Genomic DNA, 121,843 nt, shown 5'->3' with positions numbered 1-121,843 from the left:
AGAGATTTCAAGCTTTGCCTCTTTCGATAGCAAATAATTCACTCGTTGTGATGATCGACCAAGGCACGTTTGTAGGTGGAAGTTTCTGGCTAGACACGCCCTCTAGTGTTGGAATACATCTTATGTCAAAATAACAAGCGTATGCAATTTTTGGTTGTGGAGTTATTTAGTTTATAACAAATGATCTAACACGAGTTGCTTTTATTGATGGAGGTCTTGAATTAGACCTTTCACACATTTATTGACATGTGACCACAGATATTCAACATATACAACTAATCACTGATGATGAGTAAACAAGTGTAAATAATGAATACAGAAGCATTTTTTTCCATGACAAATGAAGTAATTTATTCTTATTTACAGTGACAGTAATAAATATTCCTTACAAATTCTGGCATCTCAACTTTTTATAATTTTGTTCTCTCTCAAAAATGGAGATTTCCAGCAAAGTGATAGAGGGCGCACTCAACTCTCATAACACCACCTGCCTATTATTATAAAGATTATCACCATTTAATCTTTTTTTTTTACATGTGAAACAGAAAATTTCAGATTTCTAAAGTACAGAAATATTATAGAATACAGAAAAAAAGTTTGTACACAAAAAAAAGTGTAAATAAATACAGGAAAGACAAAAATAGGGGAGACTTCGAAAAAAAAAAGCTCTCTTGAACATGGGCGAAGTCATGGGGTCAAAGAGGGACCCGGATATTCAGAATTGACAGTCTTATCTACTTTTATGTTTACATATCTACGTTTGCCACACTACATGATTTTATACAAGACTCAAGTTCTGACAGTACAATTTACAATCTATCTTTCTACATGTATCTTACTACATTATCACTACATGTACGTATAAAAAAATTGTTCTCTTAAAATTCAACATTTTTTTCCAAACATTTTTTTTAAAGAAAATGTTTATAGCGACTGTTTTCATTTTGTACAAACACTTGCGATTGTACGCTGTACAACATTTAATTCATACAAATGGACAATGATGGTGGTTTTTTCAAGAACCAACAATTGCCAATGACGATATATCACAAAAATTACTATCCATTGAAAACAAAAAAGGAGAATTCACTCACAAATAACAATGTCAGAAAATGAAGGAAATTACATATCAGGCCACATGATAAATAAGCAATGAAAAAAATTACATTCATTCAACAAGACTCCAGTTAACAAGAACGTTATCTAATATGATTACTCATCACATCATATGATGTCGCTATACTGTCAATAAAATGATACATCGAAAATAGCTGTTTGTAATTTGTGGTTTTTGATAATCAAAAACAAGTCTTTTTTTTACTGTATTCAAATCCAAGTAACCCCCCCCCCCCCCACTCTCAAAAACAAAAACCAACCCTTTGGTTGAAAATGTACAAAATTAGCAAAGATGATCAAATACAACTAGTACTTCTCCAGTCAACCTGGTATGGTCCCAAATAACCGGAATACAACCGTCTTTTAGGGCCAACATCAAGCAGGTGGTACCACACCTGGTGTATCTTTTTATATATGGTTTATGCAAATGATATTCTTAAAACTTTGTACAATCTTGTGAGCAGTTACACCCCTTAATGATTGGAAACAACAGGGATAGTATATTCCAAGTCATTGTAAAACACTATGCCTGCAAGTATAGTGGTAATTTATACATCTTCTGAGCATTATGTCATTAGTAAATGCATCACGACATGATTGTCTTAGGTCAGTCAATCAACTAGATTACATTACTCAACAAAATATTACAATTTTAACAACAAACAACCTTCATAAATATTTTCAGAAACTCTAGACCTCGGATGCAAATGGCTGTCAAAATCCTATTGAGAGCAACAGAGACGCATGTTTTTGTCTCTCAAATAGGGCTCCTCATCCACTGTTACCATGGTTACATACAAACGGTAGATTTGATGGAATGGAACACTATTTAAGGAACAAAAACAAGCTTTGTTGCTCTCTTGCTTTCAGGCATTTGTTGAATTTTCTGGCAGCTTGAATTTATCAGTTGAAAACACTTCTTTGTTCTCTTTTTATACAGGATATTTTGCATATCAAATCTTTCAAAATGTTGTTTGCAGGTAAACAGATTTATGCAGTAATTGTTCCTTGCTACAACCTAAATTGCATACTTATTCTTGAATGCAACAATAAATGCAAGTTTCACATTCTCAGTAGTTCTGCACTTCTCTGTAGGAGCCAAGCCATGGAATGCCATGCCACCTACTTAACCTTTTCACCACCAGACTTTCTCGCTCAAATTTTTCTGCACCTTTTTTTCTTATATTTCTCAATATTTCTGGAAATGAATCCTAATTTTGGAGCCAACAGACACAATTTGAGTCCCTTTCAGATTTTAATCAAAAAAATTTAGCTATTTTTGTCCTAGTCTTCTGAAGGAAAATGCAGACGATAAAGGGACTATTTTGTGAATTTGTGATGAAAAGTGGGAACTGGCGGTGAAAAAGCTAACAATCTACCTCCTCCATCAGTGTACTGTACTTTCAGATATCCATTTCTAATTGTGTAGATGTGTTATCTTCATTTTATATCACACAGAATCACACCTACACTCTGTATACGACTCAAGTGTTAACATTACATTTTCTGTCTTCATTGAATAAACACAAAATTGCAGGACCAGTAATCCAAAACCCAGTTAGAAATGCATACACCAACCTGAATAACACTTATTATATACACATAGCAGGGGCATGAATTGACAAACCCTCTCCAAATGATACTAGAAAAATCAATTTATCAGAATTGGTTGACGAGTGTCAGGTTATATATAATGGAAACATTGTCAATGAGGTTACATAAAAAACTATTGATTTCATTAACTTGGCCCCAATCCACTACATCATCATCAGTATGAGTAATGTTCTATAAAATGTCATTTTTCATTATTTAACTGATACAAAATGTCCTGTGTGAAATGTTTTCTACATAATGAATTGAACATTATGATTGAAGACACGAAGATCGTAACTCTTGATGATGCCCACACAGACTGGCTTAGGGACTAAGGCCGAACCAGCAGCCTTGGAATTTTTGAAATCGAGCACCAATGGAAACCTCATAAACTTAACAAGAGCTAACTTAATCCAGCTATTCAAACTATGTGGGAAGTGACTACACTAGTCATACAGATGTGACCATGAAACTTCTTGAGTTTCCATTTTGAGAACTATCATCATCATCCTCATTTTCTCCTTTCTTATTTGGTCTCCATCCTCCTCCCCTGACACTAACTGGTCGTGGAATCATGGTTCGTCTGGTTGGGGTTCCTTCTGGGCTCATTGGCTGACTGGGTTGTTGACTTGAGGACTGTTGTTGTGATTTAGATGGCAGTGGTCCAGTGTAGTTGAAAGGAGAAACCATTACAGGCTTTACAGTTTGTGAGGCTGGTTTGCCATTGCTCAATGGTGGTTTTCTGGTGGCAGGCATTTTCTGTGGTTTGGGTGATGCTGGTTCAGATTCTGTACTGTTTTCTCTGCTACTGCTTTTCCTTCTCCATTGGGTTGCTGTTGGTTCAGGTTGCTCAGTTGGTGAAGTCACTTGTTGTTCATTGCTATTGTCACTATCATTGATAAGTATAAAAGAGTTCAGCCTATTTTCATGTTGTACTTGACGCTTTTCCTGGGGCGGATGCTCTTGGGGAGCTGCGTCGTTTTTTGATGGTTCAGGTTCTGTCATATCATACTGTTCATCATCTTGAAATATTGATTCATCGTAATCTTCCTCCTCCTCCTCTTCTTCAAAAAGATGTTGATCATCTAGAACCTCTTCTGGTTCTTCTTCATCTTCCAGCAAATCACTATCAGAGATGAGCTCTGGTTCAAGCTCCATGTCAATTCCCATGATGCCTTCATCTTCAAAGTTATCGCTAATGACATCATAGGCTTTGACATCTTGCTGTTCATGATCATCATTTGGGGCCGCCCCACAGGAACCTGAACCGTAGTCGTTTTTTGACTTCTTCTTGTTCTTTTTTGGAGATCCTCTTGGGGAATGTTTGTTTGTTGGTGAGGGTGAAGACCCCTCAGATTGGGTTTTCTCATTTTCACTGTTTATGCTTTGTGTACTTATTCGCTTATTCTTCAGACTGTCATTTCTCTTCAATGCTACAAACTTCCGGTGATCATTTTTTTCTTGCTTCTCAGAAGTTTCCGAAGACTGGTAATCAGCACTAGAATCATTTGACCGTACATTTTGTAGGCTGCTTCCTCCAGATAGGCTTGTTCTTTGTGAAACTGGAGAAATGATTCTATGAAGGCTGCCACTTGGAGAACTGGCTATACTTCCTTCCTGTGATCCCATCCTGAGCGACGATGGCCTGGATGCTGTAGGTGAATTGATTGGACAGTTTTCACGTTTTACCCATATCTCACCAGGACTTGCATCAGAGGCTGGGGATGATATATTTCCTCCATAATTGATCACAGGAATATCATACTCGTTTTTTGAAACATAACGCCTTTTTGTAGGACTTGACTGGCTACTTCCAGTGTCTGATCCACTATTTAGTTTTAAACTGTTTGGACTCAAGTTCTGTGTTTCTGGAAGCTCTGGTGTCTCTCTGGTTTTCTTCCAGACATTTGGTTGCTTACCAGGAGCAATATTCAGCTCTGTTGGTCGGGATTCAACAGGACTTGTTCTCCTCCACGGGCTCACTCTCTGCATAGTTGGTTTTACCTCTGATGCTTCTTCGTTTTTTGAAGCAGATTCATTTGAAACTCCAGTGGCAGCATTTGCAGCAGCTGCCTTTGTTCCTGCCTGAGAAGGACTTTCCTTTGTAAAGGTAGACTGTTTCTGAAGTTTTGGCAGTTGTGGTATTTTGTCAGCTGTAGTAACATTGTTTGCTTTATTAGTTCCTTGTTTGGATGAATTAGTCTTTGCAATTTGAGAATTTTCCGTTTGCTTCTGCTTAGATGTTGCAGGGCTCTGCTTGCCGTTCATTTGCAATCTGGTAGGAATTGACCTACTCGTGGAAGAGACAGGTTTAATAAGCTGTCTTCGTGCAGGTGTAGGGGACATTGTTTTTGGACTTGGTGACGAGATCGAATTTCGTGGCGATTTACTTGCAACACTGCTGGTAACACTGTCCTTGGAGGATGTCCTGGACAGGGAATTTTGACGAGAGTTATTATTACTAACTCTTGGGCCACTAATGCTTCTTGTGGTGGTGGTGCGAGCAGCTGGTGAAGAGGACCTACTGGCAGCTGCACTTGATACACCAGATCTGTTCCCATTTGTAGAAGGTGATGCACATTTTGCAGCTCCTCTTGTAGCAGGTGACCCTGTTCTGGATGTTGGTGCTGTGTTTGATGTTGTTGAAGTTTTTCTTGGGGTGGTTTTTACTGCTGGTTTTGCGATGCCGCTTGCTGGAGTAGTTTTGTTAACAGAAGTAGTGTTACGCTTATAGGCAGAATTTGTATTTCTTGTAGCTGTAGATGCTAGTGGAGGTTTTGTAGCTGCTCCTGCAAGTGGAATATTTTTGACAGGTGAGCCCGTCCTTGGAATTGCACTTTTAGCAACTGCAGCTTTGGGACCAGAAGCCACAGGTGTTCTATTTGGCCCAGAACGATTAATAATGGCAGAGGTGGAAACAGTTCTACTACTGGCAGTAGCTGTGCGTTGAGTTGTTGTAGCTGGCCTAGCAATCTGTGCACCACTTCGCAATGATGGTGATGCTGTTCTTGGTGGAGTTCCTCGAGGGGTTGCACCGGCACTTCTTGTTCCAGGTGGAGGCGTAGAATTTCTTGAACCTGGAGTTGGTGTTGAGCATCTTGTAGCAGGAGCACTTGTTGCTCTTCCTCGCCCATTAGCCTTGCTAGCAGCGTTTTTTGTATGTGGCGATACTCCACGCCCCCTCCCGGCAGGAGTACCTTGTCTTTGAGGAATACCTGAGGTAACTGTACTAGGTGTACTTCTTGGAACTGAACTTGCTCTGCCATTTTGAGCATATGGACTTTTATAGACCTTTTTACCACCTTTCAAAGTTCTTGGTTCAGATTCTTTTTCTTCAAGTTCTTGCAATCTTATTTTGCTGACAGAATCCCCAGGCTTGCAGATTAATGGACGTCGTTTAATAGGAGGTTGTTGATCCTGGCTTTGATTCACAATATCTGCAGGGTTATTTTCCAGTTCAAAATCTCCTTGAGGTTTCGCCAGTCTTTCACTTTCAAATTCATGTTGTTCCTTACGGAATTCACCTGGTTTAGGAATTTGTCTGTGTGTGTGACCATTAGTATTGCCATTCGGTTTTATTATCATAGGTTGACAAGCTGGCAGCTTACTTCCTTTGTTTTGTCTTGAATTTTTAGGTTTGGGTGCAGGCATAGCTGCATTGATGCAGTCATTCAACAATGCTTGTTCACTTGGAGTAGGGTCTAGATTGAGAGATTCTAAACTCAATGAGCTCAAAGAACTATTTCTTGAGAAGCAGACAGGCGTATCTTCCACAGCAAAGTTTCTTGGCATATCTTTGGATTTAACATTTGTGCTTGGGAGTGCCACATCAGCAGATTGTTCAGATTGGTTTTCTGTCAAACCATCATTATTGTCGATGTCACTAAGAGAGCTGAGACTTGAGTTTCTTGAAAAACAAAGTGGCGTGTCTTCAACAGTAAAATTTGCAGGAACCTCATCTGACGCTCGTCTCGGATTATAAGTTACATTATTAGAAGTATTTCCTACTTTGCTTTGGTTCATTCTTTTAACACCAGTTTCGGTTTTTCTCATCACTGGTTTTGGAAGCATTTTCTTTGACTGTTCGGGATTGGCAACAACATCAGTCTGCATCACAGATGTAAGACCCTTCAGAGTTGTTGTGTGCTCTCCCAAATCAAGATCTTCATCACAACTCAAAGAACTCAGAGAATCATTTCTTGAAAATGACATGGGTGTCCCTTCTACTGCAAATGCCTGTGGGGAATCATATGGAGATGATCCAGAACTTGCCATGACATGCATTGTCCTATTCATTTGCATTTTGGGTACAGAGTCCAAATTCTCTCTACTTACTGGCTGGTCTGGCTTTGGAGCAGTGTTGCCATTAACAACATCCTCATTCTGAGGAGAATCAACTGAAAGATCACTCATAGATGTAGCAGTTGAAAAGTTGAGTGGTGTGCCTTCAGTGCAATAGGTTGTCATAGTGTCTGGAGGTGTGTATGTGTTCCAGCTCTTGACAATAGGTGGTATACATGTACTCTGTGCTACAGGCAATAATGAAGGCACAGTGGAAGGTGTTCTCATTGTAGAACCTTTAGCTGAGTTAGCTCTAGAAGATGATGGGGGTGGATGACTTGTTCTCACTAACGGCTTTGGGCTGATTTTTGGTGCTTTACGCTTATTGAGGTATGATGACTTCGCTTTATTTATCCTTGGTTTTGGCATGGCAGAATTGATGCACTCAGCCAGCATGTTGCTGTCACTCTCATTCAAAACAGAACTTGTCTCTGATCTTGGATCTTCTGGTACCTCAGGTGCAGCTGGTTTCGGTGTTTCTGGTTCAACAGTTCTAGTTTCCACAGATTGCAATTCTGTGGGATTTCCAATTGTCATTTTCCCATCATCTCCCTGTTTGATCTCAATATCTTCAATGCTCAAGTCACTCAGAGATGTAGCAGTTGAGAAATTTAATGGTGTGTCTTCCGTGCAGAAGGTCTGTGGAGCATCCTGGCTGAACACATGTTGACTGAAGCTCACATGCTTTGTAGTATGTGGAGACGATGCAGACTTTTGGAGCTTTGATCTCACTTTACTTTTGGGGCTTGTTTGCTTTTTAGGAGGCATGGCAGAAAATATACAGTCTTCAAGAATGCTTTGTTCAGCCTCGGTAGTTTCCCCTGAAAGATCCACATCAGCAATGTCCTGTCTAGAAGTGTTAGCATCAGTTCCAATAGTTGCTGTAGTACTATCATTATGGTTAGTTTTCAGCTCAGGGTCCATTACTATTCTCTCTTCACCTTCTATGCTCAGAGAACTGAGGCTTGTAGCACCAGAGAATGCTAATGGAGTGCCTTCAGTGCAAAATTCAACAGATGCATCATCAGCTGGTTTAGGAAGCGCAGTGGGTAGTTTTGACAATATATTGTGTTGTTGAGCAGTCTGTTTAGGTTTGGAAATTATTCTCTTGGGACTTGGTATCATTGGCTCACTTGGAGAATCTGGAAGATCACTCGGGCTGACAACTTCACTAGCACGATGACTACTATAGACAGAACTTCGGTCATCATGTAGAGAATGCAATTCAAAGCTGCTCAAAGAACTCAAAGAGCTGCAGCGACTGAAAACAAGTGGTGTCTCTTCAATAAAGTTATCTTCTTTCAGTTCCTTGTCTTCATGATGAAGATCTGTGGTATCTGGAGTATATGTACCAGATCCAGAGACCTCTTCAGTTGAAGCATTCTGATCTTCGTCATCTTCTATCATCTCAGATTGCACCTTCTTGTTGCTTGGCATTGAATCTTCTACCCTGACAGAAGCAGTGTTATCAATAACTGATGGATGTTCTATCTGCTCCCCACTTTCATCAATATCATTACTATGAAGAGAGCTCAGAGAAGAACAGTTTGAGAAACACACTGGAGTGTCTTCCAAGCAATAATTAGTCAGCTTTTCATTATGTTTCTTGGCACTAACAGTACATCCATTTGACTCAGCATCTTCAACAGGATTGATTGGCTGCATTGCACTATCATCTGGGGGCATATGCTCAGTTTCAAAGGAATCTGGAAGGTCAGTCGCATATTTTTGAGTGAAATCTGTGGGTTGATCACCACAGGCAAAGTCATCATGTGGATCTTCATATGATGCACTGCTATCCGAATACTGTATATAATTCGTAGGCCTATCAGACTCAAAATCTGGTTTATAAGACTCATTAACTGGTGCAGGAGGTCGGTACTGCTGATTATTATATAAAGCACATTCAGAATACAGGTGACCACTTGCCATGCTCTCACGGTGCCTGTGCGGCATATTACAGTCTTGACACTGAACAGTGAAATCAGTAGTTGGTTTCCCTTGTATTGGCTGCTCTTCAGGATATTGATTGAATTCTGGCTCTTCAGGGTTTTCAGCTTCATCGTATGTCAGCCTGTATTTGTTAGGTCCATCGCTTCTCAACATCCTATCATAATGATCAGATACATTGAGGTAGTTTTCACGACTTGGTTTCTGGATTTGATCATGCTGATATACCTCCACTGTTGGGCTTTGTCTGCCTGGTGTGATGCTCTCATCTGAATATTTGAGACTAAAGTTAATTGTAGTGTCCATATCACCTTCTAAATCATCCTCTACTTTCTGAATTGCATGATGGTAGTCATAACGCTTGTCTGGTTGATTAGATAGAGCATTCAAAGTATCATCAACAGAAAAAGAATGATCAATTGGAGGACGTCGATATGGCAATCGCGTATGGGCTCCAACTGGATAAATATCACTAGTGACACTGTTTATACTTTCATTGGAAGTCCGTTTGTTACTACTATACATCTGGTTGCCTTGGTCAATGCCGAAACTGAAGGAATTTGACCGACTAGTCAGATTTGACGCATCAGAGTTTGTAAATGTAAAGGAGTTTGAACGGGTACAATGTGGTTTCTTGTGAGCTGGCTGCACCGATTTTACATTGGTTGGTTTGCTTTTTTTGTGGACAGACTTCTTTTCTTCCAGTTCCTTCTTCTTATTTGTTTCTGTTATCCCAGCATGCATTGCAACTTCCTGCATGACCTGGAAAAAGAAAATGAAAATCGTATTGTAAATGTTTAAGGTGATCACATTGCTTATGTTAAACATAGAAGTTTACATGGTTACCATGGTTAGTGTTCTAGACATAACTACGACACCTTATAGGTTGTTGCCTTGGTGATTGCAATGGTATCAGTGGGTTACAAATTTGATAAAGGTGGCTACATATCGAATAACAAAGCTAAAGGCTGGTAGTTTTCAATGTTGAAAATCATATTTCTACCAAATTGTCAAAAATATTCACTTAGAATAGAGAATTATGATGTTGATACAAAATGAATAAATCTGAATGACATTCATCGAAGGCACATAAATCAAAGCAATTGGGCTAGTAGTTAGCTGATAGTTGAAAATCATACACATGTATGCCACACCACCATAGACAAAACAGTAATGATATAGAGATATTGTGGTATACTTGAAATGATGTCAAGTGTTTCGAAACAAGTAAATCCTGCTCCACATTTGGCACACACCATATGACATTCTTAACTGACAAGAACACCACAGTACATAGTCAAACATCTGACAAACAAACCACAAAACAAACTACTTGTCTAATAAGCACATTCTCACCTTGGCTATCCTGCTTCTTGTGCTAGCCTTGTTTGCTTTCTGTCTACCGCCTCTTTTTTCAAGTGAGTCCACCTTTTTGTTATCCTCTGGTTCTTTTTTGTTATCAAGAATATTTCTGTTATCATTATCCAATTCCTGATTCTCGATGCTTGACGACCGTGATCTTTCACTTGCTAATCTGTTATCCATGATATGAGGTCGTACTCTATTCGGTGAGTGTCCACGTGGTGATCGTGAGCGGTGTCTGTTGTCTTGCGTGCGTGATAGTTCTGTCCCAGGACTAAACATTTTGGGTCTTAAAGATAATCTTCTTGGCAGTATTCTTGTAGAATCCTTTACATCTGTTTCACTTTTATTGTCTCTTGGATGCGTCTTTGGACTTTCAAGCTCAGGGTTATTGTCAGCAAGATTCTTCTCAATATCTGCCTCCAGTGCACGCTGTTTTCTGACATGCAATGATGGCATTCCATCTTTTGTTGGGAAATCCTTACTTTTTACAAATTCCGGTCGAGCAGCGAGCAAATTCCTCAAAGCTGCTGAGCTACCCATGGCAATCATTTTGTGTTTCGAATTCACCAAATTGCGCAGCATGCTAACAGCATTCAAATCCCAAAGTAATTCTTGGTCTTTTTGGTTCCGTGCAGACAAATTCCAAAGGGTTCCACAAGCATTGCTAACTATTGTTAAACTGGGTGACGCCAAATGGCTGAGTAAAATCTGAAGGCAGTTGTGATCACGTAAAGTTTGACGATATTCCTCTCGAGTGGCGATGTGACTGGAAACATTTCGCAGAATTCCACCAGCATTTTCTATTACAGTCAAAGTTCTTGAAGCACTTTTATATTGCAAAGTTTCAACAAGAAAAGCAAGAGCACCTTCCACTGCACAGATGTCAGCTTTGTTTTCTGTACAGTGTGCAGAAAGGTTCCATAATGCACTTAAAATTGATTTCAACGTAGACTCCTTTTTCACCTGTAGCGCTGACTCCATTAACGCAGTCACAGATGAAACTTCACGCAAGACTTTCTTACTCTGTAGATCCGCTCGCCATGAGAGATTTCTCACAACACTCGCTACAACCTGACGCAAGTCCTCACTCTCAGATTTCAGCTGAGCGACTAAAGCATGCATGCATCCTTTAAGGGAACACAGAAGAGCCTTGTTGGCACCATCCCCAAATGTCAAGTTTGTCAGTGCCATTCCAGCATAACGACGTAATGTAACACTATACTGATCATGGGTATTCGGATTGATATTGTAGTCCAGCTGCAACAGCTCAGCAATAGCATGAAGGCCACCTGCAAAAAACACAGAAAAGTGGTGAGTATGGTGACAACTCAAGATACTAGATGGTAAAATACCCACGGACTGTAAATTTGAGTAATGAGTCCCATGTAAAATACACAGAGATTGCAATTCTGAGTAATGAGTCCCATGTAAAATACACAGAGATGACAATTTTCAGTAGTGACTCTCATGTAAAATACACAGATTGCAATTTTCAGTAGTGAGTCCCATGTAAAATACAGAGAGATTGCAATTTTGAGTAATGAGTCCCATGTAAAATACCCAGAGATTGCAATTTTGAGTAATGAGTCCCATGTAAAATAATCAGAGATTGCAATTTTGAGTAATGAGTCCCATGTAAAATAATCAGAGATTGCAATTTTGAGTAATGAGTCCCATGTAAAATACCCAGAGATTGCAATTTTGAGTAATGAGTCCCATGTAAAATACCCAGAGATTGCAATTTTGAGTAATGAGTCCCATGTAAAATAATCAGAGATTGCAATTTTGAGTAATGAGTCCCATGTAAAATAATCAGAGATTGCAATTTTGAGTAATGAGTCCCATGTAAAATACCAAGAGATTGCAATTTTGAGTAATGAGTCCCATGTAAAATACCCAGATTGCAATTTTGAGTAATGAGTCCCATGTAAAATACACAGAGATTGCAATTTTGAGTAATGAGTCCCATGTAAAATACCCAGAGATTGCAATTTTGAGTAGTGAGTCCCATGTAAAATACCCAGAGATTGCAATTTTGAGTAATGAGTCCCATGTAAAATACCCAGAGATTGCAATTTTGAGTAATGAGTCCCATGTAAAATAATCAGAGATTGCAATTTTGAGTAATGAGTCCCATGTAAAATAATCAGAGATTGCAATTTTGAGTAATGAGTCCCATGTAAAATACCCAGAGATTGCAATTTTGAGTAATGAGTCCCATGTAAAATACCCAGATTGCAATTTTGAGTAATGAGTCCCATGTAAAATACACAGAGATTGCAATTTTGAGTAATGAGTCCCATGTAAAATACCCAGAGATTGCAATTTTGAGTAGTGAGTCCCATGTAAAATACCCAGAGATTGCAATTTTGAGTAATGAGTCCCATGTAAAATACACAGATTGCAATTTTGAGTAATGAGTCCCATGTAAAATAATCAGAGATTGCAATTTTGAGTAATGAGTCCCATGTAAAATACACAGATTGCAATTTTGAGTAATGAGTCCCATGTAAAATACACAGAGATTGCAATTTTGAGTAATGAGTCCCATGTAAAATAATCAGAGATTGCAATTTTGAGTAGTGAGTCCCATGTAAAATACACAGAGATTGCAATTTTGAGTAATGAGTCCCATGTAAAATAATCAGAGATTGCAATTTTGAGTAATGAGTCCCATGTAAAATACACAGAGATTGCAATTTTGAGTAGTGAGTCCCATGTAAAATACCCAGAGATGACAATTTTCAGTAGTGAGTCCCATGTAAAATACAGAGAGATTGCAATTTTGAGTAGTGATCGAGTCCCATGTAAAATACCCAGAGATTGCAATTTTCAGTAGTGAGTCCCATGTAAAATACCCAGAGATGACAATTTTCAGTAGTGAGTCCCATGTAAAATACAGAGAGATTGCAATTTTGAGTAATGAGTCCCATGTAAAATACCCAGAGATTGCAATTTTGAGTAATGAGTCCCATGTAAAATACCCAGAGATTGCAATTTTCAGTAGTGAGTCCCATGTAAAATACCCAGAGATGACAATTTTCAGTAGTGAGTCCCATGTAAAATACAGAGAGATTGCAATTTTGAGTAATGAGTCCCATGTAAAATACCCAGAGATTGCAATTTTGAGTAATGAGTCCCATGTAAAATAATCAGAGATTGCAATTTTGAGTAATGAGTCCCATGTAAAATAATCAGAGATTGCAATTTTGAGTAATGAGTCCCATGTAAAATACCCAGATTGCAATTTTGAGTAATGAGTCCCATGTAAAATACCCAGAGATTGCAATTTTGAGTAATGAGTCCATGTAAAATACCCAGAGATGACAATTTTGAGTAATGAGTCCATGTAAAATACCCAGAGATTGCAATTTTGAGTAATGAGTCCATGTAAAATACCCAGAGATTGCAATTTTGAGTAATGAGTCCATGTAAAATACCCAGAGATTGCAATTTTGAGTAATGAGTCCATGTAAAATACCCAGAGATGACAATTTTGAGTAATGAGTCCATGTAAAATACCCAGAGATTGCAATTTTGAGTAATGAGTCCATGTAAAATACCCAGAGATTGCAATTTTGAGTAATGAGTCCATGTAAAATACCCAGAGATGACAATTTTGAGTAATGAGTCCCATGTAAAATACCCAGAGATTGCAATTTTCAGTAGTGAGTCCCATGTAAAATACCCAGAGATGACAATTTTCAGTAGTGAGTCCCATGTAAAATACAGAGAGATTGCAATTTTGAGTAATGAGTCCCATGTAAAATACCCAGAGATTGCAATTTTGAGTAATGAGTCCCATGTAAAATACCCAGAGATTGCAATTTTCAGTAGTGAGTCCCATGTAAAATACCCAGAGATGACAATTTTCAGTAGTGAGTCCCATGTAAAATACAGAGAGATTGCAATTTTGAGTCATGAGTCCCATGTAAAATACCCAGAGATTGCAATTTTGAGTAATGAGTCCCATGTAAAATAATCAGAGATTGCAATTTTGAGTAATGAGTCCCATGTAAAATAATCAGAGATTGCAATTTTGAGTAATGAGTCCCATGTAAAATACCCAGATTGCAATTTTGAGTAATGAGTCCCATGTAAAATACCCAGAGATTGCAATTTTGAGTAATGAGTCCCATGTAAAATACCCAGAGATTGCAATTTTGAGTAATGAGTCCCATGTAAAATAATCAGAGATTGCAATTTTGAGTAATGAGTCCCATGTAAAATACCCAGAGATTGCAATTTTGAGTAATGAGTCCCATGTAAAATAATCAGAGATTGCAATTTTGAGTAATGAGTCCCATGTAAAATACACAGATTGCAATTTTGAGTAATGAGTCCCATGTAAAATACACAGATTGCAATTTTGAGTAATGAGTCCCATGTAAAATACACAGAGATGACAATTTTCAGTAGTGAGTCCCATGTAAAATACACAGATTGCAATTTTCAGTAGTGAGTCCCATGTAAAATACACAGAGATTGCAATTTTGAGTAGTGAGTCCCATGTAAAATACCCAGAGATTGCAATTTTGAGTAATGAGTCCATGTAAAATACCCAGAGATTGCAATTTTCAGTAGTGAGTCCCATGTAAAATACCCAGAGATTGCAATTTTGAGTAATGAGTCCCATGTAAAATATCCAGAGATTGCAATTTTGAGTAATGAGTCCCATGTAAAATACCCAGAGATTGCAATTTTGAGTAATGAGTCCCATGTAAAATACCCAGAGATTGCAATTTTGAGTAATGAGTCCATGTAAAATACCCAGAGATGACAATTTTGAGTAATGAGTCCATGTAAAATACCCAGAGATTGCAATTTTGAGTAATGAGTCCATGTAAAATACCCAGAGATTGCAATTTTGAGTAATGAGTCCATGTAAAATACCCAGAGATTGCAATTTTGAGTAATGAGTCCATGTAAAATACCCAGAGATGACAATTTTGAGTAATGAGTCCATGTAAAATACCCAGAGATTGCAATTTTGAGTAATGAGTCCATGTAAAATACCCAGAGATTGCAATTTTGAGTAATGAGTCCATGTAAAATACCCAGAGATGACAATTTTGAGTAATGAGTCCCATGTAAAATACCCAGAGATTGCAATTTTCAGTAGTGAGTCCCATGTAAAATACCCAGAGATGACAATTTTCAGTAGTGAGTCCCATGTAAAATACACAGAGATTGCAATTTTGAGTAATGAGTCCCATGTAAAATACCCAGAGATTGCAATTTTGAGTAATGAGTCCCATGTAAAATACACAGAGATTGCAATTTTGAGTAATGAGTCCCATGTAAAATACACAGAGATTGCAATTTTGAGTAGCGAGTCCCATGTAAAATTACATACAAAACACAATTTTAAAGAATTCATGTTTTAGTGGTTTTATAATTACTGAGCGAAGCGAGTGCTTGCAGATGACAATTTGTCTCAAATTTCAATCCAGTTCATTCCAGTTTATTCTAGTTTATTCCACTATCCATCATTCAGTGGATAAGTCATCTAGTGGAAGATATAAAACATGTCTTCATCCAATCAGCTGGCTACACTCAGACTATGAAGATTATAATTGCTTAATATATTTCTTGATTTCGTTATCATTATAGTAAGCAACACAAATTGATGAGGATCTGGAGTGTTAATGTGATGTACTCTTACCTAACTGACACATGGCACTTCTGTGCTCTTCATCAAATGACAGTTTCATAAGTGCTGCCACAGCAGGTCCTGGATGATGATCTATAGGTGTTGGTCTGTTGCCTACAAGACAAAATACAATCAGAATTAACTCATTAAGTACACCAGTACATCCAGCATAGCTCAAACAGCTGAGATCAGTAAGTTAGGGGCTCAGTCAGCTGACATCTGTAAAACATGAATTTTTGTGTCTGCTCACAATGCACTAAGGAGCTACAATGCTGCATCCACTACTGACCTGTTGATTCTTGTTTACTATCTTCCTCATCAGCATTTTCTCCTAAAGAGTCACAGTATGCACGTATCTGCTCCAGCAACCGCAGTACCCTGGCTTCAAGACGCCGCCTTTTTTCATCAGGATGGGAATGGACAATATTATGCAAAGCAGCAGCCGCACGTACTCTTGCCTCTTTACTGCCACGTGTGTCGCCGAGTAAAGAGTCCTTGTCTGGACCATGTAGAAGCTGGATTAATAATGGAAGGCATCCTACAAAAATAAAACAATTCGATTCCCTCAAAATTAGTACAAGCTATACAAATCAAGTTATGTACGACATGATACACATTGACTGACATTCTGACTACAATCAAAGAAGCGCTTGTTACAAAACTGTCACAAATAAAACCCTGCAAGAACTAAATAAACAATATTCTAATATGATAATGCAACACTTAGGCCAGGGTAATGATAGTTCTAAATCCACCACTGCAGTCACCTACAATGTAGATCAGGTAAATAATGGCTCATGTGACATCTTATCTGATCCTAAGGCCAAATTGACCAACTACTAATCATTTGTTGTTGGCAGCATTTCTAAATCTATTTTTATTCAGTCGTTCACCCACATTTCTGTTCTCTGAACACCCCTAAGATTGAAATGATACTTTCCAACATGTAAATCAGCCACAGAACAGATTATTGGTTTTAAATATGTGAAATACACACTGTATATAAGCGGGGGTTAACAGTAATTGGGATTTATGTCACACACATTTTGTTTTAATTCTATGTACATCTGCAGGGAATCCGGATTCAATGATAACAACATCTGCAGGGAATCCGGATTCAATGATGACAACATCTACAGGGAATCCAGAATCAATGACAACATTGTCTACATTCCTCACCTTCTGCTTTCTATTTCAGGTAATTTATTTTAGAAACATTAGCCAAATGTAACTCAGTGTCTCAATGATACAATGGGCATGTTATTATGAACAACTGGAAATAGGAATTTTTTTAATCAAATTTTTGTAAATTCATCTTAGGCTTTGAAGTCAACTCCAGGCACAATCCACAAAATCATTCCATTTATAGTCTGCTTTTTTTTAACATAATCAAATACGAAAAGAAATGACACATTTTGTCTGTTTGGTCCAAAATTATCTATGAATTCAGTGAAATTTACCCAAAATTTGTGCGTGAACAAAAACTACCGGTACATGTATCTAAGGGACGACGTCAAAAGAACAATGTCGGATAAAAAAATGAATTCCTTTAGTTTTTTTCCAAAACCCTAATATATTGAATCATGGCGTCAGACTACATTCCCCATTAAATAAAAATTGACAATCTGACAGTAGTATGGCATAGCAGTTGGTTGTAATAATGAAGTGGAATATACGTATGCGCAAAATACTTTTCTGGGTTCTGCGCATGCTCTAGGTCTATGCCCTGAAATTGACCTCAATTGACATACATATCGGACCAAACCATTTTCTCGTCTTGGATTTTTTTCTTTTCTGTTATTTTTGTCATGATTGATTTAAAATAAACGAACTACAAATACTCTAAGGATTTTTATACTTCATTAAAAAAAAAATTGTTTTTGTAGGATGGAAACTTTTTAAGGTCAACCCCCCACCCCACCCCCAAACTAAAGCAAATAAGTTTTTTATCCGACCTTGATCTTTTGACGTCGTCCCTAAACTAAAAAGAATCCATATCAGAAAATATCAGTAGAATAAGGAAATACTTCTGATGTCAATGCAATTGCTACACATAGTGTATGATTCCAAAATGTAGTACAATAACAAATTCTGTTTTGGACCATCAGAATCAGAGTGTTAGCCAGCCACCAGTCCACCTTCCAAACAGACTGCCAACTTTTTCCCATTTTTTTGTTTTTTCTATTGTTCTTTGATAATTTTACCAAACTATATTGAAAACCATCGATATTTTCATGACGTTGAATTGTTTTGGACTTGTAGTTGTAAATTCCTGGCTAATCGCCTGATCAGAATTGACCTTGAAATTGTGATAAAAAGATCAATTATTCTTGGAGCTATTTGATACTCATGGTGTCATGAGTCATATGATCTACTAGTATTTGCAATATGTGAATAAAACAGCATGTGAAGCCAAAATGAATAAGTGATATCAAATGATAAACTCGTAACAATGTACATCATATTTAATCAAATTCAATAGATGTTTTTATTATCAGTAGCTCGTCCAAATTATGCTGCTGTTATTAGTACAAGTACAAGACAATTCAATGTCAAAAGTATTTTCCTCACAGATGACACTGTTAGATGCATTCACAAAAATTTGTCTCTGGTATTTAGAATAATGTTTTGAACAAACAGAACTGCTCATGACGACTCATGAAGCAACAGACATTAACAAAATTCAAACCCAACTGCGAATGAGATTTAATCTTAATGATATCTCCTACCTGACTGCCTCATGGCAATACAACTATCCAAAGAACTTGACATTGCGAGTAATGTTCGTGACATATCATCTTTATCATGTGTGCCAAGCATCGACAGAAGAGAATATACCATCTCCACCTGAGAAAGAACGGAAAACAACATTTTTCAGTGAAAAATAATTGTAGCTGTTTGGAAAATGTTTGGATTTTTCCTTCAAGACCTCTACGCTCTTGAATATTACATCAGAGTGTCAATCATCAGTCAAGGGATCATTTCTAGGTCACCTTATTACATGCACAATGATTAATTGAGAACACACGCTAAACATTAATTTAAATAAATGTCAGGAATGGCTACCCTGATCAGTGATCTTGCACATACTTTGTCACACAAAGTAGACACATTTGTTACGGAAATTGAAGATATTTCAAAATCAAATTATGAAAATGTATCAAAATATGCAAATCTGTATGGTTTCCAACCAACATTAACATTCAACATACGTTTATTATTTCATAATTCAGTTCATCCTACTGTAATTGAAAGTGTTGGGATAAATATAGTTGTAGACAGAGAAGTATACAAGTGCAAGAAAAGTGCGCAAATGAATTTCAGAAAAAAAATAGATGTCCAAAAAAAATAATTTACTATATTATTTACATGGATATAAGCCATATACATTGTAATTCTGTTTGGTGCATGGAAGTGTAATGCTGGCAACAAGTATGAGTATATAAATAAATGAATGACTTTTAGCAGATTTTCCAGGATGAATTTGCATACATTTTAAAGTGTATCCTGTAAACCATTTGCATCACTAGAAATAATTTGATAAATTGCAGGCATTTGAACACACTCCCTGACTGAAGAAGACATTCTTCAGCTATAATATTTTGTGATTTTTGCAGTTCATTAAATTGTCTATTACCAAATCAAAATGGTTTAGAGTACACTAATTCAAGAAACACATGTTAATAAAACTAGTGAAAGAACAGTTCTCACATATTTGCATTGTGAGCATCTGTTCACAACCACATAAATATCCAACCTATTACAAAACCAGTAGTCTCAACTATGGGCAAGTAATCGTTGCATTTGTCACACCAGATGTCGTAATCAGAGAAATTAAATAGTAAATTAGAAGGTGATGAAAACAGAAATGATAAGAGATGGCATGTTATACACTAATTAAGTCTTTTGTTTACATTTCAAGTTGACAGGCGTTTTTAGTATCACAAATGTTTCCATTTATAAAGGATGTCCCTCCCTATGACATCATGTGAATCACGAAGACGTTCGATTAAAACATATAAAGTAAAGTAAACAAAAACTAATGATAGATGCATTAAATCTTTTAAGTCATTGAAATCATTTTGTTTATTCTGGAAGTAACAAATTACTGAAAAGTTTCAACTGAGTTTAGGCGGAAATTTTCCATGTGAACTGTTTCACGTACTGAACAGCGTCTTAAAGTTGAGTTCTATTTTTGCTGAGATTTCATGACAAATGCTATTAATGCAATATTTCTTTACCGGTACTTAAATACGTTTGTGCCGAATTTTACAGATTTTTATATTTATTTGTTTTATTTCAGCATAAAATTGTTGATTTTGGTTCACAGACAATTTCCTATTGGCTGCAAGTCTTGGTCAAATATTCTGAAAAAATATGGAGAAACTTTAAATTGCGAAAAGTGACAAGTTGAGAATGGCAATGAACTATTAGCTGTGACTTTTTACCAGGAAAGTGCTACAACTGTAAACAGTTTTGCAAGACTATTCTATTTTAGTGGCAATTAAAAGTGATTCAAACACCTGTTTAGACATTTCAACAAACTGTCAGTACGCTGGGTTAGCGCAAAATAAAATGTGTCCGCTCATATTTAAAATTCTACCAATCTCCACTCGCTGATTCAAATAGAGAAATTACAATACTCAATAAATTTAAATTAAACAACCTTACCATTGTACAGTGATTCTAAACGCGCTTTGACCAACCCTTATATCCACACAAAACCTGCAGCAGACGCTTTCTAACTCAACCAGGAATTAAGACTATGCCGAGCATAGCAGATGTTTTAAAGATCCAGAAGGTTAGACAGCTCTGACATAAACACTGACAGAAATTCCAACATCTCCTGTCCAATAGTTGATTGGTTGTGTCAGGGATACATACATGTATATAATTATGCTCACGCAAATATGGTAATGAGCTGTCAGTCACATGACTTACACTCCGACAATGTTCTGTTTATTTAGAGATTGAGGATTAATTAAGTAGGCATGTGGTGGGAACAACACAGTCATGGAGATGTGCTACGTGAAATGGATACTTCTTGGTGTTATATCAGCAGTATCTATTTAACTGACCGCTTACCAAAAGATTAATTTGAGATGAAATGAGTTAAAATAATGCAGGACGATTGATACATTCAGTAACATTTCTTGTCAAGATTGTTTTTGAAAGAAAAAGTCGACAAAATCAACCCAATTTTTTTCACACCAGTAGCCAAAGGGAAATTATTAAAATTTAGTTCAGAATTAGAAAAAGAAATTGAAGAAAAATACATAATGCGCAAAAGTTTGTGATGAAATTTTGGCAGGAAAAATGATGGTATTCAATAGGTCAATGACTAATTATGAATATATTTACATAATTATGAATATATTTGCATAATTATGAATATGTTTGCATAATTATGAATATAGTTGCATAATGTCCCATGAATGCAGCATTAGTGCAGGTAGTCAGTGATGGAAAACTCATTAGAATTTACAAATAAAGGGCGACATATTATTTCAAAATACTGAAGTTTGATGCTTGTCTATCATATTGCTTACTAATACCCGCATAAATACCATTATTATATGTACAATGACAATGATTTAGACCATCACCACTAAAGTTAACTCCATAATTTAATTAAAATTATAATACAAACTCCTTAACTGACTGGGCATTTTATATTACAATGCAACTCCTTAAATGACTGGGCATTTTATATTACAATGCAACTCCTTAATTTGCACTCAATTGTCATTACAATACTGATTCCATACAGTGTCATTTCAGTTATATATGTTGACAGCTGGATTTTCATCATTGAGAAAATCAGCAAAACAGAATTAATTTAAATATTGGTTAAAATTATAATGAAACATACCATAGTTGACGGCAATAGTGAAGAATGTATCCTTTCACCCCTTCCTCTTAGTGGAATGGCCCAAACATTTCAGTTTATTCATAGATTCTATAGAGTCTAGAGTTTATTCCACTTTTAAAGAAGGGGGGATAGAAGTATGATGATACTGATGATGACAAACCTTAGTTCCAAGCTGAGCATTACTTAGTTTCCGTTGCCCTGAGCAACCAGAGCTTGAAAAACTGACCATACTGGCAGTCTCTTGGTGTTCTACACTCTCCTTAATCATCCTTATAGGGGCGCTGTCACGGTCCATGGGCCATGCCCCGTGATAAATTGACTGTGGTACGTTAATGTTAGCGGCAGTGGGCATTGAACCGTTATCGGCAGACAGATGTGCATAGGGATTGCTGCTGTTTGCATAGATCTCAGAAGTCTGGGTAGCTATGGTAACCATTCGAGTACCGTTTACAGTGGTTACTATGGTGTCATGGCTCTTGCGTTCTTTACCGTCAGTATCGCTTAAAAATCCACTATCCCGTCCCCGGATAATGACACCCTAGAATGGAAATGACACATGTACGCATATATTGCATCAACAATACAAAACAAACAATGCAAAATTTAATTAATTAAGACATGAAAAGCTACACTGGAGTACACAAACAACAAACAATTAGGATGGTAGCATTTCGGGTTGTGAGCATGACTATATGATACACCAATTAATGTAACGAGCATTCACACAACACCATTGTATGGACGTATTGTGAATCGATCCTTTTCTGAGATGAATTCATAGTTACATCAAACTTCATAATAGCTGATTGTGATTCTAAGAAGACAAATACGCAGGATTCCAGTCGTTACCCAGAACACCATCATCTTCATTGTCGATTTGTAGGTGAGAGTTAGGTGTATGTCAGGGTGGAAACTACATCAACTACAACTACCTTTCATAGAGCCTTTTCTGTAAATTCAACCATTTTATATTTCAGAATTGTTATTGGACAGTATATTTATGGTAATATGGTTATACCTGTCTGCTTGCTTCTATACCAGTAGCAGCAGCCTGACTTCCCTGGTCAGTTTGGGTAGGTACTCCGCCATCGGTTGAATCGTTACCATTACCGTTACCCATATATAAATCACAACTACCAGAATCCCTTCTTACATTTTCTTCTCTCTCCTAGTAGATAAGAATTCCTAGAGTTAAGTGAGTGCAAATTGATGTAGAAACAAAACAGGACCCCCCCCCCCCCCAATATGACATAAGATGAGGAACAACGTGCTGAGTTCAAACATATATCAAACAAGCCATGCATGGCACAGTCCTCGTTAGTTATCAAATTTAAGATAAATAGTTTTGTTTATAGTAATATAGCTGGAATATAACCATGTCAGGAATATGATTATTTAACATTAAAATGATTGACATTTGTATCTGATCGTCAAAAAAGTACTTGTCCATATTGAGAGATATTGCTCTGGAACAGCATTCAAAATCAGCCATTTTGAATACATGTATATATATATAACATGATGTATAACGAATATATAAAATTTGAATATAATCAGTCAAAGCATTTAAGAGATATGGCTCTAGAAGCCCAATCATTAAAACAAAATGATCACCAGACAGCCATTTTGAATCCGATCTGAAAAATAATAATGATGTGCATCAGGAACCTGTAATGTCTAACATATGTACCAAGTTTGAACGAAATCTATCCATAAATGCTTGATATTTGATGATTTTTTTAGCACAAAAATGGCCACCATTTGGCCATTTTGAATGGGATCATCAAACCAATATATCTATGACATGATGTATAATGAATATTTAAAATTTGAACATAATCAGTGAAAGCAAGTCAGAGATATGGCACAAGAACCACATTCATTAAAACAAAATGGCCGTCAGTCGGCCATTTTGAATCTTATATAAAAAAAACAAAACTATTTGCATCAAGGTCCCATAATGTCTAATGTATATACCAAGTTTGAACAAAATCCATCTGTAAACAGCCGAGAAATGCTTGTTTTTGATGATTTTTAGCACAAAACGACCGCCATTCGGCCAACTTGAATCAGATCGTGAAACAAATTGACGTGCATATGTATACTATCATGTATGATGTATGTGTGAAGTTTGATTGTGATTGGTCCAGGCATTTCTAAGATACAGGTCCAGACGCACGCACAGACGCACGCACGGACGGACGGACGGACGGACACACGGAGGTCAAAACATAAGTCCCCGTTTTCGTACTGCGTCCGAACGGGGACTAATAAAGCTAAAAATAATGCATTGTGGATGGGCACATGAAAACAGACATGGTAATGACTATACACTGCAAACTATATACCGTACTCGACCGCGTTAGCGCCCAGGGGCCTCAACTCAGAAAATCATGATTTTTTAGCGGTGGGCGCTTACCCAAGCACCCCCCTCGAAAAAGAGCGCAAATGAAAAATTTGATTCATCAAGTGACAGATTACGTCTTTGAGGGAAATCAAATTACGAAATTAGTTGAGTCGTCATTGATTTTCACAATGAAGAAACAGAAATGATCACAACAAATATGCACATTTTATTAAAATATTAATTACGTACCACCAGAATTTACGAAATTAAAAACATTTGAGTCTGTTGGAACACAGTCGAAGTCAAAATTGTCATATTATCTCCACTGACAAAGGTGTTGGATCGTACGCAAACTCTCGATGAAAATCACTTTCCGCCATGATGCATTTGCAGATTTCACCTGCAGCGGCGTCCTTTGACCTAATGGGTCAAGTTGGTTATTAACCAATCACAATGCTGTGTTGTACTGACGCAATTCTTCGGAAATTCCAGAAGACGTTCCGGTAACGCAATGCGGAAGTGAATTATCGATGTCGAAGTACGATCTGTTGGAATTGATTTCAGCGAATAAACAACATAGTTTTTCCAAAAAACTAGTAACTAGCCATTTTTGAGAGGTAAACTGTATATGGCATGAAATATTTACCGCATTTTACTTGTATTAACAGGTCATTGTCGAAGCGTAGTTTACGCACGGTTACCGTGTTCTACGCATTCACAACATGTTCACAACCGTCGATAACCATGCTGTATCATATAAAAAAACGATTACCAAGATTCGTTACGCAAGACCAAGTTTTAAATTAGTTGCATTTTGAAGGGGTGGGCGCTTAGCCGAATGTGACCCCAAATATAAAAATTGCGCAAAAGTGGGGGGTGGGCGCTTGCCCGGGCATGGGCGCTAACGCGGTCGAGTACGGTAAATGCCAGGAGCAAGGTAATAAAATGATGCCATTTACTGACACCTACATTATTATATAGTATATGCGCATATTATAGCATCTGTAACCAAGGCAACATATGATAAAATTAATAATCAGGTACATAGCTATAATGTCACTCCCATCCCTCAATGAAGTCCACCCCCCCCCCCACCCCCGCCCTCCCCTAGAAAGTCAGATACATTGCTACTATGTCTGAAAGACTAACAGTAGAACTGCGAGAAATTCAATTTGTCCTGTCACAATATTCTAGTATGTACACTGAGTAGGCCATTAAAAAATAGTATACTGTAATCCAAATGAGAAATAACACGACCAGCTGTTTACAGACATCACATGAAGGCCACAGATGTCAGCCCAGGTCATGCAGCCAATCAATTAGGAATTCTATGCCATGAGTGGAGCCATGAAAACAAACTTAAAGACTTAAAGTGAAGATTTAAGTATGACCTAATCATACTCATGTCATTCTGAGCAAGACAAGATATGAACTTGTTGTCTGGAAAGACAAATTAGGAATAGTATTACATGTGATTTATTTTAACAGAATTCCTACGCATACCGACAATTAGATACCATCTGGATTTCTCACTGTAACCTTTCTTATGCATTAGGAGTAAGATTATTCATCTTGTGTTTAATGTATGATATAAAATATGACTTATTTTAGCAATGAATCAACATCTGTCATTTACATAAATTAAATATACCAACATGTAAAGGACTGGCGCAGTATAATCAGAAGTAACAACAACTGATATTTTACTTAGTTTTACATGTATTGCCCTTTATTACTATTACATTTTATTGCTGTCAACTAATAAAAACTATTTCTAAGGATGCCATATATGAATTTAAAATTCATCAATAATAATAATATTTATATTAACACACAATGAATCTACTTGATTGGTTTAAAAGTGTTTTTAAATATTTTAATTTTGCAAAAAACAAAATGTTGGCTTGCATTATGTAATACTGTGTTTGCTCTATTATAAGCACATGGCAAATATAATTGAATAAACCAGAAAGAACACTGGCTGTATACTGTATAATAATTATTTTACCATAGTATCTAAATTACTAATAGATCAACAAATATGGAACAGAATTCAGCAACTAAAATATATTTTTTTTTTACTTCGAGGCAACTATTATTAAATGCTCTTTCAGTACCGGGTTTAAAATATTTTTTTTCATTATAAATTAATGCAAATGTGAATTTTTAAGAAACACTTTTTTGTGTAAATGAGTATTTATAAATTATAGGATTATTCACTATTTGTGATGCAATTTACAAGAGAAGTTAACTCATTGACCACTAGAGGGCACCATTTAATAAAAAACATTCACCACCAGAGGGTGTTCTCTTGTTTTATTCAGATTGATGCATTTTTGGGGATCAACGGTTTTGTCATTGTTTAATAATAATTATGAAGAATAATTATGAATTTCCACAAAAAATAAATGTGCTTGAATTTTGGCATTTCACTGCATGCTCTATATTAATATTTTAGACACCACTTTCAACTTCCTCACAAAAAAAGACTGATATTTGTTTTTTCATCCACAAACTAAGAATCATTCTAATCTAAACAGTCAAATTTTGTTACTCTGATCTTTGGAACTTAATGATTTTAAAGACATCAGCGATGAGTCCACTAAAGTCACCGTGACACCCTGTTTTAAAGCAAGGGAGTAGTCACCTGCGCATACATCAGATGACCATATATAGCATGTCATTGTTTACAAACAAGCATCTACCCATGAGCTTTTGCGTTTTTAGAATGTGTTGTTATCGTCGATTGGAACTCAGTTCTCGCACATGCGCAGGTGACAACCGTCCTGCTTTAACTACAAAAGTGAAATGTTTACTTCTTCATAGTTTCCTGTTTTTAAACAACTTACGACAAAATTAATAGCGATTATCTTTTGTGAAATTAAACTGGTTTACAGTTACTCACCTCTCGTTCTAATTCATCATATCTTTGTTGAAGTCGCAACATTTCTCGTTCTAAAAGTCGTACCCTTTGGATCCGTGCTTCGTACTTTCCTTGCATATCGCCTACCGTGCCCAACCGTTGGTGCATGGCATCCCTAAGTTGCTTAGCTTCATACTCAAGCTGTCTCCTCGTCATATCGTTCTGTAACGAATACTGCAAAGACAGAATACTTAGATGACCACTGAATCCTACATAGTACTTTGCTGTTGTTAAAGGCCCAGGTATACTATAAATACGCTCCTAAACAATAGAGATTATTTCCTTGCTTGTCACGCTGTAGTAAACAGCTCCAGCCAAGCTCCGGTAAAAACGTGTTTTCTCGAACTTACAGGTCGATTATGTCGTGCCAAAGTGGATGCATGTGACTATGAATATCACAGCAGTGACTGTGTGTAATATTTATGACAATAAATTGTGTACGAGCTGAGATTTTGGCGGATAAAAGTAAAAAACATGAACCGGGGAAAGGGATGCGCTACTAATCTTGAATAATTACTACTGTCAATCAAAGTCATGTGATGTTGGACCGCTGAAACAGGATGCATCATAGGCTACGCAAGTGATTAGAATAGCCATGCATTAGAATAGCCACACCTCCAATTCACACTTGCCCAGGGCAAGTGAATTGGGCCTTTAACACATTCAAGGCTACACAATACGTTACGTTAATACGTTATGAACAGCATGCAGTGCTATGGTTCTGTATCTGCCATAGAATTGTTATAATTGTCAATTTTCTAGCTCCCTAGATGCCATAATACTGTGTAAGCGATAGTTTTCATCTCATTTATTGATTACATGTACATTACAAAGCGTATCTATTAAATTTGCAAAAATCCTGTCATACCCTAGTAGTACCGTATTTACTCTATTAGAAGTGCATCTCCAATAAGAAAAGCAGAAGGTGTAACCATACTAAGTATATCACTTCTCGGCTTTGTCTGAATTGCTTTTAACATCAATAATTTGACATCTAAAATTATTCTTATTTGTGAATCAACTGATTAAAAGCATACAATTATGAAAACAAAATGGCCTACAAATAGCTCTATTATGATGACTTGTACGATGTACTTTTAACAGAGCACAGTAACCCTGTCAACATTGCATATGGGATAGTTATAAATTGTGCATTTGTCATCAACTTACAGTTTCTGTTAATGGCATAGTATCAATCTTCTGACTCAGGGCTTTTAGTTGTGAAAAATACCATTCTTTTTCTTTTTCCTCTCCTTCAACATCGTGTAGAATTAGTAACCTAAAAGCAATGAATATTGCAGTATTTTATCAAGATTTGTCTCTACTGCTAAGACGCTGATTGACACTGGTTATGACCTGTATGACTCAGTATTTCTCTCAAGAAACAGTAAAATGGATTACGGAGCTTTTCTTAAGCCTCCATTTGGATTTGCAATGAAATTAGGCACCTATTGGGGAATACAATGAACATGAAAATTGACAATTTGATGAAATTTACGATAAAATTTACATTTTCAGAGATAAAATATATCAAACCAAATGCACTGCCTAAATATATGTACCAGTCTAAGTGTAGCCGACAACGTGGATGTACAAGCAGACCAATAACACACTGTATTGTGTTAAATGAAAGATGCATAAATAAATTGTCCTTGACTATTCACCAACTTTGCCATTTAAATTGGTCCAATATAAAACTGAGTGATGCGGTTCTCTCTGTTGTATAGCATTAAATATTCGCCGTCATAAATTGAGTTGATATGATAATTTGAGCAGGTTATTATGACTCAGTCAAAAGAACTAATGTAACATTCAATTTTACAAATATGAAATTCACTGATTTTCCTTGGCAAATAAAAATTGATTAATTTAAAATAATGAAATATGCAGTATCGTTGAGAACAGTAAATCACAGTCATAATAGTGTAAAAGAAGCCATAAAATAAAATTGAAACCCGGAGAATAATTAATCCTTTCACAGTACTCTTATGCAGGCAGACAACAGCTACAATTATTCACTGAAAAGAACATTAGTACATGCACATTTTACAGAATGTGTAGAAAAGATTGAATTTATAACAAATACTGATGACAAGTGATGACGTACCTTTAGTTATCACACAGATATTAGAATGGTTCAGATTTGAACAATAAAATAAGAAAGCAGCTATTTTTTTTTAGTCATATTACAGACTTCACAATTACCACGTTGAAAGTCAACATACAATGAGAACATACAGAACTGCAATTAGCTGTTCGAATAATAATTCCATTAATTTAACGACAACATCATTCAATTAACAGAAAGGCAGTTTTTTCTAATCATGAAAGCATAGACTCCAAGACTGTGACTGTCTTAGAGAAAAATGAATTTAAAACTCTCAAAGATTTTCTTTACGCATCAGACTACGGACAATTGCACCTGATTCTATATTAATGACATTGTCAATTGACAGCTCATCACCTTGACAATTTAAATCCATAAATCATACAATGAATAGATTTTAATAATTTCTACCATGAATAACAGATGTTGTGGTATTTGTGAAATGAGATTTTGGTGAACCGTCTGCGATCTGCAGACACAATCCATAATTGAACGTGTATGTCTGGCCGACAGATAATGAATTATCATGTCTGGTCAACACCAGTCTTAAAATACACGTGGGAAGCCAAGTCAGTTAAATTTAAATGTCATTCTCACACTTTGAACACTAAAGGCAACCTACATTTATCATATTTTTTTTGTATTTTTGATCAGACCGTTAGCCAATGAAAAATAATGTGAATTTTGTCCAAAATTAATACAGATAGCATAAAAATACACAAAAATTCTAAATGAAATTACACCACAATTTTGGAAAGAAATATCACGAGTTAAAAACAGATCAAAAATGAATCTACCAAATCTTACCACAGTAAAACATCATAAAATGAGGAAAGGTTGCAGGACACTCCTTTTTAGCTGGATAACCGACATTGAAACATGACATTAAATATTCATGTTAATTACATACAGCTGAGTAGCCAATAGGAAGACTTCCTGAGGTTATAGAAATTGTACAACTTTTGTTACAGTAATTTGTCGTCAGAAATGCATACATCATACATACAGAAAATAATTGTGGATTAGAGTTACCATTGCAAGTACAGATTAACAGTGAACTTCATGTTTTCATAATAACGATATTTGCTCATAATTATATACTGCTCAATAAAATATTTCAGCAACAATTTAAATCTGTCTGATTCTTGAAATTTATTTTCATAGATAGGCGATAATTTTTATGTTGGGTTTTATTTTTCACCTTCTTCACTAGAATGAGTTTTCATATTCAAGACAGGTATTCTCAAAATATCTTTTTAACACAAAAAATTGTCATCATTTTGGAGCTTTTTTTTTCTTTCTTTTTTTGGCCAAAAATATTTTGGATCATATGGACATACAGGTCTTAGTCATAAAATATTTGTGGAAATGTAGAAATATTCTCCAAAAAATTGTATTCCATAATCTTTGGGCATTATTTGGAGGTACCGGTATTGTGTAAAATATTCAAATATTATTTTGTCCGATATTATGGAAATCGTTTCAACACACCTGATAAAATGGTTCATTAGATATTTATTGATTAGGAAGAAATTTGTTAAATTTACTATTTAAATCACTTAATACAAGTAGGCATAGAACACCTGCTACGTTAAAAGGTCATGACATTCAGCCTTCATGGTCATCAGCATGCTATCACTCCCCCCCCCCATGGTAATTTATTTCCTCAAAATCATAGTTCAAATTATTCAACATATAAAAATAACGTTATATGGGGTTATTTTGTGGAAGGAGATTATATTAATTTTACTTTGATTTTAGCATTCAAAGGGTAAAGGTTAAACAGGGAAACCACTCACATTACATTTAACAATGTACTATACATTTCAAGGACAAAAGCATACTATCAGTGTCCATATATACTGAATCTAATCACCCCTATATAACAAATGGTATGGTCCAATTAAATTTTGCTGATTAGTAAAATTTATAATTTACAAAATTGTGAAAAATGTTAATTCTTCACAAGAAATCTATGAATTTACATTTTAATAAAAGAGATGTAAAATCCTCGTGAAATTGAATATTATATTTGTCATTATCAATTAATTAGTAAAACACAAGCAGGCTACAATCGTGTATAGCGCCCTCGCTCAACAGTTCAGTCTGGTCAATTTGCCTGTGATTTTCAGATAAGGATTTCAGGAGCAGTACATTTATTTATTTCAAGTTTAGAATTATAAACTACGGGAAGAAAATTACCTAAAACATAGAAGTACTAGTTCTATTTGAAAATAAACTTGAGGGCGCTATTACACTATCATGGGTATTATAGAGACCATTTTCAATTCAGGCATTTCGAAGACTGAGATAAAAAGTCAAAAGGTTCAACACAATACAAGAGGAAATTTGGCTTCTTTCTCGTTAAGATAAATAGCGGAATCGGAAATTAATGAAGGTCTATTAAAACAGTCAGGACAGAGTAGCTGTCAAACCAACTGAATGAAGTAATGCATAGTAATGTGAAGATGCCTAACATTGTTGATATCGAATACTCATGTGGCAAAACCACCTAACTTTGCTGATATCGAATACTCATGTGGCAAAACCACCTAACTTTGCTGATATCGAATACTCATGTGGGAAAACCACCTAACTTTGCTGATATCGAATACTCATGTGGGAAAACCACCTAACTTTGCTGATATCGAATACTCATGTGGCAAAACCACCTAACTTTGCTGATATCGAATACTCATGTGGCAAAACCACCTAACTTTGCTGATATCGAATACTCATGAGGCAAAACCACCTAACTTTGCTGATATCGAATACTCATGTGGCAAAACCACCTAACTTTGCTGATATCGAACACTCGTGTGGCAAAACCACCTAACTTTGCTGATATCGAATACTCATGTGGCAAAACCACCTAACTTTGCTGATATCGAATACTCATGTGGCAAAACCACCTAACTTTACTGATATCGAACACTCGTGTGGCAAAACCACCTAACTTTGCTGATATCGAATACTCATGTGGCAAAACCACCTAACTTTGCTGATATCGAATACTCATGTGACAAAACCACCTAACTTTGCTGATATCGAACACTCGTGTGGCAAAACCACCTAACTTTGCTGATATCGAATACTCATGTGCCAAAACCACCTAACTTTGCTGATATCAAATACTCATGTGGCAAAACCATCCAACTTTGCTGATATTGAACACTCGTGTGGCAAAACCACCTAACTTTGCTGATATCGAATACTCATGTGGCAAAACCACCTAACTTTGCTGATATCGAATACTCATGTGGCAAAACCACCTAACTTTACTGATATCGAATACTCATGTGGCAAAACCACCTAACTTTGCTGATATTGAATACTCATGTGGCAAAACCACCTAACTTTGCTGATATCGAATACTCATGTGGCAAAACCACCTAACTTTGCTGATATCGAATACTGATGTGGCAAAACCACCTAACTTTGCTGATATCAAATACTCATGTGGCAAAACCACCAAACTTTGCTGATATTAATTTCTTGTGTGGCAAAACCACCTAACTTTGCTGATATCGAATACTCATGTGACAAAACCACCTAACTTTTGGTCAAATATTATCACCTATAGAATTCCCATAGGCGACAGTTAACTTTTGAGATTAATAACTAACGAAGCTCGGTGAACTTTCACACATTAAAATACATAAAATTTGTCAAAACTATGAGTTTAGGGTAACAAAATTCAGTATTCGATCAGTGGTCTTGTTCTGAAGCTACGTAACTTTTCTGATATTGGTGCTAAGTATCTGTAAAGGACCGATGGAGTCAGTCAGTGATATTCTCACTAACACATTCTACTAAGTCTGAATGTTTATAGAGTCACAGGGTTTGGCCCTGAAGCTACACTCTATGCTAAGAGATATTGTAAGTGGATAAACTGACATAATAAAGCTGTGTAATCCTATCAAACTTTGTAGTAAGTACTCTATTTACATTTAATTGAGTGATGGTGTATTTTACCATGTGTGTTAGTCTTAGATAACTTTAACAAAATCTATTAAATACTGGGTAACTGAGATTCTGTCCCCGATAACGTCATGACATTTGTTCCTACTTTCAATTAGAGCTATGAATTGCATCATGGGAGCATAGTTTGACTGATCACTGATTGGCTGATGTCACTCAGGCTTCTTTATTACCACCAAATGCATTTTTCTATAATTTCTTTGTTAATTTTAAACTAGATGAATATAACTTCCTATTCAGATACATCTCGCCTACAATTTTTGCAAAAGATATGAAAAAAAAATGGTTGAAAATAAATTGCAACGAATAAAATATAGTGTCAAATGGATTGTCTGAAGTGCTGTAATAACGGCCAATTCATAGCAAGTACATCTAAAAAGCCTACTTATTTCAAATGAAAGCATTAATAGTCTGCACAGTTCCAGTTTGAAAGCTATTCATTACTCATTCAATGTTACATTCATAGCACAATCAATACATGCACAGTTACAGAAATCTCACACAAACCACAATAAATTAAGTCTTAAATAAAAATAGTAAAGTAATGCAAATATGCACAAGATATTTTGAAAAGAAACAAAACTTTAACGTTCTTAAGTTTATTTGATTTAACACCCCGATGTAAAAGTATTCAATGCACAATTCATATCAATATGGCTGCCGGAAAAATTATCACCATGACAACAGCATGAACTGCAACAATGATTCTATGTTTAATTTAATATATTACTGCATGATTATGAAAACAGCACAAGCAGCTCTATTCCCAGGGTGAAAGTACTTTCAGAGAAAGGGTGAGAAATTCACTGAAGTCAATCATCCAGCATAGAACAGAAGTCCGATTAAAAATGAAATTACAATACGATTTTGTTGCAGTATAATGACGGATACATTTTACAATGTAACATATTCAAGATGTTAGGCTGACGTCTTGATGTCAGGGCTATGCTTAGACCTGAACCACCACATAACCATAACATAGACAATAAGGGTTTTGAAAATTTGGCATTGGAAGAGTTTCACTGGGACTCAACCGGTCAAAAGCAGGTTTCACTAACTGTTGCCTCACAAGGGCTGTTAATCATCAAATTGTGAAAACTCAACAGTTTTCAATGACAAGTAAATATGCTATGACGTTGCTTTCAGAATTCAAATAAATATGGAACAGACAGAGAACTAAAAGCAATTTTTCTATAATGGATAATTAGACAAAGGTCATGACAAATGATAGTAATTCATGACTAGAGCAGCTGTGCAGCCATTAAGTCAGGACTGTTGGAATTTACCTTTAATAGCACTACGTTAAAGTACTGTAATAATTCAATCACTCTAAAAATATAATTCTAATTTTTATTCTAACTATTCAGTCACCTCGCAATATAAATATTTGTTCATGAATTAATAAAATAATGGTCCATCATTCAATACGCATATTTCATTGACTTACATAATTTTGACAAATCAGTTGATGTGAATCTTGTAATCTACGATCGCATTCGGTATGACCATCCTGGGTTTAATTGATTCTCATTATTCTACATTTTGAAATTTTTTATATTTAATCCTATGAATACCAAAGTCAACTCTTTCACCAAATACCCCCGTGAAAAATCTAACATATTGTTAAAATTTTTTATCAAAAGTTTAGTAAATCTGTATTAAAAATGAATGAAAATGTGACCAAAAATTATAACAGGAAAAATGATGACATGGAAAATGTTAAAATGGCCGCCAGGTTTAAATATACATCTAGACAACGGTAACATCGATTTAAAATGACTATAATTCAAATTTAGTAATTATATGTTTATACTTAAAGGAATAACAACAGGTTAACAGTTTGACATTTCTAGACTGTTCACAGAACACCTACAGATATTTTCAACAGTTTCAAATGACATTTTAATACTAGTAACTTCATTATGAATCCACCCACACTCACATCGTTTCAGAACATAGATCAACAGCAGAGTTCTAACATGCTACATATTACCATATTACTCGAATAAGAAACCTGTCTTAGTTTTCACGAGCATGGTCGAAAAAAATAAATTGACTTTTCTCCGTTGACTATCTGACCTATTGCATATAATATATGTTTGTCACTTGTCTCCTATCATGTAACAATCCATTCTATTCCCCCTAGTTACCTCATAAGTACTATCATCAAAAAACGCCAACACAAAAATGACAAACAACATAGAGGTTGTCACTACTTGAAAAACAGCAACACAAATTAAGAGAGATATGCTTATAAAATGACTACAAATGTACGAACTCACCTTTCGTTATCTAATTCGTGTAACCGAGCAACGATTTCAAGTGATAGTTTACTTCGTGGTGTACTTCTTCCCGATGAGCCACTGTATCGACTACTACCACTACAGGAAGACCGACTGGAATATGGACTACGAGGTGTTTTAGAGCGTAACTTCACATTACTGGCAGACATGTTAGCTGCAATAGATAAAACAATGCATAGAGTCATTAAAAGAGCAATTAAAGAACAATAGATAATAACAGCTCTTAATTATTCATGATTGTAATTAATGACCACAATACACCATCTGATTACAGGACACTTTGACTGATGGATTTGCTAGGGGATCTTTAATTATTTCCTGAAGAATACTTTCGAAAAAATCAACCTTTTGACTATTGAAAGTCAATTTTTGCCATCATTCTAAAATGAATCTATGCTACGTGAATTTTTCAATGATTGGAAACATGTCCATTCTGTTCAAAATTAACAAAGAAATTACAGAAAAATATACAAAAAATGTGCAAGCTGTATACATATGGCATAATAGTAATAAATTTGAAGTAGTTGATAGTCTAGTGTTTATATTTATTTGTATTTTTCTACTGTCTTCGTGTACATAGAAATCCCTGAATTGAAAACAATGACCATCTATGTACAGACATCATAGACTACGCTGAAAACATTCAGTACACAATGTCGATTATTCTGACTTTACAGTACTGTATTGCTTATTTTAGTTGTACCCTGTATTATGTATTTACATACAAGTGCATGTTTCTATGGTCAAAATAAGACTTCTAATACAGCAAATACCGTAAATGTATGCATTTTTCAGTTTGTTTAAATTTTCCAATTTTTGCAGATTAAGGAAATTTGCTGGCTTATAACTACAAGAACATACAATAGCATCATTGTTTTACAACCAAAATAGTGAGATATAAAATGCCACAAATGCAAGTGACATTGTAAATATTTTAAAAATAAATACGTATGTAGTACATTGTACCTTGAAACAAAGCAATGAATGAAGTCACCCAGAATGATAAAGATCCTGGAATTTAATCATTTCTTATCTATGCCGATTATTGAAACAATAAATATAATGAACAATATTCACCAAAACATCTGCCATGATATTACAGGTGAACGACTTGTGTCAGTTTTGATGTGTCAATAACTTGACATTGTGCACACCATGATGACCACAATATGATAACTGATAACAGTAGTTGTTTGAGAATTGGTTAACCAGCTACATATAAAGTTGTTAAGCAGTTACACAGAACATTCTTAACCACAACAATAATGAGTGTTGTGTGAGGGCTCTCTATTGAGAATGACCAAGTGTCCAAAACAAATTATATTTAGGGATTCATTTGACTTTTCTCTGAGACAGAAATAAATAACATGGACTACTTGAAATAAAATTAAATTTATAACTATTTTCGAAAATTTACCAGAGCAAAACCTGTCTGTTAACTGAATGTCAGTTATCTCGTAATTAGAAAAACTATTTGTATATTTGTACAGAAACATTTTGGTATGATATATTTATAATTTCCATGCACACTTTGCAAGACGGGATTTAAGATACTATTCTAAAAGAAGAATTCCTCAATCTAGTCAGTACTTTAAAATAGTTAAATTGCACAACCAATAAATGTGGCACTCTCAAATAAAATATTAAGTAATGTTTCCGTGTAGAATTGACAGCCACATTATAAATCCATCAAGAGAGTTGGATCATATGGACAGGAAATACAGTTGAATGCAAGACAGACAGTCAATTATTTCCACTGAGAGATTAAAGATTTGGCGGCAAAATATTTTTCTCTGAAGCATAATCAAATATTACAATTTGTTTTTTCTGAATCTCAGGCAGGAAAATCTATCAATTTTTTATACAGCTGTGAAAAATGCTGTCTACAGATGAATATATATATATATATTTTTTTTCTTTCTCCCTCCATCACAGGCTACCAACTCTCACTAGAATACTGTGGAATACTTTATTTTCGCTGGAATTAATTTTCGCTGAAAAGGCTTTTTGGGCGTTTTGTATGGAATATATTTTCACTGATTTTTGATGAGTTTAATGGGAAATATAGGAAAAAAAGTATATTCGCTAGATTTTATTTTCACGGAATCATCCCTTCAATGAAAATAGCGAAAATAAATTCCAAGCGAAAATAAAGTATTCTACAGTAATAGATTTGTTCCAAAAGAAACTGAGGATATTTGTCATAATTCGAGAGCTACATAGAAGAAATAATTCATTATATAACACATTCTGCTAACTAGTCTGAATAATTTATTATATTACGCCAAACATATTCATGGTTGTCAAAACATTCATCATCTCTGCAATGAATTTTTACAATTGAAAATTCTATAAATAATTTTTAATTATCTTGAGTAAAGAGTTAGTAATTTCATTTCTCCAATGATTTAACTTTTGAAAGAATCTTCAAAACACAAAACTAATTGAAAATTCAATAATTCTCCTTACATTAAACATTTTACTACCCAGCTCCATTCTACATTTACATTACTCACTTAATATGAAGACGTCATTTCCATGAAACTAATACTCAATAATAGTGGAAAACAATCTCTGGAAATAATATTTATTTGTGATTTCTATCCTCAGAGCACATCTCAGGTAATCAGGGTGGATGTTTGTTTCGAGGTATTTTTATGTAAGGTCAAAAGAGAAATCACAGAAGAGGTGATAATCAATAGTTATTAACAAAAGAAAGTACTTTCACTTTGCAGAATGAAATGAACAATTTTCAAGGCAATATATTGAAACAGTTTAAGTGCTTTTCTCATCAAAAGGAATCTCATCTAAGAACGTGTCTCCAGTCAGGGACAGTTAAAATACTCATGTTAGTTATTTTAGTTATTTTGCAATCCAGGAAATTTACATTGTAAGGATAATTTTGAAATTTTATAAAAGTCAGTGTGGATTCTATGAAACCACTGTCATTTATCTCGACTAAATTTTATGAAAGTTACGATGAAAGCTACTCCATTAAAGATTTGTTCACTGCTACAATGTTGCCATGTGTGAAAGTAAAACAACTCTAGGTCTACATACTATAGCAATTTGAATTCTTCTATCAAAAACATCAAATCTTGTGATAATCCAGAAAAAGAACACAAATAATCAAGACATCAATTTTTAACCAATAGTCCCCATAATATGAACATGTTCACTTTGTAATGTAGTTGCCTATAGGGGGCGCTCTTCACAACAGTTCTATTATATTTCCTAAGTCTGGAAACCAGGAAGTTCACACAAATCAGTACCACAGAATTTTGATTAACATTTGCCAAAAAAAACATCAAATACATCGTTTATTCAATAATATGTTCATTAGTGCCAGTGCTGCATGACTTCCAGTTGAAAGATTTTTCTTTTCTTTTTCTTTTCTTTTTTTTGTTGACATTGAATGTTAATGTTGTCTCTCCTGACTTTTTTTGTATGTGCAAATTGCAAGTGCTGGGGCCGACACAATATTCATGTTTGGGACTACATGACAGGACTGTGTGGCCATCTTCCTATCAAATGGCAATTTAATGCGCTATCCTGGCGTCAACCAGGCTTGGTCGAACACAACCACCAAAGTCGCATTTGTTAGTGAATGAATCTTGGCCAGTGGAATTGGCCTTCCCATTGAGTCTGTGGTACACTCACCCAGGGTAGGGGTCAACCCTTTGATATTCAGCCTTAGGTAGGATTTAAACTTGGGTCTACCGATCATGAGTCTGATGCAACAGCCACTATGCTACCAGTGACTGTTTTTCTATAAAGTTACTTACCATTTAAATTTTGGTCTAAAGAATCAGGCACGTTGGCAGAGGTTAACATAACATCAGCATTGGTTTCTTCATCTTGCATACTTGTTTGTATCTGTGTTAGGACATCTTTCATGTTTGACGCTTCGGACTCTAGTTTGGTAAGATGGCTGGAGTTGTCCTGCAACTCCTGGCGTAGATGAGAATTCTCTGATTTTAGTGATTCAACTTGCTGTAGTAACTGGTCGTAAGACGACACAGCCATTTTCTTAAATCTAAAATCAATAACAAGAAAGAAAATATATTTTAGTCTTATTATATATAATGATTGATTAAAAATCAATAAGTTAATTTTTATATAGATATAGTTTATAAATTCAAAAATACTAAAATATGTCATACATTGTAGGGTTTAGAAAACAATTCAATGTTGATCGATTCGCAAATTAAAGGCGAGAGAGTCGTCACCTGCCCACGCTCAGGAATTGAGTCCCAAGCGATGACAACAGCACACGCTAAAAACGCAAAGGTTCGTGGGTAGACGCTTGTTTGTAAACAGTGACACGCCATCTGACGCATGCGCAGGTGGCAACCCCCCCCCCCCCAGCTTTAAGCATATCAACACATTTTTTACAATAACATAAGGGGCCTCAATATGTGGACAAAAAAAAGACGTGAGGCATACATGTCATTGTGTACTGTTAGTATGCTTACTTGAAAGTAAATTCAAAATTGAACAATGGTGACAACAAAGATGAGGAAAGACATTTTCCAATTCTATACACAGTTCTTTACAGTTGTATACCGTGGGATGGACACAAACGAGCAGACTAATCAGTCTGTGTACAAGAAGTAGACACACCAACCACCAATTAAATAAGCTTTACACTATGACAAACTACAAGAAAGCTTGGCTGAAAAACGTCTAAAAATCAACTGAATAAGATCAATCTATTGCAGGAAACAGAAAGTACAAGTAAATGAACCACAGAAAGTGTAGTAATGAAAAAGATAGTATGCACAAATGTAGGAAAGAGAAAATAGAATGCATTAATGTGAAAAACGTCTTATCAATAATACATAGCAAATGCAGAGCGGAAAAGAATCAAAAGAAACATAAAGGTCAGAAATCTGACTATGTCTTTTCTAATAATGATCAATATTATAACAATAATCCCATTCAACCATGCATGCTAACAACATATACAGCAATTATTGAAAACATACAAGTTAGGCATTCCCCATAATGCATTGTGATATTTCCCATAATGCATTGTGGATATTTCCCATAATGCATTAAATTGGAAAAATTATGGCATATGCAACTTTATATACTTTTCCCCCACCCATGACACTTGTTGTTTTATGTTGATAATTACACAACTGGGTTTGTCAAAAATATGTTTGTGCAAATATAAAACAAATATGATTGACAAATGAAAGACAAAGTGTTTACAGGAGTGGGTTTTTCTGTACAAAGTGTTCAGACAGGGATCCGATTGTACACAGAACTGGGTTGAGAATGGTCACAGAAATTCTTTCCCAGGAAATAACCTCAATACAGCACAACATGATATTACTATCAAACATATCATTTATTTCAAAGTTTACTACAAGTTCGTGCAATTGTCAATTAGCGAATATTTGACATTTGAAAACTATTAAATACGGATATCAGGAAATTAATGGGCCATTATGATGATAGACTTTATATTGAATGATTAATTGCCTGACAACGTTGAGTAACTTCAGTAAAATTCAAGCTTTGTTAAATATTGAATTGTAAACCACTTTAATTATAGTCCCACAGCCAAGTAACCATGGAGATGTAAAATTCTGGCAAAAAATAGAAATCACTCCTGAATCTCCTCCATTTTGATGGAGAATAACAAAAATTTAAAACTGCCCAATGGTGGCATAGGATGATGCAAACGGTGACATAGCAGATGCAGTCCAGGATGATGCCAACGGTGACATAGCAGGTGCAGTCCAGGATGATGCCAACGATGACATAGCAGGTGCAGTCCAGGATGATGCCAACGGTGACATAGCGGGTGCAGTCCAGGATGATGCCAACGGTGACATAGCAGGTGCAGTCCAGGATGATGCCAACGGTGACATAGCGGGTGCAGTCCAGGATGATGCCAACGGTGACATAGCAGGTGCAGTCCAGGATGATGGGTATTGAGATTCTGCTGAAATTTATGTTGTTACATCTACTTGTATGAAGCTATCATACATCTCTAACATAGAAATAGACAGACTTTCAAATTGTATTTGTACATTTGAGTAAAAATCATAAACAAATGTCCTCAAGCAACCCAGACAGTTGTGGTCATCGACAGATTAGATCAGAAAATTCACCATCTGTTCATTTCATTGATTAAAATATCAGCCACAAAAATCCATAATTCCTGTTTAAGTCTAGTAATATCATGACTTAATTACTATATCTACTGCTAGAACATAAATCATGATTTAAAATCTGGATAATGGTATAATAATTAACTGTAGTTTTATAACCTCTGAACTCATATTCAATTTTCTTTAGTCAACATGCAAGTTGTTTTATCTTTGAGGCATGATGACAGAGTTAAAAATGCTATGAATATCATCATTATGGAAAAAAAGTGAGAGTCTGTACATAGTGTACATCAAAACAAGCTGAACTACTTTCACCCACACACTTACGTCAGACACTTCTTCATCACATAAGGTCATCGACACAAGAAATAACATCTCTGGACTGACTGACTCACTCACTTGTGAGTAAGATTTTTTCAAGTGACAACTCTTGCATCCTAATTTATTGGCTGTAAGTGGTATTTCTTCTGACCTTGCAGACTAAAGGTCAAACCTTGAAAATTAGTAGCGGATCAGAGATCCAGTGAGACAGAAAAGTCTCACCTTTGACAGCCTCTGTACAGGCACTGCCGTATGTGACAGGACAGGATCAATACATCAGGCAATGATGAATAATTCAGGGACAGATCTAGATATTTGTTAATATGCCTTTCAGTTGTGGGATATCATTCAGCAGAAATACAATCACAATGTATACATTTTAAACGTCCTACATCCTATTTAGGTCATATCATACTATACTGCTGAATAAACTACTTTTAATAATGTTATCTCTGTGAACCAGTTATATCTTGTGATACTTCATAGCCAACCATCTTGGGATCATTTGACTAATATGACTGAACCCAAATATTATACCTACTGGTATTTATTGGAGCAAGGAACATTTTGTTCACTAGCCAGAATTTGATAAGTCAAGCAATTTAAGCTATTAGAACTGTACAGCCAATAAGAGACACTCTTACAATCTTGAAAATATTAGAACTATATAGCCAATAACAAACACTCTCACAATCTTGAAAATATTAGAACTATACAACCAATGACAAACACTCTCACAATCTTGAAAATATTAGAACTATACAGCCAATGACAAACACTCTTACAATCTAGAAATTATTAGAACTATACAACCAATGACAAACACTCTCCAAATCTTGAAAATATTAGAACTATACAGCCAATGACAAACACTCTTACAATCTAGAAATTATTAGAACTATACAACCAATGACAAACACTCTCACAATCTTGAAAATATTAGAACTATACAGCCAATGACAAACACTCTCACAATCTTGAAAATATTAGAACTATACAGCTAATGACAAACACTCTTACAATCTAGAAATTATTAGAACTGTACAGACAATGACAAACACTCTTACAATCTAGAAATTATTAGAACTATACAACCAATGACAAACACTCTCACAATCTTGAAAATATTAGAACTATACAGCCAATGACAAACACTCTCACAATCTTGAAAATATTAGAACTATACAGCCAATGACAAACACTCTTACAATCTAGAAATTATTAGAACTGTACAGCCAATGACAAACACTCTTACAATCTAGAAATTATTAGAACTATACAACCAATGACAAACACTCTCACAATCTTGAAAATATTAGAACTATACAACCAATGACAAACACTCTCACAATCTTGAAAATATTAGAACTATACAGCCAATAAGAAACACTCTTACAATCTTGAAAATATTAGAACTATACAGCCAATAAGAAACACTCTTACAATCTTGAAAATATTAGAACTATACAGCCAATAAGAAACACTCTTACAATCTTGAAAATATTAGAACTATACAGCCAATAAGAAACACTCTTACAATCTTGAAAATATTAGAACTATACAGCCAGTAAGAAACACTCTTACAATCTTGAAAATCATTATCACACAGGTGTTCTCTATACTGGTAACAGATAAACATAAAGGGATCTCTTGGTTGCTTACTATATAGATAAAGACTGGGACAATTGACAATCTATTCATCAGAAAACGCCGGCCTCTTTGATTCAGAGCCAAGAGTGTACCGAGGAGGAGTTTCCATGCGGCACCTTTTGATATTTACAGAAAGAGCACAGTGTCATCTTGTTGACGTGACGGTAAGATTTGAAGTTGTTCAAGGAACAAGTCCCTTGGGGATAACTAACTGACTTTAATGATACTTGAACAAAAGAATCTTAGAAACGCAGGAAATACTGCGGTGAATATGACCACTTCTTTGATATGAATATAAAATACAGTGATGATAGATGTGAAGAGTACCGGTACGTCACAATCAATGCGTTCTCTATCGTAATACATAAAACTGAGTAGACAAAATCAATACAATTTAATGCAAACATGGAAACCGAGAGTTAGTGTAGTTTTTCAAAATTTTGGTATTTTATAAAAGTGTCATAATCATAATTAATAATGCCAAAATTGCTCTATGAGAAATACAGCTCTAATAAAACGCAGGTAAACCATTAATTTATTGTATACTAGCTTATTCAAATATTATTTCCTTCGGCTACAAACACACCACTGACATTTACCTAAACACATGACAATACTGTATACACGACCAATTACAAGAAAATTAATTTGTAAGCATTTTACTTTAACAATTTATTTTCAGCATCTATGACATTTTTTGTTGCCACAAGATGAGATCTACTGGGTATTGCAACTGACAAAAGTGACATATATTTAAAGGTCAATATCACGAGAGAATTTCACCGCAAGTCTGGGGTAGTAGAGTTGAAGTTAGTCGCTGTTACAAAAGACAATGCTATAATATAGAACTCCCCCTAACATTATCCTGACAATGATAAAAACAAAGTGATTAACATATTACATTGTCATGCTAATTAGCCACAGCACAGTGCTATTTCTGAGGGGGGGGGGGGGATAATTGCAATCTATAGCATTAATAGGATTTGTATGACATACAATATACAATGGACTGACAGACCTGGTTCTTGGCTGGTAATACCACAATCAGACTGACTTCACAACTTGTCTGTATCATTACAGAAACCAATGAGAGCAGCACAAGCCCAGACCATATAGCCATATACACAGGGATGCAAATGACCTTTTGGAAACTATTTGACTCCTTAGGGGTAAACACAGCAGTCACATGCTTGAGAAATTATGCTTTTTGGGTTCTTTTGTCCAGGGTTTCATTTACCTTATGTTATACTTATACAAATGTACATTGTATAGCATGGCGTAATACATCCATCCTTTGGCCCACTACTCAATTCCCTGTGCCGTTACTGAAAATCAACACACCATATCAAAATTTCAACATTCTGAATGCTTAGTGCTTTTGAATCAGTGGTACAGGTAATACAGACGTACATAGACTCGCTCCAATTCAGAAAGATTTTCTCCATTTTTGAGATTCAACAAGCGGTTAGAAGGGATCCATCAACTCACACCTTGTAACAAAAGGGGAGTCTACACGAGTGGCAGGATCAATTTTAGAATAAATACCCGCTTCTAACCATTCTCGTTACTGAAACTATCAAAGTTGTACGAGCATTTTATTGCTTTACAAGAAAACCACTGTTCCATTTTGCCTGCTTTTATCATGAAATGGGAATTTGTCTGTGATACCATCTTACTTTCCAAAAGTACAGGATTTGATTTCTGCCCCACAGCACTGATATGAAATGATTATCCAAACATTTTCAAACAATGCTAAACTCAATGATTTGAAAATGTAAGATTTTATCCTAACTCTATTGAAAAGACACATTGCGATATGTAACAATATGCAAATAAGGGACAATGTTGACATGTTTAACTGCTATGTATCCTTATAAAAGTAGAAATCATGAATTTCTATTGTTTTTTGTCTTCTATTGTTATTGCCTGTAATATCTAATTATTAAGCTATTGTTCTTTGATTATTACACTTTTGTTTAATTATTAATTAATTGTAGCTCATTATTATTCTATTGTCATTTTATCCTAACAGAATTCTGGTTGTTATCACAATTAGATACAAATTCAAATCTTTCACACACCAGTTGAGTATAAAAACTGTTGAATTGTTCCAATAGTTCAGTACATGATATAAATATATACAATATGAATGATGTTTAACCTTTTCACCACCAGTTCCCTCTTTCCATCTTAAATTCACAAAATAGTCCCATTTTTAGTCTGCAATTTCCTTCAGAAGCCAACATTTTTGAGTAAAAACTGAAAATTGACCCATTTTTTTTTATCTGTTGGCTCCAAAATTATGGTTCATTTTGTAAAAATATTGAAGAATACAAGAAAAAAGTATGAAAAAATTTGGCGAGAAAGTATTGTTGTGAAAAGGTTAATTAAGACACAAAGCAGCGCAGTGCAGTTCAGTTGTAGTCATGGATACACAACAGCTACATGTATGGTTATCACGTAGCATCGCTCACAAAGTACCTAACTATCATACAAAGCAAAAAGTAAATACGGTACGGTACGGTACATACATGTAGCACATTTCTTCACTCACCAGACCTTTAGCTTTAATGGTCACCTTTAGTACTAAAACTGTGAAACACTATTTAATGGAAATTTTATATACAAACAAAAACAGGCTTTCATTGCTCTGTCTGTAAAAGCACTAACAGTGTTTACTTTGAAAGTAGATACCCTCTGCAAGTTTGGTCAGGCTGCGATCAATGCATGGCGGTTGAAAAAATATAAGGCAGTTTCATCAATTGTTTCAGTAAAAGTAAACAAGAAAATTGTTGGTTTTAGTTTGGCTGAAATAATTTAGCGATAAATATTTTCATTGAACAAACAGATAAAGACATTGAACACTATCATTCTACCACCAAAATGTTTATGCAAATATTTTTATTTTTTCCAAAATTTTAGCATTATTTTGAACCATGCATACAGAATACAATATTGATTATTATTTTTAATAGTCAATAATTTCAAATTTTGGTCAACGAAATTAGGGATACACAGATTTTAAACAGAACTATCTTATACATGGAAGTAGACAAGGTTGAAAATGGCAGTGACAGGGTCAAGGAGCTTCTTTACATTGTAGCGCAAATTAAATTTGAATTGTCTTTTGTGAGTGATGGTTCATATTATAAACCTGATGAAAGTAAAATAAAATTATGGGGTCATGTTACACATTACACAGAAGATGAAATATTTAAATTTCAAAGAAGAGATGAACCATTGATGACAACTACAAACTACTGTATTTGCTCTATTAGTCGTATACATGTATGGGTTTTCGTAAATACTGGTGTCTGTTGTCCAAATAAGCTGAAAAGTTTGAAGAGCCAGTATAAAATGAATAACATTTTTCGTTTATGTGAACTTCCATTTAAAGATGTGCTTCTAATAGTGCAATACACTTTACTTGAAATATTGTTGTGGTAGTGGCTAAGACATGCACGCAGACTGACAGCAACAATTTTACATAGGTGAAAACCACTTTGGTTTGTTCCAATAGGAATCAGATCTGCCAGTCATTCTGCAGACATCCACTTCTCTTAATAACGGATTCTAAAACTTAACACCTTGGATGTAATCTATCATAATAACACTTACAAAAAGAAACGTAATGCTCGATAGTCTGCGTTAAAAAGATTGATAACATTCTCCACAACAAATAGCGCTTGAAAAAAACAATGGATAATTACGTGTGAAGTTGTTCAGAAGTAATTTAAAGAGATACAATATTTTCAAACCAATTCGTTAATCAAAATTGGTAAAGGATAAGAAAAAAGGAAAGACTGACAGGCATAAATGAAATGATAGACTACAGATTGGCAGCTCTGAGTAAGACTCAGTAACTTATTCTTCAATTTCTGGAATAAATTGTCAGACATTGCACACCTGATCCCAAATTAGCATATAATAAGAAAACACTACCATATGCAAATTAGGTAGCTTATTTGCCTAATTGGATGAGGGGGTGGTGGCCTGTATGTGTTTACTGATTGTATATAGAACATTATAATCCACTATGTTCCAATTATGCAAATTACAAATATGGAAATCAGAATTATGCTAATTACAATTATGCAAATAAGATCTATTGAATTTACCTCAACAGAGAGAGATGAATGAAACAATTTTGTGAATGAATTTATTTTTTTATTTCCACATACACAAACAATCTTTTTAGATCAGGAAATCATTTTTGTTTTGTTTTAAATACTATTGTATCCATAGAAACGTTTATAGTCCTACAGTACAAGCAAGACAAAAAAAATGCCATGGATTTAGTAAAAAAGTTTCATTCCAATTTTTAGTAATTTTTTATCATATTAATGTTGCATATTTTTCTGCACATGATTTGTGATACGAAGATGAAAGTTTAACAATAATAAACCTCAATTCAAAATAACTTTATCTGAAGCCTGACCTATGTTCATAATCTAAGATGTCACCCATGTAGAAGAATTTTGTTGCCGAGATAACATAGCAATCTTAACAATGGTGTGTGTGATGACTCATATCCACTACTAATTGCATCAACTCATTTCCATCTTAACAATGGTGTGTGTGATGACTCATATCCACTACTAATTGCATCAACTCATTTCCATCTTAACAATGGTGTGTGTGATGACTCATATCCACTACTAATTGCATCAACTCATTTCCATCTTAACAATGGTGTGTGTGATGACTCATATCCACTACTAATTGCATCAACTCATTTCCATCTTAACAATGGTGTGTGTGATGACTCATATCCACTACTAATTGCATCAACTCATTTCCATCTTAACAATGGTGTGTGTGATGACTCATATCCACTACTAATTGCATCAACTCATTTCCATCTTAACAATGGTGTGTGTGATGACTCATATCCACTACTAATTGCATCAACTCATTTCCATCTTAACAATGGTGTGTGTGATGACTCATATCCACTACTAATTGCATCAACTCATTTCCATCTTAACAATGGTGTGTGTGATGACTCATATCCACTACTAATTGCATCAACTCATTTCCATCTTAACAATGGTGTGTGTGATGACTCATATCCACTACTAATTGCATCAACTCATTTCCATCTTAACAATGGTGTGTGTGATGACTCATATCCACTACTAATTGCATCAACTCATTTCCATCTTAACAATGGTGTGTGTGATGACTCATATCCACTACTAATTGCATCAACTCATTTCCATCTTAACAATGGTGTGTGTGATGACTCATATCCACTACTAATTGCATCAACTCATTTCCATCTTAACAATGGTGTGTGTGATGACTCATATCCACTACTAATTGCATCAACTCATTTCCATCTTAACAATGGTGTGTGTGATGACTCATATCCACTACTAATTGCATCAACTCATTTCCATCTTAACAATGGTGTGTGTGATGACTCATATCCACTACTAATTGCATCAACTCATTTCCATCTTAACAATGGTGTGTGTGATGACTCATATCCACTACTAATTGCATCAACTCATTTCCATCTTAACAATGGTGTGTGTGATGACTCATATCCACTACTAATTGCATCAACTCATTTCCATCTTAACAATGGTGTGTGTGATGACTCATATCCACTACTAATTGCATCAACTCATTTCCATCTTAACAATGGTGTGTGTGATGACTCATATCCACTACTAATTGCATCAACTCATTTCCATCTTAACAATGGTGTGTGTGATGACTCATATCCACTACTAATTGCATCAACTCATTTCCATCTTAACAATGGTGTGTGTGATGACTCATATCCACTACTAATTGCATCAACTCATTTCCATCTTAACAATGGTGTGTGTGATGACTCATATCCACTACTAATTGCATCAACTCATTTCCATCTTAACAATGGTGTGTGTGATGACTCATATCCACTACTAATTGCATCAACTCATTTCCATCTTAACAATGGTGTGTGTGATGACTCATATCCACTACTAATTGCATCAACTCATTTCCATCTTAACAATGGTGTGTGTGATGACTCATATCCACTACTAATTGCATCAACTCATTTCCATCTTAACAATGGTGTGTGTGATGACTCATATCCACTACTAATTGCATCAACTCATTTCCATCTTAACAATGGTGTGTGTGATGACTCATATCCACTACTAATTGCATCAACTCATTTCCATCTTAACAATGGTGTGTGTGATGACTCATATCCACTACTAATTGCATCAACTCATTTCCATCTTAACAATGGTGTGTGTGATGACTCATATCCACTACTAATTGCATCAACTCATTTCCATCTTAACAATGGTGTGTGTGATGACTCATATCCACTACTAATTGCATCAACTCATTTCCATCTTAACAATGGTGTGTGTGATGACTCATATCCACTACTAATTGCATCAACTCATTTCCATCTTAACAATGGTGTGTGTGATGACTCATATCCACTACTAATTGCATCAACTCATTTCCATCTTAACAATGGTGTGTGTGATGACTCATATCCACTACTAATTGCATCAACTCATTTCCATCTTAACAATGGTGTGTGTGATGACTCATATCCACTACTAATTGCATCAACTCATTTCCATCTTAACAATGGTGTGTGTGATGACTCATATCCACTACTAATTGCATCAACTCATTTCCATCTTAACAATGGTGTGTGTGATGACTCATATCCACTACTAATTGCATCAACTCATTTCCATCTTAACAATGGTGTGTGTGATGACTCATATCCACTACTAATTGCATCAACTCATTTCCATCTTAACAATGGTGTGTGTGATGACTCATATCCACTACTAATTGCATCAACTCATTTCCATCTTAACAATGGTGTGTGTGATGACTCATATCCACTACTAATTGCATCAACTCATTTCCATCTTAACAATGGTGTGTGTGATGACTCATATCCACTACTAATTGCATCAACTCATTTCCATCTTAACAATGGTGTGTGTGATGACTCATATCCACTACTAATTGCATCAACTCATTTCCATCTTAACAATGGTGTGTGTGATGACTCATATCCACTACTAATTGCATCAACTCATTTCCATCTTAACAATGGTGTGTGTGATGACTCATATCCACTACTAATTGCATCAACTCATTTCCATCTTAACAATGGTGTGTGTGATGACTCATATCCACTACTAATTGCATCAACTCATTTCCATCTTAACAATGGTGTGTGTGATGACTCATATCCACTACTAATTGCATCAACTCATTTCCATCTTAACAATGGTGTGTGTGATGACTCATATCCACTACTAATTGCATCAACTCATTTCCATCTTAACAATGGTGTGTGTGATGACTCATATCCACTACTAATTGCATCAACTCATTTCCATCTTAACAATGGTGTGTGTGATGACTCATATCCACTACTAATTGCATCAACTCATTTCCATCTTAACAATGGTGTGTGTGATGACTCATATCCACTACTAATTGCATCAACTCATTTCCATCTTAACAATGGTGTGTGTGATGACTCATATCCACTACTAATTGCATCAACTCATTTCCATCTTAACAATGGTGTGTGTGATGACTCATATCCACTACTAATTGCATCAACTCATTTCCATCTTAACAATGGTGTGTGTGATGACTCATATCCACTACTAATTGCATCAACTCATTTCCATCTTAACAATGGTGTGTGTGATGACTCATATCCACTACTAATTGCATCAACTCATTTCCATCTTAACAATGGTGTGTGTGATGACTCATATCCACTACTAATTGCATCAACTCATTTCCATCTTAACAATGGTGTGTGTGATGACTCATATCCACTACTAATTGCATCAACTCATTTCCATCTTAACAATGGTGTGTGTGATGACTCATATCCACTACTAATTGCATCAACTCATTTCCATCTTAACAATGGTGTGTGTGATGACTCATATCCACTACTAATTGCATCAACTCATTTCCATCTTAACAATGGTGTGTGTGATGACTCATATCCACTACTAATTGCATCAACTCATTTCCATCTTAACAATGGTGTGTGTGATGACTCATATCCACTACTAATTGCATCAACTCATTTCCATCTTAACAATGGTGTGTGTGATGACTCATATCCACTACTAATTGCATCAACTCATTTCCATCTTAACAATGGTGTGTGTGATGACTCATATCCACTACTAATTGCATCAACTCATTTCCATCTTAACAATGGTGTGTGTGATGACTCATATCCACTACTAATTGCATCAACTCATTTCCATCTTAACAATGGTGTGTGTGATGACTCATATCCACTACTAATTGCATCAACTCATTTCCATCTTAACAATGGTGTGTGTGATGACTCATATCCACTACTAATTGCATCAACTCATTTCCATCTTAACAATGGTGTGTGTGATGACTCATATCCACTACTAATTGCATCAACTCATTTCCATCTTAACAATGGTGTGTGTGATGACTCATATCCACTACTAATTGCATCAACTCATTTCCATCTTAACAATGGTGTGTGTGATGACTCATATCCACTACTAATTGCATCAACTCATTTCCATCTTAACAATGGTGTGTGTGATGACTCATATCCACTACTAATTGCATCAACTCATTTCCATCTTAACAATGGTGTGTGTGATGACTCATATCCACTACTAATTGCATCAACTCATTTCCATCTTAACAATGGTGTGTGTGATGACTCATATCCACTACTAATTGCATCAACTCATTTCCATCTTAACAATGGTGTGTGTGATGACTCATATCCACTACTAATTGCATCAACTCATTTCCATCTTAACAATGGTGTGTGTGATGACTCATATCCACTACTAATTGCATCAACTCATTTCCATCTTAACAATGGTGTGTGTGATGACTCATATCCACTACTAATTGCATCAACTCATTTCCATCTTAACAATGGTGTGTGTGATGACTCATATCCACTACTAATTGCATCAACTCATTTCCATCTTAACAATGGTGTGTGTGATGACTCATATCCACTACTAATTGCATCAACTCATTTCCATCTTAACAATGGTGTGTGTGATGACTCATATCCACTACTAATTGCATCAACTCATTTCCATCTTAACAATGGTGTGTGTGATGACTCATATCCACTACTAATTGCATCAACTCATTTCCATCTTAACAATGGTGTGTGTGATGACTCATATCCACTACTAATTGCATCAACTCATTTCCATCTTAACAATGGTGTGTGTGATGACTCATATCCACTACTAATTGCATCAACTCATTTCCATCTTAACAATGGTGTGTGTGATGACTCATATCCACTACTAATTGCATCAACTCATTTCCATCTTAACAATGGTGTGTGTGATGACTCATATCCACTACTAATTGCATCAACTCATTTCCATCTTAACAATGGTGTGTGTGATGACTCATATCCACTACTAATTGCATCAACTCATTTCCATCTTAACAATGGTGTGTGTGATGACTCATATCCACTACTAATTGCATCAACTCATTTCCATCTTAACAATGGTGTGTGTGATGACTCATATCCACTACTAATTGCATCAACTCATTTCCATCTTAACAATGGTGTGTGTGATGACTCATATCCACTACTAATTGCATCAACTCATTTCCATCTTAACAATGGTGTGTGTGATGACTCATATCCACTACTAATTGCATCAACTCATTTCCATCTTAACAATGGTGTGTGTGATGACTCATATCCACTACTAATTGCATCAACTCATTTCCATCTTAACAATGGTGTGTGTGATGACTCATATCCACTACTAATTGCATCAACTCATTTCCATCTTAACAATGGTGTGTGTGATGACTCATATCCACTACTAATTGCATCAACTCATTTCCATCTTAACAATGGTGTGTGTGATGACTCATATCCACTACTAATTGCATCAACTCATTTCCATCTTAACAATGGTGTGTGTGATGACTCATATCCACTACTAATTGCATCAACTCATTTCCATCTTAACAATGGTGTGTGTGATGACTCATATCCACTACTAATTGCATCAACTCATTTCCATCTTAACAATGGTGTGTGTGATGACTCATATCCACTACTAATTGCATCAACTCATTTCCATCTTAACAATGGTGTGTGTGATGACTCATATCCACTACTAATTGCATCAACTCATTTCCATCTTAACAATGGTGTGTGTGATGACTCATATCCACTACTAATTGCATCAACTCATTTCCATCTTAACAATGGTGTGTGTGATGACTCATATCCACTACTAATTGCATCAACTCATTTCCATCTTAACAATGGTGTGTGTGATGACTCATATCCACTACTAATTGCATCAACTCATTTCCATCTTAACAATGGTGTGTGTGATGACTCATATCCACTACTAATTGCATCAACTCATTTCCATCTTAACAATGGTGTGTGTGATGACTCATATCCACTACTAATTGCATCAACTCATTTCCATCTTAACAATGGTGTGTGTGATGACTCATATCCACTACTAATTGCATCAACTCATTTCCATCTTAACAATGGTGTGTGTGATGACTCATATCCACTACTAATTGCATCAACTCATTTCCATCTTAACAATGGTGTGTGTGATGACTCATATCCACTACTAATTGCATCAACTCATTTCCATCATATTATCTTTCAATGGAGAAAGAAAAGAAAGACTTGATAGAATTGTCAATGTTGATTAAATGGTAATAACAGAGCAATTTGCAAAATTACGAGTGATTTATACATTTTGTTCATTCCTTCAGTCATGTTTTTTGTGTTCAAAATATGTTTATTGTTATAATGAGGAATTTCATGACAGGATCATGTTGACGGTTCATTGCAGAAAAATAATTGCATGCAAAAAACAGATAAATTTAATTACATCTCTACTGTAGAATACTTTATTTTCGCTTGGAATTTATTTTCGCTATTTTCGCTGAAGGGATGATTCCGTGAAAATAAAATCCAGCGAATATACTTTTTTCCCTATATTTCACATTAAACTCATGAAAAATCAGTGAAAATAAATTCCAAGCAAAACGCCCAAAAAGCCTTTTCAGCGAAAATTAATTCCAGCGAAAATAAAGTATTCCACAGTATTTGGATACTATAAAAGCTAGGTCTTTGTAATTCAACGATTTTAGTTTTTAATACTAAAGTAAAAAATCTTAAGCTAATTATAATTATTCACAGAGTTTTTTTAAAATAATAATAGAAAAATGTGAATGTTTTACACAATATCATGAAATATTTCCTCAAATTGTTGCCATAGTGATAACATGATGATGGAAGGTTTGAAAGATAAGATTAGGAGGGGGGTTTACTATAGCTTCAAATTTTGCATAACTGAGCATGTTACTGTGTACATGCAATGCATGATGGGAAAACACCTCTTATTGTACATAACGGAAAACTTGTATCAACAATAATATAACAACTTTTTTATCCTAAGTAAAATTTCAGGGTCTGTAGAAACAGACAATTTTATCGTACTTATACAAAAGCCTGTTCAAAAACAAAAATTTTGAACATTTTCAACAACTCTTAATTCCCAGAAAAATTGTCCCTGCCCTGTTTTATTTTTTCAATTTTTGGTATCCTGATGGCATGAAAGTATGAAAAAGACGACATACAATCTTCAACTCAGCAGGAACCGCCTTAACGTATGGTACATGTACACTGTTCTGCTGTAGTGTACAACATTGTGAACGCGTGCCAATGGCCATAACTATCGGTAATCTTAATTGCCTGAGTTGTGTGCCCCCCTCTGGGTTTGTCTTTAGCTTCCAGCTGAAACCTTAAAAGTTTATTTGCTCCATATTTAATCTAGGAAATGACAAGCCTTTAATGACACAAGTGAAATGTTCACTGCTATAAAATTTAGAGATCTTTCAATGAGAGAAATCTTGGCAGATTGGATAGCACATGGATGTACTGAAATAAGCATGGGGTAAGCAGTTCAAGGCGTGTCTATTTATTCATTTAAATTACTCTTAGGAGGAGATATGAGGCAGGAGTGGCTGCTCTGTCAGTGTGTACACTCATTCAAAACAGAAGATATATGAAATATGCAAAAATCAGAGAAGCAAGAGAAAAGTAATCTATTTTGACAATGTGACGCCAAAAAAAAAAAATCATCATTTTAATTTCCTTATGTGTATTGCTACAATCATTCGTCACAGGGGGGACAACCAGAATAATACAACGAATGGAAGCAAAGCAGTGAAGTTTTTAAATGTGACATCAGAACCTAGTGAGGATCGTACAAATCTCTTTGTATCGCAATTCAATTTAGACTAACAATAGTGATGCATGGGGACACAGATGCACTGTGTGATCGAGAACAATCACCTGTCATTTCAAGTTGATATCAGGAGCATACAGAGAGTCAGATAAATGATAAATTAATTATAGATACAGAGTCTCTGGTATCCTGCATAGAAACTAATACTGACACATCAGGTCAAATCAAACGTGGTTCTAAAACTACAGCAAACCGACCAAGACTTCCACTAAATTTAAATCTCCCTCAAATGATGAAATAGCAAAATTGTTCAACATCAATAGAAATGTTGCATCACTTTTCATTTTCAAACCAATATTTTTGCAGCTGATACTATGTCAACCAATTGCATTCTGGGATACATGTCGGTTGTCTTTTTGAATAGTCTGGTCAATTCAACATACAGACAGATATTGCTACTGCGTGCGATTCCAATCTTGTACGAGATGATAACATATACTCGTCTAGTATAAAAATGAAATGTTGATAAAAGAGAAAAATGTAATATTAAGTTTATATACAGATGGATACATAATGTAGTATTGGAATCTAAATCACTGTTCAAAGGTCACCAGACCTTAGTCATCACTGCTAAAATTATTCCAAACTTTTGCAAATAATCAATAAAAAATATCACTAATATTCGTAAACTTATTTCTGTACCTCAAGTAATTAGATAAGACACTGCGCACCAGTCACCGATTTATTTACAAAATGACTCAGCGCTTTATCCAATCTATATGATAAGACTTCATCATTAAGTCACAATTTATATTTCATTCAGTTAGAAAAAAAAAAGAAATCTCGTTTCGGATGACAATTTCATTATTGTTTCTTAGTCATAGTTCCTGATAATCTTGGCATACCTGCAGTGCTAGTTTTGCCATATTTGCATTTCTTTGTCAATATCAATATCCTACACAGCTGGATTTCACTTTACATTGAATAGTACAGAGGAGAGAAGTGATGTATTACTTGAGAACACAATGGGGCATTGTTTTAATCTGTCATTAGAATATGATACAACCATAGCGTAGTGAAACCATTCCAGTCTACTGTAAAATACTTTATTTAAGCTGGAATTAATTTTCGCTGAAAAGACATTTTGGGTATTTTGTATGAAATTTATTTTCACCTGTTTTTGATGAGCTGAATGTAAAATATAGGAAAAAAAGTATATTCGCTTGATTTTAATTTCACTGAATCATTCCTTCAGCAAAAATTAATTCCAAGCGAAAATAACAGATTTCACAGTATATCTGTACCTCTGATGAATTCAAACTGAATGTGGTTGAAATTTGTCAACGCCGACTCTCCATTTAACAGGAAATCCTCCATTCATTTTCATTTTGTCATCAAAAACATACCTTGACACAAGACTGCTGCAGGTGTTGTCTGAATCATCCTACTATTACATCTCAACTATTGACTTTAATCTTTGTTTGAATCCAGATTTACGAGACTACAACCATCCTAGTAAATTACCATAAAAGTCACATGTACATAATTTCTCATCAAAAACATCTTTTTCTTCTTTTTTTTTAGATTTCCACAATTTATTAAAATTTTTTGAACACAGTGATGAATTTTTCACTGGAGAAACAGATAAACTAATAATATTACAAAAAAAAGTAAACAGAAAAAATCAATATGATGATCTTCTAATGTTTAATCATTACTGTGAAATATGAGCAGAAAACCATTAAATTACAATTTTTAATAACGTGAGCAATCAGAGGAAAAATTAAATTGATGTAAATGGTTCCTTCATCAATAAAATCGTTGAATCTTCACAGAGAGCATTATTTCATCTGCATAGTTGAATCAATACAAGCGCCCAGCAAACAGCGCTCTTACAAATTCTGAGTTTGTTGGAAATCCCAGTTGCATTGTGGGTGAAATCACAGTTGCATTGTGGGTGAAATCCCAGTTGCATTGTGGGTGAAATCCCTGCTGTGTTGTGGGTAATCACTAATACCGGTACTCAGGTTATTCCATAATTCAAGCAAGATGATAAACGATTAGATGATGTTTAATATGCATACCACACACCAACTGTAAAAATTATCTCTATATTAGTGAACTTTTGCTATTTTTAGAGAAAGATATCCCTGTGCGATTTTTCTGCCATATTATAATTTGTGCAGTGTGATTTTGTTTTTGTGAATATACATTACAAATTTCGACCTTTAAAATGTAACAGTGTGTCATGAATGGAAGTAGCCATTTTGAAATATGCAATGGATTCTAGTAATTTTGTGGCTAAAGTGAAAACACCATTCGCAAAATAACCTCACATATTTTTTTTCAGAAAATTTAATTGAAACCTGCAGCCAATAGAAGATTATAGAAAAAAACACATTAAAATGTCACACACAAAATTTGACTGAAACAGTTATTAAAGAAAAACACTGAATTTTTAAGCAGGATTGTCCAATCAATTTATAGTTTGTGGTGACCTTTTGATCAAATTCTGCATACCATCAAACTGTTCATTAATATTAATAAAATATACATGGTACGTATACAGTTGAGTTGTTTATAAAAACACTATCTTGTCATGCTAAGACACATTCCTGCTATGCATCTCAGCTCAGCTCAGCAAATCATTTCCACATTTTTGAATATATACAAACAAGTTACCAAATGTCTCCTTTTATTTTACCCGCTGTCACATCTTCAGGATTGTTAGGATCATTTAGTTGAGGGCAAAATTTGATAAACAGTTCCCATATGTAGATGAAAACGCCTAGAGGGGTAAAAAGCAACGCTGACTGATGTTTAAATGTTTTTCTAATGCAAGCATCAATGCATGTAAATTCCGCAGTGTTACCTGCCTCAGGTCACCACAGTGATAAATGGATTCAAATGGTCTTGTATGTTTAATTCTCAACACACAGCAAAAATCACATGATTATCACTCCCCAGAGAATGCAAACCTTATCCCAAATTTATATATATGTAGCTTGGGTTACACACCAGTAAAGAAAAATTATCCAGAAATGCTAAACCTCAGTGAAAACAATCCCAGAATGCAAAACTTCAGTGAAAACAATTCCAGAATGCAAAACTTCAGTGAAAACAATCCCAGAATGCAAAACTTCAGTGAAAACAATCCCCGAAATCAAAACTTCAGTGAAAACAATCCCAGAATGCAAAACGTCATGCTGTTGACGCAACACTCACATTTGACTTCCTTCACTGAACATGCCCTTATCAAAACTGCCTGATTTTTACAAGTAACTGGTTGCAAATCAGTGGTTAATTCCCCACTATGGTACCATGCGTGTCTTCCTACTTATGTACAAGGAGTGAAAGCTAGTCCTTGAACTGAATTACAAGTACGCCCCTCAACCATATACATGTAACCATCACCCCACAACTGTACAACAATCATGAAATGTCAAGAATTAGTTGTGCAGTTTTTTCTTCTGAGCTAAACAGTCTTTTTCAAATCCCCCGCCCCTCCAAATGTCGGACTTGTTCCCCTTGAGTTATTGGTTTTGCTATTTTAGGTAGTTAATCTTTAACCTTTGCAATTCCACAAATGTAGCATGAAGGGTGCAGTAGATATACCCCAAACTTTGAGGTGAGGGGTAGTCTTGTCTACATGTGAAATATAAACTCAGTACCAATAATTCAATTTTCTGTAAATATAATGTACATAAGCTTAGTTTTTCATTTTTTCTCAGGTACTGGAGTTAATTAAGAATGGAGTGAAAACAACATAAATTAATTTCTATCTACAATACAGCAAAACAGCATGAACTGATTGACATTAATTTAATCAAATTATTGGATTAATTTTATGAGACGTGACAATTTCAGTAAAAAATCCAAAAGTAAAGTATTTAAACACACTTTGCAAATGGTTTGATAAATTGTCTTATAATTGTCTTGGTGTCAATTTTAGATTACTGATAAACCAGCTCTTCATCCATCAAGATCAATAATGAAGTACGGCTTAACAAATGAGTTGCAACAGACAAAACTGACATTCTGTTGAGATGTTTAGTTTTACACTACTCAAAAACAGCAGATATCAATCTATGGAATTAGAAAATACAAGTCCACCAATAAAATGATGTGCTGTGTTGGTAACATTTACTAAATACAGCATAAACTATATGGTGCCAGCATTTATTATCAAATAAAATCAATGTGCATTTCTAAACCAAGACAGACACATTTCATCATTTTGTGTCTACAGCAAATTTAGTTACCGGTAGGTCAATTCTGATTATTTTCAGGGCAAAAATCTGGCACTACTGTCAGCTCTACCAGATGGCTGACAGACCGATAGCTAGCAATAATTTCTGAATATTTGTAAATTTCAAAATATTTTTTCAGACAATATGGAAATTATCTGAACAGAGATGCACCTCAGCCAAACAATAGTTGTATATGTTTGACATTCATTCATTGTACTCAACCAAAAACATTTGTCATACTTTAATTTTCCCATCATGCATTTCAAACATTCATGTGCTACATTCTTGACTGCGATATATCATTATGTATGCATGCCATGTCTGTTGTTCTAACAATCAGAAATTGTGATGTTGTGTTCAAACTAACAAAGAAACGAGAAAACAACTCCAAGCCTCATATACACTGTATATACATATATATCAAGAAGGGGTCCAAGAATATCGCTGAAATCAAAGCCATCTATAATTAAAATGTAGATGCATTGAGTAGGTAAAGAATGTTAACATTCAAAAGGTATCATATTTTGTCATATTAATGACTACGTTTTCTTTGATCTTCTCATCACAAGAATAAAGTTATCCATTTTGATGCTTAGATGCAGTTTTATTAGTAAGGAATCCATTTTATAACTGACTTTTCACCTTGTTTTTTACTTTGCCGCATTTTATTGATGTTAGTCAGGCAAAATATAAGTATGATTTAAATGTATGAGTGATAGCTGATTTCACAGCAGGAAAGAAGTAATAAGAGGTACAGCAGAAATACAGCAAATATATTTTCAAATTTAAAAAAAAAAAATTTAAAACTGCCATACAATAGTTTAGGCAAACTTGTTTGGAAACTGATTTGTTACTTTGCTTGAGCAATTTTAATGTGTTTTTTTTAAATGATAAAAGAAATACTGGTATAAATGATAAAAGAAATACTGGTTTAAATGATAAAAGAAATACTGGTTTAAATTTTTGTCAAATTTTGTAGCAGTGACAATGTCCCACGGCATGAAGTGATTTTTGGGAAATTTTTCACAAATGTCATAAAATTCTCAAATCGTGAAAATTTTTCACAGCGAATACTGTTTAGAGTATTAGTCATCACAAAAAGCACATTCAAATGGTTTTGTATGCACGCTGCTGAAGTTGTATGGGACTCATAACACAACATTCTGTAACACTGTAAACTGAGGAATTGTCTTGGCTAGAAATTCATGCTTCTGGAGACAATCAATCATGAAAGTGAAATTTGGTAATTGTACAAGAAAGGCACAAGTATACTTTCAAGATACTTTTATACAACTGCTGTAACAGACATGTTTTATAATCTATTTGTGAGTTGAGCTCACACCATTATACATATGTGTATGTATTACTTGTAAATCTAGTACAGAACAGTTCTGACTTTGATGTGTTCTGTATACAAATTGTATTCCTCATGTAATACATGTTATCTGTTTTGTAAAGAGTAAAAGCACAATATTCAAAAGTAATCAGAATAAGGTCAACTGGAAATAATGGCACGGCGGGGAAAACCGTACAACACATCTCCAAGAAGAAAATTGCTAACCAAGCAAAATTACTTGATGGAAATTCACTAAAATACAGATGCAATGACCATATCAAATGACTTTCAAAGCATGCTACAGTTAGTTAGAAAGGGACCTATGAAAACAAGTTGATTTAATTGGTAGTCCAAGCATTGAAAATTACACATTCAGCAAACATCAAGCATTTAAGTTGAACACACCACCAAGCATACTAAATAAAGAAAATCGTCAAAGCGAACATATCGCCCCAAATAATAACTCATGCATGGAAAATGTCATGCTGTAAAGAATACATGCTACGATCCATAAGGCATTTACATTCAAAGCATCTCAATATTTTCAAGGCCCAGTGTGTTGCCCCTGGGATGATACTGAAACAACAGTTGTATGATGCGTATCATCTAGGTAAGTCAGCCAATAAGATAGAATGAATAACGTTCTTCTTCTGTGTTTTGGGTGGCTCACCCACTAACTCCATCACCTGCCAATAATTCTTTAGATATGTAAATTATAAACACAGAATGTTACCGGGAAAAGTTTGCCTGACATTCTTATATATAATTTACGATATTTCTTCTAGATTGACATCAGCAGAGACGACTGATTGCAACCAGAGTTTTGTATCAATCCAAGTCACAGGGCGTAGGATAATGTATTTCAGAAGTGTATTTTTTTGCAATGTGCATAAACGTAACATTTATAATTTTGTATACTGGATCACAGACTGACCAAGCCACTGCAATTTTTTTTATGACATATAGATGATTTTTTCTATGATAATTCCTTCTAAGACTGAATTTCTAAAACTTCTAGCATTGATGTGTAATTTTCATGACTGGTCTATTGTACTATTAGAGTTATACTAGAGTTAGTATCGTGTTTTTGTGCAGGTTGTTGTTCTAAGGGGTAGATGCATCCAATGAGAAGGCAGCTTTTGATCTTCACTGAAAACACATACATGGCCGTGACACATGCCTACTTTCAAAATAGTTCCATACCAAGGTTTCATAACATCACCGCATATCAAGAATAATTAAATGCAGTGAAGACGTCACAAAATAAACCAGTCGTCATGACAATTTGGCATCACAATATTACTAATTTTGACTGTCAATACATTTTTATCATTTACATAGGCACATTCGCTACAGACAGAGCAATACTGTATGTTAATAATTTAATATTAAATCTAATTTAAAATGAATGCAAGATGAGTAAAGCCATTTCCATGTCACCATCGTGCAGTATGAACCCACGAGAAGTTCAAGTCTTGAAGTATTGCTTTGTGCTTGTCAAGCAAAATACTGTAAAATACTTTATTTTCGCTTGGAATTTATTTTCGCTAAAGGAATGAGTCCGTGAAAATAAAATCCCGCGACTTGTCAAAAATCAGTGAAAATAAATTTCATACAAAATACCTAAAATGTCTTTTCAGCGGAAATTAATTCCAGCTAAAATAAAGTACTCTACAGTAGGTTATGTTAAGTCAATTAATGTCAATAATTTAATACCAATTCCAAATGCAAAAGAAATCTAAATCCATATCATTTAGATTCAAAGATAAACTATAGGAATTTAAAAATTCCAATAATTTATGAATGATCAATATAACTGGTGTATTAACCTTCATAGGGTCAATTAAAAGAGAAATGTTTTACTCCCTAATTGTATACCATGGGGATTTGAAGATAAAATCCTGCAAGCATTCAGAAGAAAATTGTGGTAATTTATTCATGGATAATATAACCTTGTATTGAACTTGAGAAAGTCAATAATTGGAGCACAATGTATTACTTACTGCAAGTACAGGTATTATTTACCTTTTCACAAACCGATACAAATAATTATAATGCAAGACATTTTTACAGGAAAAACAGTGATTGGTAGCACTTAAACATTTTGGATTGGGTAACTCTCGCTGAATAAAAGTTGGATCATTTTTATTATTACTTACTTAATTATTACTTTAATATTGACTTGCAACAGCTCAAATTTCAGTCAATCACTTTCTATACTTTGTCATGTACCACATGTCTTTTCTGGATCATTAAGTTCAATAAATACCCGTGTATGGGGGGATTAAATCAAATTAAACACCTCATAGTTTAGGTAAATATGTCTAGTTATAGACCTGACTCTGGGGAATAAAGAGCAACCACAAATGAGTAATGCCAAGGGATTTAACCAATTCGTAAAACCTTGTAACAGCAAATCCTTTTCACTTATTTTCAGTTCAAAGGATTTGTTGTTCAGGCAGAGCGTCATTTGGTGTAATTTCACACTTGGTAATTTACAAGGTCTAGTGAATGGGGGAATAATACTTGCTGTTCTTGGCTGAGAAGATTCACAACAATGCAGTCTATTACTATTAGAAATATTGCAATGAAGACATTTTAAGACAATTTCAAACTACTGATTATGCAATGCATTATGGGGGACAATAATCTATTTGATATGTTTTAACATTATTCCGATTCATATAAACAATAATACATCATTTCCATTCCGTGTCAACAAGCACAATTTTGAGATACGAAGAAATACTTCACCATAGAAACCAACGTTTCCTTTAAATTGCTCTTTTTTTTGTCGGTATCATGCTGGCATGAACAAGAAGACATATACAGTCAAACCTCGTTAGTGCGAATATCAAGGCCCCAGGTGAATATATTCGTTATAACCGGTGTTCGTAATAACCGATCACCACTAGAGGGCGCTTTACAGAAACAAACTAATTACCATAAGTCAGGGTAAACAAAACTATGGCGCCATTTTAAACACTAGACCAAGCATTAAAAACACACAAATAGTATTGAAATAAACGTTGTCATGTTTATTAAAATAATATTAAAATGGAAAATACAAATGTTGAATTCGGAATGCTTCATTCTCTGTCCTAAATCTTCGGCCTTTGCCTGGAGGATAGGACCGCTGATTGGGACATTCATAGAACGGGCACTGGTAAACCATTTCAGCAATGCCTGCTCAACGTCGTCGACTGCTGAAAACCGCATTCGCTTCCGGCACGGCTCAATTTTGTTGTGTTCGAACATCTTCAAAACATCAGTTTTTTTCTTTAAAATCGTTGACAGTGTACTGGGTTTAACATCAAATTTTCGACAGACATCGCCGTGACGAATGCCCGACTCAATCGCTTTGATCATTTGGACTTTACAGTCCAACGACAAGGCACGCCGTTTGACACGAGTTGACATTTTGAAGTCGTAGTCGCCGTAATTTATCTAAAATTTACAGCGTCCATGCTTCACACTTTTTTATTGTGAATCTTAAAATTAAAAACTCGAGCAGCAAGGGCGTCGAAAGTGACTAGACACTGGAAGTCACGTACACAAAAGATTTTCACGCCCAGTGAATGGCTACATTGTTTTTATTTTACGCTGCACAGCTCAAGCCCACTGCCAACAGCGGAAGCGTAACACCGTGTATTTGGCGGTTCGTTTTAGGATTTCGCAGCTGTTTGAGCGAATGAAATGTTCGCTATAGGTGTTACAGACCATTGTTTTTCAGAGAAAATCGTTTCGTACTAAGCGGGTTTTCGTAATAAACGAGTTCGTTCTAAGCGTTGTCAATTACCATAGGGATAATGGATTTTCAAACGGGACTTCGGTGTTCGTTCGTTGTAACCGGTATTTCGTTGTAACCGAGTTCGTATTAACGAGTTTTGACTGTAATCTTTATTTTGGGTTGAATATCTTTAACACAAGAAAGTGTAGTTCAAATAAAGAAAGCTCACAGTTGAATTTGGAATAATGGTAGTAAATTATTTAAAAAGTTGAAAAAATATCCAGTATCCAGGAAATTTGAAGTTTTTTGAGGATACTTTATTTGCTCTATTACCATACATGTAGAAGCATATGTCCAATAGAATAACATATAAACTAAATATCTCATTTATTATATACTGAATAAATAATATATTACTTATTGTGCACATAAAATCACCTTTTATTTAAATAATAGACTTATAGAGCACATACTAAAAATTTTCATTATATTGAAACACAAATTTTAAATACTAAAGAGCACAAGAGGTGTTTTGAATTTCCATGCTCCTGTGTTCAGAAAGTGCAGACTTGAATAGCTGTCATATACTGTACTGCAGGGACATTCAAACCACGCCATGTCTCGTATACAACTCATTTTAATTTCAAATTGTACTCTAATTTGTTTTAAGAATGTGTTCTGCAAACAAATTAGGCCACGTTGCAACCTGTAGTGCAGTACAAAAAGCTTGTTCTCAGTGATTGATGTATAGAAAACTTGAATGAATGGGGTGCTGTTATGAATGAATGAATGAGTTTAACACCCTCTTGTGTCACTGAATGATGATTCTTGGAGGAGAAACGGGTTAAAGGTCATTGGAAGAATCCATTATATTGGCAGGAAGTTAGAAATATTTGGTTACTGTAAACAGTTTAATTTTAGCTACTTTGATGATTTAAATTTTGCAAAAGAAATGAATGAAGGAAAACCTTTCGTTGTCACAATCTAATTTTCATATCATAATTGTCTCTGCATCATCCATAAGAAATGAATCAGGAAAACATTAACACTATGTACAAACATACATCACTTGTACTCGAAAAAAAACCATGTTAGAACGGCAAGCTGTCGGTGACACCGTTGGCGTACTCAACTAATTATGTTTGATGGCAAATGAACTCAGTTTATTGTCACCCAAGTCACTAGAAAACACATCAATAACCAAGCCAGTAACCATGGTAATAATGGTCTATTTAAGGTCATGTTAATCAATTTTCTGACAGAGTTTGGAATTGCAAGATTCCTGAAATTGTAAATTTATAGTAACAATTTTCACTCAAGCATTTTTTTTTACCTATTTATTTTTTAATTGCACAGGTAAATATAGCTAGAAGCAATGATGATTATTTTATCAATCTAAATTAGGAATCAACTTAAATATTCCCTCCTTTAAAAATATTTACTTGTCTGCTCTTCATGAATAATAATTTTGAAATCTAAATATTGAAAAACTAAAATCAAAATTTGATTTCACATTATATGTGAAGTAAACTAATACAATTTGAATAAAAGTATTGTTATAAATTCATTTATATTTACATAAGAATAGACTGCTTTGGGAAAACAAAGACACATTGGAAAATACTATTTATTGTGAAGAAGCCTCTACAAGTATCAATCCAGTGAAAGCCGCGAGTGACAGCAACAGAAATCCACACTAATATACTATAATTCCACTCTTTTCACCCCAGATTAATGGTATTTTTTTCAACGATTAGCGAGATAGAAAGAATTCACAATTGCAATAATGTAAACTGTTTCACTAATTTTGCAGTAGTGAGGTTTCATTGAGATCCCACAAAACAGGGGGGGGGGGGGGGGGGGTCATCAAAATACAATAATATTGACAAATTTACAGTCCTGTCTTGAATCCCAAAACATAGAACTGTAGTTTTTCATTTCTATAAACACTCTTATTTCTGCCCTTATTGACTCCATAATTGGGATTCTATTTGTTTGTATCCCTCTCTATATATGATATTTAGTCAGTCAGTCAAATCTAAACACACATTATTAGCTTCCGAGGCAAGTAAATATGTATTGCAAACACCCTGCCACGCCCACTTTTTAATTTAATATAATTGGCATGTCAGTCAGTATCACGCCTCTTTTATTTCTTTGTTTACTAGGCCTTGCATACTGCATGATACTGCAAGAGATGATATTCTAAAGAACCAGCGCCAACAGCCACACAATACATCCAGTGAAACGCTTTTCGTTATCGCACTTCCGTGATCAATACCGCTGCAAAGAGACAGTTTACTGGGTACACGAACAAAGAAAAGATACTTCCTGAGCTCGGGGCCACTCAAAACAAGATGTCAAATTTGACACTGCCTCGCCCTGATTGTAAAGCCATTGTTATCGTACATAATGAAAACTGACAGTCGACTTAACCTGTGTTTGAAAGCTGATCAAGGAAACCATGTGGAAATGCAGTCCTGTTTTCATCACTTTTTTTTTCATTTTATCACTGATTGATTGACATGAAACAAGAAACAAAATTGAGCACAGAAAATAAATCCTTGACTACTTTCGTCTAATTTACTCTATCATTTTGACAGTTGCCCCGTCAACTATTCGTCTTTTTCTATGACCATGGAAACACAGGTCAAATACAAGCAGAGAAACATCACTTAAAAGAAGATGTAACCTGTCATCCATTTTTTGATAACTAAACAACATTTAACATTTGAGGAAATATCGTTCTGATACTCCAGATTTGTCAGACAATAAAATGTAGATGATGTATGGTTTCCGTGAATTAACCTTTTGTACACCATCAATTTTTCCGCCAAAATATTGATGCAACTTTATGTACAGTTTTATGAAATTTCTTTTTTAATTTTGGATCGAAAGGAAAATTTTTCATCAAAACTATTTATGATCAATTTTAAGAACTAATTGAATGATTGATTGGTTGGGCAATATGGTTTTAATGAGTGATTTGTATACAACACATAAATAAATTCAGCATACAAATATAAAGGCAAGCTTTGTATCTGTTGAAAGTCAGCAGGCAATTATGTCTAAGTAAATTGTAATACTTTATGATAGCTTAAATACACTTATTCATACATGTATATGTTACTACATTATAATAGGCTTCTATCTTGCTGGATCAATGATGAGGAGTTGAACTATGAAATAAATATTAGTCTACATATAAAAGGGCACCTGTCATTTACAGAGAACAACAACAAGGCGGCCATCTTGAAAACATCACAGACACATCTCCAAGGAAAGATGTGATCAGTTTTTCTAACCCGGAATGAGCTGAATTCTTGCTTCTGATCACAGGAAAGACTACTAACTTGAAATCACATCCTTATCTCAAAATTTTGTTCCAGAATTCCCCTCCTTTTCAATAAATCTAACAAGACATTGTTGGCAAGAAGCCAAGTTTTTCAAAAGACCTGCATAACACGATATATTGTGTGACATAATCTTCCAATCCTTAGAGGCGTAACGTTTCATTGTGTAAAACACCCCCAGGCACAGTGTTATGTAAGAAATAAAAAGGCAAGTATGCATAACACAATATCAACCTGAAAATTATTTTTCAAATGCAATTAAAAAGTGATAAACAAGCAGCATTATTTTTAAACATATATTAAAATTTATTGCTCATGGAGCGGTAGATATGTCATAAAATATTCATAGACATAAATTCATGAACAGAAAGTATGAACAGAAATATCAATAATTTTTTTCTAAAATGTCTGCTGTAACATATTATTCATTTCATATTGATTATTTTAACGTTTTCTATGATGCTGTAATGACCTAATTCACAGCTATGTCAAAATAGCTTATAAATAACATTGTTAATTTCCAAAATCCAGAAATAATTTTTGATGAAGTGATCAATTACTTTTTCTCCAAGGATGCCTGAATACCTGAAGAGTCATTCATAGGTAATTAGACATTCCAACAGATCAGAATCCAGGTTGATACAACACCAGCCTCAGTAAATACAGTAAAATTGTTTTAGCCATGCTTCTTTTCTTTTAATAGCTATTTTGCAGAAACAGGAGAAATTATGAAATATTAACATAATTTCATTGATCAATCTATGAATGTAAAAAGGCTGTGGTTCAAAATGAAGGATACATGCATTCAATGAATTGAAGCATCACATCCTGTTCACATCTCAGCAACCAATTCACGTATAGTGAAAAATGCGTGTTTTAAGTGGCCAAATGTAGAGAATACAATTGGATACACTGACAGACCACAAGTTTTACTCTGATGTACTTCACTATAGTAAGCTGGTATACTCTACTTCACAAGACATTCCCCAGCGTATCTATAAATCCAACAACGCAATATCTTCCAGCCAGGATTTGTGTTTTAACTAAAAGCATATAATCCTTGAGTTTTCGTAATTTCATAACCACGCATATGAAACTGCCTTAATACATTCAGACGTTCATACTTGTATTAAAAAATTTAGCAATTTTATACGCTATCTGACTCGCTTTTTTCGTTTCCACCCTCTGGCATTTCCCTACAACCGATGTACTTCAATTTCTTCAGCAATTTGGGCAGCACAGGCCCATTTGATTAACTAGATAATGAAATAATAGGAGTCTTATATTCCTTCCTGATTTGTGTAAATTACAAGTCAGGCTTTTTTTCATTAAATTTCACAATATGACCCAGACAAGCACGACAATAAATAACAAAGGCAATAACTGTAGATTAATCATGTATGTTAAATAAAGCATTAGAAATTCATGATTCTAAAATAAAAAGCTGCAATACATGTATATACAGCAGGGATTGAAATAGAATTTTTTTCCCTGCATGCATAGTGTGCATGTTACATTTGAAATTTACCTGCACTAACTTGTTGTGAAATGCACTACTTTTAAAGTTTAAATAAAATTTACGGGTTCTCGTTTGATGCGATCACGAAAGAATCGTTTTTTTTTTAGTTGTTTCACAATGTTGGTTGAACTTAATTGAGGCTTAGTGAATATAATGAAAAAATGTTGTTTCTACATGCACAGCGTGCACATTATATTTTGAGTTTACTTGCACTAGCTAATAATCTATGTGCACAGTGCAGTGTGCACCAGGGTATTTTGAGTTTACTTGCACGAGCTAATAATCTATGTGCACAGTGCAGTGTGCACCAGGGTATTTTGAGTTTACTTGCACTAGCTAATAATCTATGTGCATAGTGCAGTGTGCACCAGGGTATTTTGAGTTTACTTGCACGAGCTAATAATCTATGTGCACAGTGCAGTGTGCACCAGGGTATTTTGAGTTTACTTGCACGAGCTAATAATCTATGTGCACAGTGCAGTGTGCACCAGGGTATTTTGAGTTTACTTGCACTAGCTAATAATCTATGTGCATAGTGCAGTGTGCACCAGGGTATTTTCGATCCCTGTACAGCCAGATCATCTTCTCTCAAAAATTCTGGTACAATCCATTTTCTGTAATTTTCTCCTAATTCTACAATAATATTTGAACCACTTTGGTAAGAAAATGATCATCCTTGCACATTTTGATCAAAATGCTGTAAAATACTTTATACTTTTTCGCTTGGAATTAATTTTCGCTATTTTCGTAATTTAAGTAAGTAATTCAGTGAAAATAAAATCAAGCGAATATACCTTTTTTCCTATATTTTACCTTCAACTAGCCGAAAATCAGTAAAAATAAATTCCATACAAAACACACAAAAAGTCTTTTCAGCAAAAATTAATTCCAGCTAAAATAAAGTATTTCACAGTATATAATTTTTTTTTTGGGGGGGGGTTGATGAAAATAGTTTGTGAAAATTGATTAAATCTGAAAATAGTGGTAAATAGGTTAAAGACAAACAACTTATGGAGACAATATACATAATATTTTGAGCTTTTTTTGACCAATTGTGAAAATGTAATGCTCCACTACACTCCTGGGTCATACTTCATCAATTCCATAAGATGTTCCCGTGACAACCATCGATGGAAACAACACTACTAGCAACAATAAGTATATACAATACATGTATATAGGGCAAACCTGGGAAATCAAATTCCTTAGTGCATTAAGTCAACATTAAGATGTCACTCGCTGTGCATACTAATGAAATAACCCAAGGTCCATGTACTATGAACATGGCAAAACTATTGAAAGGTGAAATGAAAGAGAACTGAACATGAAAAAGACTAAAACATCAGGATATAAGGCTTTACATATCCACAGCTACAGCTGCCACATGTCATTTAACTGCAGCAGGCAAGGACTATTAAACTATACTTTATAATAGTTAGGATACTTTTCTTTGATATTCACCCAAATATTTTTCCAAATATTGATCGAACAATTCATTTAGTCAGCTGCCAGAAGAATTATGAATCCTCTTCTTCATGTATATGATTGCCAATCTGAATTCACATTACTGCACTCACTACTAAGATGGAAATGTCAAAACTTATGAGTTGCTATTTTTTCATCTTATCCCTTCTCATCTACATTCCCATATAATTCAATCTTTCGTCTTAACTTTCACTTCTAATCAAGTAATAGGAACCCAGCATATCAGCGAATTGCCATTAACATGCAATTGTACAATGATGATGATCTCCCTACCCCCTACTGCTAAGCAACAGTCAACCTTTAATAGAGTCTGTGTATACTCCAATGCTAAAAAACATTATATGGCTTAGTGACTAATCAAGACGCAGATAATCTCAACCTGGTTCAACCTTTTCTTATTTGTATGGTTTCTTCAGACTTTAATTTCCTAAATATCTGTCGGGGTATTTAGCATTAAAATTTTAAAACGTAATAATAATTTCATTGCCAGGGTATTATACCTTTATGTGTGAAACCATGCTTTCTGTACGGCACACCCACACACTGTACTGTGTTATATACACTTTGGTAAATTATGCATTTGTCTTGAGGTACATACACACGGGACATGGCTTTTACCTCTAGTATTAGTGGTTGGGTATTGCTAAAAATGCTAGTGCAATGCTTGTTTCACAGACTGTATATATAATAGTTAGTGACGTTCATGAAATTAATTAATTAACACCACAAATGAACTCTGTAAACCATGGTAGATTTATTTGGTTTATTTCTTTCACCACGCCTTATGAAGAAGCACATTTACATCAAGTTCACAAAAGCATAAATTCAGACAATGATACTACTTTTTGAACAAAATTAAGTCACCATAGCAAACTGTTAATATTGCAAAATATTTGGGACTATGATTGCATTACAGTGAAACTGAAAGCAAGTTATCTACATGTACACATACAGCCAGATATCTTGCGTCAAATCTAGTATTACCGGATTTGGCTGATACCCCGCCCAACCTATAACCCCGCCCATCCTATACCCGCCCATCCAAAACCCAACCCATGGGCTATGTTTCAAATAGTGGACGATGTTTTGGTCCACATTGCCTGCCTGACTGAACCAATGAACATTTTTACAGACCTCAATATTCCCGTCCGATATCTAGCATCGAAAAAATGGTGTATGCTTGTATTTTATGCAAGTATTTATCACCAATTTCAAGAGTAAGAGTCATATTAGCTGAATCCAGTGCCACACCAGCATTATGGTAGTGGTGGCTATTGGACATACACTTCTATGATTTCATATGATATATAGGTAGGCCCAAGGGTAGATTTGAGATGAACTCTTTATAGCTGGTTGAGACCTTTTCAACAAACGGAATGGAGAAAACCAATTAACTGTTAGCTACATGTATATATCAATTTGCATAGACAATTACAGACATCATCAATCCACTGTGGATATGTGAAAACAACATGAAGAATATGTCACAAGTATAGAACCTGTATGTGCGATTTAAAACACTGTAACAACCACCTTTAGCCTTTAAACAAGAGACTTTCCCGCCCAAATTTGTCTGCACTTTTTTTTCTGGAAAAGAACTCTAATTTTGGAGTCAACATACAAAATTTGAGTTAATTTTCAGTATTTACTCAAAAAATTGGCTATTTTTGTCCAAATGGATAGTTTAAATATAGAATATTCAATAAAGAAAATCCTGAAAATAACCTTTTTTTCCCACAAAAACAACACTACAATTATGTAACAGTTGTTTGTTTTCTTTTAGCCATTTTAATAAGTGTTTTTTTTCCATTCTTCATATCCTATTATAAGTGATGATGTTCCACTTGCATCATTTCTATCACTATAGAAACAAGTCCAGAGATGGAAGACTGGAAGACTGAAGCACATAATTACACCGCTTACAGCCATGTAGTCACGCAGGCACACTATTCAGCAAACATGTTCTTGAGTATTTTCAATCCATTTTAAAGGTTGATGTCGGAGCTTCTTAAGATAGTGAGGTAGGGCACTGCAGTAGGAGATTATTATCTCTCGATGACACCACAGATAGAACTCAATTTAAGCAGGTTTTCATGATCAAGTTAATTGGTCGGTGGGACTATTACGTGAGTGAAAAACGTCTAGAGTTTAAGTGCCTACTGTTGGGAGGCAGGGAAAACAAAATAAGAGGATTGTTATATAATGATACAAAACAACGAACGGCTAAAATGTGGATGCATTTATTTCTAAGATGATTTTGATTATTTGCTACATTAATTGGCAATCAGGGAATTCTTATAATCTTAGCAAATCAGTAATATTGAAGAAACATTCTGATCTGCCAAAGTGGATGAGAATGAATGCCAGTAACATTTTCTGTAATTTTTAACTAAAAATATTCTATTGCTAAACCCAAAACAACTATTATTAACTAAAATAACTGCTTGCAGATATTGATTGAACATTTTATTTAGCAATTTTCATTTACGTTTCTTGAATTTCTTTGTTAATTTTGCACCAAATTTACTCATATGTCTTTATCAAAGTCTTGAAAAAATCGGAAAACGGTTTTCCATATTTAATTTGAGAGAATAGACAAAAGTTGACTTTACCCTTAAAAGAGTTAAAGGAAGGGTACAGCAATACAGGGTTCAGTTGTCTCAAAGTTACCTTTATAGTTACCTTTTGTCCAAATTGGCAACTGTTGTTGACATTTCTAATTATTTGTCATATTTTGGGTGTAAAACTAGAAATGACCCAGAAAAAAGGATTTTTGTATGAATTGATTAAGGATCTCCAGCGTACATCGAAATCACTGCAACATCACACAGCATTTTGTACTGTAATACATACTTAAAATTCTTAATATTAAAATTTTCAATTTGACTGTTGATTTATATGTAACGCTGGCTATAAGTTTTAATACATGAATTTCTTGGAATACATATATGTGTGTGTCAAAGCAGTTTTCAAATGCATAAATTAATCCCAAGGGATTTGATCGACAATTTAACAAACTCTGAATTTATGGAACTTGCCATAAATTGTTAAATTTAAAGTCTGTTCAAGTGAAATATAGCGATACAATTATAAGTACAAACCAAGACGTTTTCTTACGTACTCCTGGATAACATAAATTAATCACATTTTAGCTGCAGGCAGAGTTGAATTATATGCAAGAACACCTGAACCACTAACACATGTATTTTAAGTAGAAATGGCAAAACTATTAATCACACTGGACCCAGTATTAAGACAGCAGTGATTACAATAACTCAAAGTTGGAGAGGTGGCCTCTATTTTTACAAGAAAAAAAAAGATTATCCCAGAGAAAAAAAAAATTGATTTTTGATATTAACAGTTCCAAAGTTTTTTATCAACACAGTTGTTATATCCACAAAATGATGCAGTAGATGCGGAAGTATGCGTACATGTGCCAATAATTACAAAAAAATGAAAGTATGTGTATGTGTGCAACGAATTACAATTAAAATGGCAACTTTAATAGATTACAGCTATTATTTTCAGAATCATCAGTACAGGTACTGTATTTGCATATGTACTTACTAAATTCCAGAGATTTTTTTTTTTGGTCAAAATAAGTAACATTTTAATGATTCAGTATACGGGTAATACAATTTTAGTTTATATTCGCTTCCATTTAAGATGCACTTCTAATAAAGGAAATACAGTAATCAGATACATGAATGTATGCATACTAACAAGAGATACGAATTTAGGATGCAGTGTTGGATCCACAAAAAATAACCCCAAATATTTATGTGCATATGGGCAAACATAGAAGGTGGAAAAATGACAATAAAGCGTGAAAACTAAACATTTTTGACCCAATCAGTTAATATGATTACAAACAAATATGTGTTTACCTGTAGTAAATATATGTTCTATCCTATGTAATCTAACATTAGTGAACATTAGTCACATGAGATGATATGAAGGGACTACTTTTCAGAATTTTCACTGGAGCAGAGACAATTAATATTTAATTCTGCTAGCGACAAAGAGATTATCATTATATAAAAAAAAACAATTCTGAAAAGCAAATTGATAGTGGTTCTAATACATTTGTAAATTATTCGCTAACTTGAAAAGGTACCGAAAATTCATACGAGAGTTAAATGAAATCTTTAAATAAGAGGCAATTGGAAAGAAACGGTTTATATTCAAATGGAAAATTGGTTCTACAAGAGTATAATATAGACCATTCGACAACAAAAAATCTTTCCTGTAGGATGAGTCAGCATCTCAGAGGACAAGACGAAAAAGCTAACTAAAGTAACGAGGTTAAATATCCTTTTGTTAACACGAGAATGTATAATGTGCATAAATTAAAGCTGACAGACAAATCTGAAAGTGCTCGGTCACAAAGAAGATTGGAACAAAAATGAAGAGTTTTCTTGGGTTAACTTGCTGTATGTCAGAAATTTAATGGACTGTACTCCCTAGGTAATTACAATATAATTCAAACCTTCTAAGATGGTGAATATTTTCAATAAGGCTCCCTAGCTAAAACTTAATCTCAAAACCTTGGGTAACCTTTTGGAAACTGATTGGTAAATAAAGAAACAACAGAATAGCAATGAAGCAGTACGTTTTTGCAGCTACACAAGAATACTAATGAGATTCAAATAAAGTAACCACAGATGTATCAGTCTGGATTTGTATTATTGTATATATCTTCAATATTTAGGGCCTTACACAACAATCAGCTTCATTCAAGTTACACTGTTGTAAATTATTTACTTTGAAATCAGGAATTTTTTTATGCTAATTGTCCATGTTTTGATGAAGACATTCTCAAATAGATGAACTTTCAGGAAAGTCACCAACTTCAGCACACTGGTTAAATGTTAACTTCTCTTAAGAAATTAGCAGTTGCATGCAAATGTCACATAGTGCACAGTGCACAGTGTCCTCATGCCATTGCCATGCGCCCCTTTACCCTGGGGAGCATATCCTCTGGCAACCATCAAATTCTGATTGACCAGGGATCACATGTGGCCACAGACTTCACCTGTGACCTGTTTGATAGTAATTTTGGCCCAAAGGAAGCCATAGAACGCTCCATTTTAACTTAGAATTATCAAAAACTCCACACCCTGGTAGGGAGAACCCTAACTCCCCCACTTGGTGGCGCCGCTGAATTGCTGTGCTCCCTCTAGCATGTACAGTAAACCCTGCATGTACAGTAAAGTTTGAATGTAACCAAACTGGATATCAGTTAATTTTTAAAGTTACCCGGTAGTAACATTGTCATCCGTAATATCATGTAATATCTTTGTAGTATTTACCTATGTTACTAATATTGAAGTTAGCAGACATAAAAGGCCAAAAATACCAGCAGAAAAAAGAATCTGTAAAAAATGCACTTCATCAGAAATTGAAGATGAAGATTTGAAAGGAAACAAAGCTTGTTATAAGCAAGCTAAAAGCTAGATAATCATTAATAGTATAGGAGTCACTGTACAAATGATGACCATGTACATGTGTGTAATATGCATCAATCATTGAAGGTAACATGTAGAGAGATCCATGGCTTGAGATCTACAACACAGGTAGTATTTAGATCCCACATACATGTAGGCATCACTAAACAAATAATGACGATCTATGCATTAAACGTATGCAGCAACCTGCATATCAAGAACTTAGTACAAACACAGGAGACAAGAACACTGTAAATAACAAGATGCAAGTCAGCCATTAAAACAATTTAATGTGCTACACCAGTGTTAACCAGGCCCAGTTGAACATAATCATCTGCCAACATTATCCAAGGTTCCTTCCAAAGTCACTTCCATTAGTAAATGAATCTTGGTCAGAGGTTTTGGCCTTAATCATGAGTTGGTGGCCTGCTACATGTAACAAAGTGTAGATCCTTTTTGACATTAAACTCAGGGTCTACTCACTGTCATATTCAAAATGTTCAAACACGCACAAATGGGATAATTTACAAGTATCACATCAGTGAACCACAGAGTCAACAGAGCACATATTACTAACAGCATATAACAGCATTTAAATAACAGTTTTTCTCACAATCACATTATCAGATCAAATTTACATATAACCTTGTACAGTGGAAGACACATTAACTATTTTGCAGGTCAATGGAGTTTTCCGCCACAACGTCTCCAACCAGAGCCAGAGCAATCACGTAGCGTCTTGCAGACAGTCAGCCTATTTCTTGCTAATTAAAATAGCTATCCCGAGAGGCTTTTCTAATTTACTAGATAATCCACAAAAATTGGATTAAATACTAAAAGTGTCCAAACTCAATTAGCTCAAATTATTGCAGTAGTGTTTGTGGTAGATTTCAGGAAATTTTGTCTGGAATAGTCTGGAGTAAAAACTGCTGACTCGACTGAGCGGCACCGAATTCATCTCGTACATTTGATTATAACTTCCTTGATGACATTTAATACTGAACTGTTGTTTTTAGAACTGCTGATACTGCAAAAATTTAAACTAATTGACGTGTGGACGGATTACAATATACAAGGTTGTGACAGTTGAAATGTATTACGAGTTACTAAAATGAAGGGGAAAAATACTTTGTCACATACAGCAGCAGGACTACATGCAGTCATTTTTTACATGGTACAGGTAAAGAGAAAATAACAGAGAGGTCTGTGTTCATTATACTGTATACAATGGACAGGACTCCATTTGAAATCACCTATTCTGGGCCCCACAGATATATTCTCTTTTTCTACATGTACAAATTAGCTCAGAATTTACCTGAATTTCACAATATTTAACATTTATTGATACTTAAAATTTCAATTTTATATGAACACCAATGTGAATCATCGTCATGGTGACATTCACCTGTAATGAGCAACATCAAGAACTGTCAATCAAATGATTCGATTTTAAAATAGGCGATTTACTGCTGAGTTAACAAAATATAATGATGTATGGCTATAAGGAAAGAATGTAGTTTTTAATTTGCATACTAATGAAGGTGAAACAAAGCTAATTACACCGGAAATATTCAAGAAATGTTGATTGCCGCAATTATTGGGATAATCTACATAGACGGATAATATGATTAGAGAATAACACTTAATTAGCATAATTATAATTTCATTATTTTTTAAATTGAGATATTGATTATCAAAAATAGGTCATTGCACATGTTACTTCTTTATTCTAATTACCAGTATATTCAATTTTCATAAAAATTTATAATAATATGTCATGATAATATGACCAAACAATATACATGTTTATATACATTTGAAAACTTGTTACAGTAATATGCTAATTTTAAAAACCTTTAAAACGAAAGTATGCCTTATAAATTGGCATTAATTGTCTGGAAATAGCAAGATTGTATGTTTGTTTGTTTGTTATTTATTTCCCAACACATTTAAAATAGGAGGGGGGTGCTAATAGTAATTCCAACAGATACAAGTAACATTTTACAACAAAATATTGCACATAATCAATTTTCCCATTTATTCCTAAAATATTGATATTATAATATTAAAATGTATGAACAAGTATGTGTAAATATAAAATATGCAAATATTGAAAGTGATACAAAAATCTCTGCTAATCTAACATACAAATATGCACAAATTTATTTACACAAAGATATGAATTGCAAGGCTATATTTTTAAGGTGTCCAAGGATGTAATAGAATACTGCAGTGAATAAAACTTGTGATCAACACGCTTTACACCAGTGCAACAAGCCAATCAATGCAACAATCTTTTTGTAAATAGTAACAACACCTGACAATTTGCAAGTCCGCAAGAATTTAGTACAATTTCTATAAATTGTCAGTCTGCTAATGACGTTATTCATGCATACATGTTGTGAAAGCTTAATTAGACACCAGAAAATGACAGATGTGACTTTTCATTTTTTAATTGACTTGCAATTCTTGGCCTTCAGAATCACTGATGAGTAAGCAACTTTTCCTTGAAGATGTTGATATCTTTTTGCAATTACTCACTGCATGGTGAGTGATGAATCGCCTAGGCAATGACCAATTTGTTCATTTCATATAATTACATATCTCCACATTTTACAGCAAATATTGCAGGTAGAGTATCGATATAGCCATGTATCTAAAAAAAAACTGTATCTATATTACACACCTTTCAAGTGATTTTAATGGAGCTTCTCTGTAAATTGGTATATTTAAAGCAGAACCGACACAACACCTGACAATCTAACTTTAGCATCTTTAATTTTATATTTACAGGTCTAAGAATGCAAAACAACAACAAACAAACAAACAAATTGTACTATATAATCATATGAATGACCTAGTTACACCAACCTATTACCCTGACATTTTTGTCTTCAGTCCATTTGACATTTGTTTTCGACAGGACTTAAATGTACTTTGACTTACTTACTAAGCCCTGAATGCTGTCTCCTTCATTATTTAAAAGACCTATTTGGAAAAATCAATGTCACTTTTATTTTTACAATGGAACACAATTTGCTGCATCATAGTACAGAAGAAAGAGGATGAAGTACGATTGTTGCTGTTCAGTAAACACATTGTACTAGTAGTACATTTTATCAGATAAAATGCTGTGATACGATTACCGGGGGTATTGCAATTTGTTTATTAAGTATGCCCATCATATCTGTTGTGTCCACAGTCTGTACAACCAATGCAAGGCGTGTTGAGAATGTGGGTATGATCCAGTTTGTGAAACATAATATTCATATAAATATTCAGATTTTGATCAAGTTAAAAAAAAATATTTTAAAGTGAATACTAACACATGCATTTTGTACAACAATATAAAAAACATTTAAATTGATACATTGTGCTAAAAAATGATCAAATTTATCTTTTCAGTAGAAAAATTCTTTCAACTGAAGAGGTTTCTAGTACATGTAGATTGCTAAAGTACATTCTGTAAAATTGTATTTTTCAATAATATAATTGTAATTATTTATCTGAACATTAGTACAAGTGAAGGTATTCAGATTTTTACCCATTACTTTAGCAGCCATTATACAACAAAATTGGCCAGAAATGAGCCTGTTTATTCAGAAAACTGCAGAATGATCATAATTATTTTATTTCGTTTAAATTTTCAAGCTGAGCATATCAAACATTAATTATGTGAGTTGAGTGTGAAATGCAAATTTGAATTTTAAACAGGGATTAGTATTAACATTGGTGCAGATACAACTCAGGTTTCCAAAAAAAACACACCACCCTGCACTAAGCTGATATGTAGCATAATAAATATAGAACCAAACATACAACATACATGTACCATATACTAATTACACGGCTATCAGATAAAATATGGAAATGAGAACTTTTACCAATACATCAACAATTCACACAAAGATTTCAACCAATGGAAAAAAAATTAACATACCCCATCAAAGGCAATTTTGTGAAAACAGTCTGGGCAGGGTGCCATTAGACACTCACATGTACATGGCTCATTTGCATATTAGGAGGCTGACTGTATAGACATGTTACCCTTTGAACCCTAACAGAGAAATGTATGTCATATGCATAGAGGATTAAAATGTCCAGCTTGGGATCAAAACAACACTGTTCAGTCACTACAAGTAGAAAACGTAATTATTTTTCAACATTAAGAGAGTAAAACTGCTGTCTTGTTAAGAGTTATGCTGCAGACTCCCTTCATTTTCAGCCACAGTTGGGGGTGTATCCTGCTTATAAAATTGAATCTGACTGTTTGGCGACACAACAATACAGGATGTAATGAGTTATTAAGCGACAACTAAAATAATAATATAATAACTAATATACATACTAGTCTCTTTATGTTCACTCAACATTTAAATTTTGATGTAATCAATGCAATTATTACACAGTTTTGCATGTAATTTTTTGCCTGAATAGTAAGACTTTGACACGGTGATGTCGACAGCATTATCTATTGGCAAACAAAACACCTGGTTCACTGAAGACAGACAGTGCATATACCTATTGTGAATGTCGGTAGAATTAAATCGGCTGGCAACCCTGTACTGATTCTTCTAGTAATATGATGTCACACCTGGTATAGGTACAATGTTCATTCATCCAACAATTCAGGAATTCTAAAATTCAAAGGTTCTTTTTGGACCAGCATGACTGAATTTGGGATCTATGAGTTTTATTAAGAAACAGCAAATTCTGGTGAACAAAGACAACAAAAGAAACTCATGATGAAGGTGTTAAAATGGCTTAAGTACTAATACTATAATTGCACAATATGTAGAAAATCAATCAAATAACGTGTTGTCATGGTTACATGTATCATATCATGGTTGAAAATTCCTATGTCATGTACTGATTTGCATGCAGTGTTTGCGCAACATGCTTCTAATAGAAAAATTATATTTTTTTACTTTTATATTAATACTGAGATTACTTTGACCAATTTTGCACACACATATTAATAATTAATGTTCTCTCAACATTAGATGGAATAATACTATGCAACAGACAAAAATAACAACTCTCTATGGGCCAAACGTTACTAAATCACTCTATATCTGAAATATTTACACTTACTGATATAGACAGATAAAAACATTTATACTAAAAAATGATGCCTTCCAAGCAGTCCACCCTATCAACTTTATTCTAACGCTAAGATGTACTCAAAGTGGAAACATTTAATTGTTTTTTCTGTCTAAAATTTCTAATACAAAATACAAATTGAGGTAGTTTAATTAATCAAATTACCGATAATTTCTAGAATCCCTGGAACATTTTTTGGCACAACAGATTTTAACAGTATGCTGTTGAAAGTAATGTGCATTTGGTGAGATAAATGCGATATAACGCTAAGGTTACAATCAGTTATAATAACTCAGTTTTATTGTACCCGGCTTAAATTCACTCAGGTTATTCTCTTCCTTCACTAACATCTGATTCAGGCAGCTCCCACTCCTACAAATTATGGCATTCATCGAATTAAAAACACTCAAAGTAAGAATGAAAACATGGTTGCTGTAAGTCAGTTTGAATTCTTTTTCGGTCTCTGGGGGAAATATTATTGAATTTGAATTCTTACAAAATATATTAATTCCAGATTGCATTCATTTCTTCTGTATTGCACTGTGTTGCATTGATCGGATTTCTGATTAAATGTGGGAATCTTCATTCAAGCACTGCACTCATCACACAGCGCATTCTAAGTTCATGGAAACAATTTTAAAATCAAGAAAATAGTGTTGAAAAGGTACATGCCTGGTACATGCTGGGGAAATGGCAGGTACATGCCTGGTACATGCTGGAGAAATGGCAGGTACATGCCTGGTGTATGCTGGGGAAATAGCAGGTACATGCCTGGTGCATGCTGGGGAAATAGCAGGTACATGCCTGGTGCATGCTGGGGAAAAGGCAGGTACATGCTGGAGAAATGGCAGGTACATGCCTGGTGCATGTTGGGGAAATGGCAGGTACATGCCTGGTGCATGCTGGAGAAATGGCAGGTACATGCCGGGGAAATAGCAGGTACATGCCTGGTGCATGCTGGGGAAATGACAGGTACATGCTTGGCTTTACATGTAAAATACAGAACACACAAATTTTATTACTATGCACAGGTGGTCATAGTGTTGACATGATACAAACAAGGGTGCAACCATTTTTCTACAGCATTGTCTTTACCCTAAAAAAACGCATCTAATTGACATCTAATTGTCATTACCGGTCCATGATAAGTAAACAAATTTAAAAGCCTTTGGATTTACTCAGTAATAATAAGTACACTCAAGAAGAAGAGAAAGATTGGACAGGAAATGCTTGTTGCTGGTAATGAGGTGGTAGTTGAGAACAGGAAGAGAGAGTGAAGTCGAACAGAGAAGGGGGGTTGTGGGAAACAGGGGGTTGGTGCTGTGGTTGAGAACAGGAAGAGAGAATGAGGGGCACTTGGGAAGAATTGGGCTGATATAAATGAGACACAAGTCATAGTTATGTACATTTAAAAAAGTTACCCGAGAGAAACAATTTTAATTTCATTTTTAAATTATATTTATCGAAGCATGAAATTAACACAAGATAGTTATGGTAATTATAGAATGAATAATTAATATGCATAAATATGCGCTAGATATAAATACATCCCAGTATTCTAGGAAAGCAAGAAAACAATGTCTACACATTACTAGTGTGTCTGAAGTATAATTATTCACACCTGTCCCATGTTAACAACATCCAACAGTGGATTATTAAGCCAAAACAGGTCAAATATTGCTTTATGTTATTGTTGTTAATTTTGGATCAAAAAACACAATTTCTCAGTGATACAATTTTTGAGAGAAGTATGAATTTATTTGGTGAAACAGACATAATAATAAAAATTAAAAATAAATTAAAAATTGTTATTTACAGCAAAGCAACTTTTTGATGGAGAATTGTTTTTTAAATGCAATTTTAATTTGTTTTACTTGTATTGTACAACTTCAAGCTTGTATGTAAATATTTGAGAGAACAGCAAAAAACACAATTTTGTTTCGATGAGTGGCAAAATACCAGCTCTACTTAGGCCATGTAATTTTAAAAACTACGGGGTACATTTCAATTTGAGATACCGGTAATGGTTATAAAATGATGCCACCAAGCAAGCAATTTAAACACAAACTGCATTCCTAATACCACAGATCATTACTATACTTGTAATAATCACGCATGCTGATTTCAAACAATACCAGCGACCATATTACAACACATGAATTCAACAAAATGAGAGTGTATTTTGAAACAAACAACACCACTAGAACTCTGAAGTGATGTTTCACAACATGAAAATATAAACAGTATTGAGAATATAAATAATCATAGGACAGTGTCTAATTTCTATCAGACATTCCTTAAGACTTTATAGCTGACAGATAATAGACTACGTTTTATCAAAGGCCAGGGTTATATGAACTTTTTGAAATTCATCAAATATGCATACATGCATAACTAACATCACTGACACAATAGACACGCTGATAACTGAGAAAACGCAGCTTTTTTTGGAATAAGTTCATGTTTTGGTAGATCAAATTAGAAAACTCTGGATAGTGGTATAGGCGAGGGACCTACCTGACTCTCTTCGGTGGCTTCATAATTACACGTTGGAGAATAACACACACAAAAAACTGACAATAATGGAGTCGCTGGTGTACCTCTACAGGTACTGATGTCATTAATCAGGAAAATGGAACTAATTTGCATAAATTAGCATTTCAACGATCTGAATGATAGGTGTCAAGCTCTCAGACAAGGTACATGCAAATCAGCCAGATCTTATGAATATTAATATACTATAATTTTAATACTATATGAAATTAAATTTAGGCAGATCCATCAATCATGATTGATGGCAGTAGTCGATAATTCTTCGGTCGGTGGTTAATTTAACATCGTGCAGAAGTAGTGATTACATAATAAAGGGATGTCCCAGAGTATATAAAGCAATCAACCCTACGATAATGGCCATTTCAAATTTCATGACAGAAAAATGTTGGACGGTATCGTTTAGCATTTTAATGTTGTCAGGTAATTTATTAATTCCATGAGATTTTTCACCTGGAATAGTTTTTTATAGAATAGAAATATCATCATTCCTGATCAAAGTCAGGTGATAAAAAAGCCAAAATGTCAACACTTATGGTAATTCACAGGAAATAAATATAATAAAAAACACAGGAAATTTGAAATGAAGAGTAACATTAAGTCTATGTGTTTTGCCACATTAATTATCATGATACACATAAAAACCAGAGAGTTTATTCAATCATCATCTTCGTGAGAGTTAGTACGAGCAATCCATAATTTAATCACAATCAGGTTGCCTCAAGTTCAAAACGTGTAACAACTTAGCATAAAAAATCCATTAGCAATGACTGACCTTTTTACATGTTTTACAAAAACTAACTTTTCTCCAATAAATTTTGATTTAAACCATTAATAATGTCAAACTCCTCTTATTCAATCAATTAATAGATATCATCATGGATGAAACATTTTTGACAATGAGATGAAATTCAAATTTGCTAGTCTCAAATAGACACAATTAGAATACAAAATAAATAATACTTTGAGCGATAAATTCAAAGATAATGATCAAATTTAAATTACCTGCAAAATAACACTACATTTCTATAAATATTAGATAAGATAAAAGACTGGAACGGATCAATTTTTGAATATATACACTACAGCATAGAGCTTTGCATTCCCTGTAAGAACACCCACAAGGTAACTGAAAAAAACATCAGCAATGGCTATACACAACCGCCCAAATAACCTGATTATTTTTTAAATTGCTAATTTCATCATTTATTTTGAGAAAAATTAAAGTAAATTTGAGTGTCATTTAACTGAAATAAAAATGTCATGATACTGTGTAATATGAATTGTGGATGTTTAGGATAAAACAGCAGCAGTCAACATCTACAGGTATCTTAGCATGTGATGGCTTGTATGTATTAATTATGAGATGGCATTCATTTTATATGTAACACACGTTACACAAAGTCCATATACAACTGAGTCATCCAGGTGAACAATTTTAAAATACAAAGTGTACCAAATAAACTATTATGTAATAATTATTTAAACTACCCTTTTAATTTTGAGTTTTACTATAAAATTATTTTATCACAGGCAGATTTGATTTTTTTAAATTATCACAGCCTCGTAGGTACACTGTTAAAGTAAGAAACCAAAGGGTCAGTTATTTAACATATCAATGGCATATAATTTGCATAACTAATTGGAGTCAAGATCAGGTCAACATGCTAACTGACTCAGTGATTAAAACAGCTCCATGCAAATTCTGAATCATTCTTGATTACTTTGTGAATTTTATATCGTACTTACTTATTGCGTTTCTTGAAGAGCAATCCTTTCATCTTTAACATGTTGAAAGTTGTGTTAATTTTTCATCAACACATACATTCAAGTTCAATGTTAACTATATAAGGCACAGCAAATACTGATTCAATGTGTTAACATTGACAAGACGTGACAAGACGAGGATCCCACAGTCTCAAATTGATAATCATGTTCTGAGTAAGTCTAGATTCTGCGGAAGAAGTACTGTGAAATGAAGAGCAACCCGAGTGTTCAGCTTTCTTGACTCTCTCCTTTCTTCTAATCACTCATACTGTTCAACTGAGATGCGGATGACGAAAAGAGAGAAGCAAATGATGCACGGTTTGAAACCAAGTGACAGGTACTTGACGAAGTGATGTCTACGCTGGAGTCCTTGGTCTGATTCATAACAAAGTCAGATCCCAAAACTCGTTTAGTGTCTTGGTTACTTGATTACCCAGACTCAAATGTGAAACAGGCAAATCCAATTGTATCCGCACACAACTCAACTTCCCCTCCAGTGTTAAAACATAGCGTATTAGCGATGAATAACTCAGGGTATCATTACACAGACCATTGCATGCAACGGACTACACCATGAGTAGTTCCAAAGGGGCCCTAGCTATAGAATTCCATAGGCGCATATATAACAGTCATCTTTCTCTCAGAAGTCGTTGAAGCTTGCCCCAAATAGTAAAAGTGCAACCACAAGGGACACATTTAAGTGGTTGCAAATACTATATTGGTCGAATGAACAAGATATTATAATTAGCAGACCTCATAAAAGGAAAGCACTATTGAATATTAAAATTCAGTAAGGCTGCCATGGTGATGGATTCTCCCTTTTCAGACAATGGTGGCAGCAGACATCCCTATAGCTCTGAATTATTTCAAGATTCAATCCACTTATTTTGGACAGTCTATAAGCAGATAAATGTATATATAAAAGAGCAACCAGCCGAGTTTTGTAAATTTTTTCTAATTTTGGTGCCAAAATTAACATTTGACATCTCAAATGAATACACAAAGAGTAAAATGATAGAATGAACAGCAATGCTTGCACAAAACAGCACAACGAGCTGAAAAAAATATTTATGATAACAAAAATTCATTTCTACTCAACTGCCTGCAATTCTCCTAAATAGAAATTATTGATTGAAAAAAATGGCAAAAAATACAGCTCACAATCTGATAACAGGATTCAAACTAAAATTTGCTGAAGACATTTTTGAACATAGTTTCATGTGAATTCAAATTGCCAATACTTTTGATCAAACAAGATGATTTCCAACACTTGAGGGTGCTATTGAGATCAATTAATTTTTTCAGACAGATATGAGATATATTTTAATCTTTAAATGGCGGTAGTCGTCGCGCTGCACTTGTGCGACATTTGTGTTGATAAACATTGATTTTCCCACAATCCAATGTGCTCTTGTAATGGAAATCACAAGTATGAGCCTCAAGTTCAAATTACCGACAGTGACTGTTTCGATACTTTCCAATGCAGGGTTCTCCCCAGGGCTTTTTAGCGCCGAGGTCCGCGGCGCTATACCTGTGAATCTCGGCGCTTCACTTGGGACCTCGGCGCTATGTGTTCCCACCTCGGCGCTTGATTTCATATTTGACATGCCAATATCAGATGTGAAAAAGCTTTGTTCGCCACGCCGGTCGGCCCCGACCGTCACTCAAAATTAGTGACCACCACGGAAATGCTTCCGACGAGGACTATTGTCTGATTGTTGGTATAATTACGTACCGTCCGACACGCATCCTGCCAGTCGTGGATTATAATTTATAAACAATAGACCTAGTCGCACGATACGTAGCGGCTAGTCAAATTTGTGGAATTAGCACCTCTTTGTTTGTAAGTAAATACTTTCTGCGATAGACACAGTCTTTAGATTGAAAGCTAAAATTATTTAAAAATCAATTCCACCTCGATATAACATGGTCAAATCGGAGTTCACGATCAGTTCACGCTACTCAAGAAAAAACAACGTGTTTATTGCGTGATTTGGTAAAATACATTTGAACTGTTATCATTGCGAATCATGTAAAAACTCTTCTTTCAAGACCTAATTTACCTTTTAAAAATTGCAAATCACCTCTTTCGAAAGCTGTCATGCAGTTTTCTATTGAAATCGATGCCAAGACATCGTGCTACGACATCGCTTTACTTCCGCAATGTAATTTTTATGATCACTACCATTCGGAAAACTTCGGGTTCTACCGGCATTACCATGCGGCATTTTGATTGGTTAATGGAATTCTTGACCCATCGGGTCAAAGGACACATGCTAATGTTTCACAAACATCATGGCGGGTCTGTGTTTTTTTACCGAAGCGATCAAGTGATCAAAAATAATCGCTCCCGATAAAAATAAGTCGGATTTTACTTACATTTCGTATCAAAAAAAAAAAAAAAGTAAAATTTGTTGAGGAATTATTGCTATAACTGGTGTATAACATGGCCAAATAAGTTATGTCACGTCGTAACTTTGATCGTTTTGAAGCTTTATTTGTTCGCTCATTACTGTAATTGTAAACGTTTTAGAAGTTGATGGTATGAATAATAAATTACAACAATACGTCAATTAATTACGTGATCGATTTTTTGAAGGAGAATGTTTTTGGAGTGAATAAAATTATGAGATTCGTGAACATAAATCTGGCTTAACGTTTTGAATGCGTTTCCTTCAACGTTTTACAAAACAATTAAATTGCAACAATAATGTATTTGTGTTTGTTTTTAGTCTGTAGCATTTGTATTTCGAGAATGTTTCAAACTCTTCTAAATTGTGAAACATAATGTGATTCCATTAAAAAAAATATTTGCCCTGTGACTGAGCTCACTAATATTCATAATTGTAAATAAGTTCTGTTAATCAATGAAGGAAAGATATGTAAATGATATGCAAATTATTATGCAAATTAGCCCCGGCGCTATGCATTTTTTCTGGGGAGAACCCTGCAATGACAAAAAAAATACCCAATTACGAGTAAAGCTTGGTAACGTCTCAGTCTGTACTTGTTGATCTGCGCAGCCAACAGTCAAAGTCGTCAACTTTGTTTATATGAGACCCATATATCTCGTGCATGTGTGGCACGACGACTACCGCCCTTTAACATATTGGGAAGTTTTCCATCATTTGATACAGAATTAGTAAAATGTATGACAAGTCATTACAAACAAAATTAATTTTACTGTATTCGCCCAATTAGCATGTACTTATGTAATTTACTAGTGTTTTTTGGTCAAAATACAATAAGGAATATTTTAAATATACATTATACACACATGCAAGTTGGCTCATATGCTCTCCTATTGGCATGCAAGTTTAATAAAGCAAAAATGATACTTGAAAATAGCTTGGGCGCAATTAAGGAAAATAAAAACACAATGTTGAACACATGTTTGATACCCAAATTCAGTTTTCCAATCTTCATTTATTGGGAACAATAAAATGATAATAGGAGAGTTCACAATAATACACAATAATACAAGTCAAAAGTTCACTTGCATACATTTGATATAATAACAAATATATTTTTGGAGATTATATTTGTTTTATAGCAACCAACCAAAGTCAACAAAAAAGCAGATAATAATGATGTATGTGAACTAAAATACCATGTGACACAGACCCAAGACGGTAAATCACAAAACCATAACTACCGGTACATTACTAAAGCAATGAAAATTATTTTTGGAAATATACAGACTGTTCCACTTTGATTGTTTCAGAAACAAATTAGCTGCTCTTTCAGCACATGTAAAATTGTCAATACTTTTGATTTTCATTTTGGTATTTTGTCAGAAATTATGGAAAACAACTATCCATTCATTTAGGTCATCAGTCATAAATTATTGAAATGCAGAGCAGACGCAAAAAACAGAGTAAACATTCCATATCCCAACAGACATGATATGTAACCACCGCAAAAGAATTGGTTTAGTTCCCACGGTAACCACAAAGTGTAACATTATACCGTGTACAAAAGTGTGTATGGGTTTACGAATTAATGCATTCCAGTCAACAATACATCCCATAATAATACCCATCTGTTTGCCACATGTGAGAACACTGTATCTGTTCTTAATGTCCTCACTAACTTCAACATTCAAAATGTATTATAAAAACAACTTGAAAAAATACATGAAAATTATTATTTTAGAAAAGGTTACAAGAACAAAAGCAACAAATTAGTTACACTATAAGCCATAGAGGGCGCTGTTGCAACTGACACAGGCCTTAGTATTGAAGAAAGTCATGTAATTAAAGTTACACCTTTGAACACCATTTCAACCCCGACCCCCCACCCCCCACCCCCTCCCCACAAAAAGCTTAGTGCAATGTTTGCAAATTTTTATGTATATTTCAATAATTATTTTGTCAGTTTTGAACCAAATAGACATAACTTCCCACTGGTTGCAGGTCTTGATGAATATATGAAAACAAACTATGTAGGTTTGTTGTGAATGAAGAAATTCAGAATAAATATAAACACTCAAGATGAAAAGTATCATTGGGAAGGGGATGAGAGGAGAGGGGAGGAGAGAAGAGGAGAGGGGAGGAGAGAAGAGGAGAGGGGAGGAGAGAAGAGTATGATTACACTCCTGTTTAGCACCATTCCCTTCCTCCTGACTAACAGTTTGGACACAAAAAATATGAACTGTTTACATGTCAGGAACGAGATATTCAATCTAATCCCAACTATACATAAAATATGATATGAACACCCAAAATAATCATAACAGCCGACTATAAGTGAACACATTTCCACTAAATCACTTCAGCACATGTTTGATGCTACCATATAATTAGCCTCATATTCATAAATAAACTTTATAAAGTACCGTAAAATCTGTATTAGAAGCCACATAGAAGTAATAGAAGTTGCACCCATTTTTTTTTAATAATCAGGAACCAAAAATTCATCATTTCTCATATGTGTAGAAGCTCTAATAGAAGCCACATCCCCTCTGTTGCATTGTACCATTTTAATAGAAGCCAAGGTTTCTAATACAGATACAGTATATAATAAACTGAAATATCACGGTGTAAGGTATTTAAATACTGTTAGACATTTAGATCAATATCAATATTCATCATTTCAAAAGGTTGAGGTGACAGTTTATTTGAGATGATATGACGCATGACAATATGTACATAATTAGTAATTAAGGTATTTTATTACCAAACAAACACTAATGTTACCCTGACACTGAATTATTCATGCTATCAGAGACACAGTAAAAAGTACAATAATTTGAACAAAGCTTTAAGCTGGTTGACCTCACCAAGTACACTATCGTAGTGGATAATTAGGTGCTCTAGGAATGCCCTTTCTTAAACTTACACCAATGTTTCTTAGAACAGTCGCCCCATTCATAATCTCCATGTGTACACAGCAAAGCCTTAGAGCCATTACAAGCGGTAAGATAAAAGATATCATATGTAGTATAAATATTCCGTAGATCCCCAGTCAAAACACATCTACCAAAATTAGTGATTCAGTAATCTGATAATGACATGGGTTCAGTTGTCTCTAAATTAATTTAAAACATTTTGTACAAAATGGTAACAAACATCATTTTCGTCAAGTGTGTTTCAAATTATTTGCCCTATTTAAGATAATTTGAAAGAATACCAGCAAATTTCTGATGTCTAGTGAGTATCTCAATAAATGAGTGATGAATATTTATTTCAAAGGCACATGATTTTAAATTCAGTAAAAAATGAAAATATGCTTTCTGCAAAATTTAATTTGTCTGATGTATTAAGAACAATTTTAGAAATACTAAATCAGTTAGATGCTTGTAAATTCAATCATTTTTTTGATGACTTTCCCAACTGAGAATTTCACATTTTCTAGATGACCTGATTCTTTGTGTGTGTTCCGTCTTGCATGACGAACTACAATTGCATACCACGCCTCTTTTATAGTACTACTAGCAAATAAAAGAGTCTGTCTATCCAGTCGCCATTCCACAAAGCTATATTATAATAATGCGCTTAACGTCATGCATTGTTCATGTCCTGAATGTCTGCATGAAAGTAAGCCGCCTCCTGGAGGATACTGTTTGTACTCATAAATGTATCTGCAGTGGAAATTTAGGAATAGCTACAAAAAATGTTAATAATATCATACATATATTTGGACACACTCAATTCTGCCAGCAATGAGAGAAAATATAATACAGGTTATAAATTTAGGGTTAGGGCTTTCTACCAGACGCACATTTTCACAGACTTTCACGTCTGGGAGATAAGATGAATTTTTAAAGCAGTGAAAATTTCATTATTAACTATTTAGGGAGCCACAGCGAGAAAAAGAGAACGATTCCTGGTCAATTTATTTTCAAAAATTGGTTATACTTAATTTTATATTCAAATTGTCATTGAAATTATGCTTACTTTTAAATGAATTTTGAATTTTTTGTCTAGAATACAGACAAAACGTGTCTTTTTAGCTAGCATGTTATTTTAGCTCATCTGTAATTTAGTTAATTCAAGTTGAAGTTAATTTAACATAAAGTATATTCTCACAGAGAGATAGTAGACACTAGCTAAATTAAGACTTAATTCATGCCAAGAGTCAAATTCGCTAAATTTCAACATGTTCTACATTACCTAAAAACGATCTGTGACACACATGAGCAGAAATAATATTTAATTTTTGTTTCTCGAATAAATCCGGTAAAAATATATTCCTTGTTTGTACAATGTAGGAATGGTGATTTAAATGGCATTAAAAATGGCTGAGAATTTTTTGTTACAAATCACGGATACTTGAACCCAAATAGAGTCTGGCTGCATATGACACTAATGTCAGTGATAGTGTCCATTTCCCTTGTTGTTTGTTTCAAAGGAAGCATGCTAGTCTCTGGCCCAGTCAGAAATCTACACCATTTTATACAACCCAGTTACTATAAATAGAAACAGTGTAACCATAGCTATAGTGTGAATATGACCACTATTGATCAGATGATGTTTTTCGATGAATGTCATACCTTTGTAAAATGAAACTTTTTAACATAACCACATTTACAGAACATTTGTACGTGAAAATATTTTAAACTAGTAATTTGTTAACACCAGAAATGTTAGTAAGTAAGTCAAGATGGATTTGTGTTTAAATCAAATCATTTCATTCTCACTCCCAGGAGGAGATGACAATAGTTACAGATAATAGTAAAAGCATACAGTACTAATACAGAGGTTTTTCTAGAAAAAAACTGCAAGAGGGAGCACTGCAATTTAGCGGTGCCACCAAGTGGGGAGGATAGGGTTCTACCTACTAGGGTGTGGAGTTTTTGATAATTCTAAGTTAAAATGGAGCATACTATGGCTTCCTTGGGACCAAAATTACTATTAGACAGGTCACATTTGAAGACTGGTCAAATGCGATCCCTGGTCAATCACAATTTCATGGTTGCCAGAGGATTTGCTCCCAGGGTAAGCCATGGCATAAGGGCATTAGGGCGCCCCTGTTCCCTTGTTTAAAAAAAAAAAAAGGAATAAAAATAAAATAATCTACAAAAACAGAAAAATAAAAAACAACTGCTTCTAAAAGAAAGCTGCATATTATGCCTGTATCTCAGTAAAGGTGATAGTCACAGTGACCCTCATCTATAGCGGCCTCAGAGTAACATCCACACACACTAACAAATTTCATGATTTTCTTGTAATACTCGACAAAACTGAAGCAGCATAAAATAAAGCAACTAAAAACTACTTCTATTCTATTTCAGGAAATTCAATAAAATAACATACATAAAGCTCCAGTTGAATATGCAAATTCATTTTTATGTAAATTAACCACAACTTGATGTTGAAAGTGGAAAACATGAAGGGAGATCATCATGTCAGCCATTTTTAAATCAACAGTTAGCATAAATGTGCTTCACCAAGTCATCGGAATTCTAACAACGGTCTACAGTGATTCATCAGGCCAAATGGATTGATTTTAGTATTCAGCACAAAAGAACATCCATTAAAATCGGTATACCTAGCAGAATTAACTACGTTGTACAGGTAAAGGGCGTGGCAAATAACGCTTATTTTTATTTGCTTATTTTCCATGCAAATGTCTACATTTATGTACAGTCAATTTATCTGCCTCAAACTAACATTACTGCTACTGTTCACAGTATTCTTATATAAATGTTTTACCATCATTGCTGCCAATATAACGAATAAAATTGCTGAATGTTTTTATTGTTGATGTATTATTATTGGAATGGTTTTATTTGTGCTCTGTAGTCACATGGAAATAAACTAAAAATATAGTTTTGATAACTGATCATTTACAATCAACAATCCACAGTACATGTGTCCAGGACAGTGGTCATCACATGACAGTGAACACTAACACATCTACATAATGTATTCTGATCTAGCAAAGGCCAAGACGAAATGGTTTAATATTCACATTTATCCACAGAAAGCTAATACAATTACTCTCAACAAAAATTTAAAAAAATAACACCCTAAAATCAGTGTATCCTGAAAACAGAAAAGATTAGTAGATTCTGAGATCATTCCACGTCAAAAGATTTATTATTTGCTACACACATGCACATGTACAATGTACCAATGACACAATAAATTAACTTAACAAGCCTTCAATGAAGGTATAGAATTAGACATTCATCTGGCAGACAATTTTCTTATCAAACCACAAAAGCCAAGAATAAATTCTAGGAGTTTTAAAAGAGCCATTAAGGAAGAAATTACTTTTTTAAATGGTGGGTATTCTTTGAATGAAAGCAATGTCTAGGACAAGTGATAGTAAATGAATTAATGGATGGAGTATTAGCATCTCAGATTGTGACAGACATGACAAGAGCTTTTATTAATTATAAGAACTGTTAAATGGTTACCATGACAGCCATACCATACACGTGTACAATAAATTCTGTGAGATTTCTGTGTAGATGCAATTGTAACAAATAACCTAGGGTTTCCAAACAATTTTCAACACAAAAATATCAGGTCCACTGACCACAATGTGATTAATAAAATAACAGTTAAATAAAATAAAATAAAATAAATTACTTAAGTTATTAATCAAGTAGTGTCTGGCAGGCTAAATGAATAAGCTCACTTCCCAAACCCAATACATGTTGGTAAATGATAAATCCACTCTACAATTTTTGCTCTAGTAGCACATGCACATATTTAAATTACAGAAGTGTTATTTTGATCAAAATAATGTAAATAACTTCATTTTCACTTGGAATTTATTTTAGCTGAACTAAAAAATTCAGTTAAAATAAAGTCCAACGAATATACCTTTTTTTCCTATATCTTACATTCAACTTCTTAAAATTCAGTGAAAAAAAAAAGTCTTTTTGAGTAGGAAATATTTTAATGACTGTACAAAATAAATGTAATTTTATGTTTTTATAAGGATCTGATAAAACAAATACAGTAATAATAATCTTAATGATATTTTAATATTCATTTTACAGCCACTGCAATTATTAGAGACACAATTCTAATCGAGCAAATAAGGTATTTGAGACGTAAATTTGGATTGTATTTCTAACAAAAGCAAATAATGGAAGCTTAGATGGTTATTTGAACTGATAACCTACAAATTATACTGTCATGTGATTTGAGAAGACATTTATATACTAGAATCATACGATTTCATAGAGCAAATAACATAATGTAAAATATTAGGTGAACATTAATACAAAGAACATTAACTTCAAAGACAGAACAGAAAAAACGCGTGAAGAGGATGTCACTTTAGGTTTTCAAATCAAAACTTTTTTTGTAAATAAAACAATCATAATGTCAGGAATGTTGTTCAAAATATTGCTATCATATGTCATGCTGACCTGACTGACAGTCAATTTCACAAAACATTATAGCTGAATCGTTTTATTCACAGCTGTTTCCTTGGCACAGAAAATCGTGATCACAGGATTATTTTCACAATGAGTACAAGACGAATGCAAACACCATTTTATCCATCACAATCCACTCACTTTACTACTATTCAATTCGATAAATTAATACAGGTACTAGTATATCAAATTGTTGTGAGAAAATATAATCATTTCCAAATTTTTAAATTTTCACCACAAGAAAAGTTGGAAAGATTTGATGATTTATTTGCAATGACAATATTTCTGCTATCTCCTTATTCCCATCCATCCACCCACCAACCCACCCACCAACCCACCCAGTTACTACCACTGATAACTTTTGGTCAGTGTTTACTGAAATTACATAGTATTTGGCTAATTTGCATAACAATAGACTATGCCGATAATTTTTATTGCATACATGTATGATATTATGCCACAATTTTTGACTTGTTTGAACAAGGGATTATAAACGTTTTGATGAAATATATGAAATTCTAAGAAAACTGAATATATCTGGTACATGTACTTCTAGAAATCAGCTAAAGTGAATGTTGATTTTAATTTTCGGAATGTCCAATTCACTCAGTCCTATTTTGGCAGAATATGCAAGTACATCTAATTTTATTTTCCCCATGACTGCCTGATGATTTCTTGCAGGCCAAGGATTTTGACTTGCTTGAGAAAATAATAAATATGCAAATATATATAAGAACAAAGAATATACTGATGACCTCTAATAAAAATTATTAATCACAACTATGGTGAAGGTGTGGCCACGCTACATGATCATAACAATTCAGAATCATGTTCGTCAATTATGGTTCTTAACATCTAGGAAATTCTTGACATGTTTAAAAAAAAATCAGACATTGTAGATTCACTCACCACATATCAATAGCTCATTCTATGAACATCTGTAATCAGAGAGTAACAGAATTCCAATATTGTTATCTTTAAATACACAGTAAATGTGTGGTTGGAGTACTTTAACAAATGACACAAATAAATAAAGAAAAGCCCATCTATGTGAAACAGAAATTAATCTAATTATATAAAGCAGACACAAAATTTGTAAGACATCAAATATTACAGAACTAGGAAATTAATAGCATTGCGTCTTCTAATTTAAAACAAGCCATTCACATTTCACACAAATGGCTTCTTGGTTGCCAGGCAACCAAGGATAATGGAACTGAAGCTCCATCTTTCAAATCTAGATAAATGACACAATCTTTTGAATTGCAGCACATCCACAAATCCAATTAAAAGAACTGAAAAGTCAATGCATACAACTTCTTGACCGATAACAATTATCAAACCATTACAAAGATTGCAATATGACAGCAAAGGTTATTTTTTGCTGATACTTAACAATAAAAATGCACTTTCAATTTCATTTTAACCGCTCTTATGGGAAATATATGCGTGTCGGTAAAAGAAGAAAGCTGTATGCAAACCATGATTTATTGAGAGCAGTAAATCTGGGCATCATAAAAAAAGTACAAGTGATGTACCCTACATTTTAGCATCATGCATATTCAATAAACTTAGAAATGTTGGTACTTTTTTTGTTGTTCAAACGATAATGTTGCCATTCTGTTGGGATGTTTGATATTATTAAACAAATTTCCTTAAAAAATTAAGAATTCCAGTTATATGTACTTTTACAGTAATTTAGATGCTCACCAGACATTAGCAATTAGCTAATTCATTTTGTTCAATTATTTCAAAGAGTGTATTCTGTTGATTTTATTGTTTTAAACCCCAGATGCGTCAAATAATTAGAAATGTTGCACGACACTGGTTGCCATTTTGGACAAAATATCCCATAGTTATTTTTGGTACAATTGAACTCCTGTTTTGCATTGACTTGACCAGATAAGGGTTTATTTGAATATTAATTATCATAAACCTCTTTAATTTTGTGAATTCTGCATGTCAGTAAAAATCAGGAAATTTTGTAACAGTGGAAATGTTACTAAGTGAATTTCATGAAATTTTCTTTCCAGGAAAGCCATAAAATTTTGAAAATCGTAAAATTCCGTGAGTTTACAGTATCTGATCAGATCTGCATAATAAGCTGGATAGCTTGGCCAATTTTCAGCATACTTTTATATCATAAAAATTAATTATTATTTCTGTATTTTAGTGATGACATTTTCCAAAGTTATAAATTTCATACCACAGTTACACCATGGGTAGGCGTTGATACATATGTTGTTCATATAATACATCAAAAATGCACTTTCAACCTCACTTCATTATGACTACAATTCTATGACGACTGCAGAGGAACAGGTTGTGACAATAACAAACAGCATGTAAATGTAAATTTAATTAGGCTTTTCAGATAAAGAAAGAGAAAATCCAATCCTGCATTATTATTATTGATAAAAGCGGCTGGATTGTCTCAAGATTCAAGTCATAGCAACAGAATTTGTGATATAAATATTTTTTTGATAACATAAACTCTTGAAAACAGCCAATGTTACTACACAAGAAGATTTGTCCCACAGTTAATTTTGGTGCAAAAACGTAATAATTTTAAATTATTTATTTGGCATCATGTAAGAGTAGATTCATTCCAAAATTCTAGTAATCTTAGAGTTTACAGTATTCATGTTTACTTCAGTATATGGTATTAGATTCTCCATTCATTGCTTTTGGCAATGCAAGCCTTGACACAGCCTACAGTGTATTCAGCTAATTGAAAAAGATGTGCAATTTTTTTTTAGATTGAGCATCGCCCTCATCCTAAAGAAAAACTAGGATTTAAATTACACTTTACATCCTAGAAAGTAAATTGAGACACAATGTGTAAGACGGATCAGTGAGGAAATAAATTGACAAATAATAGCAGCCATTTTGGATTATGTTTGCAAAAATTTCATTCTTGGGAACCACACAAGCAGATTTTATTTTATTATTATAATTTCAGTTTTATCACGGCTGAACATGCTATCCAGTCTAGCTTTGATGGTATTTTTATAGATATATCTAGCCATATGTGATGGTAAAAGGCATTCTTCAAGTGTGCATGTGTTGTCTTTGATAAGGTTTTTCATTCCATCATTTCCAATTCAGATACGAGGCATAATTGACAGAATTCTTCCCTAATCCAAGCTTTGCTATATGCCACTTAAGTGACATTTTATGGAGATAGAAAACGGATACTGTGACTGTAACTGCTTCTCAGACGTTACAGAAGATTTAAAAAGATACACAAAACAAAAATGTAGTTATAGTGAATTTGGTTAAATGGAACAACCAGTGTATGTAGCAAACAAATAACTTGTCTCTAAGTTAAATTTATAAATTAATACAAAATTTATATTTCTTCTATAAATATCAAAAAATCGGGTTAGCTGAGAACATCATGGGAGAAAAGCTGATGTTTATTTCCTCCTGGAAAATACCTATCCAATCCCCACATGTACTGGGCATTACATTTTTATGAGTGTCTGTAATCATTTTAACAGTACTAGTATACCCTATTTATAAGGTCACAGAGTATATTGTGACTTTCTATAAAGACTAAAGTTATAGTCACTAATTTCGGTCAAACCCATTAATTATAAATACAAACATTTATTAAGAATACCTTCCGCCAGCCTCCCTTCTTCTGAGGTTGGTAGATGAAATCAGCTTGTCACAAACTGTATTTTACAGTTAAATTTTAATATTAAACCACAATATATGTATGTAGTTTATTCATTCGTTCAATTTTGTTGTTGTCTCCAGCTAAATGATCATGGCATGGTAACTAATTAACATAATATGTAATTGTATATTTGTTTTTTGTATTTAATGTCGGAAAATGTGTTATGTCTTTGACGGCATAGATATGAAGAACGAATGGCTAACCATATGACACCTCGTCTTAGTCTCCCCTACTCCACGACCCGAATCTTTCCCTACATTTAATATATTAATGATCTGTTTATGCCATTTCTATAGCATCATGGCCATGCTGGCCTGGAGAGAACACTGGACCATTGGTTTCAATGGAATGGGAAAGCCTAGTAGCAGACAATCAATGTAGACATTTCGGCAAAGCATCATGGCCATGCTGGCATGGAGTGAATACTGGACCATTGGTTTAATGGATTGGGGAAACCCTACCAGATAATGTACACATTGTGGCAAAGCATCATGGCCATGCTGGCATGGAGTGAATACTGAACCATTGGTTTAAATGGATTGGGGAAACCCTACCAGATAATGTACACATTGTGGCAAAGCATCATGGCCATGCTGGCATGGAGTGAATACTGAACCATTGGTTTAAATGGATTGGGGAAACCCTACCAGATAATGTACACATTGTGGCAAAGCATCATGGCCATGCTGGCATGGAGTGAATACTGGACCATTGGTTTAATGGAGTGGGGAAACCCTACCAGATAATGTACACATTGTGGCAAAGCATCATGGCCATGCTGGCATGGAGACAACACTGGACCATTGGTTTCAATGAATTGGGAAACCCTATCAAAAATGTACACATTGTGGCAAAGCATCATGGCCATGCTGGTCTGGAGAGAACACTGGATCATTGGTTTCAATGAATTGGGAAACCCTATCAAAAATGTACACATTGTGGCAAAGCATCATGGCCATGCTGGTCTGGAGAGAACACTGGATCATTGGTTTCAATGAATTGGGAAACCCTATCAAAAATGTACACATTGTGGCAAAGCATCATGGCCATGCTGGTCTGGAGAGAACACTGGATCATTGGTTTCAATGAATTGGGAAACCCTATCAAAAATGTACACATTGTGGCAAAGCATCATGGCCATGCTGGCCTGGAGACAACACTGGACCATTGGTTTCAATGAATTGGGAAACCCTATCAAAAATGTACACATTGTGGCAAAGCATCATGGCCATGCTGGTCTGGAGAGAACACTGGATCATTGGTTTCAATGAATTGGGAAACCCTATCAAAAATGTACACATTGTGGCAAAGCATCATGGCCATGCTGGTCTGGAGAGAACACTGGATCATTGGTTTCAATGAATTGGGAAACCCTATCAAAAATGTACACATTGTGGCAAAGCATCATGGCCATGCTGGTCTGGAGAGAACACTGGATCATTGGTTTCAATGGATCGGGGAAACCCTATCAGACAATGTACACATTCACAATAAAATACGAGGACTTTGTTCATTCACAGAGTTTACAGTTGTAATGGAGATTACAGCTGAACTTTGTAATGAGAGGAGTTCAACACTGATGTCTGTTTACCATGAAGCACAAGATGACCAACTCTGGCTCTATTTAATGACATTTAACTTAACAGAAATCAACATGTTCCCATACAGCAAAACTTTGTATTCAAGACATGCTTCAAAGAGAGACACAGTGACACACACAACTGATCCATATTGATGAGTGTATTATCATGAGATAGGGGATGTATTTGAGAGTTGCAACACTGTTTACATTAAAATATGCTTATTGATAATTGAATCATGAATCAAAGAGCATTCCAATTAAATAAGAGTCATCTATTTGCCCTTTCTGAAAACTTTCAATAGTATTTAATTTCAGTGCAACTCAAACTATTAGTTTTATTGTAAATTAACAGGTTACACGCTTTAATTTACCAGACTTAATTTATTTGTAAAATAGTGAAATAAAACTAAGGCCAGGAAAAAAAAATATCTGTTTCTCGTTTCATGGAATTTTTTTTTAATACTCAGCTAAAATGGGAGAAATTTGAGACAAGTGCGAGTAAAAGCGCATTTTGGAATGCTTTAGAAGAAAAAAAAACGTTTGAGGTGCATAGTTCAAAATGATACGCATGGAAACGAGAAACAGAGATTTTTTTTTTTCTCAGCCTGAATGAATAATTATATGTAACTTTCCACATACTAGTATTGTAGTAACACTAATTTTATTAACATATCCAAAACAGTTATTTAATGAAAATAAAACAATATAGGGACAAAAATATAGATGTCACTGTGAACACCAGACCATGCACAATAAAATTAAAAATAGACAAACTTAAAAAGAATGAGAATGAATGAATGAGTGTCACCAAAACCTTGTAATTTTATAATTTATAAAGGTCAACATTGGTGATTCATTTGTCAGTTAGATGAAATATACATGATATACGATGTGATCTTCCCAGACCACAGGTAAATCCTTCATCTACACCCACGCGTACAGGAAGTCTGATATGACCATGACCTCCCATACATTTTTTTCACACTCAGCAGTTTTTTAAAAAAAAAAAAAAACAATCTGCCAATTGATTGACCGGTTCACAATGAAATTACGACAATTAAATCAAATTAGAAAAGACAATTGGAACATTGAGGTTCGTTTGAATAATAAACGACCAGGCATTGTTTTTTTTGTTTTGTATATCATATGGTTGACATGCTCTCCGGCAATCCGGTTCCACAATAGCAGGACTGTCATTATGTTTACTTTGTGGAAGAAATTTGAGCGCTCACTAAACATCGAACATTGCGAATTAATTGATAGAACCAGACGTATGCGGATTCCGTGAAAATCTACTCGATGCGACTGTGATTCCGGCCAAGAAAGACTATGAAGCCGTATAACTGAACGGATTTGCCGATCATATCATCATATTCACAGCTTGTCCCGAGCACAACAGTGATTGAAGTGACGATGTCACACAGAACCCGACAACTATTACCGGAATGATGAATTAAAGAAACAATTACGGACATCGGAATGTTCCTGTCGAAAAGGACAAAGAGGACATAAATATGTCCAATTTGACGACATCAGAGGCCAGTTCGGACAAACTGGCATTATCATTCTGGGTCCGTCGAATGACTCAGACAACGGCAAAACTATCAAATCAATGGCTGATTTAAAAATTGCGCTACTCACCCACAAAAAACACATCACAGTTTCCCGGCAAACGCCCTGATCACCCCGAAAATCGGCAGACGGTTTCTTTAAAGGCCACTTTTACGTTTGGTTCCGTGATTCCTTGAAAAATAGCAGCACATACAGCGAATTACTACCAAAATTTCCCTACGACATTATCAGTATGAACTCTATGCCTATCGGTGGCCTTCAATCTTATTTCACTCAAATTGGTCACGTGATTTGTTGACCTCACACGCTTCGGGTCTTCCGAACATTCCCGATGTACAGGTAACGGCTTCGGGTAAACGTTTCCCGTACTGGATTTGTGTTTGGTGGCAGTCTTTCAAATCAACTCTCGTGCACAAACAATATAATAATAAAATCCTGGTCACTAAATTTAAGAAGGGGTGGGGAATATATTGTACGTGAAGAAAAAAGTTCGACCCAGTCTGTATTAAAAGTAAACAAAACATCCGGAAGCGAAGTTAGAAAAACAATATCTGATACCGTGACGAGGATTAGAGAGCAAGAATGACTGCCAAGTCGCCCGAGATTATATAACAGGAGAAAGACCTGATAGAGTACTGTTCTCAGAAATACTAGCAATAAAAATGACAAAGTTAACAAAATTAAAAAAAAAAAAAAAACGAATATCTGCAAAATATAAGAAAAGACATTTGTTATTTCTTTGAAAAAAAAATAATATAATATGCTATCATGTCACCTTGAGTGACATTTAGGTTTTTTTAACAAAATAAGATTTCCCATATGTTTATTAGAAAAAAATAATTCTAAAACTTTCAGCCACATGATATCGCAAGGATATTCACTTTTGAGATGTGCTTTTGGTACCTCTGTACAATCCTTCTTTTAGGTAAGCACGATCACAACTGACTGTTTTCAGTAAATGACAGCCTTATACGTGCATGGTTTACTTATTTTTGCCATTTTTATACTGCTTGATCTCATCCAAATTTGGTTGGAAGATACAATTTGAAATTAAAATAAAACTGCAAACAAAATTTAAACTGAATAATGGCAATTTACATTCTGTAATTTTTTAAAGTTTAACAATTAATTTTGATAATTGAATGATCATCAGTCAGGTCGAATATGTAAGATAAATAGTCAAAATACTTAGTAGATGCTGTTGTATGTAATGCCCATTTAGCTTTGAAAACAATTCCAAGACGAGTTTTGATTTAGTTTTTGCTTGCCTGGTTCTATGTAAATTATAATACAAAGTAATTAATAAGCAGTGCTATAAGTGGGATTTATTGAAGGAGAAATTTTAATTTAGGGCGTTTTTTTTCCAATTACAAAACATGTATTATTTCCAGTCCCACAGAATCATAATACAAACTAAATGGAGGGGGTCATTGTTATTACAAGACATACTTGTATTTGGATTTTCTTGGTTCGAGTCTTCAAGTTTAGGTAAATCGCGATAAAATGTAATTCATAACCTGTCGTATGGCTGGGACGGTTGGAAGAATAGGAATATGATATTTTTTTTCTCAGCCAATAATTGGAGTTGTATTATGCAAAACACAAATATGTCGTGCTGATCGTCTTTAGATTGATCTAACGGCCCCATAGTAGGCTGTTCATCCATGAGACATTGAACACATAAATGATTCCAAAGCAAGTGCCTGGATAATCTCACCCTAAGGGTCACGTGTGGAGCTTAGACTTAATTATTGACTCAAGTAGTTTGATAACCTCAATAAAAACGTTATAGCCACAAGGCACACAGCAAAATGTGCTTAAGATTAGTCTGGGTTCTTGTGACATTTGATAATTACTGCAACATCCACAGTAAAACCAATTTCTCTTACTCCTTGTCAAGAGGTTTCAAAATAAAAAGACACCAACACGTACTTGCGCCCTCTTGTGTTGGGTCTTCCATGGGTCTGATTACTGCATGGCCAAAAAACGCAACAAGACGCCAATACATTCAGAGTAGACTGGCACAGTCTGGGCGATCATGGATTTATTTCTTTTTAAATTTAAAATTAAATAACAAAACAATAGCGAAATGAAGGTGTTAACGCGAAATCCCCTGTAACCGCGAAATCACCCCCACCTTTCGCAAAACTATTTTTTCCAATCACCGCAGCTGGGCCAGTCTGCATTCAGGGGTGACTCACAGTGTACACTGAGAGATTATTACACAGACCAGTTCATACACAGATGCAAGGGACAAGTTCAAATAAAATATATAAATATACTGAGCGCTTTTAGACTGCACATCGTAAAGTCTATGTCAGATATTATACTAAAGCACTTCTTGACACTCCAAAAAGTTGCACTTGTTACGTAAATCAATTTGCCAATTTAGTGTGTTTCTAGCATTTCTGAGTGCAATACAAACAGGGACTCTCCCAATGTTTGTTTTCAATTCCTTTAACTGTAGTATACGTCACATTCTTGCCTGCACGCGTCCTTCATTTTTGTCCATAAACTGTGTTTATTGTTTTTCGATTTCTGCCAGTAATTTGTGTACCCTGTAAATTTACGTATGTACCTACGAATGGCGCTGGTGTAAGACTGTAATCGACATGCACGGGTCGCTATTTTGGCAACACTGGCGTGACCAATACAGCATTGATTTGAATTGGAAAATACAAAAGCATAAAATTACTCTTTGTTTCAAAGTAGCAATATTTTGTGAGATGATGTACTACGATGATAAATCACCGGGGATTAGATTTAACACGGAAGGGATTCAACATCATACGCAATGAAATTACTATTTCGTACAGAATAACGGAGTTCGGGAGTTCAGCTAACTTTGGTCTGGAGGAGGGGGGCAATACATAGAACTTGTCTAATGGGGACGTGCCCTTGAAATGGGAATTTTTTTTTTTTTAATTTAGGTATAAGTATCGGTTTTATTTCTGGTCAAGAAGGTATAAATATCGGTAGTGACAGAGATGTTTCTATGGTTAAAACACATATTTTAATAAATCAATATACAATGCAACTATTGGCTTACATGTGCTTCTATTGGAGATGCTCTTCTAATAGAAGCAAATACGGTAACTGTTTTATTTTTCGAATAAACAATGGTGACAGAAATGGTACTTTGGTATAAATATGGGTATAGATTTTGCCACTACCCAGGTATAAAAATGGTCACACTTTTGAGCACTCAGAGGCACCTTCCTACCCAGCTATTTATCAACTCCCCGGGCCATTGGTGCGTGAGAATAACGGAGTTCTGGAATTCAGCTACTTCAGGTACGTAAGATAGTAGCAAATACCTACATAGTGTCGTAAAATATGTACCATCAACACCTACCTGTTACCGATATGCCATAGTACATTACTTCAATTGTGTTACCAAAATAGATAGTCATAACTCGTGGAGGACACATTTCCCTATATTTCAAAACGTCGAATCAGACAAGCATACTTGGAAAAAAAAATAGGCTAAAATATCATTATATATCTGGAAAGTGGCCTCAAAATAAAAATGTTTGCATAATTTTTGTTCATTTCAGACCCTATTTCTTATAGTGTAAATACCACAATCGTTGTTGTAATTTTAAACGCCAAATTCATAACCAGGAAACGGACTATATTATGTCATGACGTTAGTGTTTTATACGAACTACTCAACCAGGCAACAATATAAGCATATTAACTTTATTTAAACAGTTAAGAACAGGTTGGTTGTATTTTAGTGAAAGACGGTCATTTTATCATTCTTTTACTGGTATTGCTTTAAATATTGAAATGGTGACATTTTAGGAGCGTCCTATATACACAGTAAATTTGTACGAATTTTATATCTTTTCATACCCGCTTAGAATATGGTGGGATATTCAATATGCAAATTTCCAACAGCTGTAGGCAGAATAACAACAAACACTTAACAATTTTCGAACGGATATTACAATGTTAAAATAGCAATTGATACTGAAGAAGATGATAGTTTTTAAACATTTTTTTGGTACGTAGTATGTTTACTGACATAGAGTGACAAAACTGTATATCATGAATTATTTTAAATAGTTTTAACTAGTACAGAATTGTTCTAAAAGTAGCAATAATTCGATATTAGGACATACGCGCCATGCAAGGTGTCAACATGATTTAAGGCAATATATTCCGATTGGAATACAAAACAATATAATTTCAATCGGTATACATGTAAATATAAACCAATCAATCGATCGGTATACCCCGAGATGTGTCTCCTACCTGGAATTCTAAGGTAACATGCACTAAAACACCGCGTAAATTAAGTCGAGGGTGCAATACTAGTGAATTTGGAAATTTCAGAAAAAGTGGTTTTTTTTCACAAAGAAATAGGAAAACGATATGATCTCGTTTTTTCCTGAGTATGATTCTGCATTAAACAACTCGTTTCTATTCACTTGGTGACAGAACAAGGAACAATAACTAAATGCATAGCAATGTATGGGGTATCATATTGTTTTGGGGTACTGACGTTGCTGCTAGTGTAACCCCACGGATTGCACCAGTGCGTCATGGGAAATGTAGTTTGCATGGCCCGCCTCGATGTTTACTTGGTACACACCAGTTATCATTGCAGCTGAAGGTGTAAATTCCGTAAGCTGACGTCATGCATTACGCTATTATCCGATTTCAAAGGACCCATTCACGGGACCCATGAAATCTTTTGAAAGCAGTTTTCATGGGGGCTCCTTATTTAGTTCCGTGCTTGCACGAAACAGCACATCGTCATGAATAACAATCCATATCAAAACAGAAATGTAGCTAGTTAGCAGTCTACCTGACTGTATTTCAACATTACTTGGCAAATACGACAAACGTTCAGGATGGCAAGAAGCTTCATCCTAAAAATGCTCGATCCGTTCGAGTGACACTTGATTGTTATCTATTATCATAAAACCCAGCATGGTACATCCAATACAATGAAATATAGTTTTTAAATTTCTATAGCACTGACTTGTTACAATGGCAAGTCTGAGTCTGCTATAAACTCCGTAATGTCGGACGTACTTTATGTACACAAATTAGATAAACGCGATATCGTTAACATTTGATTGAAGTACGCCTCGGAACAGTTAATTGTTCCATGCTTGTTCATTACATTACACAAATCAGATATGAATATATCAGACTCGACAGTCTAATCAGATAACAAAATTAATATGCAACTTCCACAAATTACAAAACCTAATACCGGTTATGACAACACAAACTTATTAACATTGCATGCTGTTCTGTATTCATAATCAATCCGAAAAAGAAAAAAAAAGGTTTAAATGAAATAAACACTTGAGGGCGCTACAAACTTAAAAAAGCACCCATAGTTATTTGTCCAGAGTACAAAACATTACTTCAGAATGCACTAAACATAATATACCTTCACAAATTTTAAGACAAATATGTTAGTTGTATAGTTAAACAAGCATAATATTCATAAAAATTCGAGAATTGGAAATATCACTACGAAATGAACAAATCTGAGAGAGGTCCACCCGAGGTGCCTACAGGTGTAATATCAAAGCAATTGGACTTGAGGTTTTCAACAAGTCGAAAAAGTAAAAAATTGCTGTGGATCACTCGTATGATAAGCTTTGTCTGACAAAGTTGACAGCAAGGCTTATAAAACTGAAATGAGTCGACCATTTTGAGTCAGAAACAAATTACATGATGCATAATGCAAGTTTGATTGCAATCAGTCAATGCATGTCATGTCATGTCAGAGACATGGCTTGAGAACATTTGCATTCAAGCAACAACAATTATGGTTCAGTTAAATATACATGTATATACCCGTATGTTTATTGTATCTACCAAGACAAAAACTATCCATGTATAACAAATATCAGGCGCCAGAATTGTAAAAAGTGCTTGATTTTAATGAATTTTAAGTATAAAAATGGTTAATTATACAGGTACAACAAGATGAAAGGATGTATACATGTAACACAAGAAATGTGCTAAGTTTGAATGACATTGGCCCAGGGAATTTACAGGTATATCACAATAGGAACTAAAAATCAGCCTAAGCATGCCTAACATCAGTTGACATAAAAGTTTTGCAAGATGGTCGAATAAATGAACCTTGGCTGGCAAAGATCTTTGTTTTTGGTGGAGGGCTTAAACTTGGTCACTAAAATCTTTCCACGAGCGCAGCACATCAAAACAAAATATTACCCAAGTTGGTGGTGGTGTGCTTGATAATTGGACAACTAATTTTTTCAGTGCGAACACAACCAACAAGAACAAAACGGTACACGTGATGTTATACTGACAGAAAACATCACTCAACACTGAAACCCAGTCACTGCATTGCTTTATACTGTGAACTTGTATTACGGTAACTTCTCTTTTCACTTGAAAAATGTTGCTATAGAGAAAGCAGGATTATTTTCTGCAATGAACATTAAATAACAAACACTAATAAAATCTATTTAAATAGGGATTTATTGGCAATCGGTACACAGCATACACCAATATTATTGTCAGATTTCCAATTCATTATTTGCAATCAAATCAGCACATTGCCAAGGTGATATACTATAGTAACTATTCATAATAGCACACACTCATAAATACATTTTTTTTCAACTTTTCATAATAATATGCTAAGAAAGCTAACATTTTTTTTTTATCGAATTACACTCAATTATTTGTTTTTTCACACAAGCTGCACATTTAACAAGTTGTATTCCAAATATATTACTGAGCCAAACTACCTTTGTGATACCAAATGATAAAAAATAAGGCCTGTATATTGATTCTAATAGCTAGAAATGAATGGTTTTAAAACAAAGTACAAGTTTTACTACATATTTGGTAACACAAAGGTCATGGCTTCAACAAAGCCTTTCATCATGCGTGGAAAGTTATTCTGCATTTACAAAATAAACGTTTTAGATTTAAATTACAAATTGTTGCCAATGGTGATGAAATTCATAATAACTGAGTTTTAAGACCATGCATAATTGAAATGCATCTTGAATCAAGACTGACTTTGTTGTTACATCAATGCCTATTGCAAGTCTATGCATAATAAGAATTCAACTATTGGCTACTATCAACTGATTTTCAAAACAAATGCAGTAAAGCTTTAATAAAATTTAAAACAATTCTAGGTATATTCAATGAATCAAAGACACTTTTGGTATCTTGGTAAGTGGTATTTTCTCGTGACAAAGCACTTTAGATGGATCAAAACAATAACTTTGGTTGTGTAGGAGTTGCATTTAAAAATTCTCTACAGATCAAAACAGAGGCTGATGCCACAGAAGCGATTTGTCGCCAGAATCAGGACTTTAGGTTCATTTTATTTCCAGTATTGATGACAAAATGCCTAAGATGTAAAGGGTTTATAAGATGCATCGTTTCAAAGCATTATTACATGACAAATGGGACTGCAGCTAAATTTCTCAAGATTATTTACATTAAATGTTCGCAGTAGGTATGAACTAAATGTTCGCAGTAGGTATGAACTAAATGTCTGAATTTTGAGGCGAGAAGACAACACTGCACAACATTTCAGATTATCACAGATGTTCAAGAAATTTAGTAAATGAAAAACAATCCATTGACAACCTGTAGAGAAATAACTGTGGTTGTCAGCATGGTTAAAATTACAATGGTTTACAAAAGATAGATTAACTTTGTAACATAAACAATAGTGTCCCATGATTCTTTGGTGCAATCCATGGGATTGAGCGGTTCCCTTTTAAGAATATTACAATTAAACAGTTATAAAGTAAAATTACAGAAACTGAATAATTTGATCAAGGTAACTGGCAAAATGTAGGATTATGCAGATAAAAGAAAAACGATTTATTTTGCATATATGCCGAATTATTCAAAATATTTAGAAATACTGGTTCCTACAATTCTATTGTGACCATAGTGAAAATAAAGCTAAAAAGTCACAAATTATGCAATGCTCAGTATTTTGTAGTCTGGACTGATGAAAGAATTCTGACGAGATTTGTGGTTGCACCAGACCCTATGGTAATCTGGGCTCAGATCATTTAACAGTCGAATAGTGGTGGATATAACATAGTATAAACATAATCATTCACTGGGTTTTAATTTCGCTATTTTCACTGATAAGAAATTAAATTCACATGTCAAATTAGAATAGAATGCATCTTTTCACCAGTAAATTTTTAAACTTAAAACCCAGTGAATATGCTCAAATGATTAGTGAAATGAAATGCCAGTAGAAATAAATGGTTTTACGATTCGTACAATACCAGGCAAAACATAGATGAGTTAGTTCCCCTAACTAGCCCAGTCTTGAGTTCATTTGATTACACAGGTTCAAACTTAAATGAAAATGTCAATAGATAGATTTACTGTCATTGGCATACTAAATCAAGCAGAAAAATGTCCCGGTTCTTGAGAAAGTGAGATGACAGGTAAAAACTTGAGCAGCATCCACGAAAAAGCAACATTAAGTTTTAACAGCCACTGATGTTTTTTCCAGGAATTTTCATATTAAAATACTATTTTTTAAGAGAGTATTAAGGAAGTTATAAAAGTACTGCAGCATATTGTAGGTAGTCAGGTCTGTGATTTAAACGTGTAGTCAATAGTCTGTGGGTTATTTTTGAAGAAAGCAAATTTCAAGCACACAAACACATTTGATATCAAAATCTACTCTTCCTGTTGTTCTGTAACTTTGGCTAGCAGAGCATCACACGTCTTCTTTGCATCACCGAGCAACATGGCTGTGTTAGGTTTGTAGAAGATTGGGTTATCTACTGCAGCGTATCCTACCCCAAGGGTTCTCTTCATAACGATGACTTGTTTGGCTAACCACACACGCAATACAGGCATACCGGCGATGATCGAATTGGGGTCTTCTTCAGCTGCTGAGTTGACAGTATCATTGGCACCAATTACCAACACTAAATCTGTTTCTGGAAAATCACTGTTGAGCTCGTCCATTTCCTGTACTATGTCATAGGGTACACCGGCTTCAGCAAGAAGGACGTTCAGCTGACCTGGCATACGACCGGCGACTGGATGGATACCGAACCTTACATTCTTTCCCATTTCGGTCAACTTCTGAACCATATCAGCAATTGGATACTGTGCCTTAGCAACACACAAACCGTAACCAGGTGTAATGATGATGTTTTGTGCTTCGTTGATGTAATCTACTGCTTCAGGTACCTTTATTTCAGTGTGTATACCAGACACTTCCTTAGCCTTGCCACCTGCATGACTACGTGTTCCATATCCACCAAAAATGACATTGGACAAAGAACGATTCATAGCCTCACACATGATGTAAGATAGGATAGCACCAGATGATCCGATGAGAGCTCCAACAATCGTTAAAAGTGGGTTATTCAACATAAATCCCTCAGCACACAAAGCCCACCCACTGTAGCTGTTGAGAACTGTGATAACGACAGGCATGTCAGCTCCACCAATGGCAGCAGTCAGAGTGACACCCATCACACATGAGAGAGCAGTTGTAGTGCCTAACATAGCCATATCCATGTTGTAACCAGGATCTGTCATATAGTAGGCCATTGCAGCAACATTGGTAAGCGCCATGCCAAGGTTCAGAGCATTACGTCCAGGCAAAAGAAGAGGGTCAGATTTGAGGAGTCCCTGAAGTTTACCAAATGCCACAAGTGAACCAGTGAAAGTGACACCACCAATATATGTACCAAAAAAGAGGAAAGCTTTTGTGATGGCTGCCGCTGGATTGTCAGCAAAAGTAGCCGCCTCACTCATGTATGTCGCAACACACGTCAGTACAGCAGCAGCTCCAACAAAACTATGGAAAGCTGCTACAAGCTGTGGGAGATCAGTGATGGCCATCTTCTTTGCAATTATTGTACCAATCAAAGCACCGCCTGCGACACAGAGTCCCATCTGGGTATACAGCTCCGGTGAACAGTTCAGCAGAACCAGTGTTGTCAACATACCACCACCGACGCCAATCATTCCCAAAGCATTACCCCGTCTAGCAGTTGCTTGGGTTGAGAGACCACCAAGAGCTCCCACGCAGCACAGTGATGAAGCCAAGTAAGACAGAGCATGGACATTGGAATAGCCAGCATAGGTAGCACCAAGATAAGCAGCCATGAATGCAGCAGCAGGAATACCATATAAACTGTTATATTCATTAGGATCTGTGGGTCTACGGAACATGTCTAACATACGCTGTGTCACTAAAAAGCCACCGAAGATGTTGATAGAAGAAATAAAGCAAGCCGTTGCTGCCATGGCAGCGGGAACAGAATCAGGTAAGTAACCGCCACTCATACATAGCATACCACCAACAGCAGTAATCCCAGAGATGGCATTGGTCACAGACATTAGTGGAGAATGAAGTGCTGGGACCACACCCCAGACAGTATGGTAACCTACAATGACAGACAAACCAAAAGTAGTGGCCATAGTATTGAATGCCAGATTTGGTGAAATCATACCAGCTCCAATCAAACTCATCAAGCCTGTTGCGTAAAGACCTGTGCTCTTTAATGTCTTGCTAAATGGATCTTCAACGACTTTGACGGCCGTTTCCGGTTGCGCACTTGCTACTGGAGGTGGTTGTGAAAGCTCTTTTGGTAGCGGTGCAGGCCACATCATCTCACCTTCATTGAGGATTATTGAACCTCTGGTGACTTCGTCTTCGAAATCCAGGAAATATCTGCCTTCTGTCTTTGATGGAGTGAAAGAAAGCAAGAGCTTAGAAATATTATTGCCATACAATGTACTTGACTGAGTTGGTAGTTGACTTGGCAGATCTGTGTAGCCAATGTGTGTCACTCCATTGTAGATGTACTTCTTCCCTGGTTTTGTTGTTTGTATGTTTCCACCAGCTTCTGCTGCGAGATCAACAACCACTGAACCGTCTTTCATACTATCCACCATTTCTTTGGTAATAAGAATGGGCGCAGTTTTACCAGGAATCAACGCTGTACTAATAACGACATCAACTTCACGACACTGTTTTGCAAACATCTTCTGCTGTGCATCTTTAAACGCATCAGACATTTCTTTTGCATACCCGCCTGTCCCTTCACCTTCTTCTTTGACCTCTTTTACTTCCAGGAACTCTGCCCCCATAGATTGAATTTGTTCTTTCACACTGGATCTAACATCAGATGCCCTAACTATTGCTCCCATGCTCTTTGCTGTGCCAATAGACGATAAACCAGCGACACCAGCACCAAGCACCAAAACTTTAGCAGGTGGAACTTTTCCTGCAGCAGTGATTTGACCTGTAAAAAATCTACCAAAATTATTAGCAGCCTCAATAACTGCTTTGTAACCAGAGATGTTATCCATGGAACTACGTGCATCAAAAACTTGTGCACGACTGATACGAGGAACACAGTCCATCCCAAATACAGTCGCCTTTTTTGCGGCTAATTTTTGAACAAGTTCCTCATTTTGTGCAGGGTAGATAAAGCTTAGCAAATGTGCTTTGTCTTTTAACTTTTCTACTTCTTCTAGTGTTGGGGCTCGTACTTTTAGTACAATGTCAGATTTGAAAGTATCGGAAATATTCTTGATAAGTGCCCCAGCAGCTTCATAGTCTGCATTGGAGAATTTAGCTTCTTTGCCGGCACCATCTTCAATTACAACGTTAAAGCCTTTCTTGACGAGAGTCTGTACAGCCGCAGGAGATAACGCCACTCTGCGTTCATTCGGAAAGATTTCTTTTGGTACACCGATGGTCAGTTTTTCATAGGGGGTTCCCTTCAGTGGCTTTTCAACTTGCTGTTCTTGGAATCGTGGCAAGAAGGTTCTGAAACCACGCTTACGTTGCTGAGAGAAGATCCCTCGCACAGACGGTACAACCACGCTATCAACGTGTGCAGAGCATAGCAGACGGAACATGATGAGTGCGTTTCAATCTGGAGTCCTGTTTGAAAAGAAAACAAATATTTTAATATTTCAAAGTGTCACCAAATTAACTATTCTAAAAAAATTATATCGGTCATGAAATCTATAAATTTATATATATTTGTAAAGTTCAAACTACATCTATTTGAATAGAATTATTAGTAACAGAAATGATGATTTTTAATAATCTAACTGTGTGCTGACTGGTATTTACAGTGAACATACCATATTTAAGACCCCAGTACCTTTCTCGGCAGGTTCCACAAGCTAGAATTTTCATAAAAACGATCTAAACCATGTTTAAGAATGTAAATTAGCCACCATGCTAGCACATGAAATGGTTGGAAATTATCTTCATTTGGTCCGAAATTACAAAAAAGCAGATAAAAACGTGCAAAAAGATGTACCAAAATTAAGAAAAAATCAAAAAAAGCTTAGAAAGAACTCCCATGTGCTGAGAGTTTTGCAGACATATTAAATATAATTTGAAATTACTTAGCTGAAAACTAATTATGCAAATCAGAAAATTAACATGAACAGATTTGATTGTAAAACTAATGAGGTCTGCACAATGTAACAAAAACTCTATGTACCAAGTTTAAGTGAAATGTGATTAGAACAAAAAATTATGAATTATTATGCTAATTAGGGAAATAATATGAACAGAGTTTTACCCCAAACTAATTAGGTTTGTACATTGTCCTAGAGCATCTTTGTACTAAGGTTCATTAAAATGGAAATTAGTACTTTAGATATCAGTGTGAAAGCTTAAAATTGGTTAATTATGCAAATTAGGTAATTAATATGTACAGATTTTAACCCACAATTATCCAGGTCTGTCTATTGTCCTACAGCATCCATGTATAAACATTCATTGATATGTGATGATTAGTACCTGAGATATCAGTGTGAAAGTTGGAAATTGGTTAATTATGCAAATTAGATGATTAATATGCACAAATATTTACCAAAAACTAATTGGGTCTCTGCATAATTCTAGATTCATTGAAATGTGATAATTAGTACTTTAGATATCAGTAGAAAAGCTGAAAATTAATTATGCAAATTAGGTAATTAATATGCACAATTATTTACCCTGAAACTAATCAGGTCTCTGCATAGTCCTAAAGGATCTATGTACCAAGTTTCATTGAAATGCGATGATTAGTACTTGAGATACTCGTGGAAAAGCTGAAAATTAACTAATTATGCAAATTAGGTGATTAATATGCACAAATATTTATCCGAAACTATCTCTGCATAGTCCTCGAGTATGTAAGTACCAAGTTTCATTGAAATGTAATGCTCACTACTTATATCAAAAGCTGAAAATTAATTAATTATGCAAATTAGGTAATTATATGTACTGATATTACCATAAAAACTATCAGGTCTGTGCAGTGTCATATGACATCTATGTACCAAGTTTCATTGAAATGTGATGATTATTACTTGAGATATCAGTGGAAAAACCGAATATTGACTAATCATTATGCAAATTAGGTAATTAGTATCCACGGATTATTACCAAAAACTAATCAAAACCGCGCATATGTTCAGAGCATCTATGTACCAAGTTTCATCAAAATCCAATGAGTGGTTCTTTAGATATCAGTGGAACAGTCATAGAACAGCTAAAAATTAGCTAATTATCATGCAAATTAGGTAATTAACGAGCATGGATTTTTACCAAAACCTAATCAAATCTGCGCATTGGCCCAGAGCATCTATGCACCAAGTTTCATCATGTATGGTTCTTTAGATAGCAGTGGAACAGTCGGACACACATACACACATACACACACACAGACACACTAACTGCAAACACTCCCATTTTGTGCTTCGCACATGGGAGTCAAAAAGCATGATGTGCAAAGGTGAAGAAAAATCAGTTTGTACAAATAAAGAATATTACCATAACAATATCATCCACAGAACTACACAAACAGTATGCATGCACAAAGTTTTAAGCAATTTGAACAAACAGTTGTTAAGATATCAACAATAAATGTTTAAACTTGTTAATTAGTATGCAAAATAGCTAATATGTCTACCAAATTTCATTCTAATCCACCGAGTGGTTCTCGAGGTTTTTGTGGAACAAGATTTGACACAGGCGCACACATACATGCAGACATCATCCAGTTTCTGCTCTGCACATGGGAGCACAAATATCAATGTTTGCCACAAAATTATCTCTAACTGAATTAACCTCAATAACTTGAGAACAGCCCTAAAAAGAACTCAACAGTGATCTGAGTAACCCAGCCTACCTTCAGCTACACAGACTATAGAAAACACTGTCTATGCCAAAACTTAATATGCCTACCTTCAGCTACACAGACTATAGAAAACACTGTCTATGCCAAAACTTAATATGCCTACCTTCAGCTACACAGACTATAGAAAACACTGTATGCCAAAACTTAATATGCCTACCTTCAGCTACACAGACTATAGAAAACACTGTCTATGCCAAAACTTAATATGCCTACCTTCAGCTACACAGACTATAGAAAACACTGTCTATGCCAAAACTTAATATGCCTGCCTTCAGCTACACAGACTATAGAAAACACTGTCTATGCCAAAACTTAATATGCCTACCTTCAGCTACACAGACCATAGAAAACACTGTCTATGCCAAAACTTAATATGCCTACCTTCAGCTACACAGACTATAGAAAACACTGTCTATGCCAAAACTTAATATGCCTACCTTCAGCTACACAGACTATAGAAAACACTGTCTATGCCAAAACTTAATATGCCTACCTTCAGCTACACAGACTATAGAAAACACTGTCTATGCCAAAACTTAATATGCCTACCTTCAGCTACACAGACTATAGAAAACACTGTCTATGCCAAAACTTAATATGCCTACCTTCAGCTACACAGACTATAGAAAACACTGTCTATGCCAAAACTTAATATGCCTACCTTCAGCTACACAGACTATAGAAAACACTGTCTATGCCAAAACTTAATATGCCTACCTTCAGCTACACAGACTATAGAAAACACTGTCTATGCCAAAACTTAATATGCCTACCTTCAGCTACACAGACTATAGAAAACACTGTCTATGCCAAAACTTAATATGCCTACCTTCAGCTACACAGACTATAGAAAACACTGTCTATGCCAACACTTAATATCTCAGGTGTCAAAATGTCATTCATTTTCTCAAGGTTAACTTGTTACAGGCAATCATTAACATAAAATTTGAACTCTGCACTGTATGATGGGGGGGGGGGGGGGGGCTTTGAATCTTTTGAAGCCACAATTTATCCTGCCACAAGTTAAGGGCAACATTTTGATATCTTTTTATAGCATTTCTTATTTAATTTTGATCAAAAAATTTGTAAAAACTTTAGTTCGTGTGAAAGTTGACATTGAAAGGGTAAATTAGGAAATATTATGAAGTCATCATCTGATAGATTGCAGAGTAAAACCTTTTTATTTCACAACCAACTACAAGCATCAAAATGACACAAATGATTTTTATGAAACTAGGATTTTGAATAATATCCAAATTAGACATGGGGTCTAAAGCGCATTGATGAATGCAGATTAAGAGTACAACCGCTTTTAGTTTTCAAAAATAGCAGTAATATTACCCTCCTTAGCAATATTTTTGTTTCAAAATAAACTTTCATTGCACTTTGCAAGTAATTGTTGTTAGGCCAGACTTTTATTATCCCTTGTTTCGCGAACCCGTCAAATGAACAGGAGCCGAAAATAAAATAAAAATAAAATTTTATTTCAGCGTAATTTCTCGCGCCCATCGCAAAAAAATTGCTAAAAAAAACTTATTTTTATCTTCCTTTTTTTTCCGCCTGTCGCATAACAAACCCAAGTTGCATTTTCGTGGGAGTATCATGATCAAAGTATCGAAGTCTCACGCAGATGAGAAACAAGGTTATACATAGAATAAAATTGTATTTCATTTTTTTTCTCCGATCAATGATCTCACTTACAATTCTTTGAGAATCGCACAAATATAATGGGAAAAAAAGAATTAAAGCGAACCTAAATGCGGCCGTAATTTATAGTTGTGTATATTCTAAACTGTATTCGAAATAATATTGCAGTGGTTTAATTTTGTTTTAATTATAATTGTAGCTTGGATAGGCATTTGAAGTGCTTGCCATGGAGGCCATTCATGGAGGGGAATAATTAACGAACGAACATATTTAACATCCGGGTACTTTTCAAAGCTATGACATTTTAGTATCTGATCGCATTCGTATACGCCATTGTACATAGCCGTTCATGCTGCCAAGCATTGTGTACTATTAGTATAAACTCAACTTTTATATGCACAATGTGCTTTTTAAAACTTGGGTTAGAGCCTTATGCGTTTGAACCACAGTATTCTCAGAGTGAAAGCCCAATTGCGTTAAAGTACCGTACTTCCCCGATCGTAAGCCCCTCCCGAGTATGAAGCCCATCCCTATGTTTTTACTTGGTATTTATCGAGTTGAGGGCATTCACGATTATAAGCCCAGAGTGTTTTTACTGGGCGTCGACGATATTCTTTAAAATATGCGTGTAAAAGGTGTGTTTCATTTCATAATAATCGTGATTGGCATGTTAGTTTGGTTCATGCTTTTAGTTTTATGAGAAAACTCGCATTAATTTCAAGTTCAGAGTGCATGGCAAACGTACACAACGTGATTCGCATCGTTTCTATTCTGTCATTTACTCAGGATGAACATCGATGTTGCAATTCTGGAGTAATCCATATTTCTTTGAGTAGTAGCCTTCGAAAAGCGATTAGGTTTTCTCCACATACTATACGAGCACACACAGACTGATTCGTGAGTGTAGTTCTGTAAAATCACGGCTTCTTTGTCCTTTGCAACTCAAAAGTTGGTCATGTGATAAAAAGGTTATCACCTGATACGACTTATTCGTAAAACCGACTGATACTAGTAGTGTCATAGGTTGTATTACTAGTATCTAGTACCGACATTCAGTTATTGGATAATACTAGTCCATGAAGTAACTCGTATTAACCTGCTTTGTAAAGAACAAGTGATAACCTCATTACCACCAGTGTAAAGAAATACTGGCATTGCTTTTTTCCTCGTTACACCATAAGAGATATGTTGTTGAACTAAAAATCATTTTCGAATAACATAATAATGATGAAACTTTAAGCATGTACAACTAAAAAAAATGTAGGTAGCCACACCAACTCAATATTTATTAAGTAGTGCTGATATTGTTTTTGTTTGTTTGCTTGTTTATTTGAAGTTGAAAAACTAATATTTATCACGGATTTAAAAACTGCATGCCCGTAAAATCAGAGGACCGGCTACTTTCAACGACTGGGCAGAAATTGTGGCTGCCATAACAGTTAAAATAAACCAGATAATAAAACATATTCCTAACAATATGCTGGAAGAAGCAGCTTACGATTAAACTTGGCTTCTGTTCATTTTCCGCCATTTTGTAACAGCTGCTCACCCGAACCTCAATCACACACATTTCCGACGCTCACGTGTAGTAGCATAAAACCGATCATATTTTACAATATGTCGAATGCAAGAAATTGCAAAAATATTGCTGATCATACCTGTTGGCAGGCTCCTAAAACACGTTACAGCGCCCCAAAACGGGAGGGAAATGCAGATGAGAACTGGCTGCACGTATCGTAACAAGTCGAAGAAACGCCGGCCGGTTTCTTATCGACCTCAGCGAGCAAATCGATATTCACCGGGGGTGGTACACCTATGAATTATCGCCGTACAAATTACAATAATTAGTTGCGTTGCAACAAATATAACAGTCCATGGAAAGTAAAACCTAGCGAAATCGGCTTTTAATTTCAATTTGCGTTATACTACAGTTTTATTTTAAAATTATATTTTTTTTCTAAACAATTTCTCAGTTTATTGTTAGGAAATAATATCGTAATTTATTTATCAACCTTGCGTCCCCTAATAAAGGACTACGTGGGAAAAGTCACATGACCATCTCACAACCAATTATAAACCCTCACGTTTTAGGTCAAGGGTTATCCTTCCATTGATCACCCGGGAACCAGCGTACAACATGGCAGGCTCACTTATCAATTTGTCTAAAGCCTTAACCGGCGTTTCACAATTAAACGTTGCAAGAGTTACTGCATTGGCAACTCACAATGCTGTCCAGAAAAGGAACTGTAAGTACAGCGTTTTATAGTTTAGAAACTGTGATTTTACTTGTTATTTTCGGATTGACAACGACAGCAACTTTTAAAAAATTCAATCTTATTTTTCCTGCACACGAACGCGGTACAAAGAAATGCGAACAGTCTACTCCTTGGTAATGCGTGCCTGTACCTAAACTATTTTTAGTTCCTCGTATGTTTGCTCGCATAAATTGAACTATGGTATTTTCTTCTAACAGAGAACGAGTAGATCGACCTTTCAGAGTTCACACACACTGGAACTATTATCACGCTGACGATATTGTAACTGCTTAGACATGGTGTTCTTATTTCATTATTTTCCTTAAGTTCATTTTGTCATATAAATCTCGCAATTAAATCGTACGCACCCACATTTGCAATCCTACTTGCAAGAAAGTTGCCTTTCACCGAATTAGGGATGCCACTTGCTACACATATGTTGGCACAACGTGATTTCGCAATATAGGAAATGACCTCAATTCTCTCCCACCAATACAGTTTCCCGCGGCCTGCTGACTTGCACACACCAACAGAAGCAGCTGTCAAGCCAAGGTCAATAGAGTGAACTCGTGGCTTGAGTTTTGATTCTTGCGCCAAATGACATTTATAA

General features: G+C 34.8%; 2 protein-coding genes across 2 annotated transcripts; both read right to left on the bottom strand.

The window, feature by feature from the left end:
- Positions 1-324: 324 nt before the first annotated feature.
- On the bottom strand, positions 325-84,751 carry LOC100371477 (adenomatous polyposis coli). Its single transcript, XM_085495114.1, has 12 exons — positions 84,675-84,751; positions 39,337-39,587; positions 35,531-35,705; positions 28,331-28,439; positions 27,125-27,334; positions 22,909-23,058; positions 22,051-22,428; positions 18,748-18,865; positions 16,308-16,556; positions 16,031-16,132; positions 10,357-11,654; positions 325-9,762 (listed from the first exon to the last, which is right to left on the bottom strand). The coding sequence occupies exons 1-12, from the start codon at positions 84,695-84,697 to the stop codon at positions 3,160-3,162; spliced, it is 9,666 nt and encodes a 3,221-aa protein (XP_085351240.1). The 5' UTR covers positions 84,698-84,751; the 3' UTR covers positions 325-3,159.
- Positions 84,752-109,616: 24,865 nt separating this feature from the next.
- On the bottom strand, positions 109,617-120,778 carry LOC100371784 (NAD(P) transhydrogenase, mitochondrial-like). Its single transcript, XM_002738479.4, has 2 exons — positions 120,637-120,778; positions 109,617-115,068 (listed from the first exon to the last, which is right to left on the bottom strand). Exon 2 carries the CDS (start codon positions 115,041-115,043, stop codon positions 111,831-111,833), a length of 3,213 nt encoding a protein of 1,070 aa, XP_002738525.1. The 5' UTR covers positions 115,044-115,068; positions 120,637-120,778; the 3' UTR covers positions 109,617-111,830.
- Between the last annotated feature and the right edge of the window lie 1,065 nt (positions 120,779-121,843).

Source organism: Saccoglossus kowalevskii, chromosome 21 (genome assembly GCF_978046115.1).
Source record: "Saccoglossus kowalevskii chromosome 21, keSacKowa6.1, whole genome shotgun sequence".
In the NCBI taxonomy this organism is placed as follows: Eukaryota; Metazoa; Hemichordata; class Enteropneusta; family Harrimaniidae; genus Saccoglossus; species Saccoglossus kowalevskii.
The sequence above is the reverse complement of the archived record's forward strand: the minus strand, read 5'-3'. Positions and strand labels throughout refer to the sequence as shown.

What these genes read in the sequence shown, in the direction of transcription:
- LOC100371477 (XM_085495114.1), bottom strand. Translation starts at nt 84,697, where the DNA reads ATGAAGCCACCGAAGAGAGTCAG. An exon ending in AGGTGAGTAACTGTAAACCA is followed by an intron (nt 23,059 to 27,124) that starts GTTTAATTTCAC and finishes CTTATCTACTAG; the next exon opens with GAGAGAGAAGAAAATGTAAG. An exon ending in CAAGAAGCAGGATAGCCAAG is followed by an intron (nt 9,763 to 10,356) that starts GTGAGAATGTGC and finishes TTCTTTTTCCAG; the next exon opens with GTCATGCAGGAAGTTGCAAT.
- LOC100371784 (XM_002738479.4), bottom strand. Translation starts at nt 115,043, where the DNA reads ATGTTCCGTCTGCTATGCTCTGCACACGTTGATAGCGTGGTTGTACCG.